Source organism: Sceloporus occidentalis, unplaced genomic scaffold (genome assembly GCF_023333645.1).
Source record: "Sceloporus occidentalis isolate IW3139 unplaced genomic scaffold, rSceOcc1.0.p SCAF_474, whole genome shotgun sequence".
In the NCBI taxonomy this organism is placed as follows: Eukaryota; Metazoa; Chordata; class Lepidosauria; order Squamata; family Phrynosomatidae; genus Sceloporus; species Sceloporus occidentalis.
The window spans coordinates 5,356-149,534 of record NW_028317454.1 but is presented as its reverse complement, the minus strand read 5'-3'; the positions used below and the strand labels follow the sequence as shown (position 1 = coordinate 149,534).

The 144,179-nt window shown below is 41.1% G+C and overlaps 1 protein-coding gene across 1 annotated transcript; it reads left to right on the top strand.

Annotated features, from left to right (window-relative positions):
* Window positions 1-33,777: 33,777 nt before the first annotated feature.
* On the top strand, window positions 33,778-127,412 carry LOC149271682 (mitogen-activated protein kinase kinase kinase 5-like). The gene is made up of 30 exons (XM_089507206.1): window positions 33,778-34,171; window positions 53,993-54,132; window positions 63,217-63,240; window positions 78,259-78,452; window positions 79,135-79,303; window positions 80,024-80,130; window positions 81,084-81,254; window positions 82,900-83,012; window positions 83,840-83,999; window positions 88,805-88,958; window positions 89,692-89,799; window positions 90,501-90,550; window positions 91,316-91,411; window positions 91,877-91,958; window positions 93,784-93,917; window positions 103,560-103,687; window positions 105,672-105,808; window positions 106,163-106,268; window positions 110,072-110,229; window positions 111,757-111,934; window positions 112,221-112,241; window positions 113,990-114,167; window positions 114,990-115,158; window positions 116,150-116,335; window positions 121,097-121,202; window positions 121,545-121,788; window positions 122,244-122,356; window positions 122,949-123,061; window positions 123,841-123,917; window positions 127,346-127,412. The coding sequence occupies exons 1-30, from the start codon at window positions 33,778-33,780 to the stop codon at window positions 127,410-127,412; spliced, it is 4,077 nt and encodes a 1,358-aa protein (XP_089363332.1).
* The last annotated feature ends 16,767 nt before the right edge of the window (window positions 127,413-144,179 follow it).

Sequence of the window (144,179 nt, the reverse complement as noted above, 5' to 3'; positions counted from 1 at the left end):
TAACTGCTATTGCGAGTGAGTCCTTCTGGTCCAACAACATTGTCTGACCTCATAAATGTTCTAGTGGATATGGGCAGAAATTCCCACAGAAACACTCCAATATCTCGTGGAAAGAGCTGTTATAGCTGCAAAGAGGGGTACAACTAAGAATGTGATGTCATAAAAGTCCTTGTTGGTATAATGATCTGGTGTCCCAATACTTTTGTCCATATAGTGTATGTTAAAAATACATTTTACGTAGCTGAATTGTCACTTGCAAATACACAGGTTGCCATAAACCTACAGAATCAGTCTTGCCATGTCAAGAAACAATCTTTTAAAAGAAGCCTGGTGAAAAAAAAAATGTGGGTACACATTCAAAGATATTGTTAAACCACATAAAACAAGCTAAATTATGGAAAGAAACCCAGTTTCATATTTCTCTTATACAACATAACGGTTCTTCTCTCCCTATATCAGCTATATCATTTTTATGGTTATTTTTTATGGGTAATTTATATTTTACATTTTGCTCTTCTAATTTACTTTAACATAGTTTTGAGGAGGCTCTTCATCCAGTTATTCCCAAGGTAATTCAGGAGTTTTCTTAATGGGATTTTAGATTGAAATCACATGAGCATGGCCTTCATATACCCACCATTATTTGCCAGGAACTTTGTATGAAAGTCAGATAAGGCTAGATAGGAAGTTCACGGACAGGGTGCTCAATGCCTCATCTTTATAAAGGATAATAATTTGTATATACAGCCTGCATGTTTGTATCAGTTACAATATTTTTTTGCGACATTTAACAGATTTATTCACTAATTTCTATGATGTCTCTTCTGTACATTCTATTCACATTTATTTTTGCTCTTATTTTTTGCCCTTATGCATGTTTAGATGACACACATCCATATTTCTACTCTTTTTCTTATATTCTATGTCTTATTTACCAGATGAAAATCTTATTCTTTACCTTCTTTTGATATTTAAAATTATATGTTAAAAATGTATAAAATACCTAAAATTAAATATTTTGCAAAAAAAAAATGGTGTTATTCATTACATAAATATATTTTGTTTTCAACTGACTGAAAGGTTAACAGCCAGCATAACTGAAAGATTTGGACCCAGCAAGTTATGGGAGAAATTAGAGGGCTTTCGCTCTTAGGCTTGTTGGAACCTGAAAATGCCCCTACCCCTCAGACTTTCTTGCAACCACCATCTTGCCACATGCTCTCCACCAGCACAAATTTGTTTTACACTCTGCAACCACTACAAACTAATTACTGCTTCAGATTGCTACCCCTGTTAAATTTACCTCCCACCTTTTTTACCTCGCCATTTACCCCAGTTAGCCATGTAAGCTTATATGTGGGGCCCTCATTAGCCCACAGTTCTTGCTAGTAATTTTGTATGTGCTATAAGGCAAGAATGTAAGCTCAAGCACAGAGTACTGCTACTGTATTTGGTATTTTTATTGTGGTTATGTTATATTTGTTAATAACTCAATATTTAAATTGTACACTTAATAAATTAAATAATCTTTTTGCAATTTGTATCCATAGGAGTATACATTTCCATTTGTCCTATTTTCTAATAGGTCGAAAGAAGGACTTTTCCTCAGCAGCTAATAAGAGAACAATACATTTCCTATACCCTAGACTATGTCAAATTATGGAAACTTTTTACTGATAAATCTGATGAATGTAACCAGTTTATCTGTAACTGTTACATAATCTCCATTCATATAAGATAAAGTTAATATGTTACAGATCTCTGCAGGACATCCAGAGAAACAATGTGTGATATGCTGGACAATGTACACGCATATGAATGGAATCACACTAGGCTTTCACTGTGTTTGCGACCTCTCAGTCATTCATGCTTGCATAGTTCCAACTTTGTGGGAACAGTTTAATAAAGACTCTTTTCCATTCCAGCATGACTGTGCTCCAGTGTACAAAGCAAGGTCCATAAACACATTGTTGGATGAGTTTGGTGTGGAAGAACTAGACTGGCCCACACAGAGAGCTGACCTCAACCCCATGGAACACCTTAACGATGAACTGGAACGGAGACTGCGAGCCAGGCCTTCTCATGAATGGGCTAACATTTCCTACAGAAACACTCCACAATGTTGGGGAAAGCCTTCCCAGAAGAGTGGAAGCTGTTATAGTATCATATGATACTGATGGCTGTGGTATGGGGTTGGATTGAGCTGTATACTGGCACATTAGCTGGCAGTGATGAGATCGTGAGTGACACTGGTGATAATTTCCTAACTTTAGCTCTGTCTCCTCTTATCTGCCCTATACCTTGTCTCTTTCTCCATTGTCCACCCAACTCTGGTGCATGCCCAGAAAAAAAGAGGGGTCATGCGCTTGGCACTTGTAGATCATTTTGTGGGGAGCCATGTATTTGTATGGAATACGTTGATGATCATTAAGTGAATGCCCATTTTACAAACTAAAGATAACTTAAAAAAAATAAACAAAAATGAGTAACAATCCTCTGATTTCCATCTAAAACTGCATATTTACATAGGATTACACTGTATGTTCCTAAGTCTAATGTCAGCAATAAAATAATTTGATTAAAACACAAAAATTTTGACAGAATAGTCAACAGTGACTTTATCAAATTGGGGAATATATTCTTTATTTGTATATGAACTAAAGTGACAAAGTAATGCTACTTATAATTACGAATGGAAAAATGGCAGAATACATGAATCTGTTTTAGCTGTTAACCATTACTAATTGTTACCTTAGGCTTCCATCTGGTGGCCATACTAGGAATATTGTTTTAAATAGTAGGTAGTACTGAACTACAATGGAAATGCCAATAGAAAAGGTTTGCATTAATAAATATATATTTTGAAAATAGGTATAGATAGATAATACATGTTTAACATGAGAGATGGACTGCTTACATTTAGTTAGCAAAAACTAGGGTCACAATCTTTCAGGCATCAATAGCCCCAAGTGTGTTAGAGTATACATTGTATCCTCCGTTTACTTGAAGGGGCTTCCATAGTTTTTAAGCATGTTAATATCCATATGTAAATGAGATGAGTTTCTCATATTTTAATTCCCCGTTCCACATGGCATAGGATGTGGGGGTGAGGGTCCATACCTCACACACAGTGGCTTAACTACAGGGGTCACAGCAGTCGCAGCTGCCACAGGGTCTGTGCCGCTAGGGGGCCTAGTGCGACCCCTTGTTTCTGTAGTACCAGTTCAAAATTGTTTAGAAAGGGCCCTTCTTACCTGGACAGGTGCGGCACATGATGACAGGAACATGTCAGGGTCACGTTACGTCATGTCACCCTGAGGTGAAACCAAAGCTGCTCACACACACAGAAAGCTGCAGGAGCACTGAGAGGTAAGTGGGGGTGGGGGCGGGAGTGCGGTATGTATATATTTGTATATATGTGTGAGCATGAATTTGTAATTGTGTGTATGTGAGCATGAATTTGTAATTGTGTGTGTGAGCATGAGTTTGTAATTGTGTGTGTGAGCATGAATTTGTAATTGTGTGTGAGCATGGATTTGTAATTATGTGTGTGTGTGTGAGCATGGATGTGTAATTGTGTGTGTGGGCATGGATGCAAAGGTGGCACTGTGGGACATCTGGCTTGTGAAGTTGGGGTGTAAAAATTGCCCTGGGGCACTGTGGTTTCTAGTTACGCCCCTGTTGTGGCATGTGGGCATATGAGCTCGACCACACAATAAACTATATGGGTCTAGTTTTCAAATATTTCTTAGACTGATTTTCATTCCTAGTTTGGCACTGTAAACTACTATAAGATAACTGCGTCCTTAAGGGTTCAAGACAAATATTATACTACAAAGTAGTAAGAAGAAAAACGCCAAGGCCATTTCTACACATTATAGTTATAACAACACTAAATATAAGATGATCTCTAGAAATGTGTCTTTTTAATTTAAATTTTAACTTAATTCAACATTTCTTTTAATCTCGTATGCTAATTGGCTTTCTTTGATATGATTAGACATGCATTTGTTTAGATGTGGAATCAGTGGTTAAGTACTAACTTTAATGAGTTTAAACAGTGAACAATCACTTTTTATTTGTGCACTAGTAATCTAACTTTAGTGTACCGTCTACATATTCTATGACTAGATCCAGTAACAATCTGCCATGGAGTAATGCTAAGAAATTAGGTTGGTAATCCTATACTTAATGTTTTATTGTGCCAGACCACCATATATTCTTTAGACGCATGTTCTACAGTCTCATGTCACAAAACAGCATAACATATTGCTATTGGAGTTTAAAAAAAACAAAAAATCACAACGTTGCATTTCTTTCAGCACTGATCTCAAACCATTTGTACTCTTATATTCATACAAGATATACATATCAACTAGCAGGGGACGCAATTCCGAGGTGAAAAAAAGGTGAAACTTCTAAATAATAGAAATTGGAATCAATGGCTATTTTGTTATATATCTCTTGCCATTACACATTTTTGTATCGGGAATTGCCATTTACATTTAGTCTTTCATAAAACCATATTTCATTTCAGTTATTGTCTAAGATTCTTGGAAAACTATAGCTATAGGCTGCCCATGGTAATCACAGTTGTTCGGCCTTGGAGCATTTTCAGGTGATTTTTTTTACACATATATATTTAAATACCACTCTTACCTGAACTGCATATTCATGACAAGTTTATTGACCATTGTATCCATCCTGATTACAGGAAGTTGCTTGAATCCCGGGAATTATATCAACACTTCACAGGGTCTAGGAAGGCCCATATAAAAAAGTCTGATGGGGTTGTAAGTTTAAAGAAGCGAGCAAGTTTCGCCCAGCACTAGTCGCTTGTAGAGCTGTTCTTTCTTCCACCATAACGCCTACTCTTTCAGAGACAAAATACCGTAGGAGCCACACTGTTACATTCACGTCTAGCCAAGACAAGGTATTTGATTACTTAGCTACTGACATTCATTGACAAATGTTTAAACTGATCTTTGCTCATGGATCAATAGGGCTAAATTGAAATGTGGACAGTACAAAATGTGAAATTCCTTTGTGAGTGGGGTAATTTCTCAAAATTTCTGTGAAAAGGGGGTTAAGCGGCAGGATTTAGCAAGCTTTAACTTTAACATACTGCTATTTCTATGGGTATGCTGTCCCCTGGACAAGGTAACCTTTTTAATACAATGACAATGTTTATCAACTTGATTCAGGAATGCATGGAAAGCTGCCCACATGTTATAATTAATAACTTACCTTGGAATTTAAACATCTTACCTGTTCAAGTAAAACAAAATCCAGTGTGTGGAAGATTAAGATGAGACTCTTTGTGAACAACATGCACAAGCACAAAAGAGCAGCAAAAAAACAGCAATGGTGCAATTCACAGAGGGAAGGTGCCTGGAGTCAGATCTGGAGGTTGATAGGGACCCTGAGGTGGAAGAAGCTTTGGACACTCCACCAAACCAGCCAATATCTTCAAGAGAAATGAAGGCACTGTTTACTGAATTTAAAAATCTGGTGACAGATATGAAAAATTAAATTTCAAGGTACTAAGAAGGACATTGCAGACATAGAGCGCACAGACTCTCTGGAAGTCAAAATAGAGAAAGTTACCAACAGGGACAATGCACTAGTAGATGTGCATTTAGAATTCTTGGGAGAGCTGAAGTTCTTTCGAATTGAACCGATTCATTTGGAGGATAGAACAAGCGGGAACAACATCAAGCTGAGTGGATACCAGAAGAAGTTTGAGCGGGTGTCCTGGAGACCTATGTTCGGAGTTTTATGGGAAAAATGCTACCAGAAACACACACTACAGCTTCAGCTCGTCAAATTATTTAAGTTTGTGTGAAACGATTTAAGTGTATACTGTCCTCCCTCACCTTAATGTTAAGCTCGTCTGGCTGGCTGTTTGTATCTTATATTTGTATTTTTTCCATTGATTCTATGGGACTACAGACCAGAATAAAACAGTGAATTTTATGTACTCCAGTTTTTGCAATTTCAATCTCGATGGCATTGTCGATGTTCTGAGCAGCCGCTGATTACACTATGGATTGCTTCTGAACTGAGCTGGCATTTATTGTTTTGTATCTTATCTTCCCCAGACCATAAATTAGATACAACTACCTCTCATTCCAGTTTGAGCTTCAGGAAGCTATCTGATCGCTATTTCCAATTAAATCAATTATTGCTTATTCATGATTTATATGATGCACTACTTGTCTTGGAGCCCACACAGAGAGATTTTTCCTTTTACTCACCTCACACAATTCCTATACCAGAATTGATCTGACCCTTGTGGCAAAATTTTCAACAAATAATGTATAAAAATGGATCATGTGGTCAGATCATTCTCTGGTCTTACCAACTTTTAAGGAAGAATCTCCTTTCAAAGGCAAAGGACTTTGGAGACTCAATGAACAACTGCTCAGTAATGTAGAAGTGTGCAAAGGAGGATACAGGCATACTTCCAGTTCAATGATACCACAGATATTTCACCAGAAATATTATGTCAGGCTCAAAAAACACTGCTTAGAGGCCACTGCATACAGATCTCCTCTTGAATACAAAAGCAAAGCATCATTGCTATCAAGATCAAGAACAGCAGGCATAGCTAATAAAATTACCCAGCCCTTTTGCTAGCAGTCGACATGACAAAATCGACATGGCCAAAACTTAGTTCATGCTAAAGAAATGTTACAAAGCAGTGGAGATTGTAGATATAAAAAGAGACATAAGAAAAAAATCGACATGGCCAAAACTTAGTTTATGCTAGAGAAATGGAACAAATATCTTACGCAAAAGGTAATTAAGCTTCTTCGCTGTTAGCTAACAAATTGTAGAAAAGGTCCATCTGCTTCAAAATTGCTTATCGATTGAAAAGGGGAAGCACACATTAATTCTAAACATATTGTAAAAGCTTTAACAGAATATTATCAATACACGATTTAACCCCTTCAGTCCCCTATGGACGTACCGGTACGTCCAAAAAACGCATCCCAAGAATCCCCTATGGACATACCGGTACGTCCTGCCCTTCTTGCAGCGGCAGGGACACATCCCTGCCACTGCACAGGAAATCAGGCTGTCATCACTGGCTTTCTGCTGCCCGATCTCACGTAACAGCTTCCGGAAAAGCCAGAAAACTGTTACATTTTTAAATGCCGATCGGGCATTTTAAAATTCAAGATCGGGCATTCCCTTTCGGGTTGCGCCACTGCTGACGTCACCCGGAAGGTAAACCGAGGACAGGATATCCCCTGCAGGGTCTGTCCAGACAGACGCTGTGATCTGTGGGGACTTGCATAGAGATCACAGTGTGATCGGTGCAGGGGAATCGCAGGGAGAAAAGTGTCATTGCAGTTTGTTGCGTATGGGGTTGCGTAGCCTCAGACCAGTCAGGATGCCCATGCTGAACCCTCTCCACTGCCGTAAGCTCCTACAATGGGCATGCAAGCATTAAAACAGGACCACAGAGGAATGGAAAAAGATGGCCAGGTCTGAAGAATCACATTTTCTTTTATATCACGTGGATGACTGGGTGCGTGTCCATCGCTTACCTGGAGAACTCATGGCACCAGGATGCATCCATGGAGTCCAAACCTCAACGGGTCAGGGCTGTTTGGGCGGCAAAAGGGAGACCTATACAATATTAGGCAAGTGGTCACAATGTTATGGCTGATCGGTGTATATTGCTTAGCCTGATTTTCATGGCTCTATTTCTTACCAAAAAGCTGAATCAGTGGGGCTGCATTGCATTTTAACCCACCAAGACTCTAATGCAATTTAAAGCCTTCTCTGAACATAGTTAATGAGGAACCTGTATGATGGTTGGGCAAGGGCAGACTGGGAATTAAAACCAGCCATGGAAATAATTGAATACATACCCATATTTCATGGCGCCGTTTTTGGGAACAATGCACATGTTGGGTTCTGGCCCCAATATTTTTAAAGTATATTTGAAAAACACATTAGTCTTAAGTTTATGCTGTTCAAGGGACTGTGTGTATGTATTCATTAGTATTTGATGTTAGAGTGGTGTGTGTTTGTATATGTAAGTGTGTGTAATTGTATGTGTATGTTGTAAGAGTGCGTATGCATGCATGCATGTGTAAAACGTTAGTGGGTATGTGTATACGTATATATGTTAATGGTGTTAAAGTGGTTGTAAGTATGACATCATCATGTCCTCAATATCCTTATTCATTCCAATACTCAGCCACAATCATTATCACCAACCACCATATTCATACCTCCCATCATCATATTCTTCTCCATCATCATTTCTTTTCCCTACCATATTAGACCACGATCATCACCCTTCATCTTCATGCTAACTAACATACCTTCTCATCATCTCTATATATCCTTAATTTTCCCATCATCGTAAAACCCTTATCTTTGCATATTCGTACAATATTGAACAATAATTTTCATTAATTCATACAAGTTAACACAGAAGCGTAACTAGAAACAACAGGGCCCCGGTGCGAAAATTCACTCCACCGACTTCTCAAGCAACATGTCCCACAGTGCCACCTTTGTCCCCAAACAGCTTGTCTTGCCATCTTTGTCCCAAAACAGCTTGTTTGCCCCATCGTTGCCTCAAAACAGCTTGTATGTGTCCCCAAACAGCTTTCCAGTGCCATAGTTGCAACCAAACAGCCTGCATGTGCCATCTTTACAATCAAACACCATGTCTGTGCATGTTTGTCCCCAAACAGCTTGTCAGTACCTCCAAACAGCTTGCCTGTGCCATCTTTGCTCCCAAATATTTTTTTACTGCCCCAAAATAGCTTGTTTATTTTGCTCCTGCAGCTTCATTGGCAGCTGTGGCCACAGCTACATTTATAATTAGACTTACTCCATACCGTGCCACACATGTATATACCAAATGCTAACAAACACATGCTAATACCATACACTAAGAAATGTGCACGGACTCACTCTAACATCATACACATACACAATTTAACAACATGCCAGGTTGTTCTTACCTTTCCCTGCCATGCTGCTGATAGACAGCAGCAGCCACAGGGACCATCCCAGGTGACTGCCACAGTGAAATTCCGAGTAGCACATAGCACTCAGCAATGATTTAAATGGCAATGTCTGCGATATATTTTTAAAGTGGAATACAAGCCCAGTTTCAATTGTTGAGTGTGTACTTCCTACTTCTACCTATATCTATACCCTCCCTCTCCTTGTAGCCCTTCCCCATGCATTAGCCATCTTTTGTCTCTGGGTGTTATTCTTTGTTACTGCCTTGTCCTTAGTCCTGCACCTGTTTCCAATTCCTTCCCTAGCCTTGACCACAAAGGTATCTTAAAGGGATCTGTGCTTTGACTTGACCTTCATTCCTGCCTTATCCCTGTGTACTGACCTCTTGGGTCCTGCTCTAGTATGCCTGCCTTGACTTTCTTGTTCTTTTGCACTATGTTTTTATGTTGTGTTTTGCCCATAAGGTAATATCAGATCCTGATTGTGTATCCTTATCCTGACATTTATACCTGTCATGACATACGGTCTATAAAGAGGAGTGACATTATTTGTGACAAGGTTTCTCCACATGTTATGTGAGATTTTGCGTATTAGCAGTCACCTTTGAGGACTTGATTACATCAGTGCTAATATTCCACTGATTTTTTATGTAAAAACATTTATTCATCATCACACAATAAGCCTTTGAGGGAAGACTCCAAAGTCATTAGCCAGCATGCAGGAGCAGACATACCGATCAATAAAATAGTAAAGTTTGTGGTCCCAGTGACCTATGTCAGACCTCTTCTGCAGTTAAACAATACTATGTAATGCATAGTCATCCATTAAATGCCATTTGCATCCTGCCCTTAGGATCGCATTATCTAATACACAGTGTAGAGTAGTTAGTATTGTGTATGAAGTGCTGTAAACTGTACCACTCCTCTTCTTTCTACCCTGACACAAGAAGAGATTAAATTGCTTATAGATGTGGGCCAGATCCCCAGGACAGATAATCCGTGGTACCTGTTGCAGTGGATATAATAGCTTTGGGGAACTAACAATCTTAATCAAATGTACTCTCCCCGTGATAGATAATGTTGGGGTAAATACAAAGTATGTATATTTGTAATTAATATGTGCTTGATTAAGTTTATGTGTGTATATATGTATGTATGATAGCTGCAAGCCACTTAGGGGGGAAGTAACAGGAAAGACAGCTGTAAGAAGATATCACACCTATACACTATGTAGAGAAGGAAGGAAATGCATCACCTGGAGATAGGCATGGGAAACATAGCAAGTCAATAACATCACACGGTGGGGTCTTGGGAACAGAGGACAGGGACCTCATTTACACAAGGGCTTCGTTTTAGAGAGAGAGAAAAAAAGGGATCTGGGTACTGATATAATATCAGGATTCAGTTTGGGGACCTCAATTTGGAATAGAGGAGACATGGAGGATCTAAACTCACGAGAACAAAAATTTGTAGATGGGTTGCAACAAATTTTACTTAAAGAGGGACGTGTGGAATTTAACACTCTAGACGAAACTGATCTATCAATACAGAACATTCACACAGTTGCTGCAATGGATTAATGTATCTGTAAATGCTCTGAGAAAATCAGCTGAGAATAATAATGTGTCCAAGGCTATGGTATGTGGTATAGTCGGAAATCTACTAGTTGAACACCTAAATTTAGGCCTCCAAGAAATAAAACAAGGGGAATGGCCCAGAATTGTGAATTCTACCCTAGTTTTTGATCTGGTTAGGGAATTTGGCATAGATTGCCAGAATGTAGTCCTTTCCAAAATTAAAAGTCTACAGAGTTGGTGCAATAAGTGTAAAGTAGGGAAAAAGGTAATTCCATTACTAATCGACATTCCAGTTTGGACAGAACAGCCTGTACCTGTTTATAAGATGACTATGCTGGGTGAGTTAGACGTGGCTAATGGTTAAAACAACTCCTGCCACCAACCCGCTTGGTGGTAAAAGAAAACCAGTTATGGAAGATTATTAACCCCAGTTGCTGTGACAGACGTAAAAATGCTTGGCTTTGTTCCTGTGTACTAGAACCCCTAGTCCGGTCAGATGGATGGATAATGGAGAGCTCAGGGAGCTGTCCAGTTCACCTTCACAGAACTGTAAATGGATGGAAAAGGGTGGTGCATGGGCAGGGCCCTATGATCTGTGCACTGGGTATATCTAAAATTACCTTGTAATGTACCTGCTACAGGATGGTGTGTTAATCTCACCTATGGCTACATGAAAGCGGGTAAGGAGATCATAAGAGCTAACATTCAACTCACACAGGTATCTGTGAACATGGTACAGGAGGAGCTGGGAAATTGGAATAAGATGATTCCCTCACTATTTAAGACAATCCTGCCACTTAACATAGATTTGGATACATTATTTAAAAGAAATAATAGAAGGGTGGTGCAATTACAAGATCTGGTGAAACAAAATTTAGCCAGCACTAAAGAAATTACACACAGCTTTCAAGAGCCCTGGTGGAGCATTCCCTACAATGTATTTACACACCCAGGATTAAGAACTGCTTCTGTAATATTTGTATTCCTGCAATTTGTATTAATTTGCTCCTTATTCATCCTATATTGCTTCTGGAGGAAAGAACTGAAAAAAAACACACACCAAGCAGGAACGATTAGAGCTAGCATCAATTGTAGGGATATAAAATACCAGTATATTGGTTCTTGTAATACTGTTTGGGTTTGAGTTGGTATATGTCTTTATGAATAAGTTCCTATATGGATCTTATTCAAGTGGGGGAGTGTTGGGGTAAATACAAAGTATGTATATTTGTAATTAATATGTGCTTGATTAAGTTTATGTCTGTATATATGTATGTATGATAGCTGCAAGCCACTTAGGGGGGAAGTAACAGGAAAGACAGCTGTAAGAAGATATCACACCTATACACTATGTAGAGAAGGAAGGAAATGCATCACCTGGAGATAGGCATGGGAAACATAGCAAGTCAATAACATCACACGGTGGGGTCTTGGGAACGCAGGACAGGGATCTCATTTACACATCAATAGAGAAATCCCTTAAAAAGACATTGTAGAAACACATAGAAAGAGACTGGATTGGTGAGTCTCACCTTTGGCACATCACCCACACAGCATACACACTTAGCAGCAGATATTAGATAGATGGGAGGTTTGTGAGTGGTATGAATGATTGTCATCTGTGTATCACTGTAACTCTGGTTTTGTCTTTGCTGTAACATTAATCTGGGTAGATTCTAATTAAAGCTCTCTCTCTCTCTGGTATGAATCTTGGGTTGGCTGTTTTATTGTAATATCAGGTAGAAAACCTTAGTAGAACTAGACATATATATTATCTGGAAAAGGGGATACGGTTATATGTTAGTTCTTGGAGGAGGTAACAAGGGTATTACATTTATCAATAATACACAACGCAGAGCGGATTATTCTCCACGCATATCAATTGGTGGTATTGGTTTGAGAGAGGAGAAGTATATACAACAGATAAGTGTAAAGGTTTCCACACTCTCAGTTCCCCAAGTACCTCTCTAATAATACCGGACTTGTTAAATGTATATATTGTGTTTCATATTTTAATACCCAAATATGTAAATGTAGTTGTCAGCCCATGTGAAGCCAAAGGTATCAGTCTGATGAGGTGATCATGAGCGCCCCAAATGTAATGCTTCCAAGTTAGCCAAGTTGACATTACTTCCCATAAATTTGCCATAGGTATTCAAAATATATATTACATGTTGAAGGGAAAGTGTAGAATTAGAGAGGAACAACAAAATGTAATCTGTAAAAGCTGTAATTCTGAGATTGATTTTGCCTTTCATAATGCCCTCAATGTCCCTGGCCTGGTGTATTAATCGTAGTAGTGGGTTGATGGCTAGATTAAACAGCTGTGGGAAGATTGGACACCCCTGGACGTTCTAATTTCCGAGGAATCTACCCCATGAGTTGATATTTGGGTCCTGACTGTGGAATAGAAACTCCCAATCAGGCCCAAGAATTTAGCACAAAAAAAATCTATATTTTAAAATCCTAATCATGTGTCCCAATGAGACAGCTCTGACCCCTAGAACTGAATCTTTCCAAAATCCAGCAAATCCAGCTGGTGACATTAAGATGGTTGGCAAAAAGTCTATTCACCATTCTTTTAGTCAATATTTTAATGTCTTCATTCATGAATGTTATTGGACGATGAGATTGGACCTGCGTTGGGTCTTTTCCAGATATAGGTATTGGTGCAATCCTAACTACTGTCAAGGTTTGTATATCAATCTGATGTTCAAATATGGTATTAAAGAGATCAGCTTAAATTGGAGCCACATGAGAGGACAAGATTTTATAATATTCTAATGTGAGAGCATCCGGACCTGGCATTTTACAAGTTTTAATAGTGTCCTGGATCTCCCAGGGTGAGATGGGAGCTGGTGGATCAATTGTTGAAATCCATCATTGATCCCAGGGCATGAGGCAGTCTCAGTTCAACTGCATTGAAATCACCCACTATAATCAGAAAATTAAACTTAATCCTTTGAATATAAAAACATATATAACACATGTATCCATGTTTTCCAGTGTGTCTCTTGCAACAACAAAATCTGAGGGTTTTGTATACGCAGATAAGTATATTTTTTCTTTTAAGGGGTGTGTTAAGGCCAGCTACATTCCAGTAGATAAGGGTAATAGGGCTATTCACCTTGGTAGAAGGGGGTTCTTATTACCGTATTTGCTTATAAGACGACCCCTCAAAATTTGAAGATTAATTTAGCAAAAAATGAAAAAGCCTGAATAAAGGACTGTCGTATAGGAAACAAAGTTTTATTAGTGAATATTAATTCCCATGTAATCTATTTTTTCATATTTAATGAAAATTATGGATTGAGAAAAATGCGTTTCTTTTTTCTTTTATTTGCCAACCTGCCCCCCTGTTATGCACATCTGCCCCAGGCTTGCCCCCCAGATATGCCTTATACCCCCCTTATATGCAACTCTGGCGCCATGATATGCCCCCCTGATATGCCACTCCACCCCCCTCTAACATTAACAATAAAGCATAAACTTAATACCTATAACACTGGTTCAGTGGAGTCCACTCAGATCCCCGAGGCTGGCATGGGAGAAGGACTCTTCCCACTTTGAGAGCGCTATGTTTAAGAATGATGGTCTTCATTAAGAAAATTCTTGACTTCTTGCGGTGTATCAAACAAAAATAAGTGTGATTGTCCATAGTGATTGGAGCTTTGCCAGATAGAGCATAATGAAGCAAATCTTGTCCACAGCTGTCTGCATACCCTGGTGAAATCTTAATGCTTTGGCTGTTACTATGGCAGAGAAGTCCCGGAAAATCAGGACCTTGTTGCTTTCATAGAAGAATGTTTTCTGACCTCTATAAGCGATTAGTATTTTTGTTTTATCTTTGAAATGTAACAACTTGCACAACTGGCAATGGTTTAGCCTTTTCAGCTGATCTCTCCAGACCCAATCTGTGAGCTCTATTTATTTGAGGGGGGTTTATCAATATGTAATCTTCCGTGATCTGTAATCTGTAGTGTTTCTGGGATTCATTTTTGTAGTGAGTTGAGCAATTTACGGGGTTTAACCAATTCCAGAATCCTTATTACCCTAGAATTATGAAAAATCAAAGTGCTTGCAGTTGCGAATAGGTAGATATGTAATTCTGTATTCCTGTGACTTGGTTATTTTGATCACTTTGCCTCTGCTCCAGAGCTGCCAATTGTCTAGCGTGGAAGGTAATCTGGGACAGCATCCCCTCTATAGTGTGTTTGAAACCCATCAGCCTTTGGTCTAATATCAGCATAAGAAACGTGACTACTTCCCATACCCACTCCATTGATTGAGAGGCAATTTGTGAGATTCCCAGCTTATCCTCCGCTAAGTGAAGCACAGGGGAGGAAGGGTCAGATATAGATTTACTGTCAAATATTCCAGTTGTCTTGAGTTTCCTTTGGTCAGATTTTGATGTCATGTCCTTGGTATATGTATCCATGGCAATTTGTTGATAGAAAGGACAGTGAAGTGAATTAGTAGAGAGGCTCTCTCTATTTGGTTATTTTAATTTGTGATACCTTGCCAGCTGCCCTCTGCGTTTTTATGCTGTTATGAGAGGCTGTTCTGTAGGCTGTAGACTGATTCCAAAGGAAAATAAACAAAGAAAAAGAATAAAATAAAATAACAAGAAACCACCGGGCCCTGATGCGAAAATTAACCCTGGGCTCCCCAACTTCAACAGCTAGTCTGTGCCTTTTTTGCCCCTTACCCCCCTCCTTCTAACATAAAACATATGTAAACACACAAATTACACACACTTACAGATACTCACTAACACACATCTCACCCACTTACACACCCATGCTCATACACACACTCAAGTACACATCCATGCTCACACACACAAAAGTACACATCCATGCTCACACACAATTACACATCCATGCTCACACACACACTAACACAATTATACATTCATGCTCACACACAATTACACATCCATGCTCACACAATTACACATCCATGCTCACACCAACACAAAATTACACATCCATGCTCACACACAATTACACATCCATTATCACACACACACTAACACAATTACACATCCATGTTCACGCACAAAACACACACACTAACACAATTACACACCCATACTAGCATGCACACACTAACACCATTACACATCCACATTCACACACAAGTACACATCCATGCTCATACATACACACAATTACACATCTATGCTCACACATACACACTATTACACATCCATGCTCACTCACACACTAACACAATTATACATCCATGCTCACAATTACACATCCATGCTTACACACACACTAACATAATTACACTAACACTACTAATCACCATATATGGAAATTTTCCACAATAGGCTACCTGGATCCCTCCCTTGCAAAAAGGCAGGGCTCGCCACACATAGAGACAATGCTAGCCCAAACAGTCTGAACACTAGGAAGTGAAAGGGGAGTTGTCATCAACCCCTGCAAGACAAAGAACAAACTGGCCCTGAGACCCAGGGAAGACTTTGAGATGAACCCTGAGAGTTCCTAGGTATGCTGATCACCTATTATTAACAAGTTTATTTAACTATCATTCTCACTTTGCTGCATTATGAAGGGCCAAACCCAGTGCGACTATCTGGCAGACAAGAACGATTGGCGCTGTATAGTAGATAGTTGACCCCTTGAGGATGCGGAATTTACTATTATGTCTGTATGACCATTATATATACAATCCTATGATTGAGAACACGAGACGTAATAGTAGGATTAGTTATAAAAAGGTGTTATAAAATGGGAATCATATGTCTTCCAATTTGTGACGTGTTACATACTTCTGAGGTGCAGGCCTTCTTAGTCCTGTAGGCCCTAACTTATAGGGGCTGGAGAGTTTCTAAAACATTGAACTGTTTGGTGACGCCACTGGCCTTCTCTCCTATACGTTGTCAAGCAAGTGCATGTAGGTTGGGCCACCCTAGACAAAGTTTACCTACAACACCTGGGTGACTAGTAACAGAGGCACCCAGGGGGACATACAATGCATGCAAGCTGCACTTAAGACAGGGCTTGTTGCATAACAAGATGGAGAGGGAAGTACAGTGAGAAAGCTGTGTGAGCTGCATAGATGATGGGAGAGCAAGAGTACGGGAGGAGTAGAGGAAATTAGTGTATGTGTAAGTGTGTACTATTATTAGTTGAACATTACATCTCCCCGACATCACTGTGCATTAGAAGAAGCAATCACCCGCCAAGCTTCTCTTACAAAAAAGGGTTGAGCTGGCCCTACATAATGCATAAGTATATAAGAATAGTTTAAAAAAAAAAAAAAAAATCTCCTCTTATATGTGTTTAGTTCACTCACTGGGGTTTGTCATTCATAATGTATAAATGAAATGTTAGACTATATTGCAAACTCCCTTGTTAGAAAAAAAAAATAATACCCCAGTATATTACATTCAGAATTCCGCTTCTAGTATAAGACTAAAAAACTAAATAATAACTAAAGACGCAACAGTTATAGATAGCTTCTGTGTCCTGAGGATTCTAGACCCATTTGCAGATACACCTGTGCAACCCAAGATTGCTACAGTTGCAGATGTGGAATACAAGAGGCTTGATATTCCACTAATACTTGCTAGATGGCAGTGTTCGACTGCAATGCTTAAGGTTTGCTGATTCTAGAGTCTGTCAAATATGTTGGATAGTTGGATTAAAAAGTTTGTTTTTTTATTGCACGTAATGAGTGCCATATATCTCATTTTTTGATGTCCTAGCCAAGTGCAGCCTGCCTTCCTAAAAAAGGGAGGTTGGTAGAGGAGGGAGAAAAGAGGAGGATGTTAGCAGCCACGTCATGACATCAGTGTGGCTGACAGTTGGAAATGTGTGGCTGCATGCTACATTTTCTGCTCACATAGCATCTAATGACGTAAGTGTGGCCAAAGGCTATACGTGCTCAGCCACACATCACGTTTTTACGCTGCTCCCAACCTGCCATTGGAGTGGCAAATCTGCTGAGTATGGGGCACTAGCAGCCAGTGTGCCAGATGGCCAGCCCAGGCCTGTTTTTCACTGGTGCATTTCTATAGTAATGATGGTGGGTTTTTGTTGTTTTATACGAATTGAAGCACAATCATCAGTTTTTCATTTGCCTAACCTTGCTGTGATGATCGTTAGAAGGAATACTTCTAAGGTATAATGATTCAATAGCTCATACTGTGAAATTATATTGAATATGATCTTAAGAAGAAGGTATGCTACATTTCAATTGCACTTTATTCCCTATAGATAGCTATGACCAAATTTACAAATCTTTTAACAATTGTAATTAAAAGTTACATTCTAATGGAACGTTAGTGCTTCTTTTTTCTGTGATTTCATGTATTGGAATGGCAGGATTTATTTATGTATTTCAGAGCAGCAGTACTAGACTTCACTTACTAGTTTGAGTGTCGTGTAGCCTAATTTAGGAAGATTGATTCAAGAGAGCCATCTGGTCAACCAGGTGTAGGGAAAGCTGTGTTCTCTAGGGGTTGAGTATGTTGCCTGTCACAGAGAAAACCATCTAACTTTGAACACTGGTTGGTTGGCATGAAAGCAACTGCTGAGCCACTAAAGAGATGTCTGGCCAGACAACAGCTTTTTGGTAACGATAACGCAGTACCAGGAGGTAGTGGCAGTTCTTCAAGATAGGCTTTCACCATTTCAGAGGTGCCACTCTGACTTGGGGAACCTTGGGTGGTACTAGTACCTAACAAAGTATCAAGGGCCTCTTTCCAAAAGGGTACATGCAGGCCCGGACTGGGACAAAAAATAGGCCCGGGCATTTAAGCCTGAGCAGCCCATATTTATTTATTTATTTATTGTTAAAGCCCACCCTTCATGTACCATCTTTGCATTTAATCATTCACACAAATCATTAACACATTCATTAATGCAGTCTCACAAATCATTCAAGCAATTCATCCACACATGAATTCATTAATTGTCATACGCATTCACACAATTCATCCACACATTTATTCATTCATTCTCATACGCATTCACACTACCCCCTCTCATCATCTTATCTGCCCCTTCTCACTATGTTCCCCCTTTTCACTATGTAACCCCCTTCCCCACTTCTCAATATGTACCGCCTCCATCTATCCCCTCTCCCCCTTTCTCACTACCTAACCCCCCTCTGCCCCTTCTCACTGCAGCCCCTTCCCTCAACCTATTTACCTTGTTGCCAGAGCAAGCAGCAACTGCGACCGCGCCTGTGGCAGGGCAGGATTGACTTAGGGGCTCCTACCTTAAAATAGGCCCAGTCAGGACCGGACTGACTGGGCCTATATGGCCGCATTAAGGCAGAGCCCCTTAAGCCCGCCGCAACTGCAACCGGGTCCGCCACTCTAAGGCAGAGCCGGCCTTAGGTGTTCTGGCGCCCTGTGCGGACTACTCCTCTGGTGCCCCCCCACCCCAAAAAAAGAAAGGAATAAAAACTTGTAACAAAACTCCCCTTTCTCACTATCTATCCCCCTGTATCACTATCTACCACCTCTGCCTCTTCTCACTGTTATCATTATATACTGAGCCAGACATTGACGGTTGTACAGCATAATACTTATCACTATATACTGAGGCAGAAATTGACGGTGGTACAGCATAACACCTACCACTATATACTGAGGCAGACAATGACAGTGGTACAGCATAACACCTATCACTATATACTGAGGCACACATTGACAGTGGTACAGCGTAATCCCTATCACTATACATTGAGCCAGACATTGACAATAGTGCAGCATAACCCCAATCACTATATACTACGCCAAACATTGTTGTGGTGTAGGCCTACCACTTCATTGTTTGGCTTAGTAGTAGGGATGTACCGAAACAAATTCTGGACTGAAACGGAAAATGCAGCATTTACCGGTCTGAAACCGAATATGACCTCCCCACACCATAAAAAAAACCCTTTTATTTAAAGTAAGTAACACACCAAAATAGGACAAAACAATTAAAAAACAATATTATATGTATATATATATGATTGTTAACAGCAATCACATTCCTATCATGCCCAGGCATACCCAGATTCCAGGATGTACTCGCAGACTTGGCATGATAGGAGTATGATTGCCCTATCTACCCCTTCTCACTCCCTTCTGCCCCATCTACCCCTTCTCACTCCCTTCTCCCCTATCTACCCCCTTTCCCCCGTCTCACGCCCTTCTCCCTATCTACCCCCTCCTAACTATCTACCCTCTCCCTCTTTGAAGTTCACTTACCTTTCAGGAGTCCTGCGGTGAGGGTGCAAGGCCTCTGCCTCCCAGCTCTGCCACTGTATGGAACAGTATAGAGTGATGTACTTTTAGAGCATAATTAGATCATGAAAAAGACATTGGAAATGGTACAGCATAACACCCATCACTCTCACACACTTACCAATCCACACATATATACCAATCCACACCTATATATCAATCCACACACATATACCAATCCACACGTATATACCAATCCACACGTATATACCAATCCACACATATATACCAATCCACACGTATATACCAATCCACACGTATATACCAATCCACACATACACCAATCCACACATATATACCAATCCACACATATATACCAATCCACACATATATACTAATCCACTCTCACTGAATATTTTCCTACCTTTCCTCTTTTCTCCTTACAGCTCCTTTTCCTCCTCTTCGCTCCTCTTCTTCAGTTCTTCTGTCTTCTCTGTCTTCTTCCGGGTCAGAGGGCACGGACAGCGGTGGGCGCGGCTTCAGTGTTGTGCGCCGGGATCTAACAACAAACCCCGGCGCACAGCAACTGTTGCCGCGCGGATCACAAGGGAGCGGTATCGGAGGTCTTTAGCAGACCTCCGGCTCCCTTGAGTGATTTTAAGCCGGGTTGAACCCGGCTTAAAATCACTCAAGGGAACCGGAGGTCTGTTAAAGACCTCCGATACCGCTCCCTTGCGAGCCTGCTCCTCCAGCGGCGGACATTACTGTCCGTCTCTGGAGGGGTGCCGGGTGCCACAAGTTGGCACCCCCTGATGAGCGGCACCCGGTGCGGACCGCCCCCTAGAGTGTGACGCCCTGTGCGGTCGCACACCCCAAAGGCCGGTCCTGCTCTAAGGGGCCGGGAAGCCCCCACCAGGGCCGGCCTTAGGGGTTTGCGGCCGCACAGGGTTTAAATTAAAACATCGGGGGTTTTTTTCAACTTTATTTAACATCCTCCATGTTAAATAAAGTTAAAAAAAACTTTATTTAACATGGAGGATGTTAAATAAAGTTAAAAAAACCCCGATGTTTTAATTTAAACCCTGTGCGGCCGCAAACCCGTAAGGCCGGGCTTGGTGGGGACTTCCTGGCCCCTTAGAGTGGCGGACCCGGTCGCAGTTGCGGCGGGCTTAAGGGGCAGGTGCCCCTTATGCCCTGCGTTAATGCGGCCGTAGGTAGGGTAGGGGCCTGGAGCTGCAGCTCCATCAGCCCCTAAGTCAATGCGGCCCTGCCGTGGCCCGGCCCACCGGGCAAACGCCCGGTGTGCCCGATGGCCAGTCCGGGCCTGGGTACATGGAATTGGGAATGGGCCATGTGGCTGGCACTACTGCCACTGCTGCCGGGGATTTCCATTTCCAACTCCTGCATCTCTCCGCTTAGCATGCCCCTTTTGTGCTGCATGAGATTTGCACCCTTGGGACACGCATGTCTCTCCAACTTTTAAAATTATAGTTAGGGCCAACCTGCCCTTAACCCTTGGGTCACAGAGGATAGCCAGCATGTACTCTAGTGTGTCCCTGATCAGCTTTGCAACCTCCACTTGTAAGTTTTTGCCTGGAAAGACCTAATTTTGTTCCAGCAAGTCATGCATGTGTTGTTCAAGGTAGGTAAGTAAGAGGATGACCTGGCCCAAAGTGGCAGTGTTCTAGCCGAAATCCTCAGTCACATCCCTAAATGGCTTCAGAACTGCCACCACCTGCCCCATTATTGTCCATTCCCCTCTTCTCAATTGTTTGGACACCCCCAGTGTTCTGCTTAGAGGACATGGAGTGAAGCGCCCGCTGCTGGTCTATGATCTGCTCCATCATATCTAGGGTACAGTTCACGACGATGACTATATCCTGACATAGACAGTGGTGGAGTAGGCCTGCCTTCTCCTGTTCCTGCTTCAGCTACTTGCTTGCCTTCATGCTGTGGTGAAAGTGCCCGGCAAAATCAGTTTTGAAAGTCTACACTGCCCTTTAGTTGGGATAGCTGCCCTTACCACCAGGTGTAATATCTGTGCTGTGCAACACAAGCACACAAAGTTCCCATTTCTAACCATTTTCACCATGTTTGCTGCCCCATCAGTAACCATTTGAATTTCTCATGCTGTGCCTGCCTGTGGTCCAATCCATTGCATCAGCATCTTCCTAAGAGCTGCCAAAATGTACGCTGCTCATTTATAGTCTCAACATAGCTTAGGAAGGATCTATAACCCTTCTGCCCTTCTGTTCCAGTTCAGCCCATCATTTGTAATAAAAACAGGGTTCCCCAATGAGCTGCCTCTCCATAACCACCTCTGAGTGTTGGCCACCACGATCATAGTATAACCCCAAAAGAGCGACATGGTCGGACAACAGGTGTCTGTAGCAACTCAGTTCCAATTGTTGGTGGGCATCTCAGCGGTTCCCAGCTGCTGTACAGTTCCATGAATTCTCTGCTAGGTCCCTGTAGGCGCCAAACAGGGGGAAGTGGAATCTGACCAGCACAAGGGGAATACAGGGTCTACAGGGCCCTACTCCTGACCTGTTGTCTCTGTAAGTCAAATTGTTATGTTACATACTACTTGTTATGTCCTGTCCACCCATTGTACAGCGCTATGGATTTTGATGGCGCTATATAAAACAATAAATAATAATAAGCCCTTAATCCTTGGGAAAGTTGGTGAATATGCTCCTTTGGCTGAAGGGTTTAAACACAGGGATGGAGGTGCAATACACATACCTCCCAACATGTCAAAATGTGAAAGAGGGACTTAAGGAACCGGGTCCATACAGACGACTGTAAAGACCCGGTGCGCCCAAAGATGGAGTTCAGGAGGTATTGAGCAGTAGTGGAGTTGGACAGGGCCTGGTGCAGGGCAACCGCACTCACCCGGGTGTTGAGCACCTAGGGTTGTGCAGCCACATACCAGCGCCCAGACATAGCAGCAGATGTAGTCCAGAACAGAGCAGAACTAAACTTGGCTGGATGTGGAAATCCGAACTAAACTTGGAGATATCCTGTAGGCACCCTGGAGCAGGCATGAAACATAGCACTGGAATCATGTGCAGGATGTTGCAGGCTGGGAGTACGGAAGCTAAGCAGATTGTCAACAGAAACGTAGCAAGCAAGGAGGACAGAGCAAGGAACACAGGGAGACCGAGCAAGGAACATAACCAGACAAGACGTACATGATACAGGGCACAACAAAGGAGAAGGGAACAAGGCAAGGAACACAGGGGAAGGAGTGAGGAGCCGGAATCCTCGGACGCTTCTCCTTTAAGCAAGGATAGGACATCTTAACTGGGACATGGGGAGAGAGAGAGAGGAACCGAAATCCTCAGATGATTCAGAGAAGGTACATAAGGTACAGACAAACATGAATACAGGAACTAGCCTAGGACTATGTGATAACAATTGGAGATTCCGTCACATCATATGGCCATAGTATAGCCCACCACTACGCCAAAGTACTCCAATGACAGTGGGTCCTAACACTAAGCCCTGCATACGAAAGTACTGATAAACTAAACATTGAATCCAAGCACAGAACCAAGAAGGACATACCTTTAGACTGCAGACTGAAACAAACAGAACAAACAGGTGGGACACACCTTATAAAGGAAACAGGAGCTGAAGAAAGAGCAGACTGGAATCATTGAATCAGAGGTTCAGGACAGAGCATACAGAAATCCAGAAGTGGACCACAGCAAAACATGGGAACTGAGGCAAGGCAGGGAAAAACAGAGATATGCAGCTCCGCAGCCTGGACAGACCCTGACAGGGACACTTTTTTTATCGCTCTCTTGTAATTGCCAGGGTGGCAATTTCCCCCCAGGCTGCCCGAAATCTAATCTAAAAGGCCGCTGGGTGCTGATGCCGCCGGCCGGCGCTACTTTAATACTTTAATACTTGCTATATTAAATTTTTTTAAAAAGTATTAAAGTAGCGCCGGCCGGCGGCATCAGCACCCAGCGGCCGTGTGCGATGGCCGCCAAGTGATGGGAGCAACGTGAGGGGTGAAAGGTGAGTGCGAGGGGGCGGAGCTTTCACCCCTCACGCTGCTACCATCACTAGGCAGCCATGAGATTGCTGGAAAACTAATCTAAACGGCCGCTGGGTGCTGATGCCGCCGGCCAGCGCTACTATAATACTTTTTTTTTTATTTAATAGCCGATCCGGCTTGTCAAATTTTTTTTTTTTTTTTAAGTATTAAAGTAGCTCCGGTCGGCGGCATCAGCACCCAGCGGCCGTTTAAATTAGTTTTCCAGCAATCTCATGGCTGCCTTGCACTCAGACTGCTGGAGCACCGGATGTCGTGTCACTGATATCCTGTTTACATAGAAAACAGTCTGTTGCTACCAGAAAAGTGGAAGAAGTAGATGGTTAGTAAATCAATTTATTTTTCTACAAGCTATATAATATTTTTTTGTATTCGTTAAAACAAAAATAATCGGTATGTGTGTGTGTATGTAAGTGTATCCGTGGGGGACAAACATCCTAATGCTTTTTTAAATTATTAAACAAAAAAAGAAATCTCTCTGTCTGTATGTGTTCACAAGTTCAGCTCCCCAGTGTCACCTCTGTCCCCAATCAGCTCCTCCCAGTTTCACCTCTGTCCCCAATCAGCCCCCCATGTCATTGCTGTCCCCATTCAGCTCCCCAGTGTCACCCTTGTCCCCAATCAGACCCTCCCAGTGTCACCTCTGTCCCCATTCAGCCCCCCATGTCATTGCTGTCCCCATTCAGATCTTCAGTGTCACCTCTGTCCCCAATCAGCCCACTTTAAGGTATGATCCTGGTAGGGTACTGTGAGGTAAAAATATGGCGGAGTCCGGTATGCAAGCCAGGGTCAGGGTATCCAGAAGATCAGCAAAAATCCGATAAACAAGCCGGGGTCGGGGTATCAGAACATGAGCAAAGTCCGTTAAACAAGCAGGGTCAGGGTATCCAGAAGATCAGCAAAGTCCGTTAAACAAGCAGGGTCACAACAAAACAATAGCTAGCAGTAGGAACACTCAGAGAGAGAAATATACCATGTTCCCGGGCTGGTGACGTCATCGGGAGCGCGCGCGGCTCCCACCCTCCTGAAGCAGAGAAAAGGGAGGCGGGGTCTCGCGCGCGCCGGCTAGATGCGGCGTGAACGCGAGCGCGGACGGACCCGAGTTTGTGCCGGCTGGATGCATTAGAAAATCAGGAAAAGATGGGCATGTATGGTGGGCTGATTCGTGGCACAATGGGCCACTTCACTTGACTTGCCCCCTAGGCCTTAGGCTGCCAGCCCTCCCCTGAATGACGCGCTTGCGTCGCCACTTAAAACAAGCTTAATTTTTGTCAGCACAGTCATGCATATTAAAAATAACCAACACATTGAATTGAATTCCCATGAGGCTCAGCCAGACATACTACTTCTGTGATGCCAACTGAGCATCATGGGAAGTGCAGTTAACAGTAGATAAAGCTGCAGATGTTAGCTGTGAATTAAAATTTCTATGATGCTCAGCCAGCCAGGTGTCCACCATGACTAGGCATCATTGGAGTTGTAATTCACAACTAACACCTGTCACATAATCTGCTGTTAACTACAGTTCACATGAGGCTCAGCCAGACATACTGCTTCCATGGCTGAGCATCATGGGAAGAGCAATCAACAAGCTGCAGAACTACAATTCCCATGATTTCAGCCTGCCAGGTGTCCACCATAATGCTGTCTGAGTATCATTGGAAGAGTAGTCCACAGCAGCAGAGATCCTTTTTTAATAAAAAAAGGCTAATGTTATCCTCCCCCCCAGGGCCCTTACACACTGCCCTTACAAACACATATACACATACACTGCCCTTACACACACCTGCCTTTACACACACATATGCACATGCACTGCCCTTACACACACATATATACACATACACTGCCCTTACACATACCTGCTTTTACACACACATATACACATAGGCTGCCCTTACACACACCTGCCTTTACACACACATATACACATGCACTGTCTTTACACACGCATATACACATACACTGCCTTTACACATATACACATACACTGCCCTTACACACACCTACCTTTACACATACATATACACATACACTGCCCTTACACACGACTGACCATACACACACCTGCTCATAAACACACATACACTGCCCTTACACACACATATACACATACACTGCCCTTACACACACCTGACTTTACACACACATATGCACATGCACTGCCCTTACACACACACATATACACATACACTGCCCTTACACACACCTGCCTTTACACACGCATATACACATACACTGCCTTTACACATATACACATACACTGTCCTTACACACCAGCTTACAAATACCTATACTGCTCTTACATACACCTGCCCACACACACACAAGCTTACAAACACACACATACACACACACACTGCCCTTACACCCCTTTCTCCCCATCTCTTACCTCTTCCTCCATCCTTCGTCCTGTGGTGGGAGCGCCAGGTCTGTCACTTCAGACCTCGCTTTACTGCTCCCTCATCACTACGCGCCGGCTATTGATGCAGAGCGCACAACGTCATATCCTGGCGTTCGGCACTGCCGGCGCTTAGTGATTAGGGAGCAGTAAAGCGAGGGCTGAAGTGACAGACCTGGCGCTTCCTAATGTTGAGCTGACTAGAGGGAGATTGTGATCTCCCAACTAGTCCTGCAGGCTGCAGCTGCTGATCAGGCGGGTATGCGCCAGCCCGCGCAGCTGCACCAGAGGTGAGTACCGCTCTTGCTTCACCCTTTCTCCGCCCCTGGAAAGCAGGACAGAGGTAGGGGACAGCGGGACAGAATTCCAAAATCGGGACTGACCCGCCTAAATCGGGACAGTTGGGGGACACCAATACATGTAAACAGGAATGGGGCCAAAATAACATATGGGACAAACAGATGGGCTTATACAGGAAACTCCTCTGACAGCGATAAGCTGAGCAAGCAATCATGTCACTTTATTTGACTGCTGCGTTGACATGCCTCTTGAATGGAAAGTGTTCTAGGGTAGGCTGATGCAGTGGATGTCTGTGCCCTACTCCTCCACATGGGGCACAAATACATAAGAGGAAAAAACACAAGACAAAACAAAAAGTGTAACATAGTATGGAGTCAGTGGTGTCGGTGGGGGGGGGGCAGAGGGGGCCATGGCCCTCCCTACATTATGCTGTGCCCCCCTGTGTGCCTCCCCAATTGAAACGCCGTACTCAAGTACGAAATGACCCCACCCACCGGTGGAAAACCGGGACATTTCCCGGTATGCCGGTACACCAAGATCTAATTGCAGCCGATGCGGCTGCCAGTTTCAAAGCGGCTGTAAAACCGCCTCTGCTGGCCGTTTAATGGCTTGCCTACATTGATCATTGAGGCTCTTCGTCCCGGCTCTTTGAAGATGCGCTGTGGCGCTCAAGGGGGCGGGCTCTTACAGAACAGTTGCTCGTCACCGCGTGACAGGGAGAAGAGAGCGAGGGAGAAGAGCAGTTTGCGGTCTTGCGGTGGAAGAACAAAGGCCAGTAAAAAAGTAAGTATTTTATTTTAAATACCGTATTTGCTCGATTATAAGACGACCCCCCAAAATCTGAATATTAATTTATGAAAAAAAGACTGAATATAAAACGACGCTATAGGAAAAAAAGTTTTACCAGTAAATGTTAATTCATGTAAACTATGTGAACAATTGTTTGTTAATAAAAGCTATGATTGAGAAAAATATTTTGGTTTTATTTCCTTTTTTTTCAACCTGCTCCCCCCAGTCATGCACATCTGCCCCCAGGCTTGCCACTCTGCCCAAGAAATGCCTTATACCCTCTAAATGCCACTGTGCCCCATGATATGCCTTTTGACCCCCTATGTGCCACGCTGCCTCCAGAATTGCCTTATACCCCTATATGCCACTCTGGCATTTAGGGGGTTAAAAGGCATTTCTGGAGGCAGAGTGGCATTAAGGGGGTTAAAAGGCATTTCACAGAGCACTCTGCCTACAGAAATGCCTTATGCCCCCCATTTAACACTCCCTCCCTACTCCAAACTTACCGGTGCTTCTGAGTCCCCGGTGCTTAGTCTGGGCAGCGTGCAGAGCTCTACGTGAAGTTGTCTACGTGAATCGCGTAGAGCTATACACGCTGCCCGGACTAAGCACCGGGGACTCAGAAGCACCGGTAAATTGGGAGGGTGCATAACACAGGAGGATCCGGGTCCCCTGCACCTGAGTCCCCGGTGCTTATTCCGGGCAGCGTGTAGAGCTCTAGGCAATTCGCGTAGAGCTCTACACGCTGCCCGGAATAAGCACCGGGGACTCAGATGCAGCGGTAATTGGTTGGGGGCATAACACAGGAGGATCGGGGTCCCCTGCATCTGAGTCCCCGGTGCATCTTAGTCTCATAGTCAGACCTAGTTGAGGTCCAATTATAAGACGAGGGGTATTTTTCAGAGCATTTGCTGGAAAAAACCTCGTCTTATAATCGAGCAAATACGGTAAATAGTTGAGGTGATAGACAGAAGGAGGGACATATACAAGGGCGGGGGCTGCCTTGGGAAAATTAAATAATACAAAAAGAGGGTGGATGGGGAGATAATTACACAACAGAGTGGTTAGAAGGACGTCACATAAATCAATACACAAACAGGGGAGTAATACACATTGGTATGGGGGCCATTACATTAACCAGTACAAAAGGGGTTGGTGCATCAATACACAAGGGAGGGGGGCTGGCTGGGGGCATCAAATAAATCAATACACAAGGGTGTATTGCACAAATGCAAAAATGCACAAAGGGGGGTGGCTGGGGGCACAAATAAACAAGAGGGCAATACACACAAACAACAAAGCAATGTGGAAAGCATTTTTTATACTCTTATTAGCTTATCCCATCCTGATGTGGGGGTCTATGTGGCAAAGCCTGTCCTGGGGTGTGTGTTTGGGTGTCAGTGTGGCAGAGCCTGTCCTGATATGTGTTTGGTCATCTGTTTCCTGGAATTTTACTTACTGTAGGGATAAATAGAACTTTGTAATTTTTATTTATCCAGAATTTGTGGTCACTTCCGAGGACAAAACTTTCTAGGCCTAGTGAGAGGAAAAGTAAAAGTATTGTGTTATTTACTCTTATTTCAATCTGAATAATATTATTAAAAAGGAAACTTAGAAGTCAGGGAGTCAAAAGCACCGGTAAGTTTGGGGGGGTTTAAATGGGGGGCATATGACAGGAGGATCCAGGTCCCCTGCAGCGCTGCGGGGCATCTGGATCTTAGTCTCATAGTCGGACCTATTTTAGGTCTGATTATAAGACGACCCCGATTATAAGACGAGGGATATTTTTCATTATTATTATTATCTTTTATTTATATAGCGCCAACAGTTTACGTAGCTCTATGTGTAAATGTAGCGTTTTATAATTGCCCTCCTACTTTGGTCCTTGGCCCCCCATGTGCCCCCCCCTTAATATGAAAGCTGGAGACGTCACTGTATGGAGCAATATGTAGTGTATATAGAATGAATTCCACTCACAAACAAGGATGATAATCAGGCCTTTTGATTAAGAACGTCTTCTTTGGTGTAGCATACACAGAGGTGACAGAGCCAATCAATCATAAGTAGAAAATCCTCTTTATTATCTAAAATATAAATAAAACCATTGGAGCAGTATCCACAATCTCATAGTGACTTAGTGTGTTGCACTTACAGCCAGCGAAGTCCCGATATGAAGAAGAGTTCCTACGTGTAGAAGTTGCTCAACGCATTTCGCTGACTTAAAGCCAGCTTCTTCAGAAGAAAAAAATTGCTTTTTCTTTTTGTCTGTGCCCTACCTGTCTCTGAGAATTGGTCACGCTCCTTGAGAAGGCTGAGGCCTCATCACGCCCTTTGCTCTGTTGCTCTGGCAGCTGCTGGTAGGGGCTGTTGTGGATTTGCTGTTGTCGCCAATGCCTTCAGTTTTCCCTTGAAGGCAAGTTGCACTATGGTGTGTACGTAGGTGTTGCTTCAGCCTAGAATGCCCTTTCAGCTTACCCCTGCTCACTGCTTCCATCTCCCACAGTCTCAAAATGCTCCCACACTTTCCATGATGTTGAACCCAGACGAGGTAGCAGTAGTATAAGTGTTTTTTTCCCCATAATTGTATTTGTGATGGTGGTGGTGGTAGTGCTGCCAATGCATGAAGGCATACCTGTGGCATTGGTATGCTGCTGCTGTTGCTGCTTCTGCACAGTGAAAGGAGGAACACATTCAAAAGAGAAATTGGAAAATGTGCCGCTTGACTCCTCCAAGTCTGGCTCATAATCAAAATCCAGGTCATTGTCGTCATCAACATCGTTATCAAAGATGACATATCCTTATCCACCTGGGCAGAGGGTGGAGTAAGGTCCACTCTTGCTGCAAGAGTAGACCTTTCCTCTTCTCCCTCACTTCTGGGGTAAAAATAGATCTACTGATATCATCTGACAGTGCCACTGCTTGCTGCCCCTCTTTGCTCTGGTGAGTGCTGACAGTACTTACAGTAGTGGTAACACCACGGTTGGTAGTGATACCCCCAAGAGCGGTTGTGGTTGTACTGATAGTGGTGATTTTATTCCGTGATTCACCATAAAATTACTTGCAAGCTATCTTCGCCCTGGATCCTGAGTCCTTGGTTGTACTTGTGACTAAAACCAAGCCTTACTTTGGTAGATGGGGTAGATAAGACTTTAGTACTAGTAGTAGATTGAAGATGTCCGTTTGTACTGCTGCAGCTGCTGCATGTGACTCGTGGTAGGGGTAGTTCAACTTCTGACTCCAAGCAAGAAGGCTTCTGCCTACTTAAGACTGGTATAGTGGTGGTCACCTGACCCCTACTTTTTCATACCTGCCTGCTGCCAGCTCAGTCCAACCCTTGGATAACGGAATCACTCCATCTCACTGACATTTCCAAATATTTAATATGCTCGCCTGTAAAATAGAAAAAAAGGTATATTCCCTACTCTGGAATTTCATGCAGTCAAATGCCAGATTTTGGCACCAATATTTATTATTCAGCAATGATTTGAAGATAATAAAAAATATTTTGTGACAGGTGTGTAAGAGCCTGTCCTGATGTCAGTGTTTGGGTGTCGATGTGGCAGAACTAGTCCTGGTGTGTGTGTGTATGGGTGTTGGTGCGGCTAAAGTGACTACTTTGTAGTCACTTAAGAGGACAAAACTTTCTAGACCCCGTAATCAGTGAGGGGATAAGTAAAGGTATTGTGTTATTTACTATTTCAATAAGCAGATTTTATCACAAAGGATTAGTCGCACAAACTTGAATGGTGGTTCTTTAGAGTCTGTGAAATTCAATTTAATTGTAAGGCTTGATTTCATTATCCCCTTTGGTTTCACAGTCCTTCCCCCTTAAGAACCTTTGACATACACATTTCCATGTAAATTTTTTTTGCAGAAGCGAATGTTTTGATTCCGTTATTTGGGCCTTTTAACACTTCTGTTTTCTGGGATTTAAAGAAAATAATGTGATTTAAAAAAAATAATTAATAGTTATTTGGATGGCAAATAGTGTGACTCAGGTATGTATGAGGGGTGTGTGTGGGTACAAGCGCTCGGCTGGTGTCCTCATCAGCAACAAGTGGAGATGAATGGATGAATCATGTTGAATTTTTGGCACTTTTGCAGTTCGTTTTCCTCAGTTTTGTCGGAGATCACCCTCATTTTTGTTCAGACTAACGCAAAAAGCAGACAATATTTGTTAAAAATAAAGTTTGTATGAAAATGAATGCAAAAGTCTATAACATACAATACATCTTAAAAACTAGATGCATTTTGGAACAAAAATCAAATTTACAATAAATTCCATATACAGTGGATATAAAATGTCTACACACCACTGTTAAATTGCCAGGTTCTTGTGATTTTAAAGAATGAGACAAAGATAAATGTCTCATTCAGGACAAACATTTGTTGTATCATCATTTTTCAATTTATGTTTGCTAAAACAATAATCTGACATTATCCTTTATAAATAAAAAATTTTTGTTCAAGCATTTGGTCCCAAACAATCCTACCCTAACTCTGGATTTTGTATACTTAGTGGCAGACTAGGTGCCCCAAACACTTATGGACCATGGTGCCAAAAAAAGCAAATACAGCCAAAGAAAGCAAACGGAAGAAAACCCAAGGTTATAGTGTGAGATTTTTTCAGTTGCATTCAATATAGGGTTTTTTTTAAGTACCCCTAGTTTGTAGACTCAGATAAAAAAATTCAACCCTCATTTGTCTTCATTTTACTACTAATTGCCACAAGGGGGCAGAACTAGTATGTATAAATAATGCTAGTTTTGTGTGAAATTTAGACAATATCATTAAGGTATTACAAGAAATAATTAGGTAAATATATTTCACAGTACATGAATAAGGCTAAGCCTAGGGGCATAGAATTAAGATTTTATTTTATTTTTTTAGTACCTTGTTATGAATAGTAAAGTAGTAGGTGCTCAGTAGAAAACAAAATAATCAAAGAAAAATCCTATTTATATCATAACAAACAATCCCACTCAAAAAGCGATCACTATAAATTAAAAAATTAAAAATACACATACATTTCTACTCGCATAAAAAATGCTACCCTACTGGATCTCTACGTTCTTCACGTGGGCTATGGCTGTCCTCCTCTATTATCACCTACTTGACTTAACCTCTTGCTCTCACCCTCCTTCTCAATATTCAAGAAACGTTTCAAAATTCCAAAATCCACAGTCTTTGCATCTAGAACCCTCATAGTTTATGTGTCACTAATACAACTCCTGCAGCGCTATCTACAGTACTATGTTTCTCTACTCACATTCCATCTAGTATGTAAGATTGAGAGCCCCTTTACCTAATGTATCACTATGCCTTAGTCTGTCAATTCTAGTTTTATCACAGGCTTAGAATATATGTAATGAAAGATGCGCTGTGTTAATTGTTGGCGGCATATAAATAAAGCACAATAATAATAATAATAAAGCATTTATTCATAATCAAACATTTTTGTTTCTGTAAATCACATTTTTATGTTACATAAAAAAAGATTTGGCCCATTTAGTCTGCCCATGTAGCAATTCAGAACTTGATCAGTCTTTGGTCTTGTATTGATTGCAGGATAGCTTTATGGTTTTGTTTGCATTCGCTTAACCAGCAGTAACTGTAATAAAATACATGAATTAATACAGTTTTTTTATTCATGCAACACAGCACAACCAAAATACCAAATAAAGGAACCGTGAAGCATCACACTCCTTAGAGAATGAAGAAGCACACCAAGGAATGTGAAAAATGTTAATTGTGTCTTTTGTGATGAGGCAAGAATAGAAGTGAACGGGTTAAGAGGCGTGTACTAGTATAGTGGGCGGGGTAAGGGGAGTGAAGTTCTCTAATTTCTTCCTTAGTCTTGTGTAACAATTTCTTGCACTGCTGTTCTGGGGAGAGTACGATTTACACGCCCAGTGGGCAGGATCTGACTGCCATCAGAGAAGAAACTATTCGAATTCAGTCAATTCCCTGATGTAGCAACAGGCTGCATAGTTGCAAACATTGCCTTAAGGGGCTTGCAGACTACTTTCTGATCTCTCCTTCTAGTGCATTGAAGACGATACCTCAAGGAGGAGGTGTGAAGAAGGAATGATCGATGGATATTTATTATAGATGGCATGCTGATCACACTATAGATCTACCTAATTCTGAGACACTACAGCAGAGACTTTAACTGGAAGCGGTGGGACAGGTGCTGTAAGGTGAGGAAGGAGCTGGGTCGTTTGGACTTTTGGATTTTATTTGAAGAAGACCTTGGATATTGTAGTTGGCTGTAGAAGGTGACATTGTTCTGCCTGTGGGGCTTGACCAAGCTGATGCAGACTAATCTCTAAAGAGGGAAGCCCTTTAAAGAAAGTTCCCCTACCTGCAACTGGTTCCTGGTGAGAAAAGAGATGAGTAGTGAAGGGGTCTCTTTTTCAGTCCCTGTGTCACCAATGCCAGTGCCGGAGTGCTGTATGTATGAAGACAAAATGGAACACAGGTTTCAAGGGGTAGCAGCAAGCAGTTGTGCAAGTGGGGGCAGGAGACTCCCTGCAGCTGGTAGTTTCTGGCATGAAGATTACATTCATGGTGCTCATGGGGGAGGAGCGGCTCCTTCCAGATGTGCCAAGGGTTTCCCCCAGACTGGCACCAGCAGTGGCAATACCCGTACCATTACTGTGGTTTATGTGATCAATGAATGCAGTTCAGAACTGCAAGCCTGTGAAAATGCTGCTCTGCACAGCCTGCAGGAGGCGTGCGAGAGACAAGGGGCTGCACTGGAGGCTTTGCACTTTGGCAAACTGGACTTTGGAGAGACTGCAGTTCTTGATCGCTTCTACAATGCAGGTGAGTCAGACAGATGTATTCAACGGAAGGAGTTTTATGGCAGATTACAGTATCACTACGTCACAAATAGTGTAAAAATGACAATTCTATGTCATGTTAAGATAATTAGTTATTTGGAGGAAAGCTTGAGTGTTGATCATCTATTCTGTTATAGAGAAACACTGTTACTCTCCTTTAAAATGTAATATCGAGTCTTGGGAAATATTGAAAGATATTATACTCATTATGTAAATATATATATATATTTCAAAAAACAGATGGAATAAGTATCTTGTGATAATACCTTTTTTATTGGACTAACAGAATTTTGGAATGACAAGCTTTCGGGAGCTCTTCTCCCTTTCTCAAGTCTAAAACATTTCGGAGCAAAACGACACATAGAATTCAATGTTGTGTGGCAGGGGAGGGGGGCTTACTACCCAGATCTGATAAGAGAGGGTGAGATGTTGTAAAAGTATGTGTCCCTCCAGAGGGTCATAAATGTTCTGAGTGGGGAATTATAGTCCAATAAAAAAGGTATTATCACAAGATACTTATTCCATCTGTTTTTGATATTGACACCACTGGACTAATACGGCTACAACCTCTACTCTCTCTCTCTCTCTCTCTCTCTCTCTCTCTCTCTCTCTATCTATATATATATATATATATATATAATCTTCTGTGAGATAATATTGTTGTAGTCAGGGCTTTGAAACTTGGGATTCCACTGTAGTGTAATTAGCAGAGACTTTTAAAATGTCCCCACCTTCCTTTCTAAGTGTAACTTTGAGATCTATAAATTAATATAATGCATAAAAGCAACACTCTGGACCGTGGGTAGCAGAATTAGGCAGAGAAAATAAAATGTGATCTTTTTTTTATATTTTTAAAAATATTCAACTGGATACAAAATGATAGATCAGCTGAAGGAGCCTGATGTTCTGGCAATTGAAAGCCTTGTGATTTCTGCCTTGTGGTGTTGTGATCTCTTGCAAGGCAGTGAGGAATGTAGCAGGAAAAAAATCTGCCTTGAGTCAGTGGTACATAAAGTACATGAGGCTTTAGGAATGCAGTACATTACCATGCAATGCACACCTATCCTAGGATAGGCCAGAGTGAATATGAATGGGAGTATTGGCATATTGTAAACCCACAACTGGTTTGTATCAAGTTGTAGGTGTGACAATACATGTTAGCACGATGTTGCAATCTAAAAGTGTCTGTGACAACAAAAATATGCTTTCGCAATTTCAATGAACCGAAAATACGAGTCTGTTTTTAGAAGCTATTCAGAGCAGGATCTGCCTCTAGAAATAGCAGCACATTTTTTGATGAATTCTGGGATCGGACTCCTGTGGGAAAATAAAGGAGCATTAATGACATTCATTAATGTGTTTACAGATTGTTACTGTTTATAACCTCAAAAAGCTGCTGAATTCTGCGTCAATGAAAATACTTATTGTATCTCTGTAAAAATGTTACTTCTGGTGTGTATCATTTTAGACCATATTAAATATATTTGTGAGCATACATCCAGAATAACAGGATGATGGTGTTTAAATCTACAAATGTACGTTATTTCTTTGTTTATGTTATTACACCATGAGTGTTATTTATAAACTACAACTCTAGTACCGTTTTAAAAGTGGAGCAATAAGCAGGGACATTCCATCAGTCACTATGGTGACTACACCACATTTACTACTGTACACCACAACTCATCCTTTTTTAAGGTTGTGTGGAAGAATGTGTCTCGTGGCCTAAAGCACTAATGTCTGTGTCTGAAATGCAAATACCCCTATGCTTTTGTTTTCGGAGTCATAATGGACTAGCTTTACCTTCTGACCACGCCAATTTTTTTCTGAAGGGTCACAGTAGGTCACTGACCTAGTTTCCTTTTATTGATAGGTATAGAGAAGTAATAGTTTATCAATATCAGTCTTTTCCATGAACAGTGAGCCTTACATATGGGACAGCAGAATGGTAGGCAGCACTAGGCTTTGTGCCACCCAGGCAGTGGCGTATTCTGTCTGGCAGCTTTACCACAGGCTGTGTGTGTCAGGCCTTGGGCAACAACCTCAATGAATGCACCAGTGATTCTTACCATGGACAGTGGTATCCTTATAATGCTGGTGTAACTTGCTGTAAGATCTACTGAGGTGCCTTGCTACTAATGTAATATGTGACATTGAGTTGATACATGATAAATTCATTCACAATGTGTGTGGTTTATGTCATCTATTTACACAAGTCCTGTAAAGGCAGGTTGACAAATGTTATCAATATTAAAGTACTCCATCTTGCGAGCCCCAATGTTTTCTATTTCCTCTCCAGCTTTTCTGGTCCTATGGCTGCTATGGAGCAGTTAAAGTATGTAACACAATGAACAATATGCAAATGATACAAGTCTTTACAAGACACAGAGGGATCACATTTGAACCCCTCCAGTAGTGGGCAAAACATCAACAGTGTTCCCCTGTGACAGCATCACACAGCAGTTTTTATTTTTTATTTTATTCTTCATCAGTGGTATAAAAAAAATACCAATTCCAGGGTCATGTGTGACTAACAATTATCGAAGAAATTGAATAATGCATGAACATTGCCCAACTATAGTTCTTCCGTCAGGAGCATTGTGAACCATTTGCACAGCAGTTTCTTTACGATCGCCCTCCTTGCCAAATACCAAAAGTGGTTTCATTTCCTTGAATATTCAATAATGAGTCAGAATTCAAAGTGCATATTGCTGATATTTTTGGGTTTACATATTCCTTTCCTAAGAAAGGTCTTCTTGGGAAGTTAATCACCATAAACAAGTCCACTTGTGTTGCCTAGATAATCAGGGAATATATTCTTTGAAAAGCCCCTCTCCAAAACAGCCATGTATGTGGTTATCTTTTGACATACTCCCATTAGCTGTATTTTTGGTTAATGTTTATACAAAGCAAATAGATTGCTACTTTTTAGTTAGGCTTTCAAGAGTGGATGTGATGGAGTTATAATAGAACTTTAAACTCAACTTCACAGAAGCATTCACTTAAGAAAGGAGAAAACATCCCTTTTTTATTCCATTTATTGTGTGTAGCAGAGGCATAAAGCTTGTTACCAGCCGATGATTTTGTTTGGGTGATACGGTACCAGCGTCACTCATGCTACCCAAGAAAAAGAAAAAATATAAATGAGTCTGGCCTTTATGCAGAATTACAATTTAACAAAAAGAATATGTACCCACACTATTGTAACTGGTAAACTGGACCAGCCACCACAAGAAAAGGTTGGGTACTGCCTTATCTTGTAGTGATTATATTTGTTTGCAATGTAAATTTTCCTGCATTTTCTGGTCTCACGCAATTACGAGAAGCACTTTTTTCTACCTTAGGGAAGGGTGTGAATCTGGGCAATCAGCTCAAACAACAGCACATTAATCAAGTGCTCTTTTAGCAGTAAATATCTAACCCATCAAAATGATGTATCTGTTTTCTTAGAAACTGTAATTTATTCTGTGTAAAAGGACCATAATTTGCACCAATAGGTGCCATCTACAGTATTTATTTGGTCCTGGAGTGTTTCTTTGTACGTAGCCTAATACTTTAGCAGGGTTACTAGAGTGGAATTAGTAACCCTGCCTAGCAACATTTAAATGTTTAAAGTCTTTGGCTTTGTGAAAAAGAAATTTAGGCAATTCTCAGAAGGCTGAAGGTGTTTTGTGTAAAGTCATGATCGCACTTTTGCTGTGATCCTCATACCTTCTGCTGTGAGTGCAGTCTTCTGCCATTGTATTTCACCCAACCAGGCATATACACCAACACAGTAAGTAACAGTAAATAATTCCAGGAGTCTGCTTCATTCCAATATAGTATATAAAATACTTTAATAGGAATGATAACGTATTCCAGCATAATGCAGACAGAAATAAATCAATAAAATTACCGGTATCTGTATTTTCTATATTACCTAAACGTACTGTGAAAATTATGAATATAATTTAACTGTGAAGTTAAATAAAGTAAATGTAGTACTTCTCCTTAGTAGTTCTCAGGCAGCCTCCCTACTCCTGACTTTTGGTCATCAAGGACATTTTTTGTATGTAGAAAGACTGCAAATATATATATAAGGCTTTGCATTAGCCAAGAGACTGTGTGGAGGCAAAGCCGGCCTTAGGTGTTCTGGCGCCCTGTGCGGACTACTCCTCTGGCGCCCCCCCATCCCAAAAAAAGAAAGGAATAAAAACTTGTAACAAAGTTACAAACAAGTCCAAAAATAGTTACCGGCACTCCAGGGACTTTCCAAATAACCACACAAACAACTTCGGTTTTCAAGTCTATATATATCATATATATATATGATTAACAGCAATCACATTCCTATCATGCCCAGGCATACCCAGATTCCAGGATTTACTCGCAGACTTGGCATGATAGGAGTATGATTGCCCTATCTACCCCTTCTCACTCTCTTCTGCCGTATCTACCCCTTCTCAATCCCTTCTCCCTATCTACCCCCTTTCCCCTGTCTCACTCCCTTCTCCCTATATACGCCCTCCTAACTATCTACCCTTTCCCTCTTTGAAGTTCACTTACCTTTCAGGAGTCCTGCGGTGGGGGTGCAAGGCCTCTGCCTCCCAGCTCTGCCACTGGATGGAACAGTATAGAATGATGGGAGTTATGATGTACTTTTAGAGCATAATTAGATCATGAAAAAGACATTGGAAATGGTACAGCATAACACCCATCACTCTCACACACTTACCAATCCACACATATACTAATCCACACGTATACCAATCCACACGTATACCAATCCACACGTATACCAATCCACACGTATACCAATCCACACATATATACCAATCCACACATATATACCAATCCACACGTATACACTAATCCACACATATATACCAATCCACACATACCAATCCACACATACATACCAATCCACACACATACCAATCCACACACATACCAATCCACACACATACCAATCCAGACGTATACCAATCCACACGTATACCAATCCACACGTATACCAATCCACACGTATACCAATCCACACGTATACCAATCCACACGTATACCAATCCACACATATATACCAATCCACACATATATACCAATCCACACATATACACTAATCCACACATATATACCAATCCACACATATATACCAATCCACACATATATTCCAATCCACACATATATACCAATCCACACATATACACTAATCCACACACATATACCAATCCACACATATATACCAATCCACACATATATACCAATCCACACATATATACCAATCCACACATATATACCAATCCACACATATATACCAATCCACACATATATTCCAATCCACACATATATACCAATCCACACATATACACTAATCCACACACATATACCAATCCACACATATATACCAATCCACACATATATACCAATCCACACATATATACCAATCCACACATATATACCAATCCACACATATATTCCAATCCACACATATATACCAATCCACACATATACACTAATCCACACACATATACCAATCCACACATATATACCAATCCACACATATATACCAATCCACACATATATACCAATCCACACATATATACCAATCCACACATATATACCAATCCACACATATACTAATCCACACGTATACCAATCCACACGTATACCAATCCACACGTATACCAATCCACACGTATACCAATCCACACATATATACCAATCCACACATATATACCAATCCACACATATATACCAATCCACACATACCAATCCACACATACATACCAATCCACACACATACCAATCCACACACATACCAATCCAGACGTATACCAATCCACACGTATACCAATCCACACGTATACCAATCCACACGTATACCAATCCACACGTATACCAATCCACACGTATACCAATCCACACGTATACCAATCCACACATATATACCAATCCACACATATATACCAATCCACACATATATACCAATCCACACATATATACCAATCCACACATATATTCCAATCCACACATATACACTAATCCACACACATATACCAATCCACACATATATACCAATCCACACATATATACCAATCCACACATATATACCAATCCACACATATATACCAATCCACACATATACACTAATCCACACACATATACCAATCCACACATATATACCAATCCACACATATACACTAATCCACACATATATACCAATCCACACACATACCAATCCACTCTCACTGAATGCTTTCCTACCTTTCCTCTTTTCTCCTTACAGCTCCTTTTCCTCCTCTTCGTTCTTCTTCTTCAGTTCTTCTGTCTTCTTCCGGGTCAGAGGGCACGGACAGCGGTGGGCGCGGCTTCAGTGTTGTGCGCCGGGATCTGACAACAAACCCCGGCGCACAGCAGCTGTTGCCGCGCGGATCACAAGGGAGCGGTATCGGAGGTCTTTAACAGACCTCCGGCTCCCTTGAGTGATGTTAAGCCGGGTTCAAGGGAGATCCTTGAACCGGCTTAAAATCACTCAAGGGAGCCGGAGGTCTGTTAAAGACCTCCGATACCGCTCCCTTGCGAGCCTGCTCATCCAGCGGCGGACATTACTGTCTGTCTCTGGAGGGGTGCCGCTCGCCCCCCCCCCCCGCTAGGTACGCTGCTGGCGGCAGCGGTACGCTACGGTGGCGGCGGCGCCCCCTGGAGTGTGGCGCTCTGTGCGGTCGCACAGGTCGCACACCCCAAAGGCCAGCCCTGTGTGGAGGTATGCAGATGGTCTCACCCGATTGATAATTTCAACAATCCCCATATAGCAGGACACAAAAAGTCTTTAAATCAGGAATGCGTAACCAAGTTTTGAGAGCTGAAAGCTCAACAGATGATAAATACCATGTTGCCAAGTGATGCACTTGTTTGGTTATGTGTTGGAGAAATCCTAGTACCATGGAACATTTGCTAATGTGGTTGCTGTGTTAGGCTATAATGGGATCCTAAACATCACTTGATCATTTCATATTTGCAAATCCTTATCAATTCCTGCCCTATAGGGTTCTGCTTAGCTAGTATGGGATAGAGTTGATTCACTATTCCCCAGGCATCCACCAACATCAATAAGTACATAGGACTTGATGTGTTGTAGCTGAATTGAGTTGATTCCTTTAGCCTGACACAGCACGAGGAGCCTCACAGACTAAACGATGGCCAACAAGCATTTAGCACTCAATCTCACATTCTCACATGCAGGCAAAAAATCCGAAGTTGTTGTTGAATGTCTACGTACTCAATCTAGAGTTCATCTGCATTATTTTTAATGTGAAGTAGTTTTGCTCTTTGTGGATTTATTGCAAGAAACGACATGCTGGCGGATACTGTATATCTAAAATAACCACAAAAGGTATTTTCACATGGAAAGCAAAATTTTACCAATGACCTTGTACACCTAATTTTAAGAATAAGAAATTATGTTTTGCATTCAGGGTTCTACGCTAACTTTTTAAAAGCAGTCCACTTGAAACATATGTAATTATACTATTATTACTATTTATTTATTTATTTATATAGCGCCACAATATTCTGCAGTTTTGAATAAGTAAGGAAATAATTAACCTGGCTTTCTTAATTTCATGATGGCATGTGAGCTGGCCACCAGTTGTGAATACATTCTCAGATATAATGCCAGAAGTATTAGTATGAATATCTGGTCTGAAAAATCTGTAAACTAGAGTGTTTTTACCTTCTATTAAAGGGACACTCCAGCAATCATATTCACTTTATGTGTAAATTAACACGTTGTCCCTCTTTCTAAAGAATCCCCCTGTCATTCCATATAGGTATAGGAGTATGGATCCACAATGCAGAGCTGGAATCTCCTGATGGGCAAAACGCAGCACATGAATAGCATGAACTTAGTGTAAAAGGGACAAAGCAGAATCTTAGTCGAGGCAGGCAGAGCTCGGGTACATTGGAGAATGACTTGAGATGTTAGTACAAAGGAATAAGACAGAAACAAAGATCAAGGCAAGGCAGAGGTCTGGTACACAATTCAGGATCCATTGGTGACTACACAGTTGGATTAGACAACTTGTGGTCAAGGCAAAGAACTGGAAACTGGTGCAGGACTCAGGAGAAGGCAGTAATAAGTGTTGCTCCTTAAATCTTTAAGTAGCGCGTGCAAGCCATCAGGGGAAGGATATTCACCACTGTGGACCAGCAGCATGGAGGGGGAAGGTAAGAACAGCCATGCTGTGCACAGCTTCAATGCAGGAAGAACAAGACCATGACCCCAGGTACCTGCCGCTATTTGTTGAGCAGGACTGGGCGGCAGAGACCCAGGGGAGGCCGTGATACTGCCCATATTCATTTATTTAAATCTTTCAATCACGGAGGAGGAGGGATCCTGCAGTATATTTAATTTTTTTTAACAATATTTAAAGAAGGCATATTAAAGTACATATAAAGTATTAGTTGTAGGAGGCTGTCAGCAACATTATATTTAATATATAATGGAAAGTAAGAGTATAGGACATACTATGGGTATATCTGTATTGCCTAATAATATCCAGTCCCTGTCAAACAAGATTAAGTTACTAAATTACATATTCTAGTGCAAGTAGTATTATGCTATATGTAGAGTGTATGGAATCTCCGTCCCAGCTCCTGCACCTTACATAGAATAAAAATCTCTATGTCTTTACAAGGTAATGTAGAACCAATCTTTGGTAACGTGGCTGCCTGAATTCTAAGAATTCCTTTGTGTTGAAAAAAGGGTGTCTGTTGTGGAACAGTACATTTATAGAGGACTTGTAAAATATTTTACTATTGCTGTGTGGGAACTACGTTGGTAATACCTAAATCCTGAAACAGCAACAAGTTTATAATTTATAATATGTTAACCAAAATTTGATGTCCTGTGCGATTAGAATATATTTTTTAAAACCCATTAATGTTAATGTTTGTATGTAATTAAACGTAACCTAGATTCAAACCTAATGAGCTTGCTAAGCAGGTATACGCAGAGGTTTGAAAGACCTTTATTGACTACATGATATTTTTGACTTTTCGCTTTTGAAACACATGCTGTTTCACGATCATAGAAAATGTTATGACTTTCCTGTTGTTTGAATATGCTAAGGAAAATGTCAAGGATTATTAGGGTCCAGCTTTTTGACTTTTTTAAATTATTTAATCAAGTAGTCGTTTTGGGGCAGAATTGACAAATATTTGTAGAATTTAGAAGTCAGAATAATGTTAGCAAAAGTTAGGAGAGGTTATAATCATCAGGGTGTTACCCAAATATATCACCTTGAGTATTTACTGGTATTCTCGTGTGGTTCAATGAAACCCTTTGAAATGGGAAACTTCAGTGCCAAAAAGGCAGGGAAGCGATCCCATTGAAATGCACATTTAATTACGCATTCATCCTGAAAATCTTTAAGCACTTTAAAGAACTTTATGTATACACACTTCTGTAGAAGATGTGTTTAGCCAAAGGTATCTTCTGCAAGAAAAGGAGCTGGGGGTCGGGAACTATCCAAAACATCAACACCCACTTACACTCAAGTTAGCACCATACTCTAATACCCACACACAAATGCTGACACCATATGCTAACACGCAGTCATACAGTACCTAACACACACAAGCAAACGCTCACAAACATTAACAACATATAATAACACACACTCATCCACACTAAATCCATACATAACAAACATACACTACCGCCATGTAGTACCACACACTAACTCTAACCCTATTCACTTACACATAGATACAAACATGGCCTTTCTTCCATCACCACTGCAGTTCACACAGCACACCCTTCCCTTCCTACCTCTTGCAGACTCCTCACTGCAGCTCGCACTCTCCCTGTATGCTACAGCACTGCTACTGCTACTACAAAAGGGTCATGTAACGTGGGCGCATTGGTAAAAGAACAATAATTAGGAGGGCAAAATATATATATGATGTGTATTTGTTGCCATGTGACCCTCTAAACAAATAATAATATTAACTCTGCATTCAAATTGCTTTTCTTAAATTCCCCTCTCATTTTTAGACAATTTTAGACAATTGTTTCTGTTTATTTTACATGGTCTGTTGCTTTTATGGTATTAGGGCTGTCAAGTGGCTCTTCACTCATAAACCTGTTTAACAGGTTTTAGATTTTATACATTTAGGGCCATTATTTTCGAATAGGTTTTGGCTCATGTTACTTTTGACCAAACTGATATACTGAAATTGATCTGTGGCAGCAGTTAGCTTATGACACACATGGGTGGAACCAATGCCTTACATTGGTTTATGTCAGTAATGGAAGGGTAAACACCCTTTCACAGCCCATGAGACAAGGTTTGTAAAAGCTAGACTGTCAACATGACGTATGAATGATGCTAGAGACAATAGTAGCTTAAAACTGTGCGTGACAGCTTAACATAACTAATACCGGTATTAAAAAAACAAAGTTTTTGGTATAATTGTTTTTTTTCTCAAATAAATTGTGTTTAGGATATTGTCAAATGTAGGCCTTAAATGAATGTAAAATTTAATTTGTGTATTTTAATAAAGCAATCGGTTAGCCTTCACAATAATACTTCACAATTAACAATGCACAGAAGGAATTTCACTTCCAACGGTGATTGAGTTAAGGAAGCATCTATATCTAGAAAACCAGACTTCTCAACAGTGCACCTAATCAGACGTGAACTGTACTAGAAGTATTTATACAAGCGGAAAAGATGTGTTATTTGTTTTCAACTCTTCATTCATTAGTATATACCGTATTAAGTGACCTTTTGTGGGGAGGGAGAGGTCTGTTGTAGAACACAACAGTTGGCCTAAATAATGGGAGATCATACCAATAAAAAAAAAATCTTGGCCAATGTGCTGCAATTGCAGTAATCACCGTAATGGATTATAGAATGTTTCTACTGAATGCACCACAATTAGCCATTTGCACTGAAACGGAATTGTGTTTTTTTGAGGCAATCGGGTTGGAATGTAACAATCAGCTCTTTCCATTTCAGCCTACTAACAGGGGCTTAAGACATTCAATTAATTATATGTATATTTATGGATGATATACATCATAAAAACAGGTCATCAGTGATGTTTAACAGCTTATATTTTATTGTGTAATGCTAACACAAATATCTACGCTTTTATCAAGTAAATGAAAAACATTTTTTACAGAAATTGTTTTGAGAAAACACCCAAACCTTTTTAAAACATTGAGGGTCAATATTTAGGCAACATAAGACAGGAGCTAGCTGTTAGTAGCAGGTAACCACTAATCCAGATTGAAAGCTTTTACTGTGGGTTCCGATTTAAGTCTGTGAGAATTTAGCTGAGCAGTATTCAGGAAATGTCAGAGCTTTAACCTGCCGTGGGTTAAAATAGCCAGAAAACTTGTGTGCTGGGGAAAACCGTCAAGGGGTCAAAGAAGATTTTTGTTTTATTAAGTGTATTCTGTCGAATTCAGTTTAAAAACTGTATATACCATCTATCTCTTGTAAGAAACACACCCTTTGTTTCGGGAATTCCTTGTTGACAGCTTTCTTTCATTCTATATAAGCTTAATGTAATGGGTCTGGTTGTATATTGGGTGAAGACAGGAAAGGATGAAAAGGAAGCCTTAGAGAACGCTTAAGACGAGGTATAGGGAAATGTATGTTCAAGTTAACAACCAATTTGTTTTTTATTATGTCCACAAAAAACTTAAAATAAGATTACAATAAATTAGATGATGAGAGACGATTACACTTTCTCAGCATATGTCCAGACCTGCCTTTAAGGCTTAAGTCTGTAGAACCTAAATTTGCAGATCCTCGCCTATTTACAGGTTCCTCTCAGCATTACTTATGTAGTATGAGGAGCTCAACGTCCCTTTTTAATCTCAATAGTATTAGACCTGCCATATTTCCATCCTGTAAAAAATAGGAAGTAAACATAATAACACTACTATGTTTCACCAGTCAATCAGCCATGTAGTATTGTGGGTTTTTACTTATTATGTATAATGATTTGACAAGTGTCCTTTTGTAATACCTATCCACAGACATAGACACAGTCATCACATGGGTGGAACTGCTTAGCTAGAGGTGAAAACTACCTTATAAGTCTGAGAATGCCCCTCTGTGAGTGGGATCTGATGTTGTACAAACCTATAAACTGCTCATTTGCTTTCATATTTTCATAAAAAGCTTTCTTTCTATTTATCACTCTGCTGGGTAATACTTTAGCTCTGTCTGTCTGTGAGAATACTTAGAGCCATCCCGTTATGTGTAGCTTTCAGTTTAATTGCCCTGCCGCTGATTACAGTTAATTACATAAGGCGTCAGCCAAGTCTACAACAAGGAACTTAAAAACTACACTCCTATGAGAGTGACATAACATATCATCTAAATGGCTTAGATTAGAAGTATTCTCAAACCTTTCTGTTGTAACAAGGTCTCATTGTGAATCTTTAAGAATACTGTCTGCGTGAAAACCAAACTATAGGCTTTTAATATGACAGACACTTATTGATATTAACTATACATTCACTTGGTATGTGATACATACTGGTTTAAACATGTCAGCCTGCCCAAATTCAATATTTTATCGTTCAGTACACTAAATAAACCAAGATAACATAAAAAATGTATATAAGCGCACCCTTTAGATGCGACGATCCTTCCTCAATTGCAGGCTCTCAGGGACAAGTAAGCTATTTTATGAAATGGGGGATAAGCCGGGCAAATTGCTGGCAAGGGCTTTTAGAGCCAAACGGGCAGCAACATTTATTCCTAAAATTAGGAATTCAGAGGGATATATAGTACATACTTCAGATGAAATTGCCAGGTGCTTCCACAACTTTTATACAAAGCTCTAAAATCTTCCCTCCCTGCCAGATACTAACGCTTCATATTTTGAATTGGTGGATGATTATTTATCTTAACACTTGCCAAGGAGTTTGATTGCGGAGGCTAGGGATTGTTTGGATACACCTATTTCTCTTAGCGAGATTGATGCGGCACTGAAAGTAATGACCGCTGGTAAATGTCCTGGTCCTGATGGCTTTACCATAATTTGTTATCGGCATTTCTTTCCAGTTTTGGGCCCCCACCTTGTTACCTTATTTAACCTTTTGGCAACAGGTGCTTCTTTGGACCCCCAAACCATCAGGGTTGTCCCCTTTCACCTCTCTTGTTTATTTAATCATGGAGCCGCTTGCCTGTGCACTCAGAGCCAATCATAATATTTTGGGGGTTCAGATTGGTGAGGTCACGCATAAGCTCGCAATTTATGCTGATGATATGATGTGTATTACGGCTGACCCTGAATCTTCGTTGTCATATATTATTGAGGAGTTGGACGTATTTAATGCCCTTTCTAATTATAAAATCAATCTGCAAAAGTCAGAGATCCTTGGCGTTGATATTCCGACGGAGGTGCAGACTAACCTTACTAATAGCTTGCCTTTTCGTTGGTGTAAATCTGCCATACAATATTTAGGTATTTGGATTTAGGCTGACTCCAAGCAACTCTTTCCCTTGAATTTTCAGGCTCTACTTACCACCGTGGGGACCGACTTGCGTAAATGGGCAGTACCACATATTTCGTGGTTAGGTCATATTAGTGTAATTAAAATGAATATCCTCCCCCGTTTTTTGTTTTTACTACAAGCGCTTCCAATTTTTATACCGAAGTCCTTTTTTTTAAAGCTTGTCAGAAAGTTTTTACCAAATCTATTTAGGGGAGATGGTCCCCTAGATTAGCCTTATCTCACTTGATGAAACATAAACCGCACGGCGGTCTGGGTTTGCCAAACATAGAGCTTTATTGGCGGGCTTCCCATCTACGTCAGTTAATTGAATGGTCTTTATTTGTGCCAAAGCACGAGAGTGGAGGCATGTGAGTCAGATTGGAGTCTGTTCCTCCTTTGTGCAGATAGTTACTCTTTTATTTGTACTCTGTAAGATAAAGTATCATAAAGTTTCATTACAGTTAAAGTTATAGGGACAATGAAAAAGGCACTTACCTGACACAGACATGGCAGCTCTGCGGCAGGAGCTGCCCTCCTCCTCCATTGTGGCTTTTCTAGCCACTGATTGCCTGTCTGAAATCAATGGGAGCGCTTTCCACACATACACATGCATTTTCAAGCCATGGAGCCAGAGCCGACTGTATGTAGTATATCACGTGTATGCCAAACACATTTCCTTCATGATTTTTAGCTGTGGGGTGGATAAAGAGCAAATGCATGTGCTTAGAATTTAAAAGAACCATTCATTAAAGTGAATATGATTGCTGGAGTGTCCCTTTAAAGTTCCCACTCGAATGACACCAATGATGACCCTATAAGTCCTTGATGAGCTGGAGTACTAATTGTTCTCTTTAAAATGTTGTCACGGAAACGCTCCATTAATGCTTTTTCTTGGGACCTCAAACATCTGTTAAGTGCAAGGCGTTCAATCTTCCCACAAAGAGGGACACACAGGTATGGCCCCAAAATTCTTATTGCCCGAAACTATAGTAGTGACGCTCAAAAGATGAAGTAGAAGGCACATGAATTGCGGAGATTAATGTCCTCCTTTAGGACAGACTGTAGCATTCATCAGATGAATGCTGACACATTTCCAGTTTGACTCTTAGTGGGTTTGCTATTTTTTCATCCTTTGTTTTGACAGGATACGAATGTATGTCTGGTTTGGTTTCTGTCGAGTGATTACAGTTGTGTGATGCATCAGGTCTATCGTGGTTTACAGAACATCTCCTACAGATTGTGTTGCCAGCACTCTGAACCCTACTTAGAGAGACGGATGTTTTTAATAAATATTTTGTGTTTTAGTTACTTTTACTACTTGGTGTGGGAAAACAATATTGTTTTTTTGTTAGGGGGAGGTGGTATTTTTACGGCTACATCATGTAATGTGATTTACAGTTTGCTTTAAACTAGGTAACTACATTTTAACCTGAAAAATAAAGTATATAGCTTTCCCTAGGTAAAGTGTAAGCTGTTTTTCTAAGGTTGTACCTTAAATGTATTCTGTAACATAAAATCGCCTCCCGTGCGGGAAAATGTGTCCTGACCCCAAAACGCATACTGTAAAGTAAACTGTATAACAAATGTTGTATTTTTTTATTAGTATTTATTTAGTTCTCCTTTTTAATCACACTATCATTGAAGAAACCACACCTATTAAGTTTAATCCTTATAGCCTCCCTGTGGTCTCTAATAATGTTTCTTAATGAAACAGTTTGCTTATGCCTGAAAAAGATTCTGAGCATGACTGCGCCTTCAATAATAGTTGATAGTAAGTGGATTGTGCGGCGTTAATTATACTGCTTATTACATGCTGACTTTTGGCATGTTATCAGAGCCGGAGGGGGAGAGTCATTAGCAGTGGTCAGCGTGACTAATTCATGATACTCGCTGAGTCATACTCGAAGCCAGCCTCGTGTTCTACTAGCAATGTGTTTACACAACATTACATCATTCTTTATTCATCCCACATTTTTTGACACATTTTGTCTTGTAACTGGAAGAGCTGCTATATATAATGCATGGTTAATGTTGTAACATAATCACACAAGTGTAACAATTTATTATGCAAGAACTTTATGAGAATTCCTTAAAAAAAATAAGTATATCATGTGCCAGGAATGTGTTTGGGTGTTTCAAACAGCCAAACGTCTCACAAAACCAGGGTCACTGAGGAAGCAGTGCACTACAGCTCCTACAAAGCACTGTAATATGTAGATGTTTCGGGACCCAGCAGTAGCACAGCAGGTCATACTCGCTGCTCAGAAGAAAGGCTCTGTGCAGTGAAGGTAGCTAGGTGGAAAAAGAATGTGTGTGCGCGCCAGTGTGCAGTGTGACAACGTACAATGATAGACTGTGTGTGTCAATGCACCATGTTAGACTATGTGTGTGTCCATGTACAATGTTAGGTTGTATGTGGGTGTCAGTGTGCAGTGGAAGACTGTGCATGTGTTAAGCGCACTGGTGTTAAGTTTAAAAATGTCAATATTAACTAATATACTAGAACCCTTCCAGGCCTTGAAATATGTAAAAGAATGGGGGTAGAGGGGCACCAATCAGAGGCAAGAAAAATTAGACTGTGGGAAGGAGAGCAAATGCAAGGTAGCTACAGTGCTTTTATTAATGACATTTTTAAGAATGAATGCCAAAGTATACACATAGTACTTTAATATGCATTCTTGTTCAGTGTGGGCAGCAGGGACAATAAACTGCCATTTTATTACACAGGCACTGACAAAAAAATGGTTATGCTAAAATCTGTAACTGCAACAATTCCCTTTTAAATCGTAATAATAATGTATATTTAACCTATTTGTGTCCCTTAGGATATACTATACTATAAACAGGCCCTACTGTTGATGACCTAGGACATAATAGTATGTCCTATGATCAGCAGTAGCTTCCTGCTGACCAATATAATGTAACGGCTCAGCCCGCCAGTACAACCAGAATAACAGAGAATGCCTGAAGTTTGGGCATTCTCTGCTGGTAGTGTCAGTACTGACACTGCAGGAGGCAATATTAAGGTTCCCAGAGGGTCTATCCATGAACACTGGCAATGCTTGCTGATCACTTCTGACGCGGTCAGACCCCCCTCTAGGCACTATACACACCCCGACAAAGGTGTTGCCGTTTGTACACCTGTTATGTTGGTGTGTCGGGGGGTATGTTTAAGTGGTTAATCCATTGGAGAATTTCAGCTTGCCTATATCATCCCAGCTAAAAATGTATTAAATCTAATTGGAAAATAGCTGTTCTCATATGTTTAGCTGGGCAACCTAACGGTTTAGGATTCACTTTAAGATTACATTTTGCTTTGCTTTGTTTCTGTTTTTTTTCCCAATTATGTGTTTTTCACAAAACTTTTTTCCCAGTAAGTATCATGTTACTTTTCAATTTGCTTTTTTAATTAATTTCTAGCTGTCACCTCGAATGACGGCGTGGATGTTCATTTTTGTTCTCTTTGGGGCTTTCTGATGCAGTGATTATGACATTTTGTTGTTTTGTACATCTTCAAGAAGGTTTTTCCAAGTGTCCTTTTTTCACTCATAATATTAATCTTCAGATGTCTAAAGAGATTTACGTAACAGCTGTTAAGTACTGAATTTTTTTCTTTTATATATGGCACAAGTTTTTTTGTGTAGTGTTCAAAGATATTGCTATGTCATTTTAAATGTAACCATACAGCAGTTAAATATTGTTTAAAACAAGGTTGTTAAATCTAATTTCTGTTATTACTAGAAACATCTTGTGTTCCAAAAAGTGTAGTATATTTCCCATGTTTCTCATTTTTCAAGACACTATATACAAACCTTCTCAGTAAAAGACTTGCCCTTTAGCCCCTTAGCTACACTTCTTACTACATTACCTAAAGCAAATGGCGATCGAAGCCATTAATGGAGTCTCTTTAAACTACAATGCTAATATTACAACTCCTATTCTAATTTATTTAAGCTCACATGACCTTTGGCGCACATAACTAATGGTTCTTGGGTAAAAATCCAAATCCAAAATGTCTGGTGTATGCACCATAATTTGGACTCACTCAACATTTGCTTAACAATGTGTAACTCTTGCAGAGGAACTAAATGTATGGGTTTGTATCGCTCTTTTGACGTGTACAGAGAAAGGCTGATTGACAACTCTTGGTTTCCTATTGCCAAATCTCAGGGCTTGGAGGGGGTCCCCTTTAGCTAAGAATCTAGTCCTATTTCATACCACATGAGACAAAATATTTATGGTAGTGGCTTGGTTATAGGAATTGAGTGCCTTACAGTATCTTCTAAATAATAGTTCATATCTACTCCCAAATAAAGAATCTTCATTTCCAGCAGATTCCCAGAAGCAAATTAGGGTCAAAAGCATCTACTATAATGTGTCCTTGGTCCATGATAAGGCCTGTGGCCAAATAGTTAGAGGTTATAAAGTATCCCCAGCACTATAAAACCATTCGTTAATTCTGGCCTATCTTGTATATGGTCAAATCTCCTAAATGCTGCTAATTCCAGCACAAATTGGAAAACATGTAAAAATGGTAATGTCTGTATTCATTACTGGCAAACATAAAATGACCTATCCACATTTCGGTTAGACTGTAGTTAATTGTACTTGTGATGGATATGTAGTTCAAGATTGTCATTATTATCCTAATGGCTTTTTCAGGTAGCGCAGTGGGAAGCTTAGGAATGGCTACAAACATTTCCTACACGACAGATCGTTCAATGCAATGTCATCTGAATGAAAGGACATCAAGATTAAAGAGATAATTTGTGCTTCATTTTCTAAAAGCACAGCTGCAAACATAAGTTTAGGGAACAACTTTTTTCTCATGTAATTTCTAGAAGAAAGCAGGAAACGATGACTCAATAGGCTCCTTCATTTGAATTTTAGCATAGCTCAGAATGTCATAGTGCGGATCTTCCTGAATGAGGCATTGTTTTGTGGTGTTAGAAAATAATCTGATAACATACTGCATCATAATCTTGTTTCAAATGTATGCATATATGAGAAAATCCATTAGTTAACACATAGAATGCCAGAATACTGGGATGTGAAATAAACAGTGCGTGCTTATATTTTTTGCACAATTTCACTGTATAGCTGTGAGCAATCTGTTGCCACTACATAAATAAAAGATTAATCAGAACAAAACAGGATGTAAAAACAATTGTGAATTTTCTTTTGTTAAATGTAGCTGTTTCGTACTTGCTTATTATTGAATTTCCCCAGCTTCCTACTGGCAGTATTTCAGATGCTTATAGTAGAAGTAGAACTAAAATCAAGAGCTTGAATACTACTGGAATAAGTGTATGTGTACTTATGTTTTTACCTATTTCCCAATTGCCCAGGTATGGACACCTAAGCAGCTGACATGTAATATTGTCTTAAATAAAAATAAATGTTTAATTTCTGATATATAAAATGCATCTTTTTTAGTTAACACACACCCATGCTAACACCATACAGTAACACACACGTACATGTTAACAGCCTATACTAGCACACTGGCTAACACCATACACTATCACTTGCACACTCTTGCTCCATACCGTATCTCACACACATTGGAGACAGTCACTTTATCACCATACGCTTACACATTCATACGTACATATACACACATACTCTCTTCCTCTCTAATCATCAGTGCAGCTTTGTCAGCTTGCCCTCCTCCTCACCTCACAAGGAGCCCTGTTTTCAATGCAACTAGCACAGTGTGAGCTGCTACCGCTTCCACTGTGGGATCATGTAACGGGCACCTGGTAACCAAGGTGGTATGCACCTGTAGCATCTGCCTTAGCGCATGCATGTGAGAAGCTGTTGCACCAATTATCAGAAAACAAGTGTACATTAAATTCAAATCTCCCAACATTTACAATAGCCAAGCTGGGGAAGCTTGATGTGGGCATGGTGGATCATTAAAGACAAGAGATTTTGAAACGTTCACAGATTTTATTAAACACCTGCTACATTCATAAACATAAACTGCAATCATGTAAACATATACTCATAACCTGCAACTAGCCTCAGCTAATAACATCATCATTAAGTGCTTAAAAAGTGAACGTCTTAGCTTACTAGGACGGGATACCCCAGGAATGCTAATTAATGTAACAACACATTCTTGGTTTCCTTAGAGTAGACCACGCCAACAAAATTATAGTGCAAACCCTCGGCGTAAGCTGCTCCCTGACGAACAGACATTGACATATAAGACGGGCAAAGCTCTTATTAAGTTGGTATTGTCTGTTCTTTGTGCTTTTTTTATGAGTTTACAGTGCTTTTTTGTCTTGTTTGCAGATATTGCGGTTGTAGAAATGACTGATGCCTTCAGACAGCCTTCGCTGTTCTACCATCTGGGCGTGAGGGAAAGCTTTAGCATGGCCAACAATATAATCCTCTACTGTGATACCAATACTGAATCCCTCCAGTCTTTAAAGGTAGGCCATATATAAATAGGTTTTGTTTAAAGATATTTCAAATGAACATATTAATTATTCAAGTAAATTATTATGGGACATTTTGTTTGGTTTTCTGCTGTCATACATGACATATGAAGCATGGTTAACATATGTTTTCAGTTTGTGTAAAAGTAAAATAGAATCATTAGTACATTCAATGTGTGATGAATATGGACTAGAATACCCTAAGGCTTTTCATAGTAGTTACCTGATTAAATAAAGTCCCTCTCTCCCCTCCAAGTCTATGCATTTAAATAATGTTACTCCCCCAGTACTATGTTGTATAGCACTATTGGTTAAGTATTTTTTTTACATAGTCTTGTGTTGTGTGTTGTTTTCACCATAACCATGATCACTCAGTTGGATAATTTCTTAACAGTACAGTACACTTTCTTAAATAAAGTAACAGCCCACTTACCTCTTTAGCTTTCTTACTATCATCTAGTCCTACAACAGCCACAGGCTCATCCAAAATCTAGTGGCCATATTGACAGTACTAAGAATCATGTGTCCGGAACATGTTGAGCAAAGAAGCAAGCACTGGCACACATTTACTGGGATCCATTCATCTGTCAAAACAACAAAGTAGAAAATAAATTTTGCCCACTTCATTTATAACCTCACCATGTGAACTGCATGGTATAAAACAGACATTGGATCAATCTGCCATCATTGACTTTGCAGCCACTTATATTTAGTTAGACACTCATAATGTCTAGGTTTTTTTTGTTTTTTTTTGTGTTTTTTTTTAAAATATATAAATATAGCAGAGTAACAACAGTATCAAAATGACAACAATAGTAATAGTTCGGCATTTAACACGTGTTCAAATAGCTCACTTAACAACTATTACAAATTTAGTTATCTATCATGTTTTTACTGTTACCAATACATAGTAACATAGTAACATAGTTCATAAGGTTGAAAAAAGACCAAAGTCCATCAAGTTCAACCTATATACATATTGTGTCCCTACTGTGTTGATCCAGAGGAAGGCAAAAAACCCTTATGAAGCAGATGCCAATTGCCCCATACCAGGGGGAAAATTCCTTCCCGACTCCAAATATGGCAATCAGAATAAATCCCTGGATCAACGTTCTGTCCCTATTAATCTAATATCCATAACTTGTAATATTATTGCTTTCAAGAAACTACATAACTAATAGAAAACTTTAATAAACAGATAGTCCAGGTTATTCATAAGATATCTCCTAACCTATTGTTCTAAAGAGAAGAAAAAGAAGACTTAAATGAAGAAGAGGGTTTTAAACACATTCATACTTCATTCACACCATTCTGCCTTCAGAGCTTTCTTGCTTATATATCTTCTGATTTCTTAATGACTATAATCACAAAATGGGGTAGGATATTTAACTAGCCAACATCTCCACACTTTATTAAATTTAAAAAGTTTCTGCTGCGCTTGGTAGAATCTGCGTTCCATTATACATTGATGGTTAATTTGATTTAATACATGTTCTATGTTGATTGGGCTTTTTTGCAGCCAATGTCTCGCTATAATTAATTTCATAGCCAATAGGCATTGAACAACCAAAGCTTTTTGATTAACAGAAATATCCATCAAATTCAAATGTAGCAACGCCTTTTCAGGGGTGGGATCTATATGCCTATTCAGAAGTTCCGATATTATCTTAAATAACTCTTTCCAAGTATGTTGTAGCAAATTACACTTCCACCATATATGTAGATGTGGCGTTCCGATTAAATTTAGCTAATTTCACGGGTGTCATACACCATCTTAATGTAGTCTTATAATGGAGTTCTACCATGTTTAAGCAATGAGAAAATCTGCTGGCTTCCGCTAAACTATTTATCCAACTTTTCTGATCTATTAAGGTTCTAAAGTCTTGTTGCCAAGACTTTAGAGCAGAGTTTTCGAAAGGGGTTTCTAATGCTTCCAACAAAAGATACCACTTTCTCATACTTTTAGTGATTACTTCTGACGAGAACATAACAATCATTTTTTGGCTCATCAATAATTTACCTCCCTCATATAAATGGGTCTTTAGGTAATGGCTAATTCTATACACAGTAAAAAGTTCTGTGTTGCCCAGTTTAAAATCTTCCTTAAGGCGGGAAAGAGAATTGATTATATTTAAAGTATATATATCTCCTATTCTCTTGTTTCTAAAACTTAATTGTAGGATGTTGTTTTGAAGGGCTTCTAACGGAGCCGACAGAATAACTTTATCTTGAAGTCCTATGCGGAGTTTAAAACGGCTCCAGAACTCTATAGCGCTTTTTAAAGATATGGGGACTATTAATAATTGATTTTATTTTATCCTGATGTTTCCAGAGTAAGCATTCTAATAATAATGTCTAGTTTTAAAAATAACTGAAGCATAATTCTCTTTATTAGAAGGGACAGCCCTTCTTCAAGACTCAAATTTATCTGTTTTTGCTCCCTAAACATTAGAATGATGTGTGTTGAAAGAACTGAAAATATATTATTAAATAATATATATATTTTTTAAATCTTCTTCTTAACACCTTACACAATTACATAAATACAATGACATTATTTTATCTGCAAGAAAAACAAAAATAGTAACCTTGGTAAAACATTGCAACTCCATGACCTTAGTATCGTCAACTTCGGCCCCATTCCCCAAATAAGACACATAGACAATGTATGTAATTAAAATTGCTTTATTGTTCGATTTTGGATAAATTTGGCCACGGTCAAAATCCCGGTATTATCCCCAACCGTGACACTCATTATCATATTTCTTAAACGTTATAAACCACAAATTCTTGGCTACAAGCCAACCATATAACACCGTATATCTATAGGGCTGGTAAGGGCGTAACAAACCACGTCACCTGTAGAGGCTGCCGGCGTCCAAAGCCCAGCAACCACACGTCACCCAACGTATCACCTGAGCAAGGCGCCCAGGGAGTGTTCTGCACTTCCGCCCTGAGGCATGTGCACCACGAGTACAACCATACCTTAGATAGTTGTCTCAAGCACCGAACCAGCCAACCACATATTAACAATGACCAAAATGTAAACACCAACCGCCACAGCCTGTAACGTGCGACCCCTTGCACCGTTACTGGCCCCCCAAAACCTCCAAGGCCCGCTCTATCCCTGACTGAATAGCCAGATTCCATAAATCTAAACCCACCTCCGATAAGTGGACGCCATCACAACGAAAGAGACCCGACAAATCGCCCTCCAAATCAACATGCCTCACCACGAGACCCCCTTGAAAAACAACAAAACGTGAGATAGTCTTATTAACTTGCCGCCTGGCCCTCTCGATTCCCTCCCGGGAAACCTTCATCGTGACAATGTGAGACCACACAAAAATCGTACGCGGGTAGGCGGCCCAAAATTGCCGAAGATCGGCCTTAATATTACACACCAATTCACGCAGCGGCACATAACACAGATCATTTCCCCCAACATGCAAAACTACGATATGGGGCACACCATGCACTTGAACGTGCCGAGACAATTCCCGGGAAACCCTATCCCAGCGCATACCTCTGAATCCGAGCCATCTGATAGCAACCGTATCTCTATCGAAACCCAGCTGCCGCCCAGAAGGCCGAACCGACGCCCGTCTGGCCGCCCAATACACATACGAGTGCCCCAAAATCCACACTTCCCGGCGGACGGAGTCTGTAAAAGAGAAAAACAAACAACATAGCACAGCACAAACAAACCGCCGCAAAACCGACAGAAACAATTATAAAAGCAAATGAGGGCGAATGTAGGACCTAAACCTAGTGGATTCCCACCGGCCTATTCTCTTAATTAAGTCCCTACTCAACCCCCACCTCGAAGCCTCGGTGGCCGCACCTATGCGAAAGGAGTGCGTGCCAAATTCAGCCTCAGCCAGACCCAACGTACGCAAAACATGCTTAAAAACCGAATGAAATTGGAAACGGGACAGCGCGGAACCGTCCGCATGTACCAAAAAAGAAGACGGGCCATCCGGCCTCACAGCCCCATAGGCACGCAAACCGGCAACCGGACAAACCGGGCTGCCTGGACACTCCACGAGCTCCACATACAGCCCCTTACCACCCTGATCAGTCTTGGAACGCCTAATCAGAATACTAACCGTATTGCCACGGCAAACCACATCCGCAGCCTGAATCCCACCCTGAACGGACTTTGAGGGGCTCACTAATTCCCCAATCCGAAATGCACCGAAAAAGGCCAATGAAAATGCACAACGAAAGAGCAAAACTTCAAACGACGATGAACAAACACCTTGCAGCTTGCCCACGAGACCCACCAACATCCCATACGACACGGGACGCCTGGAATCCGCCACCTTGGGGCCCTTTTTAAACCCTTTAACCGCCAGTCGCACCAAAAAAACTTTAGTCACATCAGGAACACCTTTCTCCTTAAAGACAAAAGCCAGGGCCGCCATACGGCGATCCAAACCTGACACGGATACTTTTTTGCTAAACAAGTACCCAATAAACCACGATAATACCTCAGCCCTGTCCACCTCCCCGTCAGCTTCCTTTGCGATCCGCTCAAAGCACTCCCACTCCTGCCATGTTCTGTCATAAAAGGCCCGCGTGGAAGGAACCAGCGACCGCGATCGAAGCTGTTCAGCCATCACTCTGCCAGCGTCCACATCCAATCTGGAAACCGACAGCCTTCGTGGGCAGCCTGAGGCGCCAGCCGGAAAAACCTGTCCCACTGTGAACGAGACAAGGAATCAGCTACACCGTTATCAACCCCCGGCACGTGAATAGCCCGAAAACATATATTCAGCTGAAGGCAACGTAACACTAACCAACGCAATAGCTTCAAAACCGGCAAAGAAGAAGAGGAGATATTATTCACAGCATGAACAACGGATAAATTATCGCACCAAAACCTAACATGTTTGTTGGCCAAGTGGTCCCCCCACAGCTCCAAGGACACCAAGATTGGAAAGAGTTCTAAAAACGTCAGGTTCCTAGTCAAACCTCTAGATTCCCAACCCGTAGGCCAATGCCGAGCACACCAAGAACCCTTAAAATAAGCGCCAAAACCCAAGGAACCCGAGGCATCGGTCCACAGTTCCAATTCCGAACTGGAAACCGGAGGCGCAAGCCACAATGAACAACCGTTATATTCGCAAAGAAAAGTATCCCAAACTTTCAGATCCTCCTTCAAAGCCACGGTAAGCCTAATAAAATGATGGGGGGCCTTAACCCCGGCTGTAGCCAAGGACAGCCGTCGTAAGAAAACCCTCCCCATGGGCATGATCCGGCACACGAAATTAAGTTTGCCAATCAATGACTGTAATTGCTTCAAGGTAACCTTAGAAACCTGCAGAAAACTTGCAACCATGAAACGCATATCATGCACCTTATCCAACGGCAACCGACAAACCATCTCCTCTGAATCCAACTCGATACCCAGAAAACTCAAACATGTACAAGGGGACACCGTCTTGTCCGGTTCCAAAGGTATTCCGAAATCCCGAGAAACCTGAATCACCGTAGCCAATAAAACACTACAATGAGACGCAGAAGGAGGGCCAATACATAGAAAATCGTCGAGATAATGAATGACGGACGGTAAACCCGACACCTCCCGCACAACCCATTCGACAAATGAACTAAAAACCTCGAAATATTTACAAGAGATCGAGCAACCCATCGGGAGGCATTTATCCACAAAATATTGCCCGTCCCATTTGCACCCCAGCAAATGGAAACACTCCGGATGTACCGGCAATAACCGGAAAGCCGCCTCCACATCAGTCTTGGCCATCAATGCCCCTCGTCCAAAAGAACGCACCCACTCTACAGCCCGGTCAAAGGAAGTATACGACACCGTACTCAAATCTGGGTCAATTCCATCATTGACCGATTGCCCTTTCGGGTAAGACAGATGGTGGATGAGCCGGAATTTACCCGGCTCCTTCTTGGGAACAACCCCCAAAGGGGATAAACGTAAATTAGGCAAAGGACAAGACAGGAAAGGGCCTTCCATCCTCCCCAAAGCCACTTCCTTACTCAATTTATCGGACACAACATTAGGAAAGGACAAGGCGGAGCGTAAATTCCGAACAACAGTAGTAACTGCGCATTCCTTAAAAGGAATCCGAAAACCGTCCCTGAACCCACAAAGTAACAAAGCAGCCGCCTCTTGATCAGGATAGTTAGTCAGCCACGGTACCATCCTCTCTACCAGTACCGGAGTCACCCCCTTTTGCTCCAGCCGCCCCTTTAACCTTCTTTTGCTTCTTAAAGCACTTGGAGAAGGGGTGGGACCCATTGCATCCCGAGCACTCGTGCTTGAATCTGCACAAGGACCCCCATTTACACAACCCCTCATTATATTTCCAGCAATAGCCCTTTTGCATGCCGGCCGATGAGCCAGAACTGGAATTGTCACCGGCCGCTGCTGGAAAGGGCTGGGATTGACTGCGGCCAGGTGTCATAACCCTAAGCCACAAAGAAATATCCTTATGATCCCATCGCAAACCCTTCTGAAAAGCCATCCTTTGTCGAAATTGCTCATCATAGCGGAGCCACGACTGACCCCCATAAACCCGGTAAGCTTCCCCAATACTATCCATGTAACCAAATAGACCGCTACAGTGCTCAGGATTCTTCTGCCCGATTACACTGGCTAAAATGGCAAAAGCCTGAAGCCAATTTGAAAAGGTTCTTGGAATTAAACGATAACGCCTTTTTTCCTCCTCCTCCTTCTTAACCTCTTCACCTTTCTTCACCCTGTCCAAATTAAATTTACCCAAAGGAAGCAAAGAAAAAATCTCGACGTACTCCCCTTTCCAAATCTTTTCCCGGACCTCGTCTTTCAGATGGGCACCCAAGGGCGCCTCAAAGCACACATAAACCTCACCCCTGGCTGCATCCGCCAAACGAACGGCAGCCTGATCACCCTGTTTGTCCCCCACAACAGGACCCGAACCGCTCGATCCAGAAGGAGCAGGCACTGCAGGCGCCACAGGTCCGGTAGGACCTTGCAATGGACTAGCTACCGGAGATCCTACCCCCGCCACTGTCGCCACAGGGGGCACTGACACCGCCTGACTGCCCGCAACGCCATAAGACCCCCAAGCCTGCGCCGGGGTTCCAGCACCCTGCAAACCACAACGTACTAATAAATCTCTAAAACCATCAACAAATTGAGACAAAGCAGGTAAAACGGCACTGTGTGGATTCAAATTAGCACCCTGAGCTAACAACTGCTGCCCAGAAGGGATAGCACCCTGCTGCATAGGTAAAACATGTCCAGCTGCGGTATCCACAGCCGCCGAAGACACATGAGGCGCAGAAAAAACACTTAAAGCTCCAGGCAAACCTGCACTAGCAACCACTGAACCCCTAAAATCCTGTGACCCCACTTGACCCCGTGACCCAGCATAACCTAAAAAACTACTGGGGATATTAGCAGCATGGGAAGAAAAATTAGGAAAAGAATGATCAGCAGTATGCTCACCCCTCGCCAGGCCAGCTGCAGGGGAAGATGTAGAGGGCATAGCCTCCCGAGTTGGCAAAGTACCAGGCACCGGCGTGAACAGCTCAGGCGTACCGGGGTCCTCGACTGTGCTGGCAGGAACGAGGTCATCCAGACGTCCATCAACAGCCCTGCTCCCGCGAGAACCGCCCACTCTGCCGCGACGACGCGAATCCTGCCCACCGCTGGAACCACCTTCAGGCACCTGCTGCCTCCGGGCGAGAGCCCCGGAGCGTGAGGAATGAGAAGCATCGTCAGGACGTACCCCATCAGCTGAGCCAGACGACGCAGCCGGATCCTGCCGCACCGGAACATCCGAAACGCCCGCCATCTCGTCTTCGGAAGCGCTGCTAGGAGAACCGCAGGTAGGTGGAATGTCAGGGCTTGACCGTCTCGGTAATCGCGGCTCCCTGGAACGTCCGGTCCTCGCTGATGCCCTGCTCCGTTTAGCGGACGAACGGCCAGCACGCCTGGCCTCAACCGAAGCGGGTCGTGAGCGCCCAGACGCCTCGGGACTAAGGCGCGACGGGGGGCGAGTCACCCGGGTCCTCGTGGAGCGTAGGGCCCTAGCCGGTTCGGGTGACACCGGCACATCAGGTTGTTGAGACTCGGACAACAGCTCAGCCACTCGATCACGCAGCAAACCCGTCCCTTCGGATGTAAGCCTGGAACGAAGCTCCCGCAACAATTCTTCCATGATCACAGCAGAAATATTTACGTGGACCAACAAGAATTTCGCCTACTTAAAAACCTACAAGCTCATCTGTGAGCAGGTTCCCAAATTTATTTAGTTGATGACACCCAGTGCCCTCCCCTTCTTCCTGTTCCTGAACATTCAGAGTGTGGGGGCAAAAGTTCACACAGGGGCCAAGCAGTCACAGAGGATGTATGTATCTAACCAATATTTTAACCCCTTGTTAGGTCATGGGGTGCTCCTCGTTCCTTCCCCGGTCATGGTGCCCCTACACCTATTTCTTGCTCCAGGGCTGGTCTTAAAAGGCAACGTATTACGCATTTTGCAGCCGATCACTTGCACAGAAGTTCACCCAGTTTGAGGGCTATGTGTGCATGTGTGTGGTGGTCTGGCTAGACCCCATGCATTTCTTGCATGAACAAGCTCTGGGGCTGGTTGGCTGGCAGTGAATATTCCACACATATGCATTGCTGAGCAAGATAAACATTAGATGGTAGTCACCTATTGTAATGCAAGGTGCTACTTGGTAGGAAAAAGATAAAGTACATATGGCATGGGTTTAATTTTATTAAAATTGAGCTGTTACAGATACAGAGACATGCTGTCCATCATAAGGCTCTTTTTTTGCCTCATTTATTTATTTATTTATTCTTTTAAATATACTGTTGAACAAACTCTTGCATTATACATAGCTGTTCTTTCAAAGTAGTAAGCAAGAAACGTTGTAAATAAATTGTTATTTCAAGAAACGTTATAAATAAATACCATGTATATTTAAGAATAGAAGAAGGAACTTATCCTTCATGAGTCTTCTATAAAAACAGATAAGTTAAAACTACATGCAAGTTTATGCTGTGTAACAATTTGTGTTAATTTTGTTTGTTTGTTTTTACCTTAGGAAATCATCTGCCAAAAGAATAATGTAAGTATTATTCATTTTTATGATTATTTGCTATGTGTGCATGTATACAACATTCATTTAAAGCTCTCTCATAAGGCCAATAGGTGGAGATACCTGTGATATTCCAGGCTATGGGTGTCAGGCATGCAGACTTTGGGCGCTTGCCAATTTCTGGCCAGCGGTATTCATGGGATGGTTGGGAAAATCAGTGGATCAGGTGTGGGCTTAAGCAGTACAGACCTCAGTAGCAGCTCCTATGTGGTCACTTCACCATACATTGTAGCAGAACAATACAATATGATGACGTATCCCTACTTTCTGCTTCAATGTATCTGGAGGTGGGTGGAAGAGTAAGGTAGGTGGACAGTCCAGTTCCTGGCTATGCCTTTAACTAGGCACCCAACAAACATGCACCTGAAATGTTGGCGTGTATAGTATGTGGGTTGTCTCTAAATGCAACAAGCTGTGTGTACCTGTCTGTGAGTTGTGTGAGTCCATGTCTGTGAGTTGTCAGAGTACTGTAAGTTATGTTAGGTTTTTGAGTTCTGTGAGTGCCTGTTAGGTTGAAGAGGCGTATTTCATGCATCATGGGGATGAAAAGTGACCCTGGCACTTTAAGGCCAGCAGATGCTAAATGACATATGTGCTCCGCCATGGTACACTGTTATGCTCTTGGCAGTGTGCGTCTGCTTGCAAGTATGTAGCGCTTTTGCCCAGTGACCAGATGGCAAGTCTAGGTCTACATGACTTTTCCTGTAACAACTCTGTGCAGTTTGTAGGTTGCAAAGCAGAGTCAAGAAGTTCCTTAAAGGCTAGTAAATCTAACTGGTGCACCAAGGAGGAATGAGAAATATTGTTTTGTAATCTTGACACAATTAAATGTTGTTTATGGGTTTAAAGGCTTGGTTGCCATAAAAGAAACATTGAAAATATGTTCAATGCTGATTTAAGGTTTTTAGCACATTTAAGAAAGCAATAAAGTTACAGATCCTCATGGACTTTCTTAACAGGCTGGAGAATGCTGCTAAACCTTGTTTTGTGAACAAAAAAGTGGCCCCATGTTCCTTTAGGCAAAATGTGGCTGCTCGTCAAAAGACACTCTGTCAAGTCTTGTTTGGGGAACGAAACACTTTTGAAAGGAACAGTGGGCAAAAACTCACTGTGGTCCATCTCCTTTTAGAAAACATGAGGCTACTTGTCTAAAGGCACCGTGTTCCTAAATATAAAATACTTTCTTTAAGAGGCAGTTTTAAACGATATTGCTGTTTTAAGCAGCTGTGGGTTTGTGGTACTTAGCAGGATAGGCTATCAATGCCACCCTTTGTTTAGCACGCATGAAAGCTTCAGTTGTAAATACGTCTGCAGTGAACTTCTGTTTGCAGCAAAAGTGCAAACCTCTTTTCATGGATTAGCAAACAAGGAGCTGATGCCACAAGGGTGGTGACTGACCCTACAACCAGCCATGAACCCCATAGCAAATCTAAAGTATTGTACTTTACTGCTTATCATTGTAGTAGTGTTGTCTTCACGTAACAACTTTTAAGTTCTAAGGCGCAAGCTGTTTCATGATTATTAGGTCATTGAATTTGGCTTCCATTAAAAGAGTTATTTTTAATTATTACTAGCACTTTAAACATTATTTCTGCTTTCAGTACATATAGATGAGGGAGGAGTACTATAAAAAGGAGGCCACACTTTCCTAATGAATAGCAAAAGAGTACATTTGCTTGAAGTATAATGCATTGGAGTCAGTACAAAATGAATTTCTATATGCATTTAAGTTTACTATAAGTAGCGTGTGCCTTAAACTCTCTCACTTTAATTTAATATACTCCATGCATACACCCCTATGTATAGGCCGTGTGGTTTCTTTTCATATGCTCAATGCATGTGAAACAAAAACAACAGAATGTATATAGTAAAGTTCCATTAAAACAATCAATCTATTATATAATTTATAGTCCTGAAATCGAATATCATATATAAACTATATACAGTGAAGGAAAAAACAATTTGATCCCCTGCTGATTTTGTACGTTTGCCCACTGACGAAGACATGATCAGTCTATAATTTTAATGCCAATGAACATCTGAATGATTCAGAGGAGAACTGGTGTGGTTTGATGAGACCAAAATCCAACTATTTGGCATCAACTCAACTCACCGTGTTGCAGGAGGAGGAATGATGCCTATGACCCCAAGAACACCATCCCCACCGTCAAACATGGAGGGGGAAACATTCTGCTTGGGGGGTGTTTTTCGTCTAAGGGGACAGGACAACTTCACCGCATCAAAGGGACGATGGATGGGGCCATGTACTGTCACGTCTTGGGTGAGACCCTCCTTCCCTCAGCCAGGGCATTGAAAATGGGTCGTGGAAGGGAACATGCACTTAACATAAGAAAACAACATTAAAAAACCTTATCAGAATCATTTGGCAATCCAAAATGTGTACCCAAGCGATAATTACAACTTCCGTGGTTTAGGAGTAGCTGAAAGAAAATAACGAACAGGAGAAGGAAGTCCTGAGCCTTTAGGGGCAGTGGCGACTCTAGAAACAACATATAGGGGGGGCACACAAGATACCACAGTCAAACTGGGGGGGCATTAATAATTTCCACCATTAAATCATACCACTGAAAAAACATATATATATATATATTATATATATATATATATTGCTGAAAGTAATGTGCTATGGAATGATATTTTTGTTATTGGAAAATACAATACTTGATCATTCAACATAGGAAGCCTGAAGCCACAATTTAGTACGACTAATCCCTGAAATAAATACCGTATTTGCTCGATTATAAAACGACCCTGATTATAAGATGACCCCCCAAAAATCTAAATATTAATTTAGGAAAAAAACAAAAAGCCTGAATATAAGACTACCCTATAGGAAAAAAGTTTTACTAGTAAATATTAATTCATGTAAACAATATTTTCATATTTAATAAAAGCTATGATTGAGAAAAATATATTTTTTTTATTTCCTTTTATTTGCCAACCTGCCCCCCCCAGTTATGCACATCTGCCCCCAGGGTTGCCACTCTGCCCCCAGAAATGCCTTATACCCCCTATTTGCCACTCTGCCCCATGATGTGCCTTTTAACCCTCTATATGCCACTCTGCCTCCAGAAATGTCTTATACCCTCCCATATGCCACTCTGCCCCATGATATGCCTTTTAATCCCCTATATGCCAGAGTGGCATATAGGGGGTTAAAAGGCATATCATGGGGCAGAGTGGCATATAGGGGGTTAAAAGGCATTTCTGGAGGTATATACCATATTGGCTCGGATATAGGCCGCCCCCGTATATAGGCCGCACCCTAAAAGTTTGGTGCTTTTTTAAAGAAAAAGTTTTTTTCTTTAAAAAAGCACCAAAAAAACATGCTGCCACTCTGTCTCCCCCCCTGAGATATGCTGCCACTGTCCTCCCCCCCGAGATATGTTGCCACTGTCCTCCTCCCCCCCGAGATATGCTGCCACTGTCCTCCTCCTCCCCCCCCTGAGATATGCTGCCACTGTCCTCCTCCTCCCTCCCCGAGATATGCTGCCACTCTGCCCCCCCCCCCCGACTTACCAGAGCAGACTCCCGGGTGTCTTGCGGGGCCGGCGGGGGACATCTACGCAATACGCGTATACAACTTCCGGTGCCGGCACTCAGCGGCACTCAACCGGAAATACGGTATTAAAGAGTAAACAACACAATAACTTAATTTTCCACTAAATGATTTCAGGGCCTAATATTAGACCCTGCTGCTGATTAGCCCCTGCTGCCCATATATATTAATATTAGCCCCAGTTGCCGATATATATATATATATATATATATATATTAATATTAGTCCCTGCTGCCAGTGTTCCCTCTAAGCTGTGCGCTTGTGCGCGCGCACATAGCTTTTTTAGAGAGCGCACATGTCCAAAAATTGTGCGCACAACAGTTTTTCCCCAAAAAAGAAAAAAACAATAATTTTTTTGAAACTTTATGTGGTGCGGATATTGTGCGCACAAACTTTTTGCTTTGTGAAACTTTTTTGCACAAGAGAAATTTTCTGCGCATGCCAACTAAGAAAAATTAGGTGGAACATTGCCTGCTGTTATATCAAATAAACAGAATCAGATATACAAATCCTGTATTTGCAGGTATACAGTAATAATATATGAAACATAGCATTGCAGGTATAGATCAAATAAATACATGGAAACAGCACTGCAGGTATTAATCAACTGAACAAGACATACAAACCCTGTATTTGCAAGTATATATAAATAATGTATGGAAACATAGCATAGCAGATATGGATATACAGAATAACACACAAACCCAGCTTTTCAGGTAAAGATCAGTTGGAATTCACATAAAAACTTGGCATTAAAGGTATATTTAAAGCCCCCTAAATTACAGGCATAGATCACAGGTTGCACACCCCAAAGTCAGCCCTGGCGTCCACACTGCCCACAGAGAACCTGGCCAGCACCCAGATAACACACATAAGATTTGCCATCTTTGTCCCCAAATAGCCCAGCACAAGTCAACTTTGTCCCCAAACAGCCTGGCCTGTGCCATCTTTGTCCCATATACAACCTGCCTGTGCCATCTTGGTCCCCAAGACTCAAACATGCTGCTAGTGCCATCTTTGCCCTTCCACAATTATCATTCAGACAATTCATCCACACATTAGCTCATGCTGTCCCTCATTCAGCCAACTCATCCACATATTAACTCATGCTCTCCCTCATTCCGACAACTCATCCACATATTAACTCATGCTCTCCCTCATTCAGAGAATTCATCCACATATTAACTCATGCTCTCCCTCATTCAGACAATGCATCTCACTCATTCACACTTTACTTCAATTCAATATTCTTACTACCCTCTTTCTCACAATAGAGGACAGTGCACGATTACAAATGGATCTGCATAGGTTGGAGGCTTGGGCTGGGATGTGGCAGATGAGGTTCAACACAGATAAATGTAAGGTTATGCACATGGGGAAGAAAAATCCAGGCTGGGAATATGTATTAAATGGGAAAACACTGGGGACGACTGACATGGAAAAGGACTTAGGAGTTTTAGTTAACAGTAAATTTACCTGTAGCGACCAGTGTCAGGCAGCTGCTGCTAAGGCAAATAAAATCATGGGGTGCATCAAAAGGGGCATAGATGCCCACGACAAGGAAATAATTCTACCACTGTACAAGTCACTAGTCAGACCACACATGGAATACTGTGTACAGTACTGGGCACCAGTGTACAAGAAAGATATAGTGGAGCTGGAGAGGGTTCAAAGACGGGCAACCAGAGTAATAAGGGGAATGGGAGGACTACAGTACCCAGAAAGATTATCAGAATTAGGGTTATTTAGTTTGGAAAAAAGACGGCTTAGGGGGGATTTAATAACTATGTATAAATATATAAGGGGACAGTACAGAGATCACTCCCAGGACCTATTTATACCCAGGACTGTATCTATAACAAGGGGACATCCTCTACGGTTGGAGGAAAGAAGGTTTCTACACCAGCACAGACGGGGGTTCTTTACAGTAAGAGCGGTGAGATTATGGAACTCTCTGCCAGAGGAAGTGGTTATGGCAAACTCAATAAAAGAGTTCAAAAGGAGCCTGGACGTGTTTCTTGAAAGCAATAATATTACAAGTTATGGATATTAGATTAATAGGGACAGAACGTTGATCCAGGGATTTATTCTGATTGCCATATTTGGAGTCGGGAAGGAATTTTCCCCCTGGTATGGGGCAATTGGCATCTGCTTCATAAGGGTTTTTTTGCCTTCCTCTGGATCAACACAGTAGGGACACAATATGTATATAGGTTGAACTTGATGGACTTTGGTCTTTTTTCAACCTTATGAACTATGTTACTATGTTACTATGTACCCCCACTCCCTCCCTTATAACTTTCTACCCCCACTCCCTCCCTTATCACTTTCTATCCCCACTCCCTCCCTTATCTCTTTCTACCCCTTCTCCCTCCCTTATCACTTTCTACCCCTTCTGCCTCCCTTATCACTTTCTAACCCCTCTCACTCCTCTTTCCCTACTCACTATCTACCCTCTCCCCTTTGTAGTTCACTCACCTGCGGCCAGACAACGAGGCTTCCGTCATCCTGCTCTTCCACGGCGCCCGCTGCTTCACTGCTGGGTGCCGGATATGACGTCATATACCGGCGCTCAGCATGAAATGCCGGCACCGCGACGGAGGTAGAGGCCTCATGGAGGAGACTGAGGGGGGCCGAGCGGTTGCTAGGTGCCCCTCTCTCTCCTCCGCGTCAAGTCCCATTGCAGGACTGTCCTGGGCAATCCGTTGGGTGGTTCCAAATTCGGCGTGGGGGGCAACAGGGGGGGCAAGGAATAACCTAGGGGGGCAGCAATTGCCCCCCTGTAGCGACACCACTGTTTAGAGGCCACTAGTGGTGAGGGAGAAAACACCAAGCTCTTGTTGAGAAATTGTCTGGTTTGTTTCTGGTTTGTCAAAGAAGAGCGCTTTTCCTTCATGCTGTACTCTGTTTCACTAGATACAGAAGGGCAAACATCACTTGTTTTTTGTAAAACTCAATTCAGATTTGCAAATATGGTCTTCCGTCTGCAGTAACTGTAGTGGAAAAATCCTGGAAAAGCAGCAACTTGTGGTCATGAAATTGTAGCCCTTGTATTCTCATATACACCTCCAGAATCTTGAGTTTGTTTATGTAGTTCATAACTTGGAAAATCACTGCTCTCGAACTATTTTGAGAGTTTTTATTTTTAGGGCCATAACAATGTACTTTTTTGATGATCCGTTTGTGTGGCAGAAGCTTTACCCCCAGCTACTTCGGGAGCCATTCCGAGACTAGCTCCAACAAGGATAAGATCCTGTTTCTGGTAACCACACAAGTCTTAAATTATGACTTCTGCTACAGTTTGCCAAATCTTGTAGCGTATCAATTGTTTCTTCATGAGACTGTATTTTAGATGTCAGTGTGTTGCTCTCATCTTCTAGTCCTGAGACTCTTGATTCCAGTACGGTAATTATTCGAACTCAGGGAGGTTAGGTCCTCCGAAGTTTTTTCTATGGAAACTGTTAACTTCTTTAGCTTCCTATCCAGTAAATTAGAAATAATCTTAATCCTATCCTAAAATGTTAATGGCACTGTAGATGGCTCCTCCATGGAAAACAGACATTGACTTCTCCTCAGCCTACCCCTTTTTTGTGGGAGGTCCCATATATTTCTCCATTTCTCCATTTGCTTGGGTGATGGGGACCTTCCACTCTGCTATAAAGAAAATAAAGAAAGCAATAGATAAAGGAGTGTCCTCTCACCCAGAAATTGTATGACAAGGGGTTACTTTTGCGGAGCAATCGGTATTCAATTGCTATATATACTTCCACCAAGATCAATATATCCTGACAAGTGCACAGATTCACAGAAGCAGTGACCTTATAAACTAATACATTGTGACATAAAAACATGTGCTATATAGGTTGTCCAGCCTGTATCATTGTGCAGGTAAAATACAAGCCCTGGTTTCTTGTTCCTTTAATTCCTAAACTGAACTGTCACTGATCTTGTACACCGTTGAGGTAAGCGTTACCATATTATTGTCCTGCCTTCCTCCCAAACAACAGAAATGGGTGCTCTTGAGTAACTTCTCTCATGGTGCAAGTGATAGTACCCAAAGTTGCTGTCTTTTTGTAGAAAGGTCTGGTCTTCGACTCGGTTCCCCTGCTCCCGTAGAACACCCTTGCCTCACTAAGGTATCTACCTATGTTCAACTGCATTTGCTTAGTACCGTCCAGGCAGAAAATTGTTGTCTGGAGGTAGCATATATTAAGGTATTATGCGGGTGCAGGGTCTTATCAGAAAGGGTAATGTTGAACCAGCTGTAAGGCCTGTAAAATGGCTTCTGGTCTTACCTAAGAAATTATTTGCAACAGAAATTATTGTAACATAGTAACATAGTTCATAAGGTTGAAAAAAGACCAAAGTCCATCAAGTTCAACCTATATACATATTGTGTCCCTACTGTGTTGAGGAAGGTAGGCAAAAAAGAGGAAGGCAAAAAACCCTTATGAAGCAGATGCCAATTGCCCCATACCAGGGGGAAAATTCCTTCCCGACTCCAAATATGGCAATCAGAATAAATCCCTGGATCAACGTTCTGTCCCTATTAATCTAATATCCATAACTTGTAATATTATTGCTTTCAAGAAACACGTCCAGGCTCCTTTTGAACTCTTTTATTGAGTTTACCATTACCACTTCCTCTGGCAGAGAGTTCCATAATCTCACCGCTCTTACTGTAAAGAACCCCCGTCTGTGCTGGTGTAGAAACCTTCTTTCCTCCAGCCGTAGAGGATGTCCCCTTGTTATAGATACAGTCCTGGGTATAAATAGGTCCTGGGAGTGATCTCTGTACTGCCCCCTTATATATTTATACATAGTTATTAAGTCCCCCCTAACCCGTCTTTTTTCCAAACTAGATAACCCCAATTCTGATAACCTTTCTGGGTACTGTAGTCCTCCCATTCCCCTTATTACTCTGGTTGCCCGTCTTTGAACCCTCTCCAGCTCCACTATATCTTTCTTGTACACTGGTGCCCAGTACTGTACACAGTATTCCATGTGTGGTCTGACTAGTGACTTGTACAGTGGTAGAATTATTTCCTTGTCGTGGGCATCTATGCCCCTTTTGATGCACCCCATGATTTTATTTGCCTTAGCAGCAGCTGCCTGACACTGGTCGCTACAGGTAAATTTACTGTTAACTAAAACTCCTAAGTCCTTTTCCATGTCAGTCGTCCCCAGTGTTTTCCCATTTAATACATATTCCCAGCCTGGATTTTTCTTCCCCATGTGCATAACCTTACATTTATCTGTGTTGAACCTCATCTGCCACATCCCAGCCCAAGCCTCCAACCTATGCAGATCCATTTGTAACCGTGCACTGTCCTCTATTGTGTTAACCACGTTACAGAGTTTAGTATCGTCTGCAAAGATTGATACTTTACTATACAATCCCTCTACAAGGTCATTAATAAATATATTAAAAAGAATAGGACCCAAAACTGACCCCTGTGGTACCCCACTAGCAACAGTAACCCACTCAGAGTATGTACCATTAATAACCACCCTCTGTTTCCTATCACTGAGCCAGTTACTTACCCACATACACACATTCTCCCCCAACCCAAGCATTCTCATTTTATGTACCAGCCTTTTATGTGGCACCGTATCAAATGCTTTGGAAAAATCAAGATATACAACATCCAGCGATTCACCCCGATCCAGTCTTGAGCTCACCTCCTCATAAAAGCTGATCAGGTTAGTTTGACAGGACCGATCCCTTGTAAACCCATGCTGATATGGAGTCATACATTTATTTTCATTGAGATACTCTAAAATAGCATCTCATAGGAAACCCTCAAACAGTTTACACACAACAGAAGTTAAACTAACAGGCCTATAATTCCCCGGGTCACTTTTTGTCCCCTTTTTGAATATTAGCACAACATTTGCTATGCGCCAGTCCTGGGGAACAGACCCTGTCACTATAGAGTCCTTGAATATTAGAAATAGGGGTCTGTCTATTACATTACTTAACTCCCTTAGAACGCGGGGGTGAATGCCATCTGGACCTGGTGATTTGTCTATTTTGATTTTTTTTAGGCGGCACTGCACTTCTTCCTGGGTTAGAGAGGCGACATGTACTGGGGCATTTATCTCATCCTGCTGTATATTACCTGGCATTTCATTTTCCTCTGTGAATACAGCAGAGAAGAATATATTTAATAGATTAGCTTTTTCCTGATCCCCATCTATAACTTCTCCCTCATTACTTTTTAAGGGGCCAACGCTTTCATTTTTAACCTTTTTACTATTTATATAGTTAAAGAACATTTTGGGGTTTGTTTTACTCTCTTTGGCAATGAGTCTTTCTGTCTCCAATTTTGCTGCTTTTATCTGATTTTTACATATTTTATTTTTTTCCCGATAGCTTTTTAGTGCTTCCTCACTGCCTTCCTGTTTTAGTAGCTTAAATGCCTTTTTTTGCCATTTATTACCCCCTTTACATTTTTATTTATCCACATTGGTTTTCTCTTGTTCCTGACTCTTATTCCCACAGTGAGAATTTAAGATATTCTTAAAAATCTCCCATTGAGTGTCTGTACTCTTGTTTTTGAGGACATTTTCCCAATTTACAGTGTTAAGGGCTTCTCTTAGTTGAACTTTGCCTTCCTAAAGTTCATAGTTCTTGTGGCTCCTCTAAGAGTTCCCTTATTGAAGGACAAGTTATAATGCATCATATTGTGATCACTATTTCCTAGATGCCCCCTGACCTGCACATTAGTTACTCTGTCAGGTCTGTTGGTTAATATTAAGTCCAGTAGGGCGCCCCCTCTGGTCGGGTCCTGTACCATTTGGGACAGATAATTATCCTTACTTATAGTCAGAAACCGGTTTCCTTTAAGAGATTCACAGGTCTCGGTTTCCCAGTTTATGTCGGGATAGTTAAAGTCCCCCATAATAACCACCTCATTGTGATTAGCTGCCTTGTTTATTTGCTTTAATAATTGATTTTCTGCTGCTTCCATTATATTTGGTGGCTTATAGCAAACCCCGATCAATATTTTATTATTTTTCTTTCCATATATTTCTACCCATAATGACTCCACATTATCATTTCCCTCACATATATTCTCCCGCAGTGTGGCCTTTAGGCTGGACTTTACATAAAGGCAAACTCCTCCCCTTTTCGTTTTTTTCAATCCTTCCTGAATAGACTATACCCCTGTTAACCGCCCAGTCATAGCTATCATCCAACCATGTCTCTGTTATACCCACTATGTCATAGTTTTCTTCAGACATTATTAACTCCAGTTCATCAGTTTTATTGGTCAGACTTCTGGCATTAGTAAGCATACAATTTAGAGGTGTATGGTTTTTTTCCCTATGAAGCCTATCCCTATTGACTATTCTAACCCCTCCCTCCGCTCCACCCCCAGGTACATTTATAAGCCCCAGCTCTCTATCTACACTATCTTCCCCTTCTATATTGTAGTTTCCCTCCCCCCCTTTCCCTAGTTTAAACACTCCTCCACCCTTCTGGCCATCTTCTCCCCGAGCACAGCTGCACCCTCCCCATTGAGGTGCAGCCTGTCCCTACCGTAGAGCCTGTATCCGACAGAGAAGTCGGCCCAGTTCTCCATGAAACCAAACCCCTCCTTCCTACACCAGCTTCTGAGCCACTTGTTTAGCTCCCTAATCTCCCGCTGCCTCTCTGGTGTGGCACGTGGTACAGGTAATATTTCAGAAAATACTACCTTGGAGGTCCTTGCCTTAAGCTTGCTACCTAAGTCCCTGAAATCATTTTTAAGGACACTCCGCCTACCTCTCACTTTGTCATTGGTGCCAATGTGCACCATGACTGCTGGGTCTTCTCCAGCCCCTCCCAGTAATCTGTCAACCCGATCCGCGATGTGCCGAACTCGAGCGCCAGGCAGACAACACACTGTTCGGCGATCCCGGTCTTTGTGACAGATCGCCCTGTCTGTCCCCCTAATAATTGAGTCCCCCACTACCAGCACCTGTCTGGCCTGCCCTGCGCTCCTCCTTCCCTCCTTACTGGAGCAGACACCCCTCTGGTGGTCAGAGGCAGTGACTTGCTGCAGTACTGCTAACTCTGAACTAACATCCCCCTCATCTGGCAACCGGGGAAACTTGTTGGGGTGTGCTAGATCAGGACTAGCCTCCCTGGCGCTTTTCCCCCTACCCCGCCCTCTAACTGTAACCCAGCTAGCTGCCTGACTGTCCTGTACCTCCATCCCACTATCCTCCCCCACCTCTACCTGCGAGAGAGCTTGCTCAGTGAGCAGCAGACTCCTCTCCAAGTTGTCAATAGATCTCAGTGTTGCCAGGTGCTCCTCTAGACGCAGGATTTGTGCTTCCAAATGAGCAACCCGCACACATCTCGAACAGCAATATGCACCCTTGAAGCGCTGCTCAAGGATTGCATACATTGAGCAAGATGTACACCTGACCGCATTGTCAAACATGGAGGACATCTTGGCAATGGGGATAGCTCAAATAACTGGCAAAAACAAACAGTAAGGCGCAAAATATATATAAATATATTATATGGAATTACAAGGATGAATACTTTACCCTCCTTTTTGCTTTTTAACTCCTTCTTTGCTTGTAACTCCTCACTTAGAGATGTCACTTAGGAGATTCGCCCTAGCTCAGGATTTGCTTGTGTGTCCAAGCTAAATGCAACTGCAAAAAGCCAAACAGAACTCACAGAGAAGGTTACTTAATTAGCAACACACCTGAAATAGCCCTTTTTTTCTTTCATTTTTTCAACAAAACTTTACACTGAACACAACACAAAGAAACACAGTGCTCCCCCTTGCAATAGTAATGAATATACTCTCCTTCTTTGCTTGTAACTCCTCACTTACAGATGTTACTTAGGAGATTTGCCCCAGCTCAGAATTCGCTTGTGTGTCCAAGCTAAATGCAACTGCAAAAAGCCAAGCAGAACTCACAGAAATATACAGTGCACTTGCCTCCATTAAAGTAAATAACTGTAAATGCTGACTAAAAACCTACCTATACTACCCTTAACCTGCATTCTGAAGAAAACATCTGTCCTCGGTACAAACTGAGATCTCCAGGCCACTGACATTTTTGTTACAATCAAATCATCCTCATCCATGCAGTTTTGTTCCTTCTGTCTCTTCTGTCAACCTCTTAATAGACTGTAAGCTCAAAAGAGCAGGAGCATTCTTCTGGTTAAGGTGTATGTTGCGAAAGCACAGACCTCAATTGATTTTAAATCTCGTTGGGCTTGTCTAAGCGGCCCAAGATCCCCACTGGCCTTTAAAGTATGGCAGTAGGGCATCTTGGTGGGATAGATGGACAGTGCCAGAAAACTGTGATCTCATTTATATCTGGTATGGTTGGAGGAATGCCCTTGTCTCCTGCACCTGGATCTTATTATTATGATTTATTATTGATTCATATAGCACCATCATATCCTGCAGCTCTTTACACCAGGCAAACAGGACATAACAAGCAGTATAGCACATGACAATTGGGACTTACATAAGGTGAGGCGGGACCTGCTCACATGAATTGCTAATCTAGGATTTGTACTTTGCACCTAATTATTACAGTGATCAGACGGTTGCAGATTCCAGTGTACTTTATAAGGAAACAAAAGGTAGTATGGCTTTTCTCGCGCATTACAATATGTAAAGATATGAGCTGTTCTGTAAACACAGATGTTGGCAGCAGCAACCATAGCTACCACGGTTCAGTCGTTATCATCCACAGTTGTTTGTTATGTCTTCACTGAAAGATTCTAGGCATTCTTACTCAACGCAGTAGATCTGGGTTGTATATCTCAGACATTTTAGGAAGATCCATCCAAGACAAAAAAAAGATTCCTAGACGTACTAGTAAAATATGTGATAAAAATAGAACCAAATAATTCCACAAAGCACAATTACATTTATAATTGTGTTTATAGTAACTGACAAAAGAATTCCAAGGGCTTTTGACCATTATCTCGTAATTGTCTTGGCAAGATTTTTTTAGCAAACAAAATATTTTTTTGCCGTAACTAAACAGTTGGGTTACCAAGCTGTCCTATTATGAATTTGTCTGACCAATACGTGTCCAGTAAACAAATGTGGCCTTTAAGTTGCTTTTAATAACCTTAACACTTTGGTGGCAAGCATTTTTTTAAAAAGATTTTCTACTACTTTCGTCAAAACCATCCGGTAACCCATCTAAACAGAACTTGCAATTTATTTGTAATACACCAAGTTATGGCAAAGAACATGTGACCCAGTAGATCAGGTGTTACATTAAAAAGAACAGAGAAAACCCATACAAAGTAGTGGTAAAGTTTCATTATATTTCTTGTTTGTCTATGGTGTTTACCAGCAGCTGCCCTCATTCTAGTCTCTTGATTTATTTAAAAAAAAAAACAACCAATGTGTGCAGGAAATTCCTTTATATTCTTATTTTTCTGGCAATTGCCCTGTTTTTCATCTTTCCAGTGGTTAGGCATTTATTCTTTGAATATTTATGTTCTTCTGTTTCAGACTATGCTTGAATTCAGATGCGACAGCTTATTATGACATAGTGTTGCCGAAAATATTAATTTATACTTCAAATACATAAGGTTGTCTACTTTTAGAAAATTCTACTTTTTAATTCTTTGGTTATAGATGGATCTATCATGTAAGAAATCCTGGCTATTGGTAAATAAAACCTATAGTGCTAACTGACTATATTCTTTTTAACAGATGTATTGAGTTTTTCATGTGTAGTTAAATGTATTACTTTTATTAGAAATAGGCAATTCTAAATACTTTACCCAGGGCTTAAAACCCGTACCTGGAAAGTTTGTGGATTTGACCCAGAGTCTCCGGGGGAAGCACTGCTTTCATAGGTCTCAGTGGGAGTCTTTACTTTCTCATGGCAGGTGAATGGTAGGTAGCCATGCCCTCTCCCCCACCCATGCTGCGCTTACTGCCCACCAACTTCCCCTTGATCCCTGACCAGTTACCAGATATGTTAACATCTAGAGCCATTCCTGATGGATGAACTATTTTTATATATGTGGTCCAACTTATTTTCACATTGTCCAGGACAATTGTAAAGCTTTTCCTCTTGACAAAACTTTAATTACACTACTATTCTAAGCAAATAGCAGACATATCATATTTTCTTTGAAGGTTTAACCAAATAAAAACAGTATAGAAAACGTGAAGATGTTACATCAGTTTACCAACCCATCAGTACCTGCTTTTGTGTCACATGAAAGAAGCAACATTTTACTTGATTTCATTAATTATTTCTGGAAGGGTTTGGGTAATCAACTGTTCTAGGAATGATGCTTCCTATGTTCCTATGTAAGTGGGACAGCACTATAATTACAGCCTTTTGCATTCTAACTTTTGAAATATAATCTATAATGCTATTTTAATTGGAAATGTATTTTTATGTTCCTACAGATGTGCACTGCTAACTACACGTTTGTACCTTATATGATTACTCCACACAATAAGGTTTTCTCCTGTGAGAGTACTTTCATGAAAGGACTGACAGAATTGATGCAGCCTAATTTTGAGTTGCTCCTGGGACCTATCTGCTTGCCCCTAACAGATCGCTTTGTTCAGATCCTAAAGATGGCACAGGCCACTTCATGGTAAGGACTACACTTTTCTCTGTTCACTTGTTACTAAGGGTGTAAGATGTACTAGTGTATTATTTTTAGGGTGCTTTGTTTCATAATACAGGATTTGGTGGGATATACCAAACGGCCAGTCAATTAGAAATATGCCAAAATTCTCCAGGAGGTTGCTCCTGAAGCACATGATAATTTGGAACTTAATGTTATTTTTATATATGTATCCTAAAACTGTAAGCAGTGTGTGGCCTGCTGGCAGTAATACATGCCTTCTAAATGTTATTACTAAGTCACTTATTGACTTAAATGTAGTACTTACAGTATATACCCCATAAAATTCAATTTGGTTGAATATAATACAACCTATCTACACTCAGGTCAACGCAGCATAAATAATATACACGTCAAAGAAAACCAAAACAAACTTGTAGAGGATCCTGTTGAAAAACAGAATAATTTCCTATTAGTGATTACAAATTGAAACATATTGATACCAGAATATAAGATACAAGTGTAAGAGTATGAAAGCCTAGTAGCATTTCAGTGGTGCCGTGGATATGCTGTGAAAACAAGGCTTTGTCCCCAGTCATTAAAAAAGTGCAGCCATTCCTCCAGCTTTACATTATGTTGTATGTTAATTTCCTAACTCTTTAGTTTTTTTAAGTGTTACTGTTTATATATGTTGCTTTTTTATTTACAGCCAATACTTCCGAGAGGCAATTCTCAATGATATCAGAAGAGCCCGCAATCAGTACACAGGCCAGGAGCTAGCAGCTGAATTGACCAGGATCCGACAGCGTGTGGACAACATTGAAGTGTTATCCCCTGACATCATTATAAATCTTCTCTTGTCATATAGGGATATTCAGGTGTGGTAGCCTTAGTGTTATCTTTTATAATCTTTTAAATAAACTAAGCTTATATATTCTGAAGGTCCCTTCTCACAGGATTTTAGTTAATGTGTGAATCATTTTTACTCACCATAACAGATTTATACTTTCCATAAATGTAATAGGCACAAAAATATAATGATTACAATTCTACCGGGATCCAGCATAGATGGCAGAGAGTAATCATGGTTCAGGGCAATCTTTGTACTCATGGTCAACTCTCCTATAGATGCTGTATATCATATGATACTATGTTATCTGTTACCCCTCTGTGCTGTGTGTATATAGAGACAGGACAATAAATTTGCTTTATCTCAGGAAGACCCAAACCCAAAAGTTTTGTTCGCACTTTCTTTAGTGCTTATGACTAAAATGACATCAACAAATGTTTAGTGATTTGAGGCTTCCCTTTTGCTGTGGTTTGTCATTTTCAAGTGTTATGGCTTTATACTAAAATGTTAGATAGTTGACAATCGTATTCAAATCAGAGTTTAAAACTTAACACCTCTGGTTCTCTGTGTGTGTTATGATGTTTACATAGGCTGCATTAGCCACACTGACCTAGAACATGTTGAATCCATGGCTTAGGTGACAAATCTAATGGAAAACCTAATTTCCTCTGCCACACATTAGCATATTTACTTGTTTAACAATTCAATTTATTCTTTTTCTTCTTCATTTATCCTTCATCTGAAAAAGGATTATGATTCCATTGTGAAACTCGTAGAGACGTTAGAAAAACTGCCAACCTTTGATTTGTCTACACTTCACCACGTCAATTTCCATTACGCATTTGCTTTAAACAGGTAAGTGTGTGTAGTGATTAGTATGAGACTTATTTTCATTTAAATGTATTGGTAATTACTGAATAAAATAGTGTAATAGTATGAGCATATTGCATCATTTACTGCTTGAACATTTTATATTCCAGGGGTATGTTAATCTGATCCCTGCCTGGAACAAGCAATCCTAATTAAAGAGTCTATATGATAATCATACTAGTAATCATAATTTTATACTGTAATATGAAATATGAGCAATAACTATATTAATCATCAACATGCATTACATTACACTGAGATAGAACATTTGTTTTCTGGATTTATCGAGCTAATTTGTGTTTAATGTACTAAATAAAGCCTAGATTGTTTTACTGCTATGTATTGTGCAAAACTTAACAACATATCTGTAATTTTATTAGCATCGTGTATAATTTCCTTAGCCAGGTAAGCAGACGCCAAAAATTAAAACTAACATAATAGAATCAAGAACAAGCAACAGTTTGTAAAATAATGGCAAGAGGGCTCTGTATATTGAGTTTGATTGTTGAACTTATTTACTTTCAAAGATGTATTTGGGTTGGACAGTGGCCTAGGTCTGACCCAGGGCAGCATCCCAGTCCACACCAGGACTTATCTCCATGGATGCATCCTCTCTGCTGTGCACTGGGATATGACAACATTACCTGACGCTCCACCTCAGAAGGATGTGGGGTGGTAGCTTCAACATACTATGATGCTATGGTGCCTGTGCACAGACCTCCATAATGTAAATAGTCGCAGATCGGATATCACTGTGTAACCTTCCCATTGGCAGTGACACACCAGGATGATCTGCCCCTGTTTTTGGCAGAGGGATTGCCACAACCCATACCTTCTGCCGTACACCTAGACCTAGTTGACCTAGGACAGAGTGCACAGTTGTTTGCTTTGTGTTTAATTTATTAAAATGCTAAGGTCTAACTCTATGTCTGCTGTAGGAGGAAGCTTCCTGGAGACAGGGAGAAAGCGCTAGAGATAATGCATCCTATGGTGCAGAATGAAGATCAGGTGGCTTCAGACTTCTATTGCCTTGTGGGAAGGATCTATGAAGATACGTTTCTGGATTCTAATTTCACAGACATAGGGAGCAGGGACAATGGTATTTTATGGTAAGAAGCGTTTGTTTATCTTCCCATTGTTAATATGCTGTGTTTTTATAACAAATAAAAAGAAAAGGGGTTCCACAATTGCCTGTGGCTTACAAACTGCAGAAAATGCCAGATCAATTATACAGAGTAAACATATTAATAATAAAAATACACATTTCACTAAATGGTTCGAGGACGTGGTTATACACTTTTAACATATGGTCTGTGTAATTTTTAGGATTTATTGCCAAATAGATTGCTGACAAGGCCATTTTGAATGTAGCAGATCAGGCTAGAATACTAGTAAAGTTGCTGCAAAAGTTGAAGCTGTAGTATGTGTGCCAAATTCTAATTTCGCAAACATTTGCCTTCACTGTTTATGACATTGTGTCATCATGACATTTGCGGTAACCTACGTTTGGACAAGCTTTGATGGTTTTTTATTATTAATTGGTACATGTAAAGGATTTTTTTTTTCTTTATATAAGAGTGAATACAGCTGGAACCTGTTGGTTTAGTGCATTGCTTTATTGTACAACATGTTCTTTGTGATGATCACACATCTTACACATCTAATTAATGTTTACGTGACTTACCTAATTTTTTTAGACATACACAGGAGTAACATTGAAACCTGTGTGTTTGTACAGTTGTTATTCAAAACATCAATGGGGAGTAATGAGCTCCGGTGACTAAATATGTTATGCATTCTGGCAGCCGTAACCTATTTTATATTTAATATGCATAGATTTTGCTATGATTGACTACTTTCCTCCTTCCTTTTCCCTCTGTTTTAGTTTGTATTTATTAAATTAAATTCTTCTTTAAAGGGATATACTACATATAATTTAGTGTCATGTTTACGTTATTTTTCCCCGTGCAAACGCAAATGGAGGAAATCATCATTACCCCCTATGCATCTACATTATGCTTTTATAAGGTGATTGAATTAAAGAACTTAAAGAACTTAAAGTTAAAGAATAGCCCCAATTATTTATCATCTTCATAGTATTAACTGGTCAGTCGTTGGCAGTCGATTGGCTTCCAACTGCTTTTAAAATCTATGCCACTTTATCCATATTCAGTGATCCCCTATAAATATACTGTGTCCAGCTACACTCCTTGGATGCCACAAATTCAACTGATCTTTAGTGTTATCGCAAACAGCAAGGGTCATAAAGGTGCAGTATTAACTATACTATATGTGTTGGGGAAACCCTAATATTGTTGGATTGCCAACTGAGTTGGACTTTGTAGTGTAGATCTTGAAAGTTTGACTCCAACTGTGGTTGATCGATAACATATTACCTGAATTCTGAACGAACAAAAACATTTTTGTTTTATTACTCTGGTAGTTTAATAAGTATGCAGGTAAAGTCCTCGTTATTTCTTAAACAACTTTTTTTTATTGTTCACTAATATCCTATTACTGTGACTCAACTTGTGTGTTGACAATATTAAATGCTAGCTTAGAAACAGACTATATATATTATTTATTTTTTATAATTATTATTTTATTTTTTTGTGAAAAACCAATTTCCTCATTGATTTACAGATGCACAGTTAAATGTCTTCAGATTTTTTCTAGTTGGCATATGCTGTACCAGCTATTGTGTGTGTTCCTTTGGTTATATATTTACTAAGCAGTACTTTTGTGTTTATTCAGGTACAGGAAGGCGTTTGAATCTGAGCCAACACTTCAGTCTGGAATTAACTATGCTGTGCTTCTCCTAGCAGCTGGGCATCAGTTTGAGTCTTCCTTCGAACTTCGTAAAATTGGTGATTTTCTACCTAACGTATTTATACTTTAGGATTAGAAACACACAGATAACAATAGTCTATTTGTAGGCTCCAACGCTGGGCAGTAAGCGGACCTCAGTTGCTGTAAACTGAATTCTCCCACAATACTCAAGACGTTAAAGGATTAGCTCAGCATCATGGGACTCTTAGTGTAGCACCTGGAGGAGGGCTTCATGTTCACCATAAATACTAGGAGCTAAAATCTAAGTCCAGTGACCCAATTAAAATTTGTTGTAGTGCCAGAAAATCCAGCAGACGTAGTATTCTGTCATGGAGCATAAGACTATGTCCATACCCTGTGAAATGGTCCAAAACTGCCTGTTTCTTGAAGAGGGCATAAAATGGATACCCACCCCTTTTTACCACCTAAACAGAGAAATACCCAATAATGCTTTATATTACACATATTGTTACTGCTGCTAAAAAGTAATATGAAGGATGTAATCTAATCTTCCTCCCAAATAACACCTTGAATGGTAGCACTCTCAGATATATGCAAACAGGTGACAAAAAGGAGACTGTTTCCCTAAATTAGTAACAGGCCCAAACACTATCGTGACTAATGTTACTTCTATATGCCGGCCTCATGAATATTAACGTATGTCCAACAATACTCAAATAATTTTGGTTAGTCCTTAGAACGTATCTTACTAACAAATGTCCTTGTTGTTTCATGTTGATTCCTACCTAACCTGTCAGTAGTAATAATCACACATAATAGAATGGCCACTTATTTTGACTGTTTACCAATGAAAGATTCTCTGCAGAAATCCTACTAATAATGCTGCCTTTTTTATACCCCACAGGGGTGAAACTCAGCAGCCTGCTAGGTAAAAAGGGGAATCTGGAAAAGATACAGAGCTACTGGGATGTAGGATTTTATCTGGGAGCCAGTGTATTGGCCAATGACCACACCAAAGTAATCCAGGCCGCAGAGAGGCTTTTCAAACTGAAGACACCTGCATGGTGAGTTGTCACATTGACAAGGCTTTTTATGTTTATGATTATACCCAGTTTGATTGAGTTTATTCAAGTACTGAAGAGTAGCATTTGTGTATTGCCAATAACAAAACAGCACAGCTGAAACAGACAGTCATACAAAGAAGCAACACTCAGCTATCCACGGATCAGTCAGACCACCATTCGTAGTAAAACCAAGAACTCTTTATTGCAAAACAAACCAAATTTATATAGATCCTTAATTCAATGAACACAAAACACAGCCCCCAATCTCATCAGCCACATCCCAACACAAATTCCATCAGTATACAGGAGATGTCTCAGGTGAGGGGATTAAGGAGTACAATGGGTTCCCCCACCTGTGTTATCCCCCCTGTAGTGCGGGTGCCCTCTGGGCAGACAGGGCTGTGCTGGTTGATTAAGAGCTCCAGCCAGATTACAGGATTGTCTCTTTGAAGGCTGGAGCTGCAGCCACATCAGTCTCTGGGCCGAATACACTGGGCCGGTGGTTCTACCGGGAGCTGGGAAAAGCCAACAGGAAACACAACCTCTACCCCCGGGGCTACACTCGGTGCCGCTCCTGGGCCACCAAGCACCGTAGAAAGAGGCACAGGGACCAGGGTCTCTGCGGGCAGGTCTGGGGCATTATCGGGGCTGGGGGCCAGTACCCTTAAGGGGGTTACTGGGTGCACTCAGCAGCTCTGCTGGGATCTCAGGCACAAAAGGAGTGTATTCAGGGACAGGGACCTGGATTTCATCCAGGGACTCAGGAAACACTTTGGGGATAGGGACTGGTGTCAATACTGATGCACCGGGAGGGCTACGCAGACCCTCAATCTCCCTCTCTGGGATAAGTGTTGCTACCAGGACACGGGGAAATTCAGGGGTGCACTCAGGGCCAGGCGGCTCTGCGGGAATCTCGGGAAGACAAGGGTGATACATATGAACAGGTATCTGGGCTTCTCCCAGGATACTCAGGGAATCAGGGAACACTTTGGAGAACACCAGGATAGGAACCATGTCCTGCGCCAGGCTACTGAGAGAACCCAGGGAACTCGGCAGCCCCTCTGGCATCCTCACTAGGTCAGGGAACGGTGCCTCTACCGGGTCACCGGGGACTTCAGTGGGAACCTCTGGGGCAGTGACCTGGGCTTCTCCCAGGACACTCGGGAAATCAGGGGGACAGTCTGGGGCACTGGCTTCTACGGGCATAGCTAGGAATTTGGTGAGAGGGATTGTGCCACTTACTCGGCCAGGGACTTTGAACCGGGCGGCGGGGACAGTCATCTCTCCCGACGGGGTAGAGCAGGCAGGGTTGTTGGTGGGGACTTGGGTCGGGGCTTTTGGCTTCTTCCTCCGCTTCTTCTTGCTGGCGAGCACCTCGGTTCCTCTCACCAAGGCAGGGACCGCGGAGTAGGTGGAGAGGACCTCGGTCCCACTCCCGCAAGTTGTAGTATCATGCTCCCAGTCTCCTTGTAACTCCTGGAGCTCCACTCTCCGCAGAAATTCTTGAAAGTCCCTCTCGAGCTGCCATCCCTCTTGGACCAGGCAATCCATAACAGCCTCCAGCTCAGGGGGAATAGGATAAACCAGGACTTCTGCACGGTTGACCCAGATTGTATCCCTGCGGTACTGGCAGGGGCTTCCGAAGGACGAGTCAAATTGGAAGGCATCATATATCAGTCCTGGTTCGACGGGGGCTATATAGCAACAGAGAGTCGCTGTGGTCTTCCCCTGCTAACTGTTGGGAGAAACCCTGGTAGCGGCTCTGGAGGTCGAGTTCTGCATATATGAGACCCCTCAATTCGTCTTCCCACTCCGGCAACGGGAACTCTCCCAGGAGTGGAACTCGTAGATCCCACATTGTCCAGTATTGTGCCCAGTATGATTCGAAGCGGGGATGGGAGAAATCATCCCTCCAGTCTGCGGGCACAGACTCTAACTGCCACTGCTGGTGTTCCAGCTCACACACCTCGGCTGTAACCCGGTCTGTCTCATCCTCTGGTTTTCGGAAGGATTGGATATCCTGGTGCGATATTTTGGCAGTCTGTTCCCCTAGTCTGGGGGATACAGACCCACTCTGGCTTAGTTCCCGGTGACACATTTCAATCACCGTCATCACTTGCTCCGATGTAGCCCCTCCTGGGTACAGGGATAAGTGCCATAGAATGTTCTTTTGTAGAGCACTCAGTCCGAGGCTGTCCTCTGGGGCATCCTGGTGCTGGTCCATCTCTCTGCAGTCTGCAATCAGGGTAGCCTTTCCTTTGCTACAAGCCTCCAGGAGCTCTCTTGGTGTCTCTCGTCTGCAATCCCAGTTGGTGGTTTGGATTTCACCCAAGTCATGGGATTCATCCTACCGCTGCCACCAATGTTACAGGGTCACCGTACCCAAGGCTGGGTCCCCTGTTTGAGGGCTGAGGAATCACCAGTCAGTCCCTCATACGGATAACACTCAGCTGTCCACGGATCAGTCAGACCACCATTCGTAGTAAAACCAAGAAGAACTCTTTATTGCAAAACAAACCAAACTTATATAGATCCTTAATTCAATGAACACAAAACACAGCCCCCAATCTCATCAGCCACATCCCATCACAAATCCCATCAGTATACAGGAGATGTCTCAGGTGAGGGGATTAAGGAATACAATGGGTTCCCCCACCTGTGTTATCCCCCCTGTAGTGCGGGTGCCGTCTGGGCAGACAGGGCTGTGCTGGCTGATTAAAGGATCTTAACAAAGCCTGTGCAAAAAGGTGAAGTGAACAGTCAGTGTAGGACTTTAAGGAGATCAGAACCGTAAAAATGAAAAAATGGTTCTGCACTCAACTCCTAGGAAGCTGGGTGCTAGCAGGAAAAAAGGGACAGCATAAACCCTCTTGAAGCACAGGAACAAAGAAAAGGAATTCCAGCACTCCAAACAGCTTCCAATCTTTAGGATACTTTATTTAGAGAAAGCAAAAAAAAGCAACGTTTCAGCCAAACAGGGCCTTTGTCAATCTAACACTTCACTCCAAATCACACCCTTAAGTAGTGAGTATAATTCTATATAAACCAATCAGGTTCAGTAAAAAGTCACACCAAGTAAGCATGGGCGTAGGAACCCCTAAAAATCTGGGGGGGACAGCATTTTCCCCCATCAGATCCCCACATGCATGTATAGATTAACTGAATAAGACAACAAACCCTATATTTGCAGGTATATATAAATAATGTATGGAAACATAGCGTAGCAGATATGGATCAACAGAACAACACATAAACCCAGCTTTGCAGGTATAAATCAACTGGAATTCACATAAAAAGTCAGCATTAAAGATAGAAACCCCCTAAATTACAGGCATAGATCACAGGTTGCACACCCCAAAGGCCAGCCCTGGCGTCCACATTCCCCACATATAACCTGACCAGTGCTCAGATTACACAAACAAATTACAGTCCAGAGTGAGCCAACTTTGTCCCCAAACAGCCCAGCATGAGCCAACTTAATCCCCAAACAGCCCAGCTCACAAATAATTAAAGCAATTTATCCACACAATTCATTATTTCAATCATTCACACAATTCATCCACACATGGATTAATTCATTCTCCTACTCATTCACGCAATTCATCCACATATTCATTTATTCATTCTAACTCTTTATTTCAATATACTTACTACCCCCCTTTACTGTTACTGTTACTTTTATCCCCACTTCATCCCCCTTCTCACGCCATCTACCCCTCCCTACCCCCCTTCTCAATAGCTACCCTCTCGCTACCCCCCTTCTCACTAGCTACCCTCTCCCTGCCCCCCCTTCTCACTAGCTACCCTCTCCCTGCCCCCCTTCTCACTAGCTACCCTCTTCCTACCCCCCCCTTCTCGCTAGCTTACCCTCTCCCTACCCCCCTTTGTAGGTTACTTGCCGTGCAGTCCTGTGGTGGAAGCGCAAGGCCTCTGCCTCGCTGCTCTGCCGCGATGCGCGCAGCTTCACTGCTGAGCGCCGGCATATGACGTCATATGTCGGCGCTCAGCGTGAAGCGCCGGCACCGAGACAGACGCCACACGCTCCCACCACTGCAGTCGGGGCAGCGTTGAGGGGGGTGGCGGTGACGGCAGGGAGCAGAGGAGGAGCTGAAAACGACCGCTTGGCACCCCTCTCTCTCCTCCTGCGGCGTTTCTATTGGAGGGGTTCCTATGGCCCTGGGGGGATTTCTTCATTAACGGTCCCCCCCGCATGAGTTACTGGGGGGGGGGGCTCTATCCCCCCCGTCCCCCCAGTTCCTACACCCATGCAAGTAAGGAGTTCAGAAACATTTACAGTAGATAATAACCATTTGACCCATCCAGCCTGCCCTGAAGAAGGGACTCAGACCCTAATAACTTCTTGGTCTTGTCTTAGATTCAGTATAGCTTTATGCCTACTCCATGTTTGTTTAAATTATCTCACTGTATTAGCCTCTACCACTTTTGATGGGAGGCTATTTAACTACCACCCTCTGGGTAATGTGATTGTTACATTACATTGAAACCTTTGACTCTGCAGTTTAAGACTGCATTCTCATTTAACATTTCTCCTCTGAAATAAACATTTCTCCTGTACACAATATTAAATACAACCCAGCACCCTGCTTGCTTTTTCAGATGAGTTATTGTATTGCCTGCTTAACTTTAAGGCCTCATAAATTATTCACTAAAAGTTGTTGGTATGCAATTGTCTTAAAGTGGCTTACAGTACTCTATTCACCCTGTGTCTTCAAAGCAAAGTAAGAAAAAAACCCAAAAGACATAATTAATCATGTTTTATTAAACATATTTTTGTATAATTGTAGGTACTTGAGTTCAGTTGTGGAAACAATTTTAATCTATAATCACTTTAAAAAGCCAAACCAAGAGCAGCATGGACCCAAACAAGAGCTTGTCGATTTCTGGATGGATTTCCTTGTTGAGTCTACAAATACAGATGTGTCTGTGGTACGATTCCCTGTAAGTATCTGCATTTATATACACACTTTTTTCCCTTTAGGCCAATACATACAGTGGAAAGTGTAATTTGTACACAATGAGCAACATCAATATTTTGCAGCAAATTAGAGATAAGTTTTCCGAGTTTCACATACACATAAACACATAAGGACAGGCAAAGGGGATTTCACTAATTACCATTTAGCTTGGGCATTGGGTCACTGTTACAGTTTTCAGAAGCTGCAGTCGCTTCAAGCTTTTCAAATATGTTTTGTTTTGGGGGATGTAGTTAAAGTTAACTTACCTGATGACTGTGTTCTGGCATTACAATTTCAGATAACCAGCCTGTTCAGTCTTCTGCACCTGATGCATAACCCACATCATTTCATCTGTTCAAACTAGTATACTCTTGTTAAGGGAAGGGCTAGAGGTGGATAGTGGTGGGGTTGGACAGCAAAGAGCTCCATGAATTTTATAGCTCTAAGTGAAGGCCTGATGATCTCCCACTTACAAAAATTGGGACAGCCCCGCAGAGAATGACATGGTTGGGTGGTGTGCGTATAACCCAACATTTCAGGTTTGCAAATCAGGACACCATTTTGGGCAGGGATGGCTATAGACAGAATGGATGATGTAGTAAAACCATATATGTTTGGAGGGGTACTGTTGGAACAGTGTTACCCAGGTTTTAATCCGCCCATGATTTGCATTATCCTCTTCTGTGACATAACTGTCTTTACCTATGTTTCTATAGGTCTTGATCCTAGAACCAACAAAGATTTACCAGCCATCATACCTGTCAATCAATAGTGAAGCTGAAGTAAAAACAATATCAATATGGCATGTGCAACCTGATGATAAGGTATGTAACAAAGTGTGAAACATACTTCTATTAATTAAATGTGAAGTAAGGGCCTGGTGTGGAAATTGGTGCTAGGAGTGTTCCTTTACATTATATATGTTAATCATACTCCATTGACACGTGTTGTAGGGGCTGGTTAGATTGTTGGGGTGGAGGTCTTTACTAAGACTTTCTTATGGAAATTTGGGGTTTATTCAACTAGGGCAGAAGATGGTATGAGAGCTACAGTTTCAACTCCTTAAATTCACTATGCATTATGCAGGACTATCCCTTGAAAGTTTCTCTACAAGTATGGCAGAGGAGGCCTGCATAATGCAAAGTTCAATCATCAAGGTGACTTTCATGACATCTTGCTGTTTTTTATATGCTTGGTAAGACTATCCAAGCTACTGAAACTCAATGAGGTTGACTCTTTATAATGTAAAGAAAAGAGATTTAGATGAAACTGTCCTGCCAACTCCCTCTTTAGTGAGTAAACCTTTCTGCCCCTTTTATGTGACTGAATATGTTATACATACTCATTTCTGATGTTTATATAACACATTATTATTGAAATACACCCGTCCAGGAAACAATCTGAGCTAATACAAAAGAGTGATGGAAGAAGAAACATTGGGATTTTGGGTCCTTGAAATGAAATATTTACATTTTTCTGCTGCTCTTTAATTAAAAAAATATTCTGGCTTTTGTCTGTGTTGTAGAAAGGAATCCACGAGTGGAACTTCAGTGCCTTTTCCATCAGAGGTGTAAGGCAAGTCCTTCCAGAATATTAAAGTGATAGTGAAATTGGAGATAGGCAGCTAACAAACTAAAATGTCAAAATGTGTTGTTTAAGTGCTTAGAATTTATTTTATTTTCATTTCCTTTTTCAATTTTTTTCCCCTTTTCAAATCATTAATTTTTCTTATATCTTTTTCACAAAATAAATTACCGGTAACTATATAAATATAGAAAACAAGATTTTTATATTTAAAATTAATATGTGTTATTTTGACACATGCCGTCCCAACATTTGAAGCGGCCAAGGAATTTTTTAGGTGGTATGGGATAAAAAGTTTTAATAAAGCTCTAACCTAGGAGCTAAAACTTTATTACAACTTTTTACATGCTGTTATGGCTTATTGAGGGCTTAAACAGATTAACATATGAACCCATCTTCTTTTTATAAACATTTCATTTTAGGGATATCGAACATTATCATGGACTTTTCACTAAAAGCTCACGTTTGACTCGGAGCCCTGCTTTCTATTGTGTCCCTATAAAAGGGGAGCGGTGTTTGGTCACACACACTCTCTGCACACTCAACACCCACTAAAGCCTGTCTGGGGTTAGGGAGTGTGTGTGACTCCTCTATGGGGACACAATGGAAGCATGAAGCTAACCTTGCACTTAAGCACACTTTTCCCCTGAAATAGGGAAAGTTCCAGGTAGCCTAGCCTGTGAACAGAAAATAAAAGCATAGAAACATAATCTAAACTTACACATTGATTAATGTTTCTCCTTTTTGGGTTTCTAGCGTATCTAAGTTTGAAGAAAGGTGCTGTTTCCTATATGTGCTACATAATTCAGATGATTTCCAGATTTACTTCTGCACGGATCGTCACTGTAAAAAGTAAGTACGGGTTTCAAAACAAGCTCCAGATCATCTGCAGTTTGTTTTGAATCGAACATAGGACCAGTCTAATGGATACTTGATGGATGAAGATTTTGAAATTGGCATATTTGTTTGAAACACAGAATTCTTGGCTTGTTTGTGGCCTTTGATGCCTTAGTACCCTGTACTATAGTCCATGTTTGTGTTACAGAATAATATAACTGTTGATTTGGTCTGTGTCATTAATACAGGCTTAGGCAGCAGAATAGTTACTGCTTAGATCATATTCACCATAATTTATTATGTTGATATATGTTGATTATATTGAAAAAAGCAAAGCAATAATTGATCGGATATAGATATTATCATATCTGTCTATATATAAATTGCAATCTAAGAAACATTTGCAATGAGCACATATTTTTTTATGTACAGGGTTGAGGTTTTTCTTTAGCATTGATGTCTTTTTTATTGTTGCTTTAGGTTCTTTGATATGGTGAACAGAATCACAGAGGAAAATGGGAAAAACACAGAAGATGGGGAATGTGAAAGTGACTCTCTTGAGGTTAGAATGCACAATTCAAATGGTGTTTTCTGTAATAGTAATAGTAATTATAAATAATACAAAATTGTTTGAGTTGTTCTTTCTTGCTGTTTAATTAATTTAGTGCATGTTGATTTCTCTTTCAACTTCTGCATAAATGATAAATAATAAAAAACAAAGAAAAATAAGTCCCTCAATATTTCCACATGTAGCCCTGTAGATGTATCTCACTTCTGCGCTGCCAGTGCCTCCACCCTTACAATCAGTATTTGGATATGACATTGGATCTCGACACTTCACCTATTAAGGAAACATGGCCTTTGGAAACAGCATGCCATGCAGGCACAGTCCTCCATAGTGTAAATGGACCAGAGATCACCCAAATAACTGGTCCTTTGGTTAGAAGTTGGCTGTTGTTGAAATTTATGGCCACTGGTCACGTAACTTAATGTAACTCCACATGGAGAAGCAGCAGCATCCTGTGTGAGGGAGTGTAGATAGTCTTGTAAGAGGAGAGTGGATGTGTGTGGTTATGTGGACTCTTAAATGTGGGCGTGCAATTATGTCAATTACCCATAAATCAACCATTGCTGTTATCCCTGTTAACCTACTACAAATAATATGGGCAAGAGCCCTTAAAATGTTTACTGTTTAGAATGTTGAATCTAGGGCTGCAACTAACGATTATTTTAATAATCGATTAGTTGGCCGATTATTTTTTCGATTAATCGATTAATCGGATAAAAAAATGCAATTTTTTTCAATTTAAAATAATGTAATAAAAAACGTACAATTTACACTTTCATCTCTTTATTGCAATGGCCTCTCTCTCTCTATTCACCTTCTTATTTTACTGACATAATAATAAAAGCTACAAGAACCCAAACACTGTGTTTCTCAAACTAGGTTTTAATGCAAAGTTATTAGTAAATATTAATTCATATGTTAACTATTTTTCATATTTAATAAAAACTATGAGAAGAAAGCCTTGTTTAAATTTTTTTTTATTTACCAAACTGCCCCCGGTTATGCACATCTGACCCCCAGCTTGCCACTCTGCCCCCATATATGCCTTATACCTCTTATATGCCAGATTCCACTGTGCCCCCTGATATGCCACTGTGCCCCTGATATGCCTTATACTCCTTATATGCCAGTGATATGCAACTGAGCCCCCTGATATACCTTTTACCCCCAGATATGTTTTATGCCCCCCCTGATATGCCTAATATCGATATGCCTTATACCCCCTATATGCCACTGAGCCCCCTGATATACCTTTTACCCCAGATATGTTTTATGCCCCCCTGATATGCCTAATATCGATATGCCTTATACCCCCTATATGCCCTGAAATTCATAATACCCGCCATACACCACTATAACTCACCCATACACCACTCTGGCTCCTCCCCCTCCCATACACCACTCTGCCTCCTCCCCCCTCCCATATACCACTCTGCCTCCTCCCCCCTCCCATACACCACTCTGGCTCCTCCCCCTCCCATACACCACTCTGGCTCCTCCCCCTCCCATACACCACTTTGGCTGGTGGGATATTTATTAAGACAGCTGAACATGAAAATATTTGTGGACCCTACAAGTATATGGAACACACTAATGGCACTATGGCATTTGGGGCTGGTTTTTATTCCCAATGTGACCCTGTCAGCATATGATAAGCACTTAGCACTATTATATTGTCTTTGAAATAGTTTCTTGTTCATTCACTATTAGGATTATTTACGTTTATGTTAAAAAAATTTTAAGCATTCTTGTTTTTAGCCTACAAAAAAATGACATTTGTTGACAGCAACAGTGTCATTGTATATTCTGTCTTTTGCAGTTTGACTATGAATATGATGAAAATGGTGACCGAGTGGTTCTGGGAAAAGGTACTCATGGAGTGGTGTATGCTGGGCGAGACCTAAGTAACCAGGTCAGAATAGCTATTAAAGAGGTCCCTGAAAGAGACAGCAGGTGAGTAATCTGTATATTTAGATAATTGAATGCATTTCGGAAAAGTGACCTGTCATCATACAGATGATAAGGTGTCGCTTTTTAGAAGGTACAATTTTCACCCATATAGAAGGGGTGTAATCTTACTGTGAAATCGGAGCCTTTATCTCTATGTCAGGACACATCAAGATAATAAACAAAACTCTGGGTGAGATGCAAATATATATCTGAGCATCTTAAAACATCTCCGAAGTCTATGACCAAGAAGTGAATGTTGTAAGCAGGCATGCACAAAATCTATACTGTAGACATCTATTTTGTCAACTGGTCCTTAACCCCTTCGCGACCTTTGCCGGTTCAGGACCGTCATAACAAGAAGGTCACTAAATGACCTTTGACGGTCCTGAACCGTCAAAAAATTAAATAAGCTTAGAAAGTGATCAAGGATCACTTTCTTCGCTTAAACGGCCTTGCTGCAATGCCTCGATGTCGAGGCATTCAGCAAGGCCGAGATCGGCATTGGGGGCCATGTCTGGCCCCTCCCCGGGGCGTCAACAGCCGCCATACACTGTATGGCGGCGGACGCCCGTTTTAAAAGCGTTTAGGAGGCGATCAACGATCGCCTCCTAAACTTAAAAGGTGTCGCTGGAATGCCTCGATCAGGAGGCATCCAGCGACACCAAACACTTACCTCTGGGTGGGCTGTGACCGCTCCGGAGAGCGGTCACAGCCGCCGCTGCCGGTGATCTTCGCCATCAAGCAAGATGGCGGCGGCCCGGGAAATAAAACAATAAAGACGAAAAAGTTCGCTAGAGGGTCTCCAGACCCTCTAGAGAACTGGCTCCACTTGCTGGTTGAATACAGGTACTGCATTCAACCATGCAAGTCAATGGAGCCCAGCTTTCTAATCACTATGTGATTAGTAAAATATTCAAAAAAATAAAAATAAATAAAAAATGGAAAAAAATTTTAAAAAAAATGTGCTAACATTTAAAAATAATTATGCAGTGATGTCACTAGATGAACCATCCAGTACCAGCAAAATGTGTAAAAAAAAATATAAAAAAAGTATTAAAAAAATAAAATAAAATTAAAAAATAAAGTTTATTATTTTGAGCAAGTGCTAAAATTTCTCAAAAATCTCAACAAAGAGTTAAAATAAAAGCACTTCAAATACCCAAGGGGTGTCTAATATATAAAAAAAATGGCTGATGGGGTAAATTGGAGTGGCCTAGCTCAAAGATAGGGCATAGGTACAGACTGACCAAAATGGCGAAAAAAAGCGCACTTCCCAAATGTGGCATTTTAAATCTGAAACAACCCGCCAAACCCATGCATGTCGGGTATCACTGCACTCAGGAGATGTTCCTGAACACACATTGGCGTGTTGTTTGACAGTGGCATATACCAGGACCTGTATATCTATAACTAAAGTACAATTTGTGTGAAAAAAAATAAAAAAAATTACTATTACAAAGTTTGACAAAGTGTAGTTCTATAATTGGTGCATGGAAAGGGTTAAAATAACAGCATTTGGAATACCCTGGGGTGTCTAGTTTTCAAAAATATATGGTTTGAATGGGTTAAATTGAGTTAACCGGCTTCAAAGATATTCCAAAGAGGAGAGGGAGGCACAATGACCAAATGACCACCTGAATTACGCATGCCCCAAAAGTAGCCTTTTACCAGCCAAACAATCTGACAAACCCATGCATGTGGGGTATCGCTGTACTCAGGAGATGTTGCTGAACACATATTGGGGTGTTGTTTGACAGTGACATATACCAGCACCTGTATATCTATAACTAAAGTACAATTTGTGTGAAAAAAAAATAAAAAAAAATTACTATTACAAAGTTTGACAAAGTGTAGTTGTATAATTGGTGCATGGAAAGGGTTAAAATAACAGCATTTGGAATACCCTGGGGTGTCTAGTTTTCAAAAATATATGGTTTGAATGGGTTAAATTGAGTTAACCGGCTTCAAAGATGTTCCAAAGAGGAGATGGAGGCAGACTGACCAGATTTGTTAAAAAAGATTTGGAAATCATAAAACGCTGCTTGTACTTATTGCCCTATAACTTACAAAAAACAGCAAAAAAACATAAAAACATTGGGTATTTCTAAACTCAGGACAAGTAGTAGAATCTATTTAGCTAGTTTTTTTACTTGCTTTTTTAGGTGAGTAAAAGATTTTTCAAATAAAAGTCATAAAATGTGTTTTTTTTTCAATTTTTCACCATGTTTTTTTAATTTTTTTTATAGTAAATAAGATGATACGATCAAAATAATGGTATCTGAAGAAAGCCCATCTTGTCCTGAAAAAAAACAATATATAACTTATGTGGGTACACTAAATGGGTGAGGAGAAAATTACTGCTGAACACAAGCACCACAAAAGTGTCAAAACAGCCTCGGTCCCACAGGGTACAAAACGAAAAATGAGCCCGGTCCTTAACGGGTTAAGCTCTATTTTGCTAGCGCATTGTGTGTGTAAACTGTCAGGTTTACTTGTAGTAAACAATGTACATTTCAATATGGAGTTCCTTTATTTCATTTTCTTTACCACAGTCCATTTCTGATCATCCAAAAGCAACTGAGGCTTTGATTTGACTGTTCAAAGTACATCCACAATGTTCTCCCTTGCATTTTGATTACAACATATTTTGGCAAGAATGGAAATGAGTTTAAGTAGATTAATGTGTAAAAGCAATGTGTTTTGAATTCCAGGCAAAATCAGTTTTCTTAAGTGTTAATGCCTCCTGTGCCTGAAAAAGAATTAAGTTAAGTTCAGTAGTACAATACTTGCTGCCTATGGCGATCATTTTTTTCCCCAAGTGCCTTGTATTACAGTAGTGTTGGTAGCTGTAGCTAACCTGAAATTAAGCTTTTATACACCACATTTCAGGGAAACATATAAGGCAACACATAATTCATTACTTCATACTTATAATAGCTTCTAAAAAGTGATAATTAAGACACATCAGTGTGATGTTAACACATTGCATTGTTCTTGGTTTGCATAGTCTATATTATACTTAGAACATCAATTATTAAATAGAACGTCCTAAAACATTAGATTATTATGTATTATACTGTATTTATAGAGATAATTTATATTTGGCCGTTATTTAGGATGTACAATATTTAAACTCTTCATTTATTGGGCTGACATATACCTGCATGTGTACTGCAACTTGAGCTGCTTTAATTGCTTTGTTTAACTATAAATTTTTTTTTTCTTTGTGCTTTGGCCACAAACTATACACCACATATGCTGTGTATGTGTTCTAGACATGCATACATGCTTCTGATATGATCTTTGCCGCAGGTCTAAAGTTTATTTAATAGATCAATATATTATAGAGCCTTGTCAATTACAGTTTCACCTTTGCTAGGTTGATTTGACAAGACATGGAATACTTGTGCTGTAGAGAACACACAAGAACTAGATTTAAATACCACATGTATTGAATAGGGTAATATACCTGAGACTTTACATAGCATAAATAAATATTGACCCAATATTGAGTTTTACTGGGTCATGTCAGAAGATGCTAAAATCTGCTTGTGTTTGAAGACAACCAGCCACGATGAAAGGCATCGGCATTCTCTTACAGGCAGTGTTCATAGTGGCTTGGCTGTCTTCATTTTTTTCTGAAGGCTCAAATTTTACCAGAGTTACATATTACAGCTGCAACACCGATCGTCTTTGTTGAAACGTGCGATGACTCAACAAAAACTTCACATATTTCTGAAAATTAAGGGTGCACCTAACTATTCGTGTTTCAGACAGGGTGACATTTTGAAGGTGTGGACTACATGAGCTACTTTTGGTGTGTATGTTTATATAGTGTTCTGTTGCCTACACAGATTTATTTTTCCTCTCCCCCACCCAAAAAAAATCACCTGGAACAAATTATCAGTCATGTAATGTGAGCTGAAAACTAGACTTGTGCATTCGTCTTCGGGCGAAAATGGAAACGAACACGAAGAGTGCGTTTTCGTGTTCGTTCCGAAGACACGCCGAAGAGAAGACAGCGGCGGTAACATGTAGACGAAGACGAAGACACACACCACGAAGATCTTCGTGATTGTCTTCGTCTTCGTCTACCATTCTCCCCCCCTCTTCTAACTTACCTTGTCTTCGCGGCAGTTCCCGGAAGTGGAAATCCGCAGGTTCGCCGTCACGGGTTACAGGGCAGTGCGAATGAGCTTATTGGTCGCCTACAGGGACCTCCTCTGGCATCAACCAATTGGTTGATGCCAGAGGAAGACCCTGCAGGTGACCAACAGGCTCACTCGCACGGTCTTTGTAACCCCTGCCAGCGAACCTATGGATTTTCGCTCCCGTTAACCCCTTCGATGCTGCGTTATCTAACACAGCATCGAAGGGGTTAACGGGAGCGGAAATCCATAGGTTAAAGGGCCGTGCAAGTGACCAATAGGCTCACTTGCACGGCCCCTTAACCCTTTAAAAAATAAAGTTAACCCCTAACTAATTGAACAGGGAGGGAGACCAGTGGGATCTGCCGGGTAAGTTGCAGCATTGGGGTTTTAAAACCCCAATGCTGCAACTTACCCTGCCGATGCCACTGGTCTCCCTCCCTGTTCAATTAGTTAAATGTCCGTACGAGCGACTTTATTGGTCGCTCGTACGGACATTTAACCCGGCACAGACTAACTAATTGAACAGGGAGGGAGACCAGTGGCATCGGCAGGGTAAGTTGCAGCATTGGGGTTTTAAAACCCCAATGCTGCAACTTACCCTGCCGATGCCACTGATCTCCCTCCCTGTTCAATTAGTTAAAGACCAGTGGCATCTGCAGGGCAAGTTGCAGCATTGGGGTTTTAAAACCTCAATGCTGCAACTTACCCTGCCGATGCCACTGGTCTCCCTCCCTGTTCAATTAGTTAAATGTCCGTACGAGCGACTTTATCGGTCGCTCGTACGGACATTTAATTAATTGAACAAGGAGGGAGACCAGTGGGATGTGCCGGGTAAGTTGCAGCATTGGGGTTTTAAAACCCCAATGCTGCAACTTACCCTGCCGATGCCACTGGTCTCCCTCCCTGTTCAATTAGTTAAATGTCCGTACAAGCGACTTTATTGTTCGCTCGTACGGACATTTAATTAATTGAACAGGGAGGGAGACCAGTGGCATCGGCAGGGTAAGTTGCAGCATTGGGGTTTTAAAAGTCTGCACGAGCTACCAACAGAGTGGTAGCTGCAACTTACCCGGCACATCCCACTGGTCTCCCTGTTCTATCAGTTAAATGTCCGTACGAATGACTTTATTGGTCGCTCGTACGGACATTTAACTGATAGAACAGGGAGACCAGTGGGATGTGCCGGGTAAGTTACAGCACCAGGACCCTAAAAGTCTGTAAAAAGTCGCTCGTACAGACTTTTAAAATCCCAATGCTGCAACTTACCTGGCAGATCCCACTGGTCTCCCTGTTCTATCAGTTAATAAATCATAGAACAGGGAGACCAGCCGGATCTGCCGGACAATTACGGCACCAGGAGTTTAACAGTCTGAACGAGCGACCCTATTGGTCGCCAGCAGGGGGCTCATCTGGCAGACGAGCCCCCTGCTGACGACCAATAGAGTTGCTCATACGGACATTTAAACTCCTGGCGCCAGAGCGGCTTTAACCCCGTTTTAACCCCTTAACCGGGGAAAACGAAGAAAACCCGAACACGAAGAATGTCCGCGAATATTCGCCCGAAGAGAAGACAGGACCAGGCGAATATTCGCGGAATACGAAGTTTTTTTTTTTGCCGAAGACGAGCACGAAGATGAACACGAAGAGCCCCCTGGTGCCCAAGTCTACTGAAAACCATTAGTAATTCTCTGTAGAAATTTTTTAGCCCCACCTCCATTGTCATTATACACTGAAATGTGAATAAGTATGTAATTACTTTTTAATTTGTACTTTTTAATTTTAATTACTTTGTAATTGTAAATGCTTGTAAATTAAACCTTATGTTACACAGTTAGGTGGGTGTGATTTCCCATTAAAACAGGCGCTCTTTTGCATTTAAATCTATGTTGATTTTCAAGATCAAATGCGCTAGATCAACCCGAACGCTGCCCCGTAATAGTGTGTGGCCTTGGTGCTTTCCATGTTGTTTGATACACTAAGGTGTGTATGATGTCACTGATATCCTATTTTGCACACTAAAGCTAATGGAAAGCTAATAGACATTAAGCTGTTACTGCTTAAAACCAGTTCCAGAAAGAACTGGGTCATGAACATGGCGCACCCGCGCCAAAAATGGGTCTGGTCTCTTTATGGTCGGCTTTAGGAAACATGCTTCCAGACAGTGATAAAATAAAACAAACGGAGACATAAGCTGTGTAGAGTCCAGATAATTAGGCCTTGCAAGCTAAGGAAGCAGTAGCAATGAGATTTTTTTTTCCAAAACTGTTTATTCAAGTACATCATACACAGGCAGAAAACAGGTTAGTTCCACATTGATTAGACATATGTTTGGTACATAAAAATGAAGAAGACATAGTCTCGTATAGCTGGGGCAAATCAACAAGGTGGTACAGCATCTGGAGGACATAGTATATACTGTGTTATAGCGGCAGCAGAAGGTAAATGTGTTAATACAGGAGTGGAATCAAAAACCTGTGTGTATTTCAAACCTTTGCAGAGGTAAGGCTGTGCATTCGTACTTTGTTGTAGCAGTGAGATTTTAAAGTTACACTTCTGAATGCTTGATTGTTACATTATGTACAAATCTCAGGAATCTTTTTTGAACAATATAAGGTATCTAAAATCCATCACCTCCTCTCTGTACTGGAAGAATGCTGTTTTTTCTTCGTTTAACTTCAAATATGGAAACAGAAGAACTGGAACATGTATTTTTTTTGCCACGGGACAGTCTGGCAGATGTGCAACTAAAATAGTAGTGGAAACAGTTTGGGAACTAGGTTTAAACAGCGTGACTCACATCAACCAAAGAATGCCAGGTTCAAATTCAGTCCAGCTAATGTTCAGCATGGAAAGAATGTTGAAGGCTCAAATACAGTAGTAAGAGTCATTAAATGGATGTTTATAGTCTTGTAGGCAAGTAGTGTTTACACTTGGCATGAATGGCTGTATTAGTCATCACGTGTTACAATACGCAGATCTGCCAGCTCTCTGTAACGTGTTGTCTTAATGGCCTAAATTACATATTGTAAAAAAATAATTTGTCTAATCACTGAACTGTGCTGTTCGTGTTTCAGGGATTAGGTCATCTTTAAAGTCGTACCCAGGCCTATTTCATGCCATAGCAACCTTCCAATACAAATTGCCAGTTTATTATGCTGACCATAGCCCTAAAAACATAGCACACGCTACATCTGCTGTCATTAAAATTAATTTCGCTTTCACTGTCCTTAATATTATTTTGTATTGGACTTTTTGGTTTAGGACCTGCATGGAAGCAATAGTTACATTGAAAGAAGAAACTTGGAAAACCTAATGACATCTATTAATTTCCATTGAAGTATTTATCCCATATCAAGTGCTTATTTTCATTAGGGTCACACCAGGCTGTTGATCCAGTACCTTTGACAGCAACAGCAGCTGAATGATATCAGTGTCTGTCCATGAGTATTTTGTATTACCTCAGCATGAAAGGGATATTTGGTAACTTCACATACTTGGTTGTATAACACAGAAAGTATTTGACAGTGGTCCAAATAGTGACAGTCCAAGGTTAAGGGGACCTGGTGCATTTTCTTTAGAAAATCACCATTTCAACATCTAAATACAGCTATTGCTGAATAAATGATATGTAACCCTTTAGCAGTGCCTACAGATAGACTGTAAAGTTTCTCGATGAGTTGTCTATCTTGGGCCGGTCTTGTGGCAGTACATCTAGGGGCCGGCCGTGCAGGGGGGTTAGTGATATGAGGCCTCATTTGCCCCAGTAAAGGATACTGTTCATGATTTCCCCCATTAAGAAAAAATTGTGCAAAAATGGTATATATGAGTGTTGCAAGGTGAAAACCACTGCTGAAAACGAACACAAAGGATTGTCTGACTTTTGGCAAAAAATATTTTGATGACCCCCAACTCTTTTGGGATATTTTGTGGACTGATAAGTCAAAAGCAGAACTTTTTGGAAGACGTGGGTCCTGCTACATCTGGTGTAAAGCTAACACAGCATTCCACAACAAGAACATCATACTCTGTGTTCAAGGGAAAGGAGAATAAAATATACCAAAAATGCATTGGCAGTTTATTTTCAGCTGTCTTTCTCTATTTCACATAGCAACAAGTAAAGTATTTTGTAAAGAAAACAATTCTGATGTAGCCAAGCTATCTGTTGCAAGTTAATGGCTTGGTAAATGAACAGACCAGGGATGTATAGGTATATGTATTGATATGGCACACAATATTCCTATTAGTTGTAGAGTGCTATGTCCATTGGCCTCTTTTAGAAAACCAGCCAGGCCAAGGGGAGTCTGAACCCTTAGTTAATTTCAAAGCTGTCTTATATTGACAATGTTGTACTTAACATAAGACAAAGGGCCAATGTGACACATGGACAAAAAGGCCCTATAGCTGATATTACTTAAAATAAGTTGCCATCCTTGATAAAGAGCAATGTTTATTTATTTGCTGAGGATTTTTTTAGATGTACACATTGATAATTTTTTTTTAAAATATTGGAGACAGTGAGGTGACGTCTGTTCTCCCAATGTACTCAGACAGCAGTGGAATACATGTGATGGGGTGTAATGTTATAGAATTCTGTTTCATTGTTTAGTCTCACATTTAATTCCTCTGTGTTCTTGTCCTTTCTCACAGTTAAGGAGTAAAGCCAGAAAACCAAGGTCTGCCTGGAGAGCTTCTTGGGGCCAAATTTTTGTTCTAGTGCTTCATAAATCTAATTGCATCCCTTGTAAACTGTGCTTCTTCGCACCGGAGCATAATTTAATTTTTGGCTTTTATTTTAAGGTTTTGCCTCTAGACAAAATACATTTCAGTTAAAAAACCATTCCTGTCCAGAGTGCAGGATTGTGTTTGACATATATATATATATACTGATAGGCTAAATCTTTACTTTTGCACTTTTAATCTGCATGTCTGGATTTTCATGCCGTTTACATATCAAAGCAGAATGGTCAGCTACTTTTATGTTACATCTTATTATTAAAAATTATTTTCAAATCTCTACTAGTAAGGATGCAGTAAGCATTCATAATATATAAACCATAAGTTAACAGGTATTGGTGGTATGAACAACATACAAATTCTAACACAAAATAATTAAAACCACACAGATTATATATATATATATATATATATATATATATATATATATAACACACACAAGCAACGGTTTAGTTATCCCCCTTGAATATATGTATTGTAAGAAGCGCTGTGTAAATTGTTGGCTCTCTCTATATATATATTGTCTCCATGTCTCCTACATTCATCGGACTCAAAGTCTTCTCTGTATACTCAGGTTCTGTACCATGGTTCAATGGACTCACATTGCAAAATAACATTGTGCATACAGATATGACCATTTGAAGTTATACATGTGAATAAGACAAAAACCTCCTAGGTGGTTCTATAACCACCTAGGAGGTTTTTGTCTTATAGTGTTTGCCATGTTTATTTTTTTAGTATGGTGGATTTTCTTTTTTAGGTATTCACAACCACTTCATGAAGAGATTGCTCTACACAAACACCTGAAACACAAGAACATTGTTCAGTATTTAGGATCATTCAGTGAGAATCGTTTCATTAAGATCTTCATGGAGCAGGTCCCAGGAGGTATATCCACTTATGATGTGCATATGAATGGACGGTCACCTAAATGAATCACGAGTTTATCTGATAGGATTGTCTGAGATTTAAATATCTGAATATTTCTATAAAATAATATAAAGGGAAACTTACAAAAAGGTTCTTCAATAACACTTTGGAATATTAAGATAAATATGTGAAAATGACTGCATGTCTTGACAAAAAAAGTGATTTCAATTGTATTCATTGAATAGTTATAGTGGTGAGAATCATCCCTACATTTAACTATGTGTTATACAGGGCCAAGTTAGTCTTTCTTGCAGAAGACGGAGATTGGGTTTTCTTAAAGTTGATGAGCAGAGCTCTTATTTCTCCTGCAAACTAACATGTTAATGAATACACCCTGATGCTCGCCCACCAGGCATCTGAGTTTCCTTGAGACATAATGCAAAGTTAAGCTCTATACTGGTTTAATAAAATGCATTTACAAGTAGAATGAATACTAGTTAAGTTAATGGACATCATATTTTTAAATACCGTATTGGCTCGGATATAGGCCGCCCCCGTATATAGGCCGCACCCTGAAAGTTTGGTGCTTTTTTAAAGAAAAAGTTTTTTTTCTTTAAAAAAGCACCAAAAAAACATGCTGCCACTCTGTCTCCCCCTCCCCGAGATATGCTGCCACTGTCCTCCCACCCCGAGATATGCTACCACTGTCCTCCTCCCCCCCGAGATATGCTGCCACTGTCCTCCTCCCCCCCGAGATATGCTACCACTGTCCCCCCCCCGAGATATGCTGCCACTGTCCTCCTCCCTCCCCAAGATATGCTGCCACTGTCCTCCTCCCTCCCCGAGATATGCTACCACTGTCCTCCCCCCCGAGATATGCTGCCACTGTCCTCCCTCCCCGAGATATGCTGCCACTGTCCTCCCCCCCCCCCCCGGAATATGCTGCCACTGTCCACCTCTGCCCCCCCCCCGACTTACCGGAGCAGACTCCCGGGTGTCTTGCGGGGCCGGCGGGGGACATCTACGCAATACGCGTATACAACTTCCGGTGCCGGTGCTCTGGTAAGTCGGGGGGGGGCAGAGGTAAAACGCATCGTGTGGACGGTCCGCACGATGCGCTTAGACAACCTCCCGTGCCGGCACCCCCCCGTGGGAAGTGCTGGCAGGGGAGGCTGTCTGAGCGTATCGGGGAGTAGGATGCAGGTCCCCTGCACCGCTGCGGGGGATCTGTATCCTAACCCCGCTGCCTGCCCGGCGCCCAGGACTGCATGTCCCGGGCGTCGGGCGCTAGACCCCGAATATAGGCCTCACCCCCACTTTAAAGACTTAAAGTGGGGGGAAAAAGTGCGGCCTATATTCGAGCCAATACGGTATTAGTTGAATACACACTATAAAGTTGTGCATGGACCGCAACTATTCCAGTAATTTCCTTATAGTTACCCTTTAATACACTGTTAATTTTTTAAAGCACATCATTTAAGATAATCAAATTTTTTTGTCCTTGATAAAAAAATTGCTTGTAAAAGTCTGTTAGATTGGAGCCAAAGCTGACTTCAGAGACAAAAGTCTGTAAAAAATAAATAAAATAAATAACCTTGTGGCCAGTGGATAGTTTATGTGGGGTGCTACCATAGACCTGACCAAGGACAATGGCCTCAGGACTTTTCTTGAACATGACCTCTTTTTCCTTATGCCACCCATCTTCTGTGCTAAGTGGCTAGACACAACATATTCCAGTGCCCTACCTCTGAAGGGCATCTGTGGGATCAGACACTAGTGAGGCTTTGTCAGCGAGACACGGCACTCAATAGTATAAATAGGCCAGTACCAAAAACTCACAATATTTCTCTGTTTGTACCATTATGACTACACCACAATGCATAGTGAAAAGTTATTCTTTAAGAATATTTCATTATCTCTTATTGCAAGTGCTTGATATTTTGTATGATTATGAACATGGGCAAATCAATTGTGGGGTTTTTCCATTCTGGTATTTTAATAGGAAGCCTTTCTGCTCTACTAAGGCAGAAGTGGGGGCCTTTGAAGGACAATGAGCAGACAATTGGCTTTTATAGCAAACAGATTCTTGAAGGTTTGAAATATCTTCATGACAACCAGATAGTGCACCGGGATATTAAGGTCAGTATTACACAGAGGTTAAACAAAATCACAAATGGAGTCTCCTCATCTCAGCATTACTAAGTTTGCGGGGAGAGGGGGTTGCTCCTTGCTGAGTATTTCAGGAGTTTCCAAAACATTTTCTTTTTTCCCCAGCCACGTGGAAGCTCAACCATTCACTAATAGTCAACAATTTTCCCTTTATTTAAGTAGCTCAAGGTTTCCACACATTCACAATGAACTCACCATCTCCAAGTTTAAATGTATGGCTCAGAAAAAAATAAGCTCCGTATACACACAATACACATATGTATTAGTGTTTTATTGAAGTGTAACCCACAACCTGCTCTTAAAATAAAAATGTGTTTCTTTTAGGGAGACAACGTGCTGATCAACACTTACAGCGGTGTGCTAAAAATTTCTGACTTTGGTACATCCAAGAGGCTTGCAGGAATCAATCCAAACACAGAGACGTTCACTGGTAAGGTTTTACTTTTAAATTTATGGTATCATCCCTTAGTCTCGTTTGACTAGGCAAAAACAATGTTACTCAACTATATATGCTTTAAAGTGAAATAATAATGTATATAAAATCTAATTGTCTTTATTTAAGTGCATACTATGTTATTAGTATGATTACTACTAATGTTCATTCAGAAAAAAGACTTGGGGATCTTAAATTGATAAAACTGTTTATGACTATTGTAGCTGGAAACAGCAGATTTTGAATTGAATATCTTTATAGACATACAGAGGCCTTTTGTCAGCAATCATCACTCCTGTGTTCCAGTGGCTAACTGATCATTAGTAAACCCTTTTGCAATTATGTTACAGCCACAAATTTCCTAGTTTTCCATAAACAGCTGATTAGGGTGTGTGTATATATATATATATATATATATATATATATATATACCCTGATCAGCCATAACATTATGACCACTGACAAGTTCAGTGAATAACACTGCTAATCTTGTTATCAGGGCAGGATATATTACCAGTTAGAAAGGATATATTAGGCAGCAAGTGAACATTTCTTAACGATAATGTGTAAGAAGCAGAAAAGCTGAGGAAGCGTAAGGATCTGAGCAACTTTGACAAGCACCAAATTGTGATGGCTAGAGCACCTCCAAGGAAGGAAAAGCAGTGTCATGGGCGGCCAAGGCTCATTGATGCAAGTAGAGGGTAAAGGTTAGCCAATGTGGTCAAATCCATCACATTAGCTACTGTAGTTAAAATTGCTGAAAAAGTTAATGCTGCTTCTGAGAGAAAGGTGTCAGAACATGGGGATATGCAGCTGCAGACTAGTCAGGGTGCCCATGCTGAGTCCATGCCTCAACGGCTAGGGGGACCTAGACAATATTGGGCAGCTGGTCATAATGTTTTGGCTGATCGGTGTGTGTATGTATATATGTATATATAGATACATAGATAGATAATTTAACCATTTTGTTAATTTGGTAACGAACAAGATACATTAGTGATATAAAGAGCATCTACCATAGGTAATCATGTCAAACTATATGAACATTTGTTAAACACTGTGGTTGTTGTAATGTATATATAATATATAATAACGTTTGCCCACTGACAAAGACATGATCAGTCTATAATTTTAATGGTAGGTTTATTTGAACATTGAGAGAAAGAATAACAACAAAAAAATCTAGAATAACGCATTTCAAATAAATTATAAATTGATTTGCATTTTACTCAGTGAAATAAGTATTTGATCCCCTATCAATCAGCAAGATGTCTGGCTCCCAGGTTTCTTTAATACAGGTAACGAGCTGAGATTAGGAGCACGCTCCTAATCTCAGTTTGTTACCTGTATAAAAGACACCTGTCCACAGAAGCAATCAATCAGATTACAAACTCTCCGCCATGGCCAAGACCAAAGAGCTGTCCAAGGATGTCAGGGAAAAGAAAAAATGTCGGTGCGCTAAGCTAGTCACAGGCTCAAATAATACAAATGTATAATACGAGGCCTACCAAACAGGTGTAAGCATGCTGCAAAAACAGTGTATTGGCTGTACAATGTATACAAAAAACAAAAACTGTCTGCGCTTCTTACCCTAATAAAGTTGGCAACAAATATATAAACATAATATAAATGAGAGGTTTCGGTTATATGAATTGGCCAAAGCATAATTAAGCTCACCCGCCACGTCAAGGCACACTCTCAATAGGGTGAGAACCTACGCTCACCTCCTACATAGTGGGCACACAAAGCAGTTTATACTGCTACCAAAACCTTATTAATGTGTTGGGGGAGGTGCAATTAAACCTCCTCCCTATTAACCCCTGGACAGCAAGCTGCAGCCAGACTAATGAGGAGCCAACAACCTCAAATATGTGCAAACAGGGAAAAGAAAAAATTTCGGTGCGCTAAGCTAGTCACAGGCTCAAATAATACAAATGTATAATACGAGGCCTACCAAACAGGTGTAAGCATGCTGCAAAAACAGTGTATTGGCTGTACAATGTATACAAAAAACAAAAACTGTCTGCGCTTCTTACCCTAATAAAGTTGGCAACAAATATATAAACATAATATAAATGAGAGGTTTTGGTTATATGAATTGGCCAAAGCATAATTAAGCTCACCCGCCACGTCAAGGCACACTCTCAATAGGGTGAGAACCTACGCTCACCTCCTACATAGTGGGCACAGTATAAACTGCATTGTGTGCCCACTATGTAGGAGGTGAGCGTAGGTTCTCACCCTATTGAGAGTGTGCCTTGACGTGGCGGGTGAGCTTAATTATGCTTTGGCCAATTCATATAACCAAAACCTCTCATTTATACCGTATTTGCTCGATTATAAGACGAGGTTTTTTTCAGAGCAAATGCTCTGAAAAATACCCCTCGTCTTCTAATCGGGGTCGTCTTCTAATCAGACCTCAAATAGAGTCTGATTAGGAGACTAAGATCCAGATCCCCCGCACCGCTGCAGGGGACCTGGATCCTCCTGTCTCACCCCCCCCCCCATCATACACTTACCGGTGCTTCCTGCTGTATTGCCGGGGCAGCGGGTTGACGTCTACGCGATGCGCGTAGACAACGTCCGCTGCAGCCGGAAGGAGGTGTGGCTAGCAGCGGGGGTTGTCTGCGTCCGTCGCGTAGACCTTCCCCGACTGTCAGAGATCTCTGATCTCTGACAGCCGGGGAAAGTATACGCGACGGACGCATACAAACCCCCGCTGCCAACTCCACCTCCTTCCGGCTGCAGCAGAAGGCGACGTCAACCCGCTGCCCCGGCTGGAAGCACCGGTAAGAGAGGGCTGAGAGGGGAGAGAGGAGAGGGGAGGGGAGGGGGGGGAGAGAGTGTGTGTGTGTGTGTGTTAGTTAAATGGGGGCATAGGGCATTTCTGGAGTGGCGTTAAGGGGGCATTTAATAGAGCACTCTGCCTCCTGAAATGCCTTATACCTCCCTATATGCCACTCTGCCCCATAATATGCCTTTTAACCCCCTAAATGCCAGAGTGGCATATAGGGGTATAAGGCATTTCTGGAGGCAGAGTGCTCTATACAATGCCTTTTAACTCCCTTAATGCCACTCTGCCTCCTGAAATGCCTTATACCTCCCTATATGCCACTCTGCCCCATAATATGCATTTTAACCCCCTAAATGCCAGAATGGGATATAGGGGTATAAGGCATTTCTGGAGGCAGAGTGGCACATAGGGGGTCAAAAGGCATACCATGGGGCACAGTGGCATATAGAGAGTTAAAAGGCATATCATGAGCCACAGTGCCATATTGGTGTGGCAAGCCTGGGGGCAGATGTGCGTAACTGGGGGACAGGCTGGAAAATACAAGAAATAAAAACAAAAAAAATATTTTTCTCAATCATAGCTTTTATTAAAAAAAATAGTTTACATGAATTAACATTTACTGGTAAAACTTTTTTCCTTTAGGGTCGTCTTATATTCAGGCTTTTTCTTTTTTCCTAAGTTAATATTCAGATTTTGGGGGGTCGTCTTATAATCAGGGTCGTCTTATAATCGAGCAAATACGGTATTATGTTTATATATTTGTTGCCAACTTTATTAGGGTAAGAAGCGCAGACAGTTTTTGTTTTTTGTATACAAGGATGTCAGGGACAAGATTGTAGACCTACACAAGGCTGGAATGGGCTACATGACCATCGCCAAGCAGCTTGGGGATCAAATATTTTTTGTGTGTACTTATATATATATATATATAGTGTGATCTGAATATGTAATGAGTTAAAGTGTATCAAAGCCCGTTTTTTTTTTAAATGAACACATTGTGTTGCAGGCACTCTTCAGTACATGGCTCCGGAAATAATTGATAAAGGACCAAGGGGATATGGGAAGCCAGCTGATATTTGGTCTTTAGGATGCACAGTGATAGAGATGGCAACTGGAAAGCCTCCTTTCTATGAACTGGGTGAACCACAAGCAGCAATGTTTAAAGTAAGACAATTTTGTTAGAAACTACAAAAATTTGGTTTTTTGATGAAAACGTCATCTTTCTAAATTGACAAAAGAGGATAGAGAGAGATAAAATAAGCAACAGGAGTGAAACTTTAGTGAGCGGGGAAGAAGACATCTAAAATGGCAGTAGGAAGAGTAGAATTTGAAATGGACAGGAGATCTGAAATAGGTTGGTGAGTAAGTTGATCCAGCGATATGGTGATATGATCTTTTCCTGCACAGATCTCCATAGTCTTCTCACTTGTGGTGTTTGCATGGCTCACACATAGCAAATAGTTTGTATTTGATGTTGTATTTCACCACTCTTCTGTGTGACACACTCTAGGACCACATGGTAGAGAAGCTTTAGAGATCTGTTCTGGAAGAGGCAATGATCTGTACTCCTACATTAGATTGACATCAGGTATCAGTCCACATGACATATTATTATCCTGTTATTGATATTGAGTTACTGCACCACTATGGAAATATGCATATCAAAAAATGAATGTGGGCATTGTGAGTACAATTACAGTATCCGCTGGGACTATATTAAATATAATATGTAATTCAACATGGAGCGGATGTTCACAGTGTTGTGTCCCTTGTACCCAAAAGCAACTCAATGAAAAGATTAGCAGTTAATAATTTATATTAAATTACTCCATTATCTTCATTATAAGATTACTCTGCATATTCATGAGTGTTGAACCGTGTCAGCTTCGAAATTCATGCTTAAAATACATTGAGAGTAATCTGCTTTGAGATTCCTTCTGAAAGTAAGTTGTCAACTAAAGTCATCTGACGTTTTTGAAGGTTTATATTGTATGTCCTCTCACTTGTCCTCCCCTTAGCATGTTCTGATCAGATGAGGTGTACCTCCTAATTTTTGTTCTGTAAACCATGTAAGCTTATATCGTAACATCACATATCTTGTATTCACTGAACCACCCAATAGTGCTGCTTAATATTTTAGTGCTTTATAGAAAAAATATAATATTCATAAAACATTTGATATAATAATGTTTGGAATTATTTATTAACTTTTCCTATATCTCGTGTGTCTTATTTCGTGATGGGAAAATTAGGTGGGTTGTGTAGCGAAGTAGTGAGTCCTGTTTTAGTGTTGTGATACAGAATAATGTTCCACTAAGCAGTAAACTATATGTGCTTTCTGTAAGTGTAATTTGAGTTCTTGGTGCCATCATATTTATGTGTTTCATTATTTTCTTGGCTTGCTTCTGTTATTCTATTACATCACAAAAATTTAATCACATTTAATTCTCTTTTAATGACTTAAAGAAACCTATATAGTCATCACTATGTGTCCCCATCCTAACCCTGATTTTCTAAAGCAGAATATTAGTTGGTGATGTATATCATCAAATTTTTTTACATAAAAACACTGACCAGTATCACAAATAAGACCCAAATGTATAAAGGGGGCACAGCCTTTCATATGATTCTGCATTAATGTATAGTAATGTATAGTATTAGTGATTTAATTTATTATTTTCCATAATTCAGGTTGGCATGTTCAAAATTCACCCAGAAATCCCAGAATCTATGTCCACAGAAGCCAAGGCATTCTTATTGAGATGTTTTGAGCCAGACCCTGTCAAACGTGCCACTGCTGCTGAGCTCCTAGTAGATGACTTCTTGAGGGTATCCAGCAAAAAACGAAAGTCAAATCTCAAAATATCAGGTAATACGCAGCCTTAGTGGAAGTTACTTGCTACTGCCAAAACTTTTTTTCCTATAGATGTATATTTCAAAGATTTTATAGGTTTGTGACAAACATGTGAGACTCATGTATAATGTATAATAACATGTACTTAAAGACATATTTTGTGAAGGGGTAAGATTAAATACCAATGTTATTGTAACACGTAATACTGTTTCGGACTAGAAATTACAGGTTTCTAGTACAGGTTAATGAATCATTTCAACAAATATTAACTTACTGTTATTGTTTTTTTTGTTGTTCACAGCTCTTTCACCTGGATCAAATGGTAAGACTAACAACAGTCATAAGATGCAATACAAAAAAAGAGAAAAAAACTGCTGATCAAGATCATATTTAAACCCCATTATGTAATCTCCCAAAGTAGCAAGATGTAGCATTTTTAGAATATGTATACTTTTCAGTTTGCAGAACTGGGGGTAGCCAAAAACCTACTTCCTAATGGCCAAAGGGCAGCAGTGGACCAGTAGCAGCCAAAGCAAAAGCAGAACAAGAAAACAACCTTTCTGCCTTTTGCATACATGAGGCAGACTCTAGGCTTATAGGAAAGAAACAAGGAACTTAGTTTTTTTTTTAAGACATATTATCATACCCTCTTTTTTGGGTATCCTGGTCACCACTAGGGAATTACAGGGTGCAGCAACTTCCCTTCTAGCAACAATGTTTTAAAATTTTTTATCAACTTAAGATCCTGCAACATCAACGGGACCGCCTACCTGCTTCCCACAAGGGGAGAGCTCTGGGTAGCCGAAAGAATGCATATTATAGAAATTGAGCCGTATGAGGAACTTTTGCCAGACCCAGATTGGCCATCTGGCAAAGCGGGCAAAGACCTGGCGTTCCATTATCAGGCTTAGTGCAGCCACCAGCTACATACAGACTGTGTGAATGTAGGGGAATGAGGTGCGGCTGCGTGTATCCAGCAGGCAGATGCATGTACATAAGTTAACTATATAAGGCCAGAGGATATAATATGTCCCTGTAAAACCAGCCTTTTAGGCCAAAGGACGTATTATTACGTCATTGCTTCTGTCGCTAATCGTGGTTAAACGCAGACGCGATCTATGACAAGAACATTGCTGCTGGCAGCCCAGAGACCCAGGCAAACCACCAGCAACTAATAGGAGGCACTTGTGTTCATTTGATGGCTCAAGGAGCGAACAACATTGCTTTTGGCGGTGATCCCAGTCTCCCTTGTTAGGGGGGGTAAAGAAGACTGTGGTGGAAAACAAATGTGTTTTTAACTGATTGATCTTTGTTACAGAGTAATCAGCAGTCTTTGTACAGCAACCAAGTTTTTACACTTAGGGTTTAAGGATTGGTTAGAGTTACTTCTCTCTATGCAGATCCATAGGTTTAGGGCCAAGATAAATAAATAAACACATCCCCCTACATCCAAAACCATGGCAATGGGGTGTTCATGACCAGTGTTCGCTCTAAGCTGTGTGCTTGTGCGCGCGCACATAGCTTTTTTAGAGAGCGCACACGTCCAAAAATTTTGCGCACAACAGTTTTTCCCAAAAAAAGAAAAAAATATATATTTTTTAAACTTTATGCGGCGCGGATATTGTGCACACAAAATGTTTGCTCTGTGAAAATTTTTGCACAAGAGACATTTTCTGCGCACGCCAACTAAGAAAAATTAGATGGAACATTGTTCATGACATACAATAATGTCCAAAATCAGGACAAGTACCTAAATACATCGGTATAAAAAAATGATCTGCATTGACTCTGTATAATTTTTTTAGGTGAAATGTTTCCCATTTTGTAATCATCATTTAGTACGAAAAAAATATATAAAAATTGTGAAAAATCATTAGATTTATATACAGAAGTTTCCTAAAAAACCTCATTACCTTAATCACCTTGGATGCTAGAGCCGCCTTTGCGAGCGGTACTTTCAATGTATATGAAGTGGGACTGCAGAAAATCAGTCCTATTCAGAATATTTGTAATATTCCTTTGCTGAAAATACTTACAATATGTATATTCATGTTTTACTTTCACACACAGAATATCTACGTAGCATATCTCTACCAGTCCCAGTGTTGATCGAAGATACAAGCAGTAGCAGTGAGTACGGCTCTGTTTCACCAGACACAGACTTAAGATCTGACCCATTCGTCTTCAAATCAAGGGCCAAGTCTTACATAGAGAAGGATGGGAAAATTCAAAGAGCCCTTTTCTTAGGGTGAGATTAAATGGTTTTATGAAATTCAATTCTTAAAATACAACATAGATTATTTTAAAAGAGTGATTGTTGTCTAAAGTGGTAGTAGAAGTATTATTAAACACTCATCTACAGACACCAGACAAGCCAGAAGGCTTGTTTTTCCCTCAGAAATCTCATAGTGCTTTCACAACCACAAGGGATTCTGGGTAGCCACATGCAAATAAGGTTAACAATTATCACCTTTGCCTCTATATCCACTTTATACATGGATCCCTTGAAAGTAATTGCCCGCTGTACAAGACAGCCTTTAGACAAAACTCGGGAAGAGGTACAATAGCCAGATCACCACTCATGGACAGCTGTTTCGTCCTAAGTGGTGATCTGGCTATTGTACCTCTTCCCGAGTTTTGTCTAAAGGCTGTCTTGTACAGCGGGCAATTACTTTCAAGGGATCCATGTATAAAGTGGATATAGAGGCAAAGGTGATAATTGTTAACCTTATTTGCATGTGCCTACCCAGAATCCCTTGTGGTTGTGAAAGCACCATGAGATTTCTGAGGGAAAAACAAGCCTTCTGGCTTGTCTGGTGTCTGTAGATGAGTGTTTAATAATACTTCTACTACCCCTTAAATTTAAGTGGAAGGGTTTCCATCACCTTTTACCCACCATAACTTATGTAATGGTATTGTCTAAAGTGGTAAAGTTAGGACAATCACCCTAACAACTTTTGGTAAACTGCTAATTGCCCTATGTATGCACCAAAAAATGTCATATATAATCCAAATTTTTTGCTTTTTTTGATAAATAAAAAAATGAGCTGTTTGTTTTTACCTGATTTAGTATCCCCGATGAGAATTTTGAAGATCACAGTGCACCTCCTTCTCCTGAGGAGAGAGACTCTGGATTCTTTATGTTGAAGAAGGACAGTGAAAGGAGAGCTACACTTCATCGGATTCTAAAGGAAGATCAGGACAGGGTGGTTAGGAACCTTATGGAATCATTAGAGCAGGTAAATATTTCCAGAAGTAATTTCCCCATTCATTCTGCAACATTTGTGCAAAAACAAGCATCATAGGGTATAATTTAGTAAGTGTAAATGGAGGGTGAGACAAAACATATTCAAATTAGGTAGGACCCCAACTTCATCAAACAGCTTTTGCATGCAATGAAATACCATTAGTAAGCTAAGCCTAACAAACATCAGTGCCTGAGGTGGCTAATGCATATCTCCCACCTGTCCTGTTTTGCAAGGGACAATCTTGATTTTGCCACTCTATCCCGACAACCTCTACCTCTGGCCCGCATTGGAATGAAAAGCCTTCCCAGTGTAGCTGGATGGATAGATAGGTATTAAATACTATTAAAACACAAAGTCCTTGTCTATGTGAGCAAAACTTTTGTTTTTGGATATATGTTTGCAAGCATTAAAATGTTTCAAAACAAAGGGGCCATTAGGAACCTATTATGTTATGCACTGTATTGCTCTAAAACAAGAACATTTTTTATGAATGCGAACCAAGCAACAAACACAATTCTATTAGTATGAAAAAAGTGACTTAAGTGGAGTTGCAGTGGAGTTCTCTAATATAGACATGCACACGAAAAATAAAACCTCCTAGAAAAAAAATGGACACAAGAGCAGAAAAAGTAGAAAACAGGTCCCAAAAGAGGCAATGTCCTTCCAGAACAGAACTTGAGATGTGCGTTAACTTTCCAGGGAAAGAAGAATCAAGCACCCTCTCTTAAATATACATTTTATTGAGCAGCAAGTAATTGGCAGTAAGATATACCGGTATTACTTTAGAGATACTTGGAATTTATTCTTAAATTGGTAAATGTGACCAGAACAATTTCTCATGTGTGTCCTGTAATTATTTCTTTATAACTTAACTTTTATAGCTTTTCATACAAAATTTCTATTTGCGTTTTATACAATAAATCTGTCTTTACCAAACTGGTACAACATAACCCTTCTGTTTCACTGTTTGCCATGTGCCTAGGGACCAGGAGAAGTGAACTTAAAATGGGATCATATATATACCTTAGTGACCAGCCTAAGAGAGTTTGTGAGATCTACTGACAGGAAAATCATTGCTACCACTCTGTCAAAACTGAAGCTGGAGTTAGACTTTGACAGTCATGCCATCAGTCAGCTCCAAGTTGTGTTGTTTGGCTTTCAAGATGCGGTGAGTATATGAGAAGGTGCCATAAAATTCTTGATGGACTTTGATGTAGATATGGAGATCAGATGTGATTTTAAAGGGACACTGCCTTATAAACTGTCTTAGTCTTGTTTAATCTGTCATTGTTTACAAATTTGAGTTTCATATTAATCTTTGATATCCTTGATGCATACCATGTACGTCACCAAAATGGTCCAGTGAGTTTGTAAGATAGGGTTCAGGTTAGCTTTTGACTTAGGTAGGGGTTAAAAGAAAATCTTAGAAAACTTAAAATTAAGAAAAATATTATATAATCAAGTTAACGAATATATTTTTTGGTATTTTTCCCCATTTGCACTAGCTGTGTTTGATGTTTATTCCTGTAAAGCTGAGAATAAATGTTTTTCCCCACTTAAGTCGTATGTCTTACAAATATGAATTTGGTTTTAAAAGAAAGCATTACTTGTCCCCTCAAAAATAATGTGTGTGGGTAAACTAATTGAGAAAGTACAGCTGAAGAAAGGAATAGTGAAAATTGCTCTGGACCTTAGCACTTTTGACCAGGTTTAGCTAAGAATGTAATTATTGGTTATAATTGCATTTTTATTATTGCAGTTTTTGGTTGAAATACCCTTGTCATATTATTTCATTTTGAAATTAAAATTGTTTATTTAATAATCCTCCTGTAACGCCTTTTTTAAGGCGCCTTTACCTCAATTTTTACAATAATAATCTCCCCTTTTACATTTTGCCAGTATAATTACCCAGTTCAAGAGGGCTGCTTAGATCAATGAAATCACACAGCTCTGTGAACGATGTTTATATAAAAACCATAATAAGAATGCAATGTGCTGTCTGTGAAGCGGTGGATCTGTATGACATTGCAGTACAGGAAGAAACTACCCATGTGAAATGTATTATGTATACAGTATGCCTCTTAAAATTCTTGTCTGGGAATAGCCAATAAATCTTATACAAACAGTAAATAAAATAACATGACCCAGTCGCATCCTTGGAAGACGTCATTGAAGTGATGCAGACATTAGGAACAGATAGCTCAGCTCACAGCTGTGGGAATCGCCCTGGTGTTTTCTTGTAGCATTTGGTATAGTACATAAAGCAGCTGTTTGAATGTAAATGTAAGATTCCTTCTGTCAAGTATCGTAAGACTGCTGGTTTGCTTTAGGTATTTTTGTTAAGTGAGGTCTCGTTTATACTGCTTCAGTTCTACGTATAAAAAATTGCAAAAAAATTATTATGTGGCTTACTATAAAAACATAGAAACACATTCGATGGTCGGTAAGAACCATTCAGCCCATCTAGTTTCGACATTTTTCCTGATGTGAAGACTCGGATATTAATCAGTTTTTATTCTCATTTTATGCTAATCCCATGCATTTTTATGTTCCTTCACTGTATATACTATTTCTGCTGGGAGGCTGTCCCACTTATCTACCAAACTTACAGTATAAGACGACTTTTTAACCCGAGAAAATCTTCTCAAAAGTCGGGGGTCGTCTTATACGCCGGGTATACTTACTTACCGAGCCGGAGATTCCCCACAAAGCCGCGAATCTCTAGGGGAGGGGTGAGTGGAGAAGCTGCCTCCCCTGGGCCGGTCTTCAGGACTGCGCCGAGGTAGGTGCAAGATCGTGATATCTCCCTAACTAGCCCTGATCAGCAGGGCTGGTTGGGGAGATCACGACCTCCCTCTAACTAGCCCAACATTAGGGAGCTTGAGGTCTGGCACTTCAGACCTCGGCTTCCGTGCTCCCTAATCACTACGCGCCGGCTATTGATGACGCCATGTCCCGGCGCTCGGCATCAATTGCCGGCGCGTAGTGATGAGGGAGCAGTAAAGCAGAGGTCTGAAATGACAGACCTCGCGCTTCCACAACTGGATGGAAGAAAGAAGATGAGAAAGGTAAGAGATGGAGAGAAAGGGGTGTGAGTGCAGTGTATGTGTATATATGTTGGTGTGAGATGGCCAGTGTATGTGTATGGTCAGGTGTGTGTAAGAGCAGTGTAGGTATTTGTGTGTTTGTAAGCTGGTGTGTGTATATATATATATATATATATATATATATATACTGTATATGTGTGTGTGTGTGTGTAAAGGCAGGGGTGTGTGGTGAGGGCAGTGTATAAATGTGTATGTATGGACAGGCGTATGTTAGTATGTGTAGATATAAATATATATATATATATATATATATATGTGTGTGTATAAGGGCAGTGTATGTATGTATATGTCTGTATAACAACCAGCCAATCACCGGTAAGGTACATCGCTTGCCGTGATTAGCTGGTTGTTGTATACTGGGTAGTAAAGCCCAAACTCTATATTTTAACTGGAAAAGTCGGGGGTCGTCTTATACGTCGGAATATACGGTACATAAAACACATTGACCTCTTGTTCTAACATTTCTCCTCCTTTAAATAAGCCCTCCTATACTAGTATCCATTACTTTATTTATATGTTTTTATCCCTTCTTTCTCTTCTCTCCTCCAAGCTATACATGTTGAGATAATTTAGTCTTTCCTGGACTTTCTGTAGAATATGAATATCCTTCAGGAGGATACTTCGGGTGAGGTCTGACCAGAAATGTATTTAGTGCATGAGCAATAGTTAGAGCGAACAGTGATTACACATATAAAATATTGGCAAAAAAACGTAATAACTACATCACATAGCAATAGTTAAATAAGATACTAGACATTTTCTTCTGGTCACACTTAAGTATTTAACAAGCAGTTACATGTATGGCTGCTTCAGGCTATAAAGGCCTTCTCATTCTCATCTTTGGAAATGTTGCTCGGCCACAGCTAGCTGAAAACTATGTATCTTCTAAAGTATCTAAGCTGATGGTGAAAAGGGACATTACATGTCCGGTTATATTCATGTATATTCAATGTGAATTAGTTAAAAAGAAAACTTCAGCATTAATGGTGAATAGGGAATTTCAAATATTTAGGTATATCAGAAGTGGGACGCATGAACATATGGGAAAAATAATAATAAAACACAATAGTGTAATAAGTTCTAACACAAATAGTTTGTATACTCACAAGTGTAACTTCAAAAGGTGGTATAAAGGTAGGTATAAAGAAAAATACCGTATTGGCTCGAATATAGGCCGCACTTTTTTTTTTTTTTATGCGGCCTATATTCGGGGTCTAGCGCCCTGCCGAGCAGGCAGCGGGGTTAGGATACAGATCCCCCGCAGCGGTGCAGGGGACCTGTATCCTACTCTCCGATACTCTCAGACAGCCTCCCCTGCCAGCACTTTCCACGGGGGGGTGCCGGCACGGGAGGTTGTCTAAGCGCATCGTGCGGACGGTCACCGGCTGCGGCGATGCGGGTAAACAGCCTCCGCTGCCGGCACGGGAATTCCCACGGGGGGAGTCCCGGCAAGGGAGATTGTTAAAGCACATCATGCAGATGTCCCGGCAGCGGAGGTTGTTTACCCGCATCACCGCAGCCGGTGACCGTCCGCACGATGCGTTTTACCCCTGCCCCCAAGACTTACCAGAGCAGACTCCCGGGTGTCTTGCGGGGCCGGAGGAGGAGGACAGTGGCAGCATATCTCGAGGGGGAGGAGGACAGTGGCAGCATATCTCGGGGGGGGGGAGACAGAGTGGCAGCATGTTTTTTTGGTGCTTTTTTAAAGAAAAAAACTTTTTCTTTAAAAAAGCACCAAACTTTTAGGGTGCGGCCTATATACGGGGGCGGCCTATATCCGAGCCAATACGGTATGTCTTCCATGCCAAGTGTCAAAACTCTTAGGTGGATGAAGACTATAAACATGTATATGAAGCAATTATTTATTTCACATAAAGTCCATTGCTACTAGAAAAGTATTTATTGCAGTGGAAATTCTGCTATACAAGCCATGTATCAGTGCTTATGGTTTCTTCACCCACTATATACACTTCAATGTGTTTAGCACTGGTGGTGTAGTGGAGGTTCCTGGTTGCTCCAGCACAGACAATCATGATCAAACCTCCCTCACATGGACGCCACATTCTTCAACTTGACCTCAAAAGGAAGTGATCAATGTTAGGGAGATGGAACATGCAGGTAATTGCCAAACGCACATTAAAACCTTTGCAGCCGTTTTGTAGTAAAATCTTTTTTTCATTTCTTTCAATTTCTACTCATAGACAGTTGCACGAGTGATGGATTTATATACCTTCAGATAGATACAATTCCAACATATGGGGCAACATTTATATATTAACTCTGAGCATGTAATTAATTACCATATACAAGAGCGGGTAAATCTGTAAAATTTGGTCAGGCAAACTAGCATTTAAAAACTAAAAGTTTCACTAAATCCCAGTTAATTGTACTGTAAATATCATTCTCTTTAGCTTTCTGCCTTAGTCATTGTTTAGATCAGCGGGAGGAAGTGATCCATCAGACTTCAATTTGTGTTACCAAACATTAGGGGATCAGTGGTGCTATCTACAGATGGCATTTAATAGTTTTCTTTACTGAGTGATACCACAGATAAATAATTTTATGGCAACAGAGATCCTTTTGTGTCAAACATTAATCTGCAGACCCATTGTTTATCCCTCACCCTGGTGGCATATTTCATAATTGTTAAACTTTGTGTTCATGGGTTTCATGTCACATTGCAGGATAATAGGTTCTTTCTTCCTTATTTCTCTTTGCTTTAATAATAGCAACTCAAATATTTGCAAATATGTGCTATGGCGAAGACTATGAACCCAACACAATAAATGTTAATTCTGGAAAATGCTTTTCTGTGTCACTAGGTCAACAAAGTCCTTCGAAACCATAATATCAAGCCACACTGGATGTTTGCCTTAGACAGTATCATTCGGAAGGCAGTACAGACAGCTATCACCATTCTGGTGCCAGGTGAGTCGCACAGAAACAAATTTCCATTGCCTTCTGTCAGATCTGTCAATAGAGGTTGTATTCATGCGTAGGTTTTGTTCCTTTAGTATAGTATTTACCAAAAAACTTTAGAGCTAAAGCTTAACTTAGCTTAGTTGCTGACACTACTGCTACCAGCGCCCTCTAGAGCATTAAACATTGTGTTACCCTCAGATTACACTGAGACCTGTTTTAGGGTCTGGTGTGATGTTTGTCAGGGGCTGTACAGTTTTTTTTGTCGGAGTTATGTAGTTAGTTTTCCAGTAAGACACCATCCTTTACATTTTCTCAAACATCTGGATTTATATTCATGTCTATCCATAGAGTTGAGGCCTCATTTTAGCATCACATCAGAAAGTGACCCAGCAGATCAAGATGACATTGAGGTGGAGGAAGACCATAATGAACAGACAAAAGAACAGACCCTACAAAGACCAAATGCAGTGAATGAGGACACTGTGCACACCTCAGGAGTGAGCACCCTTAGCTCCACCGTATCTCATGACTCACAGAATGTTCACCGGTCACTAAACATGCAGCTTGGGAGACTAAGGATAGAGTCTAACAGGTATCTTTTTTGATGTGTAATCCCTTTGGTTGCAACGTTCTTTTGTTTATATGGACCATTTCTTATTTTTGTTCCTCCCTAATGAGCCCAATGGCCTTTGTTAAATATGCATATCACCTGTAAGATTTATAGATTGGAAGACTAAGGGGTATGTGAAAAAGTCTACTTTACAGACAAGGTAGTAGATATGTGTGGTAGACTGTTCCCCTCCATGGGTTAAACCCCTATGTTACTGTGTCACTTGCCTAGCCAATACATGGCTGATCAGTACAGACACCATTGTAGGTTACTACACCTGTGGTCAGGACCACTACCTAGAGAACCATACAATAACTTGCCTCAACTTTTTCCTTATTATTAACTGCTAAACCATAAAGCTAATATGTAACCAATAATGTGAAACTAATACGTAACCAAATAAGTCAGCGGACACAAATTTTTATTTTTTTTGGTAGGCTTCTAGAAGAGTTGTTACACAAGGAGCAAGAATTCCAAGGTCTGCTGAGACAGGCGATTGAAGAAAAGGACAATGAAATCAAACAGCTTCAGCTCAGATCACAGCCAATAAGTGAGTGATATCAGATGAAAACAGAACCGTATGAGAGAATAATAGAACAATGTCTTTGTTCTTGTATGTGATGTATAAAGCTGTATAAACAGGATTTATACACGAGAGAAAAAGCAGCTAAATTTTCGATGATTTCTCTGAGAACTTTTAATTTCCCATTTTTATTTTTTTTCATAGTAACACCAAGGATTGAGCAGTATATAATCAAAGTAGATTGATAGAAAAATTACAATTTGTTATTGTTTTATACATAGCAATATATTTCTTTAAAAAAATGGATTGTTTTCTACTTTGACTCGATAGGAAAAAAACTGGTGTTTTTATGCAGTAATCATTTTATACATTGTGTTATTCCTAAACACTTCGGGGCTTTTTCACTAACAATTAAGTAGAATTACTGAACTTGACTGTAGAGTATCAACAGTGTACTTGTATGACAGTAACTTTAACTAAAAAAAGATAAGTTAGTGTTTAAACTTGATTTGTAAAGTGCTGTCTAGATAGGCCAAGTAAATTAGCTCTGTAAATCAGCCCTGTGTATGAACTGTGTTCTGTGCTAAACCTTTGTTGTATCAAATTTATTATCCAATAGATATCCCAGGTATTTTAGTGTCTCACACCAGACCATCCATCACGCTCAATGAAGATCTGGAGCTTGTTTCCTGGCTAAGAGAGCTAAGAGTGGATGATGATACAATTGACAAGGTACAACCATTTTATACTGTAGTTACCATTGATCTAAATAATAACTATATAAGACTTAACACAGACTTTTATATTGCTTATATATCAAATAATGATAAACCCTTGTGTCACATTGTTTTTTATTTATATAACAATTACACAGTGCTTCTTACAGTGCATTCAAGGGATATAACACAATTAGAATTGACAGGCTAAAACCGATACATTAGGTAAAGAGGGTCCTTCTCGCAAGCTTATATTAGCCCGTGATATCGTAAAGAACATTGTCTCATTGTCTGTAAGGATCATAGTGATTTGAGGGGATTGTCTGATCTCTGACTGGCCCAGACAAGTGAAAAATCAATGATCTGTGCAGTTCTAGTGTTTTCGCAGCTCCCACTTTGCCTCCTTGCTACACTAAGGGTGCAAAGTGGCTATTCCGGTAAGGTGGGCTGTGGTTAACCTTGCACCTCCTTGATGCACACCTCAACATAGATTTCCTTATTTGGACACCTGAATTTTTTAAGTAGTCCTAAAAGCTTACAATCTAATATAATTCATCTAGCCAGTAAAGGTGTCATCATTACCATATTTGCTTAATGTACAGAGTATGAGTGTTTTGTTTTTAATACATGGGAACACAGCAGCCAAAATAACTAACATCAGTTTGCCTTTTTTTGTGTAGTATTTACATATAACTGGTTCACCGTACTTATCTTAAAAAAAAAAAAAAAATACACCATTTGTGCAACGACATAGTTTGGCATTTAAAAAAATCTGTCTTATTTGTTTTGTTTCAGTTTTTAGCCGAAGAATATCAATTTGAGGATATTTTGTGGCACGTTACACGGGATGATTTAAAATCTATGAATTTAAGGTAATTGCTGTTTCAAGTATCTGTGGTGGAATATAGCGGTTTTAGGCAGCCCCATTCTGACGAGTATTGTTCCATCTGAGAAGTCTTCATTTCTCATTTATATATATTCAAAACTTATTGGGTAATACTTATGCTCGTCACACTAACTTTTTCACCATATTCTGTTCTTTGTTCTGGACATACCCTCTAGAGAGATTAATTTGTATTGGCATATTTTTACAGCGACATGTAGAATTGTGTTACTGTAGTAAAAGTGACCAAAACAAAATGCACCCTTAACCCATCAAGTGCCCTGGGCCTGGATACATATTCTCTCTGGGAGACCATGTCAAATTTCATAGTTTCGCTCTGGTCTGATTTCTGAGGGAAAAACAAGCCTTCTGGCTTGTCTGGTGTCTGTAAATGAGTGTTTAATAATGCTTCTACTAACCATTAAATTTAAGTGGAAGGGTTTTCCATCACCTTTACCCACCATAACTTATGTAATGGTATTTCTTGGCTAGCCTCAAGTATTAAGCCAGTATCACAACCTCCCATTAAGGATGAAACAGCTGTCCATGAGTGGTGATCTGGCTATTGCACCTCTTCCTGGGTTTTGTCTAAAGGTTGTCTTGTACAGCAGGCAATTACTTTCAAGGGATCCATGTATAAAGTGGATATAGAGGCAAAGGTGATACTTGTTAGCCTTATTTGCATGTGCCTACCCAGAATCCCTTGTTGTTGTGGCAGCACCATGAGATTTCTGAGGGAAAAACAAGCCTTCTGGCTTGTCTGGTGTCTGTAGATGAGTGTTTAATACTGCTACTGCTCTACTCTGGCAATGTATAAAGTAACGGCTTAAACTTAAACTAAGGAAAACCCATATTTTTTCTTAAACGGTTCATAAATGCCTACACATCAGGTGGTATATTGGTAAAGATGTAAAAAAATATATATATATTCCCAACTAAATAATACAAGTAACAACAACTAAACAACAAGGCATCAGATATTCGTTTTCACTCTGCCTTAGTTGCATGAGTAAAGCAGAAGAGTCATTAAGCCTAAAACATAAGTTCAGCTTCTAAGTAATTTTTCATCTACCTTGACCTCTATGTTTCTGAAAATCTGCACAAGCATTTGGTGTCAGTGTCCAGATCGGCATAGTTACCCAACTTGTAAATTCTAGAGACCACTAGAAAGTCTTATGTTTGAAGTAAAAAAAAAAAAAGATTATGCCCCTGCTTGTACTTAACATTCATGCTGTTTAACATAACTATTGAGGTGGGCAGAGTTTTTAAATGAAGACATTCTGCTTGCTTAGATCTTGTGTATTAAAATAACTGGATGATGAAAATGAAATGGACCAGGAACACAGTGCAGATGTTGTTAATGTTGTAAATGACTATTGTAGCTTGAAATTGCTGATTTTAATGGAATATCATAGGCGTACAGAGACCCTTTATCAGCAACCATCACTCCTGTGCAGGGGCGTACCTAGAGTATTTGGCACCTGGGGCGGATCCTGTATGTGGCACCCCCCCACACACACACTTTAAAACTGCATAGCTTCTACCGTTATATACCGGCACAGACACTGAAGGTGGTACAGCATAACACTTACTTTTATCATTATATACTGAGGCAGAAATTGACGGTGGTACAGCATAATACCTATCACTATATACAGAGGCAGACATTGATGGTTGTACAGCATAACACCTACCACTATATACTGAGGCAGACAATGACGGTGGTACAACATAACACCTATCACTATATACTGAGGCACACATTGATGGTGGTACCGCGTAATCCCTATCACTATACATTGAGCCAGACATTGACAATAGTGCAGCATAACTCCTACCACTATATACTAAGCCAAACATTGATGTGGTGTAGGCCTACCATTTCATTAGTAGTAGGGATGCACCGAAACGAATTCTGGACTGAAACCGAAAATGCAGCATTTACCTGGCCGAAACCGAATATGACTCCCCCACACACACCATAAAAAAAACAACACTTATTTAAAGTAAGTAACACACCAAAATAGGACAAAACAATTAAATAACAATATTAATATATATGATTGTTAACAGCAATCACATTCCTATCATGCCCAGGCATACCCAGATTCCAGGATGTACTCGCAGACTTGGCATGATAGGAGTATGATTGCCCTATCTACCCCTTCTCACTCCCTTTTGTCCTACCTACCCCTATCTACCCCCTATCCCCCCGTCTCACTCCCTTCTCCCTATCTACCCCCTAACTATCTACCCTTTGAAGTTCACTTACCTTTCAGGAGTCCTGCGGTGGGGGTGCAAGGCCTCTGTCTCCCAGCTCTGCCACTGTATGGAACAGTATAGAGTGATGGGAGTTATGATGTACTAGAGCATAATTATATAATGAAAAATACATTGGAAATGGTACAGCATAACACTCATCACTCTCACACACTTACCAATCCGCACATATAACCAATCCACACACATACCAATCCACACACATACACCAATCCACACACATACCAATCCACACACATACCAATCCACACACATACCAATCCACACATATACCAATCCACACATATACCAATCCACACATATACCAATCCCCATATACCAATCCACACATATACCAATCCACTCTCACTCACTGAATGCTTTCCTACCTTTCCTCTTTTCTCCTTACAGCTTCTTTTCCTCCTCTTCGCTCCTCTTCTTCAGTTCTTCTGTCTTCTTCCGGTTCAGTGGGCACGGCTTCAGTGTTGTGCGCCGGGATCCGACAACAAATCCCGGCGCACAGCAGCTGTTGCCGCACGGATCGTAAGGGAGCGATATCGTGTTGAACCCGGCTTAAAATCACTCAAGGGAGCCGGAGGTCTGTTAAAGACCTCCGATACCGCTCCCTTGCGAGCCTGCTCCTCCAGCGGCGGACATTACTGTCCGTCTCTGGAGGGGTGCCGGCAAGTTGGCACCCCCCTGATGAGCGGCACCCGGTGCGGACCACCCCCCGCTAGGTACGCTACTGCTCCTGTGTTCCAATGCCATGCTGTGTTCGCTAATCCAAGTTTAAGTTTAAAAGGCAAATTGATCACTAGAAAACAATTTCTAGTGCCCAATGTTGCCATAGCTAGAAATGTCCTTGTTTCCCCTGAAAACAGCTAAGTGACCCCAACCTTTTGAACGGTAGTGTGTGTGTATATATATTTGGTGCCATCACATTGTTTGTAATCTTGCTCAAAAAACACATAGGAGTGTAACTGAAGCTCTGCCAAGACAGTATGGTATCATACAGTATGGAAAATCTTTATTTGTTATGATATCAAATTTAAAAAAAAAAGACTCAAAAAGCAATCAGTTTAGGGGAAATATGTTTGGATAAATTAACAAGTCTAAAATTGATGCAGCATTTACAGCATTTTGTGTGTTTGTTCACAGAGGAGGAACGCTCTGTACAATTTGGAAGGCAATCAAAGATCACAGAGAAAATGAGCCTTCCCAATGAATGGACTTTTGCAGTATGGTTTCCCAAGCCTGCAGCCTTGAGCAGATATCATTGTGGAGTCACATGAGCACTTTAACCCACTGTATGTTTACCAATGTGAAATCATTCTGGTTCCTTTAACAACAATGTGATTATGCAGCCCACCAGGGTGACAATGACGGCCTTTTTTCGTCTTCAGAATGGATGCATGGTTCTTTCAATCCATTCTTCACTGTATTGTGGACTGCAAGGAAGTTCCATAAAAGTGTAGCTTTACAACGGGACACAAAAGGAATTGATTTTCCTGAAGGACAAACTGAAAAATGTGAGGACGTTTCTTTTGAATGTTTTAAAAGGATGCAAAGTACAAGGGTCACAAACCCTAAAAACCAAACTCATGACTTGACTTTCAGATTGATTTTTTTTTAATCCAAAGTAAAACATTTATGCCGTCATGTATAACATACATTTATATTGATGTCAAATACATTTATATTGATGTCCTAAGAATTTAACAAGCATACATTTCATGTTAGTCTTTTTTAAATGCCTGACACATAATTTGCCATTCAATGTTAAATTTATTGTATAATTACCATATTATACAATGTGAGATTGTTGTGTATTTGTTGTTGCTATGAGTAAGGGAAGTTTATATTGGAGATGTTTAACTGCCATGTACATTTTTCAACAGCTGTAAAGAATGTACAAGTGGTCCTGTTGCTATAGCAACTAGGAGAGTTTTTCTTTTGATTTGACAGTTCCACTGGTTATTATGGCGATAGGACCACTTTTTAACAGAATATTTTCATATGTAAACCACTGTATCACATCCACTGAGAATTTGTTTTACACTGAGAAGTTGGTTTTAGGTTTCTGTAAAAGTAAATTTTAATACAAACAGTATGTAGTTAAATGGAAATTCACTTCCAAATTTTGTCAAGCAATACTCACTAGTGATAATTTTACTGTAATAAAAAATGTATGATATCCATATATGTATGGATAAGTTATTACTGTATTTCTATACTTTTTTTTATTACTTTGGATGATTTTATTAAACAGTTTATGCCTAGCATGGATGCTGGCTTATAATTTTCATTTCAACAATACCAAACTGTACCAGTTCAACAACTGTATGTGACTGTACCAAAGTTAGCTTGTTCTAAAGCTATTGTGATCATAGTCTTCCAATTAAACATCCACTCAAAAAATATTTTGGTGTCTTATTTTAGGGAATAGTTATGTTATTGGAAAATAAGCAATGGAAAAAAAAATTATTTCAGTTGATTTCTTGATGTTCCAAAGTTATTACATTAAAGTAAGATGGTAGAGATAATATTCATGTATTGCCTGATTTTATTGCTACTGCATCACTACACGGCTAGTTGTGCAGGATTTTTTGGAGCTACACCAGTATAGAAATAGGTGGTATATCTGGAATGTTGGCGTCAAGATTAGCTTGGATGGCACTGTAGAAAGAATATCAAAATCAGTGAGATTTCCTGAAAGTCACTTTGCTGATTAAACTATACATTATGCGGGGACAATCCAGTTATTTTGACTGATGTTGAAACCATGGGGGCCAGTCAATACTAGATCACTGAGTCTTATTCTTTAGAAATCAATAAGGAATGGTCCTATGGGGAGTTGTGTTTTACTCCTATATATATTACGAAGGCCCATTCATGAAAAGCTTCTGCTGTGGGAAGAGCTTGACTGGCCTTGGCTCCACCATTCTAGCTGGGGGAATGGGCTGGTGTTTGCCCTTGATAATGAATATTGAAGTGAGAGAGTTAAAACAACAGCTCTTCCTTTAGTGAATAAACACCTATATAATGCAAAATTAATAAAAAAAAAAAAAATACACTACAGGACCTACTACTAATCACTTTTTCACCATTCTCCCAAATGTAAATATTTACTTAAATGATACATACATATTATTAAGAGATTTGAGGATGTATAATGCAATTGTTTACGCTGTGTAGTGAGACAGAATACTAGGAACATGTCTTTCCAAACCGTGCCTATTTCCTAACCGGATTCTAAAGTTAGATTTGATCATACATGAATACAAGGTATTGAAACAGTGAACCATGAACCAACCGAGATTTTGCCATAGGGCATACAAAAGGCACTTAAATACAAGGTTGTCTAAGGTGGATCAAAAGGGGACGCTGTCCTCGGCCCATGCTTATTTTAGGAACCCACAGCAACTATCCCTTGGAACTTATCAACATCCTTCTTTCCACTCTATGTACCACCTTACATTTTTTCCAGCAGGTACAACCTGATGTTGCAGAGCACCAGTTTATTATGTAATATCCTGCTGCTAAGAATTAGGTGAACCACAGACCACAAAGGAGGAATCACACTAGGACGGACCTCCACCTCAATTGCACTGCATCAACTGTGATTTAGCAGAGGGAAAGTTACAGGAGGTTCATGCTTTACTGTCTTATATCTATACTTGGGAACACTCAAAGCCTGACCCAGTCTCAGGGTTTTTGCTCCAATCTCATGATCTACAGTTAACTCCTTCCTAATATACACTGCTGTGGTCATATATAACACTTATAATTGGTGCTTTTGCTGCTGGTAAGTTAACTTATGACTGATATCCCTGCTTGAATGTAGGTGACTTAATTGAGCTTATGTTTAGATAATGACAAGTCCAGGTTTCCAGGAGGACTGGTATTAGATCCTTTTGGTTAACATATTTGGCGAGTCACTAAATAGAATCACGAGCCATTAAAGGGTTACTATTTCAAGTACCGGGGTCAGCTCATTTAGAACTATTTCCTGGCTTTAACCCCTTCTGCCCTTAATGATGCTGCACGCTGTTGTGAAATAGTAGGTTTAAGACCTGGGGCGACTTGTGAAGAAATACTAAAAAAATATATATATGATCTGCTCAAAGAATGTGATGGTTACTAGTGTATGGCGACTCAAGGCAGACCACAGGAACCATTACTGAGCCCCTCTTGATTGGAAGTACATGTATACTGAGACCCAGTGAGTGGCATACTTGCCAAAATGGGTTTTAACCTTAAATTGTGTTTTTTTTAGTATATTTATAACATTTAACCCTTTATGTGTCACTTACATAAATTGAGTGTACAGTCTCTGTATGTGTACAACTACAAGGGGTTTAAAATTTTATATTTTTAGGCTACTTTTTACGTCTATACTTAGATGAGACGTTTATATAATGCCAGGATGAAATGCTCTGTAATTTTAATAAAAATTTATGTATGAGGGGTAATTCCGTAAGCTGTAAATGCATCTTGGCAGTTGCATGTAACCTGTGAAATAAATTCTCAGGAAAGTGGAAGCGTTGATGAAAAAAGTAAAGAAAATCAATATTACAACTAACCATGGCAGAAACGTGGGATAATTATCATTCTCTCTCTCTCATCTCTTATTAAATGTCTTGATTTTAGAAATACTTGTAATATATAGAAGTATGGTTATGTATATTAGATGTATTTCCAAAATCAAGACATTTAATATATTGTGGGGTATTTTTGTCAACTCAACTAGTTTAGTGACAATTAGTATTGGAAAAATATTTTTTTTTCAAATATTTTTAAATATACTATGCATACTAAATGTTGGACTATACATCTAGAAATTATATCAAAAGAAAAGCTCTATCTGTCCTTGAAAAGAATTATGGCTGAACATGTAGAAATAAATGCCTTTAGTAACAAAAACAACAAAAAAGGGTTAATCCTATTTGTGCTGTCATTCCAATGCAGTAACCGATCCTCACCAGTAGATGGCCCCCTCGTACATGCATTCTCCAGTCCTGGGACTCACCTGTCCGGCTCAGGCAGTGACTGGGAGACCCGGGAGGGGGAGGTGTCACAGCGGCTGCTCCTGGATGACGTCAGCCCGGCTTTGGCGGAGACACGGCAAATGCAAGCGCAGGAAGAGGGGCACAAGATAGCAGAAGGAATGAAACCCACCATGAACTTGCATCGAACAGGTGAGGCCGACTGGACCCAGGTGGGAACCGGAAGTTAAAGCCACCTGCGCACATGTTTCCCTAATATCTGGGGGGAGAGGGAGACGTGGACACCTGTGCTCATGTGACTCAGCCCTGTGCATTTCCTGATCTCACCTGTTAACTGAAAAAACAGTTTCTAAACAGATTCCTATTTACAAGAAATAATCAACAGGGTTTTTAGTTTAATTTATTATTCCCAATCGATGTAAATCTCATATTAACTATTTTCTTATATAATGTGCAAGCAGGAGGCGACAGGGAAGCCACAGACCATATAGGGCTATGCTCCTAGTCTGTAATAGTTTTTGCATTGCATCTTGAAGCTACTTTTAACTTCCTTACTTATTAATTAGGATGTCTTATGTGGCACTGGAGGCTTTTAATTATTAATATGAATTAATGTTAATTTTAGTGGTTTAGTTAGTCCGTAAAGTATCCTTTTCCTGCGCATGTTTTATAAATCAAGGTGAAACGTGAAATTATTGGTTTGCCATTATTAAATAAATTACATTGAGATCAGAATACCTGAAAAACCCCAAAACTATGATATTTCTGAGGGAAAAAACAAGCCTTCTGGCTTGTCTGGTGTCTGTAGATGAGTGTTTAATAATACTTCTACTACCCTAGATACATATATATATATATATATATAATATTACATCACACTGGATATTGCCTCCTATGATGCAATGAATTATTGAAAGCAAGAAATTAGGGGTGGGGGGTATTTACCAGTTGTTGGGTTGTGTCTGTGCTATAAAACACAAGGATCTTTCAGTACAAAAAGTAAAAAAAAAATAAAGTGTGCTCACTTCCAGGGCTAAGTTGTCCATTGGGCTTGATGTGGAATGCAGTAGTTTTATATGATCCCTAGGCTGCCATAAAAACTTGGGTTATATGGCAATGTATGATAAATATATTCTTGTCTCCGAGGCCTGTCTTTCTAAATTTTTGTCCCTCCCATTATAAAGTTGGAAAATACACAAGAACAGTTGAGAATTCATGGATCACATTGCAGGTGCCTTAAAGAGACCATTTTTTTGGGTGTTGGTATGGTCAGCTTAACTGTACAGGTAGGGGCACTGAAAGGGTTAAGCCTCACCTATTTGACTGCCGACAGTAAAAGATCTAAGAAAAAGCCGCCAGTGGTTTGCATTTTTTTTTGTAATATGAAACTACTCAGTAGTGTCAGGAGATGCTATGGAGTTTATTCACTAAATCATGAGCTGAAAAACTTTATCTCAGTCCAAGTTATGCATTATGCAGGTCCTATGTATGCACCAGCATAAATTAACTGGTGGTCTACTTAAGGGTGTTGTAGATGCAAGCCCAATATCTACGGAAGGAAGAAACGCATCAGGTCGCTACTGTATGATGTATATGAAGTCCGCATTACTACCTACTCTTTGAATCAGATTAAGTATATGTTCTTGATTTAATATTACGATTCCTGTGTGAACCCCTGTGTGTATGGGATTACTCGGTGTGGGACCTCTGTATATGATACTGAGTTGCTGCACTCGTTTGTATGTAGTAACATATGCTGTAGTTACCACATTATAATATGCTGATTGAAAAGCAAGCCATTAGACATATGTAAATCATGCCTAGTTTGTCTATGTGTCATACATCACTTCAGGAAACCAGGAATAGGGAACAACAGTGTTTATGATGTACATTTTGCATTAGTCTCCATAGTCATCAGTGACCTCCACAAGCCTTGCTATGGGCACCATTGATATTCTATGTACAGTTTGCTTATTCCCGCTAACAGGATCATGCCCATTTAATCCAACTATTTGTATTATTAGCACTTAATTGGATGTGCGCTAATGCATATAATTGCAGTGGAACTTGTAAGATGCTACTGCTTAGTGGCCTGGCTTGAAGTGAATAATGTTATAGGTGAGATGATTTACAATGAGATCCAGCTGGTTAAACATTAAATGTATTGTTTGGCATGTTGAGCATTGAATTTTACTGTAAGCTCCCCGGGTTTGGCAGACGGTTGAAGCTGTTGTTCTTCATGCTTATCTAATAATGGTTGGTTTAAGTTTTCAGGACGTAGGTGCTGTCTCGGCAGCTGTTTCTTCCAGTCTTCAGGTTTGCGGAGACACAAATGACGTGCCAGACAGCCTTTGTATCTTCTGAAGGCTAGGGAGGAGCAGGTCATGTCACACAGACATCTGTACAAGTAAAACTAGCTGCTCCTAATTCCAATCCTTTAATAAAAGGTGTATACACAGGTCTTAGGCTCCTGTGTCACTTAACTGTGAACCTTCATTCCTTTGAGTCTATAAAACAGTGTTGGTTTATAGTACTACATGTTCCACGTTTTGTGCTACATACTTACTGTGTTTTAAAGGCTCAAGAAGCATGTAGAGATGGGGGTTATTTTGAACTCTCTCTCTAGGGCAGAATGCATTGGAAACCCGTTCTTGCATTTCCTATAGTCCTGCTCTTTGAACATGATGGCCTCCTAGCCCGACTGGTATTCAGTTGTGACCAATGTTCCATCTAATTTTTCGTAGTTGGCGTGCGCAGAAAATTTCTCTTGTGCAAAAATTTTCACAGAGCAAAAATTTTGTGCGCACAATTTTTGGACGTGTGCGCTCACTTAAAAAGCTATGTGCGCGCGCACAAGCGCACAGCTTAGAGGGAACACTGGTTGTGACTAATTTGAGGATTCAGCATTGAACACGGTCAGCACCCATCATGCCCAACTGACCATTTGCCTGTTAAGGCTGGTGGGCCATAAAACTAAAATGGGTTTAGCCTAGACTAATGGCAATGTTTTACATAGGAACTCAGCAGCGAAAAAGTAGATGGGGGAGGGGGGATTTTCTGGTAAGTAGAGCGCTTGTCCGTTGTAGAATAATCTGGAATGATAGCAGGCCTATACTGTAAGTGAACTCCAGTGCTTATTCATTGCTACAACAAATATGCCATATCTGGTTACATGGCAGAAATATGATAACTAGTATGGTGCCAAAACTTAGCTGCATCACAATCAAACAGTGTATCTCTTTTTTTTCCTATTACATGGGTAAAAAAAGTTATCGTCGAGGTAGTTTTAGCTTACATTCCAGGTATACAATTCATACGTAGAATTCCATGTTATATCACCCAGAGCATATTACAAGATCTTTACAAGTGATTGTACCTTTAATGCCATACCTTTTAAAGGGGAACTTTCATGTTTCATATTACCAATTATAGAAGTGCCAGAAGGGGACAGCCCTGCCTGTCCAGACCCCATATGTGTGTAGTGTTGTACCCCACTGATATCCGCAACATGATGATGTGTTATAGAGGAATTGTTTGGCCTGTTAAAACTTCCTACTTACAGTAGATTTTCAATGCAGTCATTATTTGGTACTCATGGGAAATAAAGGAAGAAATTGCTTGAAATAAATTGGCTATGCCGATCTCAGGTGTGACTGTTCCCATTTCAAGCTTGCCGATTGGGAATCTAGGACATCCTAAAATGTCTTTGTTAGCCGGTGAGCTTTAGTAAATTATACAATGAAACATTAATACATCACTGTAAAGCTCTACAATATCCATTGAAGCTTCAGAAAATAAAATAATCCAAGTAATGGAAGTATGCCACTCCTCTGTCATTCATTGATATTCTTCTGTCTTGCTCGCATGACAATGGCTTTATAATCGCATCAGAAATCCAGGTGCATGCGTATAGTGGCAGTACGTATGGGTTGTTCTTTCCCCTCAGGACAAGCTTCTGAAAGACCAATCAAAAAGTAAACTCCTCCCCTCTTACCCATAGAGGCCAGCAAACTGGTAGAGTCCAGTAGCTGTCCCTCGTAGGGTGAACAGCTTTGTGGTTTCTTCTGATGGTGCGGCACACGGGTTGTTGCCGGGTGGAAGTTCCGTGCTGCACGCCTCGTAACTGGCTTACAGAGGCAGCGTTCACTCTATCCTTTTTGGTTACGGAGGAGCATGTGCAGCTGTGTGGAACGCACGCCCGGGTGGCTATTCGTTCCACTGTGATCCTGTAGCGCGATCTTGACATGCGCGGGACGGATTGTTTTTATGATGCCAATTCTGATGATTTGGCAGCCTATTTTAAGCTGTGCAAACCTGACTGACCACAAGAGTCTGCATCAGGTCAGGTTCCCGTGTCACCAAGCCCCCACACGGTTGTCTTGCATTGGATTTAATAACTGTTTGGTTGCGGTATAAACTTCCCGGATGGAAGTTCCGTGCTGCGCGCCTCGTATCTGGCTTACAGAGGCAGCGTTCACTATATCCTTTTTTGGGAATGGAGGAGGAGCATGCGCAATTGCGTGGAACGCACACCCAGGTGGCTATTCGTTCCACTGTGATCCTGTAGCGCGATCTGAGCATGCGCGGGACGGATCGTTTTTATGGTGCCAATTCTGATGATTTGGCTGCCTATTTTAAGCTGTGCAAAACTGACTGACAACTAGAGTCCACACTGGTGTCTTGCATTGGATTTAATTTGGGTTTTATCTAATAAACATGTTTAACCCTTCATCTCCCGATAAAGACAAACCTGCTCTTCCTGCTAAGATAGCTGCTTCTAAAGCTAGACATCTAGCCTGTGCAGAGTGTAATATGCCGCTCCCGGACGGCTACAGAAAAAAGACTTGCCAACAGTGTGCTGCGGACATCTTGGCAAAAGAAAAGCAAAAAGACATGCAGTCATTCTTATGCTGTTCCAAGAAAATTTATCCCAGACCTTTCAGCATTTAAAGATGCGGTTAAATCTCCTGCACCTGAGTCACCTGCTTGTCCTGAGGGGAAAGAACAACCCATACGTACTGCCACTATACTAGGAAAAAGAAAATTTATGGTAAGAAATTATTGTTTTTTCCTGCGTATTTCCTACTTTGGTTTATCAGTGATTCACCAGCATAACATTATCTGATTTTTTTAAAATTATACTGGTTTAAAAGACATTGATTTATGAATTCCAAAGATATTTGTAAAAACTGCACCTGCCTTATTATCATTAAAATGTCTTGCTTTCGTTATTTTTAATTACTTTATGCATTGTCCTTGCATTGAAAAATTTCGGAGAACTGTGAAATGAATTAGAACCACACCAAGTGATTCTAATCTTGTGATAATGGCAGAATGAAAACAAGAAAGAGAAAACAAAGAAGGTACGAATATCTTTTGATCGATCCAGATTTGTGTTTAACGTTTTACTGAACGATTGTATCTACTTTAGATGCCAGATAAATTGAACTCTACCATCTCTTTAAACAACTCCCCACATTATGCCCTATGTCGGTATTCCTACTGGATATTTCTACTGGGCTTCAACTTTTGTTGTACACAGTGAAGACAAGTTGAAATGATCATTTTGCTTTCAGATATGCTTCCCATGATGCCCCTTCAGAGCTAAATTAAGGGTTCATGTCTTGCTGTTTGTAGTAGCGTAAATCAGACTGCCAGAAAATCTTTTCTAAGGGCCAGGGGCAACAAAAAGCAAAGCTATGGCCCCCTTGTGGTGATGCAATCACAATGTTTTCTTTCCTTTCCTGTGTCTGCCTCTTCTCCTGTAGCCCCCCTTTTTCCACCTTTTCTTCTTCTGTCTTGCCTTTTTTCCTCGTTAGGGAACGAGCAGCCTTCTGGTCCGGAAGTGGGCATGGCTTCGCTTCATCGCTGAGCAGGGGGATCTGACATCAAATCCCAGCGCACAGCATAAGAAGCTAGCGCTCGTCATGTTATACACTGGGCAGGTGTAAGCAGACCTCCTGCTGCCCGCTGAGCCCCGTATCCCTTGATTTTGGGCTGGTTAGATCTCTCTAACCCCCTCCCCCAGACCCTTGTGGTCCTCCCTTCCGACGCCACCAGGCCCCTCGCAGTTCTCCGCCCCTCGCGCAGTGGCGTCTGCAGCTTTCATATTTAGGGGGCACATGGGGCAGGGACCAAAGGGGGGGGGCAATTATAAAACTATATATATATATATATATATATATATATATATATATATATATATATATATATATATATATATACGCATTTTTATGCTGTATGAGTCAACAATAGCCCAGTATACAACATATTTGTCCCAAAAACATGCAACCTGTGCTGTCTTTGTCTCATAAACACCCTGCCTGTGTCATCTTGGTCCCCAAGGCTTAAACACCCTGCTTGTGCCATCTTTGCTTTTCCACAAATCAGTTATACATCTATGATACACGCAAACACTTTTACAGTCTCTCACTAATTCACACTTTCATTCAGTCATTTATTTCACTCAATATTTCACATTAATGCATTCTCACAAATTCATTAATTCTCTCACCCATTCACACAATTCATACACACATTAATGCATACTCATTCATTCACACAGTGCATCCACACATTCATTTAGTCTCACTTATTCTGACTCTTTATTTCAATATTCTTACTACCCTCCTTTCTCCCTATTTACCCCCTCTCTCCCCCTTCTCACCATCTACCCTCTCCCCCCTTTGGAGTTAGCTTACCTTGCGTAAGTCTTGCGGTCGGATCGCATGGCCTCTGTCTCACTGCTCTGCTGCGGTAAGCGCTGCTTCACTGCTGAGCGTCGGAATATGATGTCACATTCCAGCGCTCAGCATGAAATCTCGGCACCGCAGCTGGGCTTGAGGCCTCGCAGAGGAGACTGAGGGGCGCCGAGTGGCTGCTGAAAACTGAATCATGAGCGACCACTTCGCGCCTCTCTCTCCTCCGCGTCAATCACGGCTGCACAAAAAAAGACAGCGGGGCGTGTCTGGCTGCCGAATAAGATGGCCGCATGAGCTAGTTGCCCCGCTGCCGCTCGCGCAATTCTACAGCTCCATCACAGCTTTTCCACCATGAGACGTTCCAAGAAGACGGGTACCGACCCCTCCACTACAAGGGATCGTTCCAGGTCGTCCTCTTCATCCCTCCGGTAGTATTTTCGTACCCCAGCAGACCTGGCTTCACAAGCCTCAGACGACCACGAGGCCGCCTCTCCTGCCAGCACATCCTCTGTGGATGACCCGACAGCACCAACGCACTTACCCTCGGTGCCACATCCACCTGAGGTTCTGCAACTTTTTTCCTCCGCTCCCTGGAAGACGGATTTCTCTCTGCTCATTACTGAGCTTAAGCAGGTTGTCCGGGACGAGGTGTCGGTGCTCCGCAGTGACTTGTCCTCCTTGGAAACGGGGGTGCAGGCCCTGGAAGAGGTGAAGGCCCATCAGCACGCTACTAACGCTGCTCTTCAACATGTGAGTGACCGGCATACACACTATTTGAGGGAACTGCGTCGCCAGATTGAGGACTTAGATAACCGGGGCTGGAGACAGAACATACGAGTGAGAGGAGTGCCTGAGTCTGACGCCCCAGAGGATGTCTTTACCCTCCTTACAGGTCTGTTCAATGGCCTCCTCGGCCGTGCCTCTGATGCCCCTGTGCCCATCGGGCCCTTCGCCCTTGTGGTGGCCCGGGAACCCCCCCCCCGAGAGACATCATCTGCCACCTGTCAGACTTCCATCTGAAAGAAGCCATCATGGCTCGCGCGAGGGAGACGGGCTCTTTGCCCCCTGATGGCGCAATTGCAGAGGTTGCGCATCCACGACAACCAGTCTCTCGCCGTCAAACACCACCACAATGTCCACGACGTCCTACGACTTCTTGGCCTCCCAGACATCCAGGTTTAGGACTGGGCGTAAATGGACGCTGCCCCGGCTCCTCTGCCCCGCACCCCCGCTGACCATCCGGCACACCTGTCGAGTGTTCTGGCTTCTCGCCGCCTGGGGGACATTCGAGGAATGAGTGCCTCTCTCCCTCATTACTACTGCGTGTTTGCACGGTGTGTGTGTTTTTTTTTTGTTTTTTTTTTTATAGATATATATATAGCGTTTATATATGTCTCCATGGCCCTTTGCTGGTCCTGGGCCCCCAGCCCCCGCGTGGTTCTGCTTTGGCTCCCTTTCTACACTTGCCCTTCGGGCACTACAGCCGGCTTGGAGTTGAGCTGCACTGCGGTGGCGGAGATGATCATCCTTGCTCCTCTCTCCGGTATTTACCTTGTTCCCCATGACCTGTCTATGGTTCGGCATCTCATTTTTCTACCTGGGCTATGTTTACCATGTCGTTGTTTTCACTGTATTACATGTTTACCCGTGCTATGGCATCTACTTTTGCACTTCTGTCTTTATTAACAGTTAGTAACACGCTCCCAGGTGCGTGTGTTGCACGCACTGAACTCACATACATATTACACTACTATTGGCCCTTTTTCTTATTTATGCTGTGTTCTTTTTTTTTTATCTCGCTTCTCTGGGTAGCGTTTACTGTGCCATGGTATCCGCTTTTGCACAAGTATCTTTATTACGAGTTAATCGTACACCCCCTGGTGCGCATGTTGCACGCTCTACACCCGCACCCATACCACGCTACTCCTGGGCCTTTCTCTTACTTATCTTGTGTTTTTATCTCGCTCCCCTGGGTAGTGTTTACTGTGTTATGGTATCCACTTATACACTTGTGTCTTTCCTAAAAGTTGATAACACGCTCCCAGGTGCGCATGTTGCACGCGTTACACCCGCATACCAATCACACGACTATTGGGCCTTTCTTTTACTTATGTTGTGTTTTAATTTTTATATATTATTTGTTGTGCATGTTACGCACGCTAGGACCCACACTGCTGTCTTCGCTGTGCGTGTCGCATCTCCTTCTTCCATTGTGATACGCACACACCATCAGATATCTTATATGTGCCTTTATTCTGAATACGTGTTTATCTTCTGTCTCCCTCATATTCTCTCGCTATGGCGTTTTGACACGTTATCTAATGTTGCGGGCGACGGTCTAATGTTGCGGTGCTTCTGGTTCACAAGTTCACTGACTTTGTTTCTTCCTGTGTTCTGCCCTTCTTATTGTGGTAGACTCACCCCCTACACTGTGACTCCCTGGTGTTGACGGGTTGATAGTACCCGTTTGGCGTAGTTAGTGTCTATTTTGTCACCCCCCCCCCTTTTTTTTTTTTTTTCTCTCCCTTGTTGTTCTCTTCACTCTGTCCCTCCTTTACCTTCTCCTGCCCGATGCCCTCTCCTGCCAAGGCCGGGATGAACCTGCTGTCTATCAATGCCCGCGGTTTGAACACCCCGGAAAAATGCTCCACCCTTTTCCGAGAATTATGGAGGGGCCATGTCGATGTTGCTTTCAGTCAGGAGACCCATTTCCATGGAGACAGGGCTCCTAGGCTGTCATGTCGCTCATACCCCACTGGTTTCTTTAGTAACAACCCGATGGCTAAGACCAAGGGGGTAGCACTGCTTTTTTCCGCCAGGATGCCTTTCCGGGTTATGGATACGCGGGTAGACCCAGAGGGGCGTTTTTGTTAGTTAAGGGGAAACTTTTGGAACAGGTGTATATGTTTGCGAATGTTTATTTGCCCAACCGGGGCCAGCATGTTGTCCTCCGTGCCATTCTACATGCACTCGCTGACTTCCAAGAGGGTGTCCTGGTGTTGGGCGGCGATTTTAACGTGGCCATGTACCCTGAGTTCGACACCTCGACTGGGACTACGCGGTCTCCCCGCCACGTCCTGCGAAAGATCACCTCCCTTCTTGCGTCTCACAGGCTGGTTGACTGTTGGAGGGCCATGCACCCCACTGATAGGGACTATACATTTTATTCCACAGCGCATGGTTCCTATTCCCGCATAGATAATTTCTTTCTCCCTTGCCTTTTGCCACGCTCCTGCGTGGTTCTGCCATTGGGTCGGCCACCTGGTCAGACCACGCTCCCGTCTCTGTCTCCATGGCCTCCATGGTGTAGTTAGGGGCCGCTTCATTAGCGTTTGTTCCCAACGTAAGCGGCTCGAGGCCGAGCAGGTCGATCGGCTTTATTCTCAGATACATAGTAACATAGTAACATAGTTCATAAGATTGAAAAAAGACCAAAGTCCATCAAGTTCAACCTATATACATATTGTGTCCCTACTGTGTTGATCCAGAGGAAGGCAAAAAAACCCTTATGAAGCAGATGCCAATTGCCCCATACCAGGGGGAGAATTCCTTCCCAACTCCAAATATGGCAATCAGAATAAATCCCTGGATCAACGTTCTGTCCCTATTAATCTAATATCCATAACTTGTAATATTATTGCTTTCAAGAAACACGTCCAGGCTCCTTTTGAACTCTTTTATTGAGTTTACCATTACCACTTCCTCTGGCAGAGAGTTCCATAATATCACCGCTCTTACTGTAAAGAACCCCCGTCTGTGCTGGTGTAGAAACCTTCTTTCCTCCAACCGTAGAGGATGTCCCCTTGTTATAGATACAGTCCTGGGTATAAATAGGTCCTGGGAGTGATCTCTGTACTGTCCCCTTATATATTTATACATAGTTATTAAATCCCCCCTAAGCCGTCTTTTTTCCAAACTAAATAACCCTAATTCTGATAATCTTTCTGGGTACTGTAGTCCTCCCATTCCCCTTATTACTCTGGTTGCCCTGTCTTTGAACCCTCTCCAGCTCCACTATATCTTTCTTGTACACTGGTGCCCAGTACTGTACACAGTATTCCATGTGTGGTCTGACTAGTGACTTGTACAGTGGTAGAATTATTTCCTTGTCGTGGGCATCTATGCCCCTTTTGATGCACCCCATGATTTTATTTGCCTTAGCAGCAGCTGCCTGACACTGGTCGCTACAGGTAAATTTACTGTTAACTAAAACTCCTAAGTCCTTTTCCATGTCAGTCGTCCCCAGTGTTTTCCCATTTAATACATATTCCCAGCCTGGATTTTTCTTCCCCATGTGCATAACCTTACATTTATCTGTGTTGAACCTCATCTGCCACATCCCAGCCCAAGCCTCCAACCTATGCAGATCCATTTGTAATCGTGCACTGTCCTCTATTGTGTTAACCACGTTACAGAGCTTAGTATCGTCTGCAAAGATTGATACTTTACTATACAATCCCTCTACAAGGTCATTAATAAATATATTAAAAAGAATAGGACCCAAAACTGACCCCTGTGGTACCCCACTAGCAACAGTCACCCACTCAGAGTATGTACCATTAATAACCACCCTCTGTTTCCTATCACTGAGCCAGTTACTTACCCACATACACACATTCTCCCCCAGCCCAAGCATTCTCATTTTATGTACCAGCCTTTTATGTGGCACCGTATCAAATGCTTTGGAAAAATCAAGATATACGACATCCAGCGATTCACCCCGATCCAGTCTTGAGCTCACCTCCTCATAAAAGCTGATCAGGTTAGTTTGACAGGACCGATCCCTTGTAAACCCATGCTGATATGGAGTCATACATTTATTTTCATTGAGATACTCCAAAATAGCATCTCATAGGAAACCCTCAAACAGTTTACACACAACAGAAGTTAAACTAACAGGCCTATAATTCCCCGGGTCACTTTTTGTCCCCTTTTTGAATATTGGCACAACATTTGCTATGCGCCAGTCCTGGGGAACAGACCCTGTCACTATAGAGTCCTTGAATATTAGAAATAGGGGTCTGTCTATTATATTACTTAACTCCCTTAGAATGCGGGGGTGAATGCCATCTGGACCTGGTGATTTGTCTATTTTGATTTTTTTTAGGCGGCACTGCACTTCTTCCTGGGTTAGACAGGCGACATGTACTGGGGCAGTTATCTCATCCTGCTGTATATTACCTGGCATTTCATTTTCCTCTGTGAATACAGCAGAGAAGAATATATTTAATAGATTAGCTTTTTCCTGATCCCCGTCTATAACTTCTCCCTCATTACTTTTTAAGGGGCCAACGCTTTGGCGGAACAGGCGCACAAGACTTCTTTATCGGGAGGTGAGCTGCAGCTCCTCCTAGTTCTCCGTGGTGAATTGGCCTCAATTCTTAACAACAAAATGCAATGCTCCTTTTTGAAAACCAAGGCCCTGTTTTATGAGCACGGTGACAAACCCGGCAGGTACTTGGCCAGGGCTCTTCGCGCGGTTAGGAAGCCTACGTACGTCTCCAGGGTGCGCTCCTCCAGGGGCCGAATTCATTCTCACCCCCTTGATGTTCCCCGTTGCTTTCAGGACTATTAAAACCAGATGAGGCGGCTCTCATTGATTCTCCGATCACTTTACCGGAATTCTTACTGGCTCTGAAGTCCTCCCCTCCTGGAAAATGCCCCGGCCCTGACGGGTTGCCGCTACGTTACTACTCTGCATTCCGGGATATCTTGGCCCCTCGCTTCGTGGATGCCTTCAATTCTATCTTAGAGGGCTGTCGTATCCATTCCCATACCTTGTCGGCCTCATCCCTAAGGAGGGCAAGGATCCCGAGCAATGCGGTAGCTACCGTCCTATGTCCTTACTGAACTCTGATCTGAAACTATTTGCCAAGATACTTGCTAATAGAATCAAACCTTTCCTGCCCTTCTTGGTACACCCTGACCAGACGGGCTTCGTCCCGGGCCGTGAGGCCAGGGACAGCACTATTAGAGCTCTTTCACTTATGCAATTTGCAAAACACACGTCTACCCCGACCGTGCTCCTCTCTACCGATGCCGAAAAGGCTTTTGATAGGGTGGACTGGACTTTTATGCTTTCCACCCTGAATCACATGGGATTTGGTCCGGGTTTACTCACCTGGATCAGATCTTTATACTCTACATCCACGGCACGAGTTCGGATCAATGGCTCCTTTTCTGACCCTTTCCCTATACGGAATGGGACTAGGCAAGGCTGTCCCTTATCGCCACTGCTCTTTGTGCTCTCCCTAGAGCCCCTCCTTCAGGCCGTCAGGATGAACC

Coding starts and splice junctions, on each gene's coding strand:
- LOC149271682 (XM_089507206.1), top strand. CDS start 33,778: ATGCCAGTGCCGGAGTGCTGTATGTATGAAGACAAAATGGAACACAGG. Junction 34,172..53,992: donor TGATCGCTTCTACAATGCAG/GTGAGTCAGACA, acceptor TCTTGTTTGCAG/ATATTGCGGTTGTAGAAATG. Junction 105,809..106,162: donor TAGTGCACCGGGATATTAAG/GTCAGTATTACA, acceptor TGTTTCTTTTAG/GGAGACAACGTGCTGATCAA.